Here is a 140,846-nt window from a genome sequence, read left to right as displayed (position 1 = left end):
TTGAGTGAAACGACGTCGTTTTGAACATGGATTATATATATATTTTTTTTTTTAAAAAAAAGAGAAAAGAAAAAAAGGGCAAGATTGTGTCGTTTCGAAGTAGGGTTTAATAACCCTCTGGTCTCTCTCTCTCTCTCTCTCTCTCAACGCCCGCTGTTCCCCTGTTAGGGACCTCGGTCTAGTCCCTAAACATTAAAGTTCACGAGCTTGCTTTGTTGTGATGATGACCGATTGTGCCTATCCAATTTGCATGGCCTTGGACTTGCGTGGTAATGGAGGGTCCCTAGGTTGATGAAAGTTTAGTGTTTGAGTGATGGAAGTGATGATGATGATGTAGTAGAGTAATCTAAGTGTGTTGATGAATGTAATGTAAGGGAACACAATGTGGCACGACTTGTGCTTGTCCTTGAGGGTCGCGCTGAATTGGTATGGGCTAGGGTTGGAGGAGTGAAGTGAGGTTAGGGTTTGGTGGCTAGGGCAACACGCAAGGGGGCAAGGGAAATATGGTTTCCATGTTTTGGGGTTTCATATTAGAGTTGGTTTGATTAATGTGATCCCTAGAATGTGGGATCAATTATGGGATGGGTGTTTTGGTTTTGGCAAATAGAAGAAGATCTTGGATGATTAGATGGATTGAAAGATTTGAGAGATTTAAGGAATTGGAGATGAGATGGAGATTCCTAAGATCAAAGGATGTGATTAGGATGAGTCAACTTTCCTTAAATTTAGGAAGTTGCTGAGTGGAGCTCTTGAGAGGTGGCTAGGGTTTAGTTGGATGAAGGAAGGCTTATATTGGAAAGTGGGGATTATAGGAATATGGCATTGGAAAGATGGAGGCTTAGGATACGTTTGATATGCGAGAAAATACAAAAAAATATAGAGTTTTGCTACATACAAGCACAGTCGCGTACTAACCTATGTACCAATACTGATTTATTCATACTTAAAATTTAAATTAACACTGTTTTCAATAAAATCTACTTTTTGACCAATCACATCACATTGGTGCACAGATTAGTGTACAATTGTACTTGCAACTATATTTTTCCAAAAATATATGAACAAACTAGAAAAGATAAGAACATAAAATTATTTTTGGATTTTTGAATAGAGAATGAAAATATGCAAAAGATTGATAAATGGATGATATGAAGATTGAATGGACAATAAACAAGAGATTGATAAAATGAATCAACATCTATTCACAAATTGCAAGATGATAAAACAAAGACAAATAAATGGATAGCACCTATTCACAAATTGCAATGTGTTAATCCTCTCATTAGGATCCACAAATTGCACCAAAAAGAGCTCAAGTGCAAAGGCAACGAAATAGACCTTAAGAACATTCACAAGTGTTCCAAAAGAAAATTGTCAAAAGATACAAATGAAATGACGAAGTGTCTTATTTATAGTAAAAACATAAAAGGAAACCCTAGAGTGATCCCATGCAAACAAGGCCTTGGATGGGCCCCACGTGACTCTTGGCATGGCTTGGCCCATGATGGCTTAGGTTGGCTCACAACATGGCTAGATTGGTGTTGGCCTGGCATGGCCCAGACTGGTGGCCTTGGTGTTGGCCTATTTCTGTTGGTGTTGGGCCGGCGTGCGTAAGGCCATGCAACGCAGGGGCATGCACATAAGCATGCACTGGGTTGAGCATGGTTACTAACCTCGCTGGCCAAGCGCATGTTGGCTTGCGTGTTGGGCTACACGTGGCCAATAGCCTCGCTGGGTGCCTTGTGCGTGTCAAGGTATGGCTATGGCAGTATCAAGGCATCAACCATTAGCCCATCAAGACTTGTCATGGCATGGTTGGTGGCTTGGCCATAGGCCACAAAGTATGGGGTTCTGACACCCTCCCACTGCTCCCAGAGTCCCAACTCCCTCCTCATTCTCAGACCTCCACAAAAATGAAGCTGTTGCCCTTTGCCCCGTAGACCCCCACATCGTGCTACACTCTTAGGGGTGTCAAATCGTATTAACGGGTCGTGTTCGTGTCGTGTCAAATCGTGTTAACGGGTCATATAGGTTAACCCTAACCCGACCCGTTAAGCTTATCGTGTCAAAATCTCAAACCCTAACACGACCCATTAACATAACGGGTCGTGTCGTGTCAACCCGTTTTGACCCATTAATAAATATTACGAAATATGTTTTTTTTATAAGTAAACAAATAAATTAAGAAAATATTACAAAATAGGTTAATACGACACAATACAACTCATTTTAAACTATTTATATAAATAGGTTGAATAGGTCTGAAATTAACCTTTTTAACCTGATTAAATTTAGCATAATTTTATATAAATGTTAAAATTACAATTTCTATAAAAATTATAAAACTTATTATAAGTCCAAAACTACAATCCAAATAATAAAAATATCGAAATTGAAATTCTAACAATTTTATTTTTAGATATAAGGGTATAATTGTAACTTTAACTTTCTTAACGTATCATAACGGGTCAAAACGGATTAACCCGTTATCAACCCGTTAAGCAATCGTGTCTTAACGGGTCAAACCGTTTTGACCCGAACCCATTAAGGCTAAACCCTAACCCGCTATTATCGTGTCGTATTCGTGTTGGGTTAACGGGTCGTGTGACATATTGCCACCCCTATACACTCTATTCATTAAAGCCATGCATCATCGAGCTTCTCTCAACTCCATTTGTTTGTTTGTTTTAATTTATGATTTTTATTGTGATTTTTTGAGTTTATTTATTATGCATTTTTAAATTTTTTGTGAAGTTTGTATTGATTTATTGTGAAATTGTGATGTGAATTTGATTATTTGGGATGAGTTAATCATTGACAAACCCACCATTGAACCGATCGACATCGGCCGTGAGAGTTGGGCCAGTTCTCTCCCTCCCTATAGATTAGTTTCGGCATCATAGTTCAAAATATTATTGCAATATTATCGGTTCACCAATAACTTCGGTTTAGTGCAAACTTTACTAGATGTGCTTTATGCATTACAAGTTGGTACCATAAAAACACAAAGAAAAAGGGTGGACAAAATAAAAACCGCTAGAAGGAGGGCTCGAACCTCCGACCTTGTGGTTAACAGCCACACGCTCTAGCCAACTGAGCTATTCCAGCTGTTTGTTAAGTCCCTTATTTTAATAATGAAAACGTAAACTTCACTCAAATGAATGCACATATACGGAAACAGAGAAGATGCATGGAGAACTCGGAACAGAGAACCCGGTAGAGAAATGTTGAGGAGATCACTCTCCTTTCTCCCGCGGAGACCCTTCTCCTCCACACCCGAAATTCCATCCCTCTACTCCTTCCTCCAACCTTCCATATTCGCCCTCAAGAAAACCCCATCACCACCGCCTCCAGCATCCCCAGACCAACCTCCGCGAGCCCTGACCCCAGATCACATAGCCACGCTAGAGGCCAACCTCCATCAGTCCCTCCTCACCAGCAACACCGATGAGGCGTGGAAATCCTTCAAGACCCTCACCAGTAACACTGTCTTCCCAAGTAAGTCCCTCACCAATTCTCTCATCACTCACTTGTCCTCCCTCAACGACATTCACAATCTCAAGAGGGCTTTTGCCTCTGTGGTCTATCTTATAGAGAAGAAGCCTCAGTTGTTGGATTTTGAAACGCTTGGAAATTTATTGAGTGGCATGAAATGTGCCAACACTGCTGCCCCTGCTTTTGCTTTGATAAAGTGTATGCTAAAAAATAGGTATTTTGTTCCCTTTGGGTTATGGGGGAGTGCGCTTGTTGAAATAAGTAGGAAAAATGGTAACTTTGTCGCATTTTTGCGGGTTTTCGAAGAAAATTGTAGGATTTCTTTGGATGAGAAGTTGGATTTTATGAAACCTGACCTGCCCGCTTGTAATGCGGCATTGGAAGGGTGTTGCCGTGAACTAGAATCAGTGAGCGATGCTGAGAATGTTGTTGAAACAATGTCCGTTTTGGGTATTAGGCCAGATGAATCGAGTTTTGGTTCTCTTGCTTATTTGTATGCACTTAAGGGGCTTGGAGAAAAGATAATTGAGTTGGAAGGTTTGATGGATGGATTTGGTTTTTCAAACAAAAGTGCCTTTTTCATCAATTTGGTTAGTGGGTACATAAAGTCGGGCAATTTAGAATATGTGTCTGCAACTATTCTGCATTGTTGTGAAGATTCAAAGTTTGGTGAAGAAACTTATCGTGAAGTGGTTAATGGATTTCTTAACAATGGGAGTGTCAAGAGTTTAGCGACTTTGATCATTGAAGCTCAAAAGTTAGAGCCTTCGTCGGTTTTGCTTGATAGATCTGTGGGCTATGGTATTGTTAATGCTTGTGTTAACCTTGGATTATCAGATAAGGCACGCAGCATTCTCGAGGAGATGGATGCTCAGGGAGGATCCGTAGGGCTTGGGGTGTATGTTCCGATCTTGAAGGCTTACCGCAAAGAGCATCGAACAGCTGAAGCTACTCAACTGGTTATGGAAATTACCAATTCAGGCCTTCAGTTGGATTTAGAAACCTATGATTCTTTGATTGAAGCATCCATGTCAAGCCAAGATTTTCAGTCGGCTTTTTCTTTGTTCAGGGACATGAGAGAAGCAAGAGTACCTGACCTTAAGGGGAGTTACTTAACTATAATGACTGGCTTAATGGAGAATCATCGGCCTGAGTTGATGGCTGCGTTCTTAGATGAGGTTGTTGAGGATCCTCGAATTGAAGTGGCAACCCATGACTGGAACTCAATTATTCATGCTTTTTGTAAAGCAGGGCGATTAGAAGATGCAAGGAGGACTTTCAGAAGGATGATATTCCTGCAGTTCGAACCAAATGACCAGACATATTTGTCCCTAATCAATGGATATGTGACTATAGAGAAATATTTCAGCGTCTTGATGCTGTGGAATGAGGTTAAACGAAAAGTTTCAAATGATGGGCAGAAGGGAGTCAAATTTGATCACAATTTGGTGGATGCATTCCTTTATGCTCTGGTTAAGGGAGGTTTCTTTGATGCAGTGATGCAAGTTGTGGAGAAAACTCAGGAAATGAAGATCTTTGTGGATAAGTGGAGGTATAAGCAAGCATTTATGGAGACCCATAAAAAGCTCAAAGTGGCAAAACTGAGGAAGAGGAACTTTCGAAAAATGGAAGCACTTGTTGCTTTCAAGAATTGGGCTGGCCTCAATGCATGAGCTTTAACTGGGTGTGGTATGTCATCCGTTCTAGCTTCTGCTGACAGTCCTGGCTGCTGAGCAACCAATTTCTTTTGATGGACTTTAAGGCAGAGGAACATGAAAACTAGCTTGCTCTTTCAAAAACCGAGCTGGTTTGGATGGATGCATGCAACGGATGTTCCTGATGCTTGTGCCGTTGACAAAGGCTGCTATTCACAATGCAGGGAGAAAGCGCGTGCTTGGAACTTTAATGCAGATGAAAGAAAGATCTAATTGCTTTTTTGAATTCCCCAAGTCCTCTATTCGTGATACAAGCTCAAGGCTATAGCAACACAGGATACGATCGTGACAGTTAACGAGGGTTGAATTTCAGAACTAGTTTAATGAATCGACTTGCTCGGGAAGTTTAGCCGTTGATTGGTGTCCTAAAATTTATTTCAATAATTTTTTTGGGAATATGTTAACTATTAGGTGTAACTGGAGGGAATCAGTTAAGAGGGTTTACAGTTAACCTAACCTTAATTCGGCTGGGAGTTCTCAAAGCTGGTCAGCTTCACTGGGAATGCAGAACAACTCATATACATGTTTCGCTGGAACCCAATACGGGAAAACTACTGTCTTGTCTTACTACTGTTTGTCTCTTATTTTATTTCTTTGGGTTAAATTTTTAGTCTGAAACTCTCACGTTTTTTTGCCCAAATATAGCAGGAATTGAAATCCAGTTATTGTGAATCTAAGCAGTTGCATGCGCAGCATGATTTTCATTCGGAGAAATGATATTTGTAGTCGTGGTTGTGCAAGTGGCGTTCAGTCGTTTTGAAAAAAATGAATTTATATGAGATCTATATGAAAAAAAAATTAATTTTTTAATCGTAGATTTCACTCTTTTTCAAAACGATTATGCAGTGTTTGTAATTTTACGTAGCATTGCTATTTCATTCGTGGTTTCATATTATTGAAATTAGATCAGTAAGGGGTAAATTTTAACCTGCATCGGTTGGTTGGCTTGCTTAGTACGTGGGTGTGTTTGCATTGGAAACTTTTAAAAGAATAAATTTCCTTTTTCATTTTGTAAGCTCTCGTCAGCTTTTTGTGTTCTGGGATTTATAAGATCGTCCACAATCCGTGTAATTTAGACCCCACCTGGCAGCAATGTCTAAACGCAACTGCGATCTTATAGCCCACTATTTGGTGTCGATTTTCCTCTTTAGTCCTTCTACTCATGAAAATGCATACTGCTTTGTAGCTAGAGCCCACAAAAGATGGGCACAACTTTTTAGGAACAGAAAAGGAAAAAGAAGACAACGTTGAAAAATGATCACCTCCACCGAAAAGAACTCTAGCCATCTCTGCCCATATCTTTTCAATATCAAATACTCTAGTGGAGCCTTGAAATACTTGCTTCATATTTTATGTTTGAACCTCTCAAACTGTTCCAAAACCCTCACCAATGTCACTCACCTCTAGTGCTTGGATCTTCTTGAACATCCTGCTCTTGCTCCCATTAGTTACCCCAGTCTCTACCGCTTCCCACGCCATCCCAATCAATGGTACATGTCATGACACATGCGGCACAATCCCCATAAAGTTCCCATTCGGCACCGGTTTTGGATGTGGGCATCCTGACTTTGCCAGGTACATAAAATGCAGCTCCGGCACGCTCCAGTTCTCTACTGGCACTGGCATTTACACTATTTCCTCCATCGACTACCCGAGCAGCACCATATTTGTTACAGACCCTCTCATGTCAACTTGTTCTTCAATGCAAAACTCTGGGAGCTTCAGCTTAGACAGGGCAAGCCCCTTCACTATAACTGAAGATGATATCTTTGTTTTACTCGGTTGCTCTACAACCTCTCCTGTGTTTGATCTTGATGAAGAGCTTTGTGATACTGGCTCAGGTTCTCGTATCTGTAGAGGGCTGTATTCTTGCAAGGGAGTGAGTGGCATTGGACTGCCACAAAATGCGCCCATTTCCACATGTTGTGTTTATGAATCTCCGAGAGGCCTTGGGTCAGGTTATGCTTTGGACCTTCCTAAGCTCCAGTGTTCATCATATACATCAATATCTGGGTTTGGGGATGATGCTGGGGATCCGATGCAATGGAAATTTGGAATCTCTTTGCAATATAATGATTCGTATTCTTCTGATAAGTGTAAGGATTGTGAAGCAAGTGGGGGTTTGTGCGGTTTTGCTGGCTTGGACCAGTCATTTGCCTGTATTTGTAGAAATGGGGTGAACAGCAGCAACAACTGCCTCGGACGAGGTTAGTTCTTATCCCATACTCATTTCTAATGAGCCATAGGCTTTGGGCAGGATGGGTTTTCTCTCCATTTCAATTACAGTGTCCATTTAGTATAAAATATGGAGTATTTTGATCTACTTATAACATAATGTGAAATATCAAAATACTCGTGTTTTACACTAAATAAATAATATCTATTTTAAATAAAAGAGAAAATCCTATTCCCTTTGAGTAAAGCACATGGGATTTTTGTTTTCCTTCTTACCCCTTTTTCCTTCACTTTCTGTCTGAATTTGAACTTTCATACATGGTTTTCATATGTTCAGGGTTTGCTTGGAGTGGGACAGTGGGACTAAAAATTCAAATGGAGATGGTTCTTGGAGGTACATAAATTGTCAAGCCCTTTTGCCTTTATTTTCTTCTTTCCCACCAAAGCCCTTCTTTTGTTTAAGAATTGTTAGGCAAGGTAGTGCTTTCCAATACCTTTTTCTCTTAAACAGTTTTGTGATCAGATTGACGTCCTACATTGTTCAACATTTGCATAAAAGATTGATTTGTTTTTTTTTTTTTGGGTCATCGTTTTTCACCTCTCTGAAGATTCAACATAGAGCACATGTTCACAGATTTGATGTGTAATTTATCTACTTTATGTCCGTTTTCTTCTGCCATTACTTCGCTACAGCTAGAAAGCTGCACTCCAAGGAAACATGAATATCATTCACAACGATCAAAAGAGTTATAATTTTCTTCTGCCTTGTTTGATAAAGCCGAAGACAACATAAGCATGATGCCCTTTTCCTTTTGCTTTATTTTTCAACAGGATTTTGGTTCTTGTGGATGTTGCTATTACTTTGAAGCTGTTGGGATACCTAAAAAACTTTTGGGATTCAAGTTTCGAAGTGCTGAAGGGCTTATTGGAAAAGCTTATCTCACAATCCTGGGGAAAGAAGTGACATAGTTTCCATGTGGAATTCATACGGTCCTCGAGAAATTGTTCGCAAAGATCTCAACACTTTTGAGCCTAGCTATATTGCGACTTCAATGATTTTATGAACCTTTTAAGAAGAGCATTGAGATAATTCGTTATGGTTGGATGGCAGCTGTTAACTATTTAATTTAAACGTTATATATTCTATTGTTTTGTTTTGACGCAATGTGTGGCATTACTCGTCTTCTTCCAAGTTAATGCACATGCAACGTGCAGCACTGCAACACGGCCAAACAACAGTAAAACAAGAAAAACAGAGTGGCGAGTGGATGGAAGAAGAAGAACTCTATTACTCGTACTTTGAAGGATCATATCTACAGCAAAAGATTCTAACTAACTAACAGAAAGTTCAAATGAGCTAATGACCTCTGTAAATAAGAATAAAAACCGAAGAATGTAGAAAAATAAATATGACTTTATAAACAAGGGATATTAGCATCTAAATCGACGTAATTTGTCTCGTATCTTCTACCACCCCCACAAGTGGAAAATAGAGATTAACTATTTCCATTTTGGAGAGGTGTGATTGTAGAAGATAAGAGGGTAGTGCTTTAGTAAAAATGTTAGCCAACTGGTTTTGAGAAGAAACATGGGCTGTTGTAATAGTTCTTGCTTGAATTTGATCTTGAATTAAATAGCAAACGAGTTCAATGTGTTTTATTCTCTCATAAAATATCGAATTTGTAGCAATATGGAGGACTGCTTGATTATCACAAAAGAGGAGAGTAGCTTGTAGATGAGAGATGCTAAGAGCACTCTCACCGGATTATTTATATGTAAAAAAATTCTACATACTTTTTAACTATTAGGGATGAAAAGGTGTAATGGGTATTCTACAGTTTACCCAAATACTACACACAAGATCACAACACAAACTGGAATGAGATGAAAAGAAAACCCAAGAATCACTTTCTTGATTCTTGGAAGAAGCTTTCGAGGAGCTCCCAACCTCCAAAACTGCCTTTCTATTAAACTTTCTGAATGAATTTGCTTACAGGTTGCTTTGGTTCTTATACGCGTCTTACAGAAGTAAAACGTTACCGTTTACACTAATCTCAGGCTGTTATTACAGTTATTTAAAACTCCCCGTATCACTTACCCAATACTCACCGTTTCAGCCCTTTACATTCCCTTCCCCTTAACAATGTTCTTGTCCTCAAGAACTTGACACTCCTCCCTCTCAAAGGACCTTGCCCACAAGGTGTGGGTATTGATCACGTAACTTCCACAAAAGTTCCCAAGTACTATCTTCTGCAGCAGCTCCTAACCATTTCACCAAGACTTCAGTCACAGCATGGTTCCTGATTTTCTTCATCCTCCTTTGCAAAATCAACTCAGGTTCAGGTTGAACTTGCCCCTGAGAGTCCACAGGTGGTAGTGTAGGCAATGGTATAACATTCTGGCCAAGCTTTTTCTTCAGGCAAGAGACATGTATCACAGGATGGATCTTTGTAGAAGAAGGCAATTCAAGCCTATAGGCCACTGTCCCAATCCTCTCCAAAATTTTAAAAGGTCCAAAGAACCTTGGAGCCAACTTAAGATTATGGCGTAAGGCTACAGTTTTCTGTCTATATGGCTGTAGTCTGAGAAACACCCAATCCCCCACTTGAAATTCCCTTTCAGTTCTTCTTCTATCTGCAAAATCCTTCATTCTATTTTGAGCCTTCAATATATTCTCCCTCAACATCACCCAAAGCTGTTCTCTGGATCTTAGTTGCTGATCTACTGCAGGATTGACAGAAGTTCCTGCTACATAAGAAACTAATCTGGGAGGTACATAACCATACAACGCTTCAAAAGGGCAAATTTTAATTGAAGAGTGACAAGTGGTGTTATAACACCATTCAGCCAAAGGAAGCCACAGGTTCCATTCCTTAGGTTTGTCACTTGTATAGCACCTGAGATAACCTTCAACAACCTTATTCAAAGCTTCAGTTTGCCCATCAGATTGTGGATGATAAGCAGAACTGAAATTGAGAGAAGTGCCTTGCAATCTAAATAATTCTTTCCAAAAATTACTGGTAAAGATAGCATCTCTATCTGACACAATGGATTTTGGCAAGCCATGGAGCTTGAAGACCCCCAGAAAAGAAAACCTGAGCCACTTTACTTGCTGAATAAGGGTGTGCCAAAGAAAAGAAATGTCCAAACTTGGTGAATCTGTCCACCACAGTAAAAATGACAGTATAGCCACCTGAAGAAGGTAATCCTTCAATAAAATCCATGGAAATATCTGCCCATGGTGAAGATGGTACAGGTAATGGCTGCAAAAGTCCAGCTGGATGCAGAGTTTCATGCTTGCATGCTTGACAAATTTCACATTCTTTGACAAAGGTCTTAACATCTTTGCGCATCCCCTTCCAATAAAAATCTTGTTTGGCCCTGTGTAATGTCTTGTGATAACCCATATGACCAGCTTGTGGGCTATTGTGAATGTAATACAAGACCTTAGTCTTGAATGCTGAATCTGAAACCACCACAATCTTCCCTTTTCTTAACAGCAAGCCCTGCTGTAAGGTGAAATGTTTTGGACCCTCAGATCCCTGTTGCAACTTCTCATAAATTTCTCGAATGGGGGAACAAAGCTGATAGCTTTGTTTCAACTCTTCTATCCAAAGAGAAGTAGGAAAGGTAATGAGTGCTAAAGTGGCTGTCTGCTCTTCAGACTTCCTGGAAAGAGCATCAGCTACTTGATTTTCCTTTCCCCTCTTGTAATCAATGGTAAAATCATAGCCTATTAGCTTAGATAACCACTTCTGTTGAGTTTCTGTACCTACCCGTTGCTCCAATAAGTACTTAAGAGCCTGCTGATCAGTCTTAACTTGAAAAACTCCCCCTAACAGATAAGGCCTCCATTTAGCTACAGCAGAAACAAGAGCTAGTAGCTCTTTCTCATAGGTTGATAAAAGCAATGCCTTACCTTTTAATGCCTTGCTATAAAAAGCAATAGGCTGACCCTCCTGCATGAGTACAGCCCCCAATCCAATACCAGAAGCATCACATTCAATAGTGAAGCTTTTAGAGAAATCAGGCAATCGAAGTACTGGTGGACTTGTAACAGCTTCTTTCAATTTCTTAAATGCCTGAAATGCCTCCTCAGACCAATGGAAACAATTCTTTTTCAATAAAACTGTTAAAGGGGCAGCAATAGAGCCATAATCCTTGATAAATTTTCTGTAATAGCCAGTGAGGCCCAGAAATCCTCACAAGGCTTTTAATGATTTCGGAATCGGCCATTCCACCATAGAAACAAGCTTAGAAGAATCAGCTTTAACACCTTCAGCAGAAATGATATGCCCCAAGTAATCAACTTCATGCATGGCAAACCTACACTTAGACATCTTTGCATATAAAGTATGTTGCTTCAGCACATGTAAAACAGCTCTGAGATGTGAAACATGATCCCTCAAATTCTTACTGTAAATGAGAATATCATCAAAGAACACCAAGACAAACCTTCTTAAAAAAGGTTTAAACACATCATTCATTAACCCTTGAAAGGTTGCAGGGGCATTAGTAAGGCCAAAAGGCATTACTAAGAACTCATAATGGCCTTCATGAGTTCTAAAAGCTGTTTTTTCAATGTCCACATCTTTTACACGAATTTGGTGATATCCAGACCTTAAATCCAGTTTAGAAAAAACTGATGCTCCAAATAATTCATCAAGTAACTCATCAATGACAGGTATAGGGAATTTGTCTTTGATTGTTACCTGATTTAAGGCTCGATAGTCCACACACATCCTCCATGATCCATCTGATTTTTTAACAAGCAAGACTGGTGATGAAAAAGGGCTCTGACTGGGTCTAACCACTCCAGTTTTCAGCAAATCTCTCACAATATTCTCAATCTCATTTTTTTGATAATGAGGATACCTATAAGGTCTGACAAAAACAGGACCCGTACCCTCCTTAAGAGGAATACTATGATCAAATGACCTGTTAGGAGGTAAACCAACAGGTTCTGCAAAAACTTCCTTGAACTCTTGCAATAATTCCTCCACTTCTTTCACCTGATTAGCAGGTTTCCCACATTGATCTTCAGCCCTTAACTGCAAAAACCACCCTTGCTGCCTTACCAAGGAAGACTTGAGATTGCCCTCCCCATTATGCACCCTTATTCCTTCAGATTTTAACCCATTCAATGTGATCTTTGAATTACCCACTGAAAAACTCATAGACATTGAATTAAAATCCCAGAAAATTGGCCCTAAAGTCTTGAGCCATTGAACTCCCAAAACCATATCACAACCTCCCAATGTCAGAACATGAAAAGGAATTCTAAACTTGGAATCTTGAACTTTTATGACTTCCTCACATCTTCCTCCACTAATCATCTTATCCCCATTAGCTACTTTAACTTGTAACTTCGAATCCTTATGGACTTTCAGTTTTGCAGTTTGTACTACTAATGGATCCAAAAAATTGTGTGTACTCCCCGAGTCCACCAAAATTTCCACCACACAACTTCCTACCCTCCCCAGTAACTTCATGGCATTACTAGTAGAGCATCCAGAAATTGCATGAATGGACACCTCCATTGCTTCACCCTCATCTGTCACCAATTGTTCACTGGTTATAGGAGGTTCATTAATCACCTCCTCTACTTCTATGGCCTTATCACCCACATTTTCTACTTGCATTAGGTACACCCTAGGAGTCTTACACACATGTGCAGGATTCCATTTTTCCTCACAATGATAGCAAAGGCCTTTCTTCCTTTTCTCATCCATTTGTGAAGAAAAAACTTTCTTTACTGCTAAAGGAGGTCTGTGCACTTTATTAGTTTCCACCACAGGCTCAGTTGGTACTGAAAACCCTCTCCATGGTTTCTTGATAGCAAATATGTATTCTTCTTGGATTTTTGCTAACCCATAAGCAGCACCAAGATTGACTGGACTCAACATTTTCACACCCAATCTGATCTCATCTTTCAACCCACTCACAAAGCAACTAAGTAGGTGTCTCTCAGACAAGCCTTGTAATCTATTTGCTAAGTTATCAAACTGTGATTTATACATAGTCACAGAAGTTGTCTGTTTCAACTTAGCTAATACTTCCATTGGATCATCATATGATGATGGTCCAAATCGAACCTGCATTGCAACCACCAAAGACTCCCAAGAATTAAATTGCCCTGAATTCAAGGCAGTTTGGTACCAAACCAGTGCCTCACCTTCCATATGAATAGATGCCACCATCAATTTCTGATGAAATGGTGTTTGATAGCAATCAAAGTATTGATTAGCTTTAAAGACCCACCCAGCAGGATCACTACCACCAAATCTTGGAAAATCCAAACGAAAATTTCTCTGCATGGACCTATCTTCATGACTTCTAGGTTCATTAACCCCTTCTCTATGAAGATTAACTTGTACTGATTCAACCAAAGAACAAAGCATGTCAGAAACATGATGTAACTTTTCAGACATACCCGTAATAGCCTGTTGATGAGTATCCAACTGCTTTTGGACGACCTCCTGATGCTTATGCAGCTCTTCCTGCTGGTTCTTCAACGCTCCTCGTGTGCCTTCTGCCATCACAGAACCGACGACTGCTGATACCAATTGTAATGGGTATTCTACAGTTTACCCAAATACTACACACAAGATCACAACACAAACTGGAATGAGATGAAAAGAAAACCCAAGAATCACTTTCTTGATTCTTGGAAGAAGCTTTCGAGGAGCTCCCAACCTCCAAAACTGCCTTTCTATTAAACTTTCTGAATGAATTTGCTTACAGGTTGCTTTGGTTCTTATACGCGTCTTACAGAAGTAAAACGTTACCGTTTACACTAATCTCATGCTGTTATTACAGTTATTTAAAACTCCCCGTATCACTTACCCAATACTCACCGTTTCAGCCCTTTACAAAAGGGGCTTAAAATGGATTATGCAAACTCAAATAATTTGATTTTGACATACAGTATTTGTAAACCAAAATCTAAATTTGATGGTTATTGTTAAATGAGGAAATATATATTTTATTATTTTTTATAACACTTTCTCTCTTCTCTTCATCTACATCCACAAACATTTAAATAATTTAATTAGAATATGATTACTAATTAATATATAATAAGTAGAATAGTAAAATATGATAAAATAAAATAAATTAATAATTAAAAAAATTAAATATTTTGTAATTATTAATTACTCCTTACTATATAATGAATAAATAGATAATTCAATGTGAAAATTTGACGTGAATAGTCAAAATCAAATTCATCTCATTATTTTATTATTATATAATGAAAAAATAACTATTCCAATGTAAAAATTTATGTGAATGGAGTAGCCAAAATCTAAATTCATCTTACATTCATCAAAAGTGTCATTTACATATGCATAATCCATTAACAATGCTCGGTTTTGAAGTAAATATTGAAGCTAAGTTAATTCAGAACAAGTAGCAACCATAGATCTATACTTAGCTTTAGCTAAGGAGCGAGAAACCACATTTTGTTTATTGGATTTCCAAAAAATCAATGCGCTGCCTAAGAAGACAAAATAATATGTAGTTGACTGATAAGAGTCTGGGCAAGAGGCCCAATTCAAATCACAATAAGCTTGGGGCTGAAACTAAGATGAGAAGGAAAGAAAAATTCCTTGACCAAGAGTTGTTTTGATATACATTAGGACCTTATATGCTGCTGCCAAGTGAGTTGAAGATGGTTTATCCATGAATTGACTCAATAATTGAACTGCAAAACATAGGTTTGGCCAAGAGATGGTGAGATACAAAAGTCTATCGATTAGCCTTCTATAAATGCTTGGTTCAGAAAGAGGAGTGCCCTCATCTTTGCTGATTTTAAAGTTTTGATCAAGAGGTAGCTTGTGGGGTTTGCAACCAAGCATACTAGAATTTGTCAAAATATCTAAGGCATATTTCCTTTGACAAATGTGAATGCCTTTGGATGATCTAGTAATTTCTAAGCCCAAAAAATAACGTATGCAGCCAAGATCTTTAATTTTGAACTTATAATGGAGAAAGTTCTAATGGAATCAATTGAGGGTTGAGAATTGCTAGCAATTAAGATATTATCCACATAAACTAATAAAACAATGTAAGACTCTCCATCTTGCTTTGTGAATAAGCTATAATCAGCTTTTGATTGGAGAAAACCAAATTCAATTAGAGAGGAGGTAAGTTTGAAGTTCCACTGACTTAATGCTAACTTGATGTGGCTTATCCTTTGTATAGTCGGGTGGTTTCTTCATATAAATTTCTTATTGTAAATCACTATTAAGGAAGGCATTGTTTACATCAAATTGATGTAAATGCCATCCTTAAATTTTAGCAACATTGAGTAGACATCTCGCAATGACCAACTTAGCAACTAGAGAGAAAGTCTCATGAAAATCTATACCCTCTTGTTGTGTGTAGCCTTTGTCTACTAATCTAGCTTAGCTTTTCCACAATTTCATCAGACTTAATCTTATAAACATACTGTCAGTGGCTTCTTGCCCTTTAGGTAAGTCAATGAGTGTCCAGGTATGATTGTTTTCCAATGTCTCAAGCTCAACTTCCATAGCTTTACACCAATCAGGATCCTTCAAAGCTTGTCTATAAGAATTAGGCTCGAATTGAAGAGAAAGAGAATAGGTAAAAGCTTGAAAAGAGTGACTGAATTTATGATAAGATAAACATTTACTTAGAGGAAAGGACTTACCATTTGAAGCATGTGCATCATTGGAAACTAATCGTTCAAGAGGAGCCAGCAAAGCCTGATGATAGTGAAAATCTTTCAAATATTGTGGAGCTATTCTAATCCTAGTAGACCTTCGAAGAGTGGGAATAAGTGTGTAAGGAGAGGCAGAAGGAGGTGAGGATTTAGTGGTTGGTGAAGGAGGTGATGTGCTGACAATTGACGGGACATAATTGGGATTTGAAATAGGTGAAGGTATGGAAGATATAGTAGGAAGAGATTGAAAATCGTAAGCAGGAGGTGAAGAGGATGAAAAAATAGGTAAGTTTGACTCTAGAGCAGAAGATGATGAAGGAAGTGTGGTGTTTTGGAAAGGAAAAATGGACTCATGGAAAATTACAACCATTGAAATGAAAATGGTGTGGCTGATAAGGTCTAACAGTTTGAATCCCTTGGTTCCAAAGGGATAACCAAGAAAAACACACCTATGGCCTCTAGGATCAAATTTCTTTCTACCATTCAAAAGAGTTGCTGCAAAACATAAGGAACCAAATACTCTCATGTGAGCATAAGCATTTTTTTTTTTTTTTGTTAAAAAGAATCTCATATGGAGTTTTATTATTAAAAAGTAGGGTTGGAAGTCTATTGATGATATATGTGACTGTCAAAATACAGTCACTCCAATATTTTAAGGCAGATTAGCTTGAAAACGAAGGGCAAGAGCTACATTAAACAAATGTTGGTGTTTTTTTCTCAACAATACCATTTTGTTGAGGGGTTTCCACACAGCTTTTGTGATGAATAATTCCTTTGTTATTAAAAAAATCTGTCGTGCAAAATTTAGCACCATTAACACTTCTTAGGATTTTAATTTTGAGTCCAAATTGTGTTTTCACTAAATTATTAAAAGACTCAATACATGCTCTAGTTTAAGCTTTGGTAGCAAGTAAATAAAGCCAAGTGGTACAGGAGAAGTCATCCCCTATTGTCAAAAAATATTTAGAACCATCATGTGCAATGGTGGGACTAAGGCCCTATAAATCACAATGGATTAGTTCAAATATTCTGGATGAAAGATGAACACTGTCAAGAAAAGGTAGTTGATGGAATTTTGCTAATGGACAAATATTGCAAGGCTTTTCATTAATAGAAGATGTGTGTTTGCTTACAATAGGATCAGAAATCAACTTTAATCTAGAAACATATAAATGACCTAGGCGACAATGCCATAGATCAGAATGAGTAACATAATTAACAACAAAAGTTGAAGTAATAAAATCTGTGGGAGTGTTGTGAATATAATCTAAGAGGGATTGTGCAAGAGCTGAAGGAGAAATGTCTATGTAGACCAAGTGGTATAGGCCATGCCTTAGCTCACCCTTCCCAATCGTTTCCCAAGAAAGCGGGTCCTGAATAAAACAACAATTTAAGAAGAAAAGTAAACCACAAGTTAGAGAATAAGTTAACTTGGTTGTTGAAATTAAATTAAATGAGAATGAAGGGACACAAAAGCATCCCTCAAAATAATAGTTTTGGTCAAATGAATGGTACCAACGTGTGTTACAGAAGCTGAGCTTCCATTGGGAAGCTTGACTGAGTAAGCAACAAAGGAGGTAATTGAAATAAAAAATGAAGTGCTACAGACCATATGGTTTGTGACACCTATATCAGTTATCCAAGTTGAAGAAGAATTGTGCAGGGAGCTCTATGTTTATAGAGAAACATGTATATATACCAGACATTTTGGAAGAATGGACAGGAGAATGAGAGGGTTGAGGCTGAGTGCTTGAGTGAAGAACATTGGCTACAATTGAAGAATCATGAGGTTGAATTAAAGATATAAGCTGCTGGTATTGAAGCTTGGTTAAAATAATCCTATCATCACTAACAACTTTTGAGTCAGTAGCATTAGAATGAGTAGCCTGATTAGCAAGAAATCCAAGAGTTTGTTGCTTGGCGTGGAACTTGTGACCAGGTGGGTAACCATTCAATTTGTAGCACTTGTTGACTGTATGGCCAGTTAAGTTACAGTGTGAACAAATGCGAGCTGTTGCATTGCCAAGTTTGAAACAATTTTCCAATGAATGGCCAGAGATTTTGCAGTGGCTGCATTAGGGTCTTTCCTTTTTGGAAGAAGGATTAGGTTTGGAGGAAAATTTTGAAGGAGAAAATGGTTTCTTAATGGCCAATGACATGGTTTCAGTAGAAGGGACAATAGATATCATTTGGTGGTGCATTTCTTGTTGCTAAATGAGGGAGAAGACCTTTGTAACAGGGGGGATGGGATCCATCAACTTAATCTGGTCTCAGATAGGGGAGTAAGAGTTGTGTAGGCCCATTAGAAATTGAAGAACACAATCTCTCTGGTATTGATTCAGTAGTATTTTCCTAGTGCCAAAATTACAAACAAGGATAAGGTCATAGATGGAGAGTTCATCCCAGAGGGTCTTCAACTTACCATAATATATATTGACTGAATCATGTTCCTGAAGAAGTCCAGCTGATGCTTTCTTGAGTTGGAAAATTCTTGGGTCATTTTGCTGGGAGAAATTTTCTTGAATATCTTGCCAGATCTCTTCAGCATCATCCACAAAGACACACTAGATTTAATAGAGGAACTTATAAAGTTTTGTATCCATGAAACAACTATATCATTACATCGTTCCCACAAGTCAAGTGAAGGGTCCATGGGATCAATAGGTTGCAAGAGGGAACTATTGATGAAGCCAAACTTATTTCTAGCATGAAGGGCACGACATATGGCACGAGACCAAATGACGTAGTTGTTTGTAGTAAGAAGCTCAGAGACAAGGATAATTGAGGGGCTATCTCCATGATCCAAGCGAAAAGGATTGGCTAGATCATAGAGATTTAGATAACGGGATAAGGTATTTGTATTAATGTCAGAATAGAGTTCAGGGGAATTAGGTGGGGTTTGAGGGTTAGGGTTTTCCATAAAAAATAGTTCTCAGAGGCTATGTAATACCATATAAGAAAGCAAGTAGCAACATTGCAACATAGCCAAACAACAGTAAAACAAGAAAAACAAAGAGGCAAGTAGATGGAAGAAGAAGAACTTTATTCCTCTTGACTGAATTGCCTGTATACAGAAGACAAAGAATCATATCTATAGCAAAAGATTCTAATTAACTAATAGAAAGTTTAAATGAGCTAATGACATCTGTAAAGAAGAATAAAAACCAAAGAATGTGGGAAAATAAATACAATAGCTTATATACAAGGGATATTAGTATCTAAACAACTTGTAGATTGTCCAGTATCCTTTAACACGACGTCTTCTCTAGATTTGTAGATTGATGCTTTTAATATCTAATTATTCATACCGAGTAATGTTACATATAGACATAGAGTGTGCAAGCGTTATGCAGTCACTTTGAAAAAAAGTCGGGTCTACTATTAAAAATTAATTTTTTTTCATGTGAGTCCCATATTTATTTACTTTTTTTAAAGTGATTGTATGATACTTGCGTAATTACGACTGCAACTATTATTTCTCGTACTATTAATACTAGACAGATCAATAATTTTTATCATCCCTATTCCCTTCAACTATCAAAGAAAATCTTTAGCATCTTTTAATTTGCCTTTTCTTTTCTGTAGTATCAATTCATCTATGTATAAATACAAATATAAATGAAAGTAAATATTGTTATTTGCTTCGAATATAACATTCACGTAACATTATTAATAATGTAATATATATTAGAATATTTATGATATAATTCATTGCTTATGATTAATGTTACGTTAGAGTTGTTGAGTATAATTTTTTTTAAAATTGATATCTATTGAATTTAATATGAATAACTAAGTATTATAGATAGAAGAGTAATCTTAACTACAGGTTTAAAATAGAAAAACTTTATGTAGTCTTCTTGTAAAAAAATGAATTTTATTGTAAAAAAAAATGATTTTTTAATACTTGTTAAGATGGATCATCTAACTTTTTACAAGATCTGTGCAAAATTTATCTATTTAAAAATATATAAATTATTTCTATTCAGAGAAGGGTTATATTGTAATAATTAATAGAAAATAATAATATGACTATCAAATATATCTACCAAATGTACCCAATCATATATTTTTATTGTTATTATTATTATTATTTATTAATGGTTAATAACATGACTATTAGAGAATTTATATTTTCTAATTTTTTTAAATGGTTAAGGATATTTAAAAAATATTAAAAAGAATTCATTTATACTAATGTACATATTTAATAAATGCATTTATGTACAATCTGTGTTGACCCAAGGTTTCAAACTTCGTGTCATTATATATCTACACATTGATTTTGATAATAACAAATAAATTTAAAGAATAAATGAGTCTTAAACTTAAGTTGTCTACACAATAGGGTCAAACAAATTAAGGAACTAAGTATGAGCAAGAAAGGAACAAATTCACATTAAAACTCACAGAGTAATATTATAAATCTCTTAAAAATCAAAATTAGGATTAAGGTTAAAAATTAATATTTTATCATAAAGTATCAAAATATATTTTCTACATGTGCATGAATATTTTAAAAATTAAATTTAAAAATTTTGAAAGATGATTGATTGTCATCTTTCACATGTGCATGCTTTATTTGAATCTTTTTAAAAGTGATTGATACTCTTTTTGACTTATGCAAAAAGTAGATGATTTTGTTTGAAAATTTGAAAATATTAAAGATGATTGATTATTATCTTTCACATATGCATGCTTTATTTGAATATTTTCAAAAGTGATTGATGCTCTTTTTGACTTATACACAATTTAGATGATTTTGTTTGAAAATTTTGAAAAGTAAAATGTACTTCTTTTGTCATATGCGAAAAGTAAAAAGATTAAGGTTGAAATTTTTGAAAAGTAAATGACGTTGTCTTTGAAAAATGAAAAAGAAAAAATTTTTATTTGAATTTTTTGAAAAAGTGAATGATATTGTCTTTGACAAGTGAATCTTTTTAAATTTGAATATGAAGTCTCATATGCCTATAAATAGATCATTTGAGAGCTTCAAATTCACAACACCAATAGCATACAATATTCATTCAAAGCTTCAATTCTTTCTTCTCTAAGCATTAAGCCTTAATCATTGTTCATTTTGAGAGAGATATAGTTTGCATTGTATTGTTCTTATTTCATTCATTAAAGAGTGTTCTCTGATAAGGTACTTATTATCAACTCTTATATCAGTAAAAGGGTGGTATAACCCTTGTGCGTGTATAAAGTGTTCTACACAAAGAATAGTTGAATCACTAAGTATAAAGTGATTGCAAGTGTAGAGGGTGTTCTACAAGGATCCTTTATAGCGATGTTGTTTAAATGTATAATAGATTTCTATCTCCACCTGAAAGAGGTTGAATAGTGAATTTGTTGATCCTCAAGGGGTAGCTTGAGGCGAAGAAGTAGGCAGTGGAGCCGAACCTCGTTAACATACTGAGTTTGATTTTTTCTTACTTTTACTCTTTATATTTATTACTGTTTCATATTTTGTTTATATTTTATATTATGTACTTGATTTATAATCGTTAATTTTTAAATGCAACTCAATTCACCTCCTCTTGTATTAGTCATCTGGACAACAATTTGAATAGTGAGATGAGATGAAATGATTTTAGATAAAAATTAAGAATTTAATAAAAATGGCCACTATAGACATACAGGGATTCCACAAAGGAATCTCACACCCTGACGTCGCATTATGCAATGTCAGATTTTTTCTTTTTTTTTTTTTTTTTCTTTTTGTTTTTCAAAAACTTTCTATGGTGTTATCCATTGGTCCCATTCAGTACCATTGGACACGTGTCCTTTTAATTTCCTACCCTCCTACATCCAATTTTAGCTTTCTTTCCCACCCGCATTCTATTTCCAGCCCCTCGTTGGCCACTGATAAGCTTACCTCCATGGCATAAGTATCTCTTTTACTCTCACATATGTAGGACCTTCAACAAATGTACCTCTCACAATTCTCTTTCACTCTTACCATTTATTCTCTCTCTCTCTCTCTCTCTCTCTCTCTCTCTCTCTCTCTCTCTCTCTCTCTCTCTCTCTCTCTCTCTCTCTCTCTCTCTCTCTCTCTCTCTCTCTCTCTCTCTCTCTCTCTCTCTCTCCCCTTTTTTTTTATTTTTTTTACGCACATGGCTTGCTCTCTTTGGTGTATATATGCATTTTACGCACATGGATTTTCTTTTTTCATTTAATCTAATCTTACACTTTGATATTTTTAATTAAAGATTTAACAAAATTTCCTAATTAAATATATCTGTAATCTAATTGTTTCTTCATTTTGGCAAAGCAATTATAGTCCACTAGAAACTTGGGATTGGCCTTCGTGTAGAGTCTGTTCCTTTGTAGACAAGAATGAAAGTCTTTGTGCAGGGTCTGGCAAGGGAAAAGAAAGGTGGGGGGAAGAAGGGAAAGGAGTAGAGATAGAGAGGGGAAGTGAAAGCAGTAGGCGACTCTCATTCTTAGAGTGTAAAAAAAAAAAAAGCTAACCTGACATACTACCAAATCAGTGTGTGGGATATCTGTGTCTCTAGCAGTTTCTTTTAATAAAATATGATAAAATTATTATTTTTTATGAAAAACACTATAGACACAAAAAAATCTCACAAACAGATCCCACACACTGATGTCGTGTACTACTAGTGTGCCATATGTTTTTTTGTTCCCTTTTATCACCTTGATCTCCCAGTGCCTCACCTCTCTCTCTCTCTCTCTCTCTCTCTCTCTCTCTCTCTCTCTCTCTCTCTCTCTCTCTCTCTCTCTCTCTCTCTCTCTCTCTCTCTCTCTCTCCCCTTCCTACACCTACCACCGACCACCTCAAAGTGAACAGAAGTCACCGACGGTCATGGAGTGTGGTCGCGGCTTGTGTCGGTAAGGATTGGGAGTGCGCGGTCATAGATTGTGTAGCTAGAGTGTGGTCACGATGAGCTTTGAGTGGCTGGGTGGTCACACCTTCTAGCCGACAGCCATCGTCCATCGGCTTGAGTGGTCGGGAACCACCCTGGGGGGTAGACATTGCATGCGAGGGAAAGGGAGAAGGAAATGGGAGGGGGAGAGGCATGGTCATGGGGAGAAGGGGCTGTGCATGATTGCGGCGTGGCTAGGGCCACCCTTGATTGTATGGTCGACTGTCGTCGTTTAGTGGCTAGAGAACCACCTCAGGTGGTCCCGGATTGTGCAGTGATTGGAATGGGTGAGGGAAATGGGAGGAGGGGAGAGGGACGTGGGGGGGGGGGGGGGGGGGGAGAATAGAAAAAAAGAAAAAAATATATAACGTGGCATCTTGTTTTTTTAAATGAACCTTAACTTTCATTAATAAAAATCAATCTTTACAACTTCTGTCTTGTTCCAAACTATGAACTATACAAACTGGAACATCTTCTATCCAAATTCTTTTCTCATCAAAATTCAAAGCAGCCTTAGCCAAATTATGTTCCACAGTATTTATTTCTCTAAAGTCAAACTGTAATATCCAATCCTTTCTATTTGTCAATACATTTCTAATATCTTCAATTAAATGACCTATAATTGACCAATTCTCTTCAGTATTCTTCATAGCCTCGATTATTGCCTTTGCATCACCTTCAAATATAACTTTTTGTACATTGAGTTCATTGCATACCTGCAATGCTGTGATGACCCGCTTTTACGTGTATTTTCACTGAACTGTTGTTTTTATTTTAATTAATATATTGGTTTATTTATTTTAAATTAATGTATTTTAAATTGGTTTTAATTTATTTGATGTTGTGTTTAATTTATTTTAGTCGTTTTACAGTTTTTAATATCGTTTTCGGCGGATCGGTTTTTGGTCTCCGGAGTGAGGATTGGACCTCATTTCTTTTCTTTCCTCTTTTTCTTTTTCCCTTTTTCCTTTTCTTTTTCCTTCTTTTTCTTTCTTTTTCTTTCTTTTCTTCTTCTTTCTTCTCCTTTCTCTCCCACGTACACATAGCTGCCCCTTTTTCTCATTCCCGTCGCCGCCACTTTGACCGGCCAGTTCTCCGCCGTCCGGTCACCGTTTAGTGCACCGCCACCACCATTCTCTTCCCCTTCCACCAGAGATCATCCCCACCAATTTTCAGAGCCATCGGACCAGCCGTTAGCTTTCGAGAGCCGCCGGAAGTTGCTGCACCTGCTCTGTTTTTGCCCCTGTCGCCGGTTGCTTTCGCAGCCCAGAACCGCCGCTCGCCGGCGGCGTGGCCTACACCACCCACCCAGTTTTCTTCCCCTCTCACCGGTGAACATCCCCACCAAGTTTCACCTCCATCCGAGCCACCGTTAGCCACCACGAGCTCCTCCAAGCCATACGGTTTTTCACCGATTTCGGCGCCGTCGCACCACCTCCGGCCACCATCTTTTCACAGCTTCTTCCCCTACCTCTTGCCGACCTAAACCACTCATTTCCGGCCTCGATCCGTTGCCGAAGCAGCTCCCACGAGCTCAACTCCGTTCAGCCCCTTTTTGGCCTTCGACCGCCATTTCCACCACCACTCACGGCCAAAACTCATTTCCTTTAGCTTCATAAATATCTCAAGACCATTCCCTATCAATTTCGTGCCTTGGTTTGTCCCTGTTCGAAAATGGGTAATTTATTACCCACGACAACAGTGTAAATTACACTGTTACGTTGCTTTTCTTCCGCCGTTTGCAACGCTGCAAGCTTTCTAAAAATACCATATAGCACTGTAAGTATTTTCCAAACCCTATTTTCAGATTTAAATGTATATTGCTCTTTCAATTAATTAATCTGCTGGTTGGTTGATTCCGGACTGAGTCCGAGGAGTTCGGGGGTCGGATGGATGGAGGACGGAGTTGCTTGTTTATTTGATTTATGTGTTGGATTATTTTATTTTGCATTGATATGGCATTACATGGTGCGTGTACGTGTGTTTTTGTTTAAGTGTGAAAAGCCTGTTTATTGGCGTAAGTGGTCTTACGGGTGCGTGTGTATCACGACCCCAAGCCGGGATGGGGTATTATCCCGGTGGAGTTCCTCTGGTCACTCGGGAGCGGAATAAACTGAGTGATGTCCCCTGGGTTGTCGCTAGACGACGGGAGCGGGGGCTAGGGGATGCTTGGCTACGAACGCGCCGGGCGCGGAACCGGGCAACGCTCTACACACCGACTCCGTGGCCCTTTGCTGGTGAGGGTTAGAGGATGCTTGGCTGCGAATGTGCGGGGCACGGAACTGGGCATCGCTCGTTAGGTGTCACATGCGTGGTGGTACTCTGCGGTGTGACACTGGAGCCAGGGTGTGCGGATGACCCCTAGGGGAGGTCATGGTGCATACGGTTAATATGGATAATGGTTTGAGTCGGACAAAAGCCAAATGTGACTTTTGGCGTGTTTTTCGGAAAGGATGTGTTTTTGGGCCAAATGGGTTTTTGGCGTGTGTGGAAAATTATGTTTTTGGGTTTTGTGCATCGGGCATGCTTCATGCATTTTGTTTGAGTTCTATATGTTTTTATCTGGTAGTGTTTGGGTTTTGCTTACCTGCGGTACCATTTTTGGTTCCGTAGCTTTTGGTGCAGGATTCGAGGAGGAGGAGGAGGCTGAGCCCGAGGATGCGGCTCCGCCGGAGTTTTGATGTCGAAGTTATGCTTTATAGTTTGGTTTAAAACTATATTTGTGTTTTTGTAATATTTTAATTATGTATGTTTTAAACAGCTTGTATTGTATTAAGAAAATTCTGGTACTTAGTTATATGACTTTCGTTATCCGCTGCGTGTTCATTCGTGCACATTTGTTGCTTTTGCACACACTTGGCACTCGTCGATAGGGTGGTGACCCGGGTTGTCACCATCCGGACGTCTCGATTTTCCCGTGTCCGTGCGTGGAGATTTGGGGGAGTCACAAATGCTTTCCACAGTGCATGGCATTCTGCTACCTCTACTGACTGTACATTTCTTCTGCTGTCACAAACTACTAGTAAGACATATGCATTCTCATCTCTCATGATCACCCCCATGCCCATTTTTCTCTTCTTAAATTTGTATAAGCATCCCAATTCACCTTTACAAATTCTGCTCTAGGCTTAACCCAATCTGCTAAACTGTTTGGTCTGTGTCCCTGCTGATTTGCTATCGCTTGCCTTCTGTTTGCTCTTTTAAATTCCTCTAAAGACTCTATTGCAAATAATATCAGCCTTCTCGGGCAAGTGAGTTTGTTCTCAAACACAAAGTGTTCCTTCTCAGCCATACTTTTTTAATCTGGATTGCCACTTGTTAGTAAACTACATTGTGGATTTTTTTGTGGCTCTAACCATTCTCTTTTTTTATATTATTATTATATTAAAATTTTAAAAAAATTATAATGAATTTGAACATTTCTCATCATGTCTTTGCTATCAAAGCCATATTCATATTTTCCATCAGTCATAAACTCAAACCTCCATCTTTTTTTGGTTGGCATATGGATTTCCAAGATTTCAGATAAAACTTGTTTATTTGATCATTTGATTTTCCCCACCAGAATTTTCTGAAACTGGAATTGAGTATCTTGCAAATGGACTTTGGGAACATATGTATTGACATTTGGTATGTTGGAATAGAGCTTGCTACTGATCGGAGGAGCATGGTTCTTCTAGCCTGAGAGAGCATTTTTTATTTCTAGTCATCCAGTCTTTTATTTATTTTCGCCAACAAATCTTTGTAATCTTCTTTTCTAGATCGGCCAAATGTAGTCTGCATTCCTAGGTATTTCATTTTTTAGGATGATTCTTTGTATGAAAAATTTGCTGAGATGATTCTTCTAGTTGCCTGGTTTGTATTTTGGGTAACAAAGATTGAGGATTTACTTTGATTGATTTGTTGGTCAGACCAAGGTTGATATTTCTCTAGGACTTTATTGATAGCCAGGATTGACTTTTCTTTTGAATTTCCAAAGATTATTAGATAATCTGCAAAAAGAAAGTGAGAAATAGGTGGACATTCTCTACTGATTTTAATACTTTCTAGGTTCTGTATGTTTCTAATCTCACCAATAATCTTGAAAAGACTTCCGTACAGAGAATGAAGAGAAAATGTGAAATAGGATCACCTTGCCGAAATCCTCTTTGTGCTTTGGAAAAACCTTTTTGGGATTCATTGATGAGAACTAAGAACAAAGCCCTCGTTATACACTCCTTGATGAGATTTATCCAAATCGAGCTGAAACCTAGGACTTTCATAATTGCAAATAGAAAATTTCATTCTATATAGTCAAAAGTTTTTTCCATATCAAGCTTCAAAGCCATCTGCCCTTTTTTGTCTTTGTGGTGTTTTAAATGATGAAGCATCTTATGAGCAATTATGGAGTTTTGTTTTATGTTACAGTCTAGGACAAAAGCTGTTTGGAAAGGGGATATGATGCTTGGGAGAGATTTCTTTAAGCGGTTTGCCAAGATTTTTATGATGACTTTGTAAATGAAATTAGTTAGGCTTATGGGTCTATAGTGTTGTGGAGCCCTTGGACTTACTATTTTTGGAATGAGAGTTATGTGGGTATGATTTATCTGTTTCAGAAGTTTTCCACTTCGGAAAAAGTTTTGTATTGCCGCAATCACATCAATTTTAATAATGTGCCAGTAATGTTCATAAAAAAGGTCCGTCATTCCATCTGGTCCTGGAGCCTTATTGTTTGAGATTTGCTTTATAGCTCCAAGAATTTTAGCTTCCAAAGGTATGGCAGTTAGGAAATCATTTTCTTCATTTGAAATATGCCTTTGAAAGAGATTTTCAAGATGCTTCGGGAAAGAGGGGTTCGTGGAGGTATAAACGGATTCAAAGTAGTTAATGAAAGTAGATTCAATAATATTCTGATCCATAGTCCAATTACCTGGGCTCATCTTGATCGAGTCAATCCCATTTCTTCTGCGACAGATTGTGGTTGACAGGTGGTAGTACTTTGTATTCAGATTCGTGGTGGTGAGCCAATTTATTCTTGATTTTTGCCTCCATAAAATTTCTTCATGCTTTAGTTGCTCTTGAATTTTGAAGTGGAGGTATTTTTCTCTCTATAGGCTCCAGTAATTTGGATTGTTGTTTTGAAGGTTGCTTAACTCCATCTCAAGTTGCTGAATATTTCTTTGAATTTTTTTAAAATGATATTTGTTCCAATGTTTGAGTGCATTTTTTGCTTCCTTGATTTTGTTGCAGTGCTGGATTCCCTTGAATTTGTAAGCTCCAAGCTTCTTGGATGATTATGTTGCTAAGGGGTTCCTAGTCCAAAATTCCTCAAATTTGAAAGGAGATGGATTTTTTGTTGTCTTCACATTATTTAATAAGAGAGGGTTATGGTCAGAGGCCACATAATTTATATGTTGGATAGTAGCATCTAGGAAAAATTAGGCGCTATTTTGCATCAGCTATACCTCGATCAAGCCTTTCTCTGATCATCACTCTTCCAATTCTGTTATTTGTCCATATGAATGAGGGTCCTGAGAAGCCAATATCGATAAAGCCATAAGTATCCATTAGGTTTTGCAAGCCACCTATGGAAGATAATGTAACTGGCCTGCCTCCATACTTTCCATTTTGACATAGTAAATCGTTGAAGTCCCCTATGCAAAGCCAAGGACTTGTAAATGAGCTATGAGTTCTATCCAAATGGGCCTAGAAGCTTGCTTTTTGTTTCCACTGAGCCGATACGTAAACAAAAGATACTAACCAAGGGTGATTTGGAGGGTCATAATAACACAAAACAGAAATAGCATTAACATTAGTATGGACCGGTTCAATATCAACACCTGGTCGCTATAGTAACAAAAGATCTCCTTTTTTTCTTGAGGTTGGGACAGTTACAAAAAGGTGAAAACTTAGTCTATTTACAATAGTAGTGGTGCTATTATTAGCCACCAAGGTTTTCGACAAAAAGATAATATCAGGATTATATTTTTTTATAAAAGCCCTTAAACTTCTAATTGCTTTGGGGCGGGCTAAATCTATGTAATTCCATATCAATGTCTTCATGGATCAACTGGAGGCATGATATACCCCACCTCATTAGCTTTCTTGGAGTGTTTAGGCAATGGTGCCTTTGGTGTGACTTTGCTGTAGGGTTTTTTCTTCGCAGCTTCTCTTGTTTTTTTGGCTTTCCCAGATGACTTAGTTTTAATGGATAAATCAGCCGCCTCCTTATCATCATCCCCTGTGTCTTTGATTATGATTCAAGAATGTAGATTCTCAGGTTCTGCAATTTTTTGGACTTTAGATCTTTATAAGTTTGGGTCATTGAAGTTAGGAGAGAATACTCTTTTTTGGGAAGTTTCTATTTCAGTTGTTGGGGTCAACCTTATTGAGTTTTTAGAAGAGGAGTTTTCATTTTTCATTTTTTCCTACAAAGCAGAGTTTTGGCCCTGGTTCTTTTGGTTTCTTTGAGACTGATTGTGAGTTAGAGATTGGATCAGATGGGCCCACCAATTGGACTGGAATATAAGTAATAGAGGGCAAGAAGTTATGTACCTTGGGCTTTAATCCCGAAGGGCTGTGCACATTGTAAGATGGTCCTTGTTTATCTTGAAATCGGGCCTTATCATCAAGAGGATGCAACTCTTCAGCTGTGCCTTTAAAGGTTGTCGTATCTTCCCACGGGCCTAGTCCCAGTTTACTCGGTTCGCCTGTTAAATTCTGGTTCATTTGGTTCCCTTGGTTCATATTTTCAGTCAACAAGCTGTCCATCGGATTTGAGTCCCTAAGTAAATCTGAACTAGTTTTCAGCAAACAAGCAATCCATTCCTCTAAGCCTATTGATGAAGCTGCACCTACTTTTTGATGAAATCTTCTGAAATGAAAGTCTGAGGGGAATGTATGGCTTAAAATTTTGATTGGACTTTGGTAAGTGGTGGAGAACTTATTGTCTGGTGTAAAGGAGAACTTCCGGTTGGTGAAAAAGCATCTATGATTGGATTAAATTGGCTATTGTAGCCAATAGTGGTCTTGGTCGGTACATCTTTCTTTCCATCCAAGAACTTGAAAGTTGACTGAGTGCCATCGCTAGACGCCGATGAGTATTGACGGAAGCCCATTTTTTTAACGCAAAGCCGTTGCTTTTTCGACTGCCAGTAGGTGAGTTTTGATATTTCTTGGATGTTGAAGTCCATTTTCCAAGATCTGAGTTGGTATCCCGCAAAATATGGTCTCTAAACTTACGAGCACTCCCAATAATTATTGTAAAATATATTTTCCTTCAAAATATAAATAAATATTCTTAACATGCCACTCCATTAGATTTTATACTTTAAAAACATTATATATTTTGCTACAGTAATTCCTTTACATATAGAGGATTCTATTCATCAAATGTAAATATTTTTAATTATTTTCTCTTTTCTTTTCATGTGATTTCTCATTTTCTCATCATGTGTAAATATTTTTAAAAATATTTAAAATTAATAAAAAAGAATAAAAAATATAATATTTAAATGATACAAAGAAAAAATAGATAAGTTGATATATAATATATTGTAAAAATTATTATGTAAAATAAAAATAATAAATTTTGATGATGTATTTTAAAAGATAAAATAGAGAAGTCATTGAAAGTGCTCTTAGAGCATCTCATCCTGTTCTGCATCTCATCCCATCCTTATAATTTGGAGAAAAATTATAGGATTAGGCTCAATTTCGCACTCCATCCCGTTTCTTAAAATACAGATGAAATTTATGGGTATTACAGGAGATTTTTATATTTGAGGACCCACTATACATCTGCATCGCTCTCTCGTTCCAACAATTTCCCCTTTCACCTTACGTCTTCTTCTCTCCCCTTCTCTCGTAACGTAGCACGGTTGGAAAATAGGATGTGAAAGGTTTTTAGAATAGAGATAAAGATGAAAAATGAAATGTATAAAGTTTTTAAAAGGTGAATATAATTTAAGAAAAATTTTAAAAAAATGTGATTTTAAATTAAAATATAAAAATAAAAATAAAAATAAAGATACGGATAGAAATGCTCTTACTAGACACTCTACGTTGTCGATAATTAATACACGTTGGGAGAGCAATCATGAGGAGCGTTCCACGGACTTGTACTTTACCAAACGAATACGCCTCGCCTGCCCTTCGAAGCGTGTCGTTCAGTGCCCATCACATCCAACGGAACCTTTTGATAACCAGCTCCATTCTCGGCCCGAGGACCGAATCTTTTATCAAACATAAGATATTCCCCGACGTCAAATCTTACTCATAGGCTAGCTATCTTCGGTTTTTGTTGTATTGAACTTCGGCTCGCCACAGTTCAGTCTTCGCCAGGTCTGTTCTTATCCAGCACAATTCTCTCCTTTTCTTGTGCTTGCTTCAGTTTCTGTGGATACACAACTGCTTGCTTTGATTTTTTGGAAACCAGTTCCTTATTTTGCTTCCACTACTGGGGAATCAGTATATAGAGGTATCTATCAATATATTTACAAACATGTTGGCCTGCTTTGTTATGAAATTTTGGATTCTCTCTCTCTCTTTCTGCTTGATAATAATGGGTGGGTAAATGGCAACACTGCATTTCATTAATGCTTCTGGGAAGATAGTATCTGAAGTGTTTTTGACCTTCTCATATCGACTTATTCAGGGTATTCTATAAAGTTCTTTACTATGAACTCACATATTGTCTTTTTTGTTTTAAATTTCTCCTTTTAATTGAATTCAGGCCCTGGGTAGGTATTGGGATGAGAGGAATAAAGCTGATCTCCTTGGCAATTCTACTGGTTCTTACGAACTTTCCAGAAGCGTGGTCACATGGAGATCAGCCTCTGTCGAAAATTGCTATTCATAAGGCAATATCTGCTCTTCATGAACGTGCTTATGTTAAAGCTTCTCCTGAAATTCTCGGAATGAAGGTACGCTCCAACAGCGCCGTGTTTTCTTTTTGCCAAATTGGTCTTCTTCTTCTTCTTCTTTCCTTTTTTTTTTTTTTTTTTGTAACTGTCTTAGTATTTAAGCAGTTGTATTCAAAGAAAAACTTGTTTAACTGACCTTGATGATGATGTTCAAGTTCGCATGCTTTTCAAGTTTTATCATTGTGGCCGTTGATCTTCTTTGTAGATCATAGAATGTGCCAGAGAACACCATTGAGGCAGGGATCAACCCCTAAAATTATGAAGAACATAGTTTTGTTCTCCTCACTGATGCGAGTTTTATTCACTTTTCTAGGGACAATCTACGGAATGGGTGACGTTGGAATATGGCTCTCCAAATCCGTCAGTTGATGATTGGATAGGTGTATTTTCTCCTGCCAATTTCAGGTGAGTACATATCATTGCATTTCACTTGACATTTGGGACCTTGCGACATCTTCATTGTTTTATGTGCGGCATGTGCCTGCAATTAAACCAAACGGCCTTGATCTAAATGGAAGCCTTTTATTTCATTTTTAGTGCTTCCACCTGTCCCGAAGTAAATCCAAGAGTTTATCCCCCGCTACTGTGTACTGCACCTATTAAGGTTCGTTCTGCACAGTGGGGATAGCTTTTCTGAATTAATTCTTAGCGTCATTTTCTTTGTAATTGAAAAAGGGAAGAAAAGTGAACTGGGATTGTCTTACTTTTGCAGTATCAGTATGCAAACTACTCCAGTCATAATTACAAAGACTCCGGGAAAGGATATTTGAAGCTTCGGCTGATTAACCAGAGATCAGACTTCTCTTTTGCATTATTTTCTGGTGGCTTGTCAAATGTATGCTAAAAAATGTCTTTTCCCTAACACCTGCATATTTATGCATAACTAACTTGTACCAAATTTTTGGGATCTAATAGTTCTTATGTGATGGATGCTTTTGATCTCCTGCTGGATAGATACCTTTGGCAGCTAACCCTCTTTATAGTACGGCATTAGCATCTAAATGTGTGAATGTCGTGGCAGGAGCAGATTAATGCTTGGTGGACTACAATATAAATCTAATAATGCCTTGGTCTCGAATACTTATGTTGGATAATTGAATCCTTTTTAGTCACCCTGCACTCCGTTGACAGCCACCATTTTTCTCCTAGCGCTGGCATTTATGGCTTTCTTCAAGGCCTCTACCTATGTCCTTTTGGCTCTCTCCTCTCGTGTGCTGTCATCTTCTTTTATATTCAACACATTTACTTTTAGTTGTTATTTTTAGATTAAACTTGATAAGCGCTCGCTGCAATTGCTTATTTATTTTGTGTTGTTTTTAATAATAGCCCAAGTTAGTGGCAGTGTCGAACCATGTAGCTTTTGCAAATCCAAATGCACCAGTTTACCCACGCTTAGCACAAGGAAAAGAATGGAATGAAGTAAGTACAATTTCTCCCTTGTTTTAAGGTAAAGGAGTCCTCTTCTGTTGTGTGCCTAGAATATGAATGCAGAAAAAGATAGTTCATCGCATCCCACCTTTTTTTAAGCTATTCTTTTATCTTGAAGCTTGTGTTCCATTTGTTTACTGGCACCTTCTTGTACATTTTTTTTTTTTGCCGACTGTACTTTTCTTCTTTCCCTTCAGCTATATAATTGGATGTGATAGTTGTTGTAATGCTGCCTTTGTAGTTACTGCTTTTACTTAGCATTCTTACAACTTTCAAGGAGATAACTTGAAATGGTACTCAGATGACTGTGACATGGACAAGTGGATATGGGATCTATGAAGCAGAGCCTTTTGTTGAGTGGGGTCGAAAAGGAGGTGACCGTGTGCATTCCCCAGCTGGGACACTGACTTTTGATCGTAACAGCATGTGCGGTGTGTAACATTATTTCCTTCATACTTTGTTTTCTTAAAAGCTATCTGGGAGTTGGCCCTTTCTTAAAAAGAATGCTTTACTGTTCATTTTGCTATGCAAAATTGTCAAAAATTCCCAAAATTGGGTTATGTCCCATTGGTAGATATTTTACTTTATCAATGTATATCCACAGGTGCACCAGCAAGGACAGTGGGATGGCGTGATCCTGGATTTATACATACCAGTTTTCTGAAGGAGTTGTGGCCCAATGCTGTGTATGTTGTATCTTTATCCTTGCATATGATGTTTTTTCTGGATGTTTCACCTCTTAAAACATTGGGATTTTCTGACCAAGTTTTATGCACAGAGAAGGATATTTGATGTAGACTTCTAGGCACATTCCATCCATAATATTCAGGTTTCTTTTGGCAGAATCTTACTTTCTGGCCAAAAATCATGGAAACTTCAATTTATATATTTAAGTATGACTACAAAGTAGTCATGCAAGGCTGATATAAATAAAAGACCTGGTGGAATGATAAAAGAAATATTTTATTGTGCTGTCATTTTTTCCTCATATTTTTAGCTGTGCAATCATCCATAATGATTAGTTCACCAAGAAGAAAAGTGAAAATCTGGTGTTAGACTAATTGGTCTCTTAACTGTTTCTCTCCATTATGAAGTGGTCCAATACATTTGAAATTCTAAATATAGCTCTCTGAAAAGGACTGAGTTTGAAGTAATAATAGTTTTCAAGATAAGGTTACCATAAGGTACTATTCACAGTTGGCTGCTTTACTTTACTGGCAGCTAAACATTCAATATTCTTCTTATTGATTATTCAGGTATACTTACAAGCTGGGGCATAGATTATTCAATGGTACCTACATTTGGAGTGAACAATATCAGTTTAGAGCATCTCCTTATCCTGGTCAAAATTCTCTACAACGTGTAGTCATCTTTGGTGACATGGGGAAGGTTTGAACTCATGGAAAATACTAAATATATCTCATGGAATCATACTATTCAGTCATGCTAAAATGACTTTCATATGTTTATAGTTGCAGCAATTATATATATATATATATATATATATATTTTATAAGTAAATAGAAAATTGTATTGATTAGTAAATAGGCATAGCCCAAGTATTTTTTTTTTTTTTAATATTTATAGATTATCAATATCATCAAGAGCATAAGTATAAGAGAATCAATCAACAAGAACACACTATTATCTTGTTCAACCCTTTCTTATTATTCTGCGATAACTTTAAATCTATAGATATATGGTCTTAAAGGAGTATAAGCAATTTCTCGCTACCGAGTAGGATGTGCAGCTTGTTTCAACTCTGATGTTGATTTGCCACATTGCTATTTACCTTGCTTTATGTTTTAAAAGGGCATTTTCTAAGATAATGATTCCTATCCAATGAATTATGTAATTTATTTGGTTTCTGGATATTTTACTCAAATCTTTCACCCTGCAGGATGAAGCTGATGGTTCCAATGAATATAACAATTTCCAGCGTGGCTCTCTTAACACCACTCGAGAGCTTATTCAAGACATAAAGAACATTGATATAATTTTCCACATTGGAGATATATGTTATGCAAATGGGTACCTTTCACAGTGGGACCAATTTACTGCACAGGTTGAGGCAATTGCATCAACGGTGCCTTACATGATTGCAAGGTTTACCATAATCTCCTTGCATACAAGAGTTCATCATATACTTGTCTTTTGCCTCGTCTTATGTGCCAAATGGTAATTTCTCTTTGCAGTGGTAACCATGAGCGTGACTGGCCTGGGACTGGATCTTTCTATGGGAACATGGACTCTGGGGGAGAATGCGGTGTGTTGGCTGAGACTATGTTTTATGTCCCGGCTGAGAATAGGGCTAAGTTCTGGTAATTGATTTGACTTTGTTGAGCTTTTCATTGCAATTACTAGCATTCTAAGCTTTTAGTAATTGGTTCTGATAGTTGCCGAAGATCATTATATTCGCACCTTTGACCTCAATCATTCATGAATTGAGCAAATCCAAACTCGTTTAATCATATAATAAATTAGTGGTTTAATCATATAATAAATTACTCATTGAATCATAAATATAAGGGAAAAATCCCCAGCATAGATGAAAGTTTCTGAAAAGCTTCAGTTACCTGCAGAAGAAAACACATGCTTTTCCCTATCAAATTCATTTTCAGAAGTTTTAAAATAATCACATATATTCTTGCTTATAGTTGCAGATTTCTCCTCCTTGACCATAAGAACCAGTCCCCCGGATAGTTCCTTGAAGATATTTTCTACGTTCACAGGAAACTGACCCAAGGGAGAGAAAAAGAGAGATCTTGATGTTCCTTATTGGAAATCCATTAGTCCGGGAACTTGGCTAACATACATACATATATATATATATATATATATATTAAGCTAACCAGGCTAACACCCCTTACTTGTGTAGGCTTAAATAAAGGATCTTGAGCAGAGGTCCTGCCCTGGAACAGAAACAGGAGAAATGTATAATGGTTCATTGCTAACAAGGGTTCCTGCATTCAAATGAAGCACCTGCCCAATAAACAGGCTCTGATACTGAGTCAAAGATAGTTTATGAAGAGTTTTAGCAATATAGGATGTGAGAGGGAAGAAAGAGAAAGTAGGGCTTGAAAGAGATTACCTATCGATCATCCTTCATCTCTCATTGTGTTTATAGGCATAAAATTTAAAATTAAAACTACAACAACACTGCCATAGTTTGCCCACAATACCTTTTGTAATTGGACTTGCTTCTATATGTTAGAATTGCTTGAACAATCTTTTTTTTTCAGGTACTCCACTGATTATGGCATGTTCCGGTTCTGCATAGCTGACACAGAACATGACTGGCGGGAAGGCACAGAGCAATACAAGTTCATTGAGCACTGCTTGGCATCTGTTGACAGACAAAAGCAACCATGGCTAGTTTTTCTTGCACATCGAGTACTTGGTTATTCATCAGATACCAGTTATGCAGAAGAAGGATCATTTGAGGAACCAATGGGGAGGGAGAGCCTTCAAACTCTCTGGCAGAAATACAAGGTGGACATTGCTGTGTATGGCCACGTGCACAGTTATGAAAGGACGTGCCCCATATACCAGGTCTTTTTTCTAATTACTTCATGCACAGTTATGAAAATTCAATTTTGGACTGTTTCGAAAGTAGCCTGCCAATATTGAAGACATATTTTGTGAATTTGAGATGTCAAAAAAATTATTGATATATAGGATATAGGCATTATTTGATGACTTTTCTTCGTATCTCCAAGAATGATAATTTTGTGCTTTTCTCAAGACAACATCTACTAGCAAAAACTAAAGCGTCAACAACTGTAGTAAACAATTAAAATCAAGGCCGTCACCTCTGTTGGAGTTACTTTGACAGCAGATGCAGATTTTCTTTTTAGCTGGTTATTTTTGTGCAAATCTCCCACAGCTATAGGTCGTTGGCGTGCAATTTGTCAAATATCCCTTTTCAAATAACATGAGACATGCTTTTTGTGAAATATTTGTTGGCTATCAGCAATTGTATTCTAGACTCTTGTAAGTTGATATTCGTTGCCACTCTTTGCAGAATATTTGCACCAACAAAGAGAAACGCTACTACAAGGGCACCTTGAATGGAACAATACACGTAGTTGCTGGTGGTGGAGGAGCAAGCCTTTCACCATTTACCACCCTCCAAACCAAATGGAGTTTATATAGAGACTATGACTATGGATTCATAAAACTTACAGCATTTGACCATTCAAATCTGTTGTTTGAGTACAAGAAGAGCAGGAATGGAAAAGTTTATGACTCTTTCAGAATAACCAGGGATTACAGGGACATCTTGGCCTGCACTGTGGATAGTTGCCCTAGTATGACCCTAGCATCTTGAAGACTGTAATTCCTGTAATGGCTTCACATTGATTATCATGTTGTATCACAATAAGATGTGACCAATGTTTCCTTGGATGCCGAGAAAGTATCGTAATAGTTATTTTAGCGATTTCAGCTTTTCATCATTATGGTTTTTTTTTTTTTTTAAATAACTTTTTCATCTTTTATAATAGTGGTTTTGTTGGTTTAAATTTTCTGCCAAAAAAAAAAAAATGTTAGGATATTCTGAGAGACTAATTCATGTCGCTTTTCTTGAACTATTTTTATTTCATTAATTTGAGCATATTCTGAATTAACTTCGTTTATGCATTAGGTAGTAGAACATAACATTAAATTTGAGCATATTTTGAATTTATATTTATCTTTTTACAGAAATAAATAGAATCTAACAATGATCGATGAAAAGAATGATCAAAAATAGGAAGTTGAGAAGATTTGTATTTGCAGATTTTTTTAGAACATTGAAAAGCTTTTGAGAGAGAGAGAGAGAGAGAGAGAGAGAGAGAGAGAGAGAGAGAAGAAGAAGACTGTCTACTTATTTCTCTCCTAGCTTTTATATTACCTAGATGAATCTATTACCGGTAATGTAAGTGTCATGTACTTTTTATTCTAAGATTGTAAATATCATTTTTCTTTTGAATACGGCTAATGCTACGAGTGATATAATAACATGTTCATAGTGAATGAATCTTTAGAAGCTGGAATGTAAGAATACTACTTATTGCCGGACGACTCGTCCCAATTCCTAGTTAGATATCTTGAGTATGTCAAGAAGGATACTGGTTAAATAAATCTTTTTCATGGCCATTGTATAGAAAAGCATCCCCCGAAATATGAAAAGATATGCTGAACAGAATACCGCCCGAAATACAAAAGAAGTAAGCTTCTCCCGTTTATTGATAACGTGTCACCAATCACATGAACTTTCAAATCAATTCATAAGATTTTGATGATAGAGTTTGGATTAAATTTAGTAGTTTTTGTCCTCCAAAAATTGATTACATCACATGAATATCTTTCCATTCGAAAGCACTCCTAATATCAGAATTGTTGAATAAACCATCAACGTGTCAAAGATCCTCACCAAAACTAGATTAATAATAAATTGACAACAATCCGACGAAACAAAAATCAATTAACGATCATGATCTTGATAATAGACGCAGTGTTTATTCTGTGCAACACGACGACCGAGTCCCCAGGCATGCAGAGTTTCTTGGTCTTTGCATGTTGGAGGGCCAACTTTATGCTTTCCTCGGTCGACTCTTCAGGTGAAGCTCTTGCTGATGCTGAGCTCAAAACAGGACACAGGCCCCTATAAACAAGGCTATGCCTTGCAGGCGCCTCATCACTGCAAGACCACTCGAAAGAATCTGTTGTTATCTCTGCAACCACCACAGACAGAATGGGAATGCTCGGCCTGTACTTAGCCACCAGCTTTGCTGTGCTTCCACCTCTGGTTAGGACCAAAATCAAGGCTGCTTTAATGCTTTGGGCAGTGCTCACCGCTGAGGAGGCCAGGCTTTCTAATGGGCTCATAGGCGTCGGTGCAGTTTCCATTATTCTCTTAAAAAGTTGTCCATAGTCTATAAAACTCTCTGCCTCTCTGCAGATTCTCACCATGGTTTGAACAGCAATTTCAGGGTATGCCCCAGCAGCAGTTTCTCCGCTAAGCATCACGCAGTCAGTGCCATCAAGAACTGCATTAGCAACATCTGTGGCTTCAGCTCGGGTTGGCCGGGGAGATTTGGTCATGGATTCCAACATCTGGGTAGCAGTCACCACTGGTTTTCCTTGCGTGTTGGCTTTCAGTATCATCCATTTCTGAGCTAGGAATATCTTTTCGATTGGAATTTCCATTCCTAGATCACCTCGTGCAACCATAAATGCATCTGAGTTGGCTAAAATATCTTCGAAATTAGAAACGCCTTCTTGATTCTCAACCTACCAAAACACAAGAAAACAGTCCGTATATCAGAATGTTATCTTGGTAAACTAGTGCTACAGTCAATATATATATATGATCTTGGAGACTGGAGAAATTCCTAGCTCAGACATGTCTCCTTCGAGTTTTGACAAAAAGAGTCTTCAAATGTTTGCCAATCCTAGTAAATAATTCACATATCAAATCGACATACCTTTGACATGAGAAGGATATTCTTTGCATGCGGTCCTAGCAATTTTCGGACCTCTACAAGGTCAGAACCTTTGCGAACGAAAGACAAAGCAATTATGTCAATCTTATTTGGAACTCCCCAGTCCAAAATATCCACTTTGTCTTTATCAGTTAAGGTTGGCAGGTCAACAATAACCCCAGGGAGATTGACATTCTTCCTCTCACCAAGAACTGCAGAGTTTTCACAAATACAATGGACCAAACCTTGTTCCTCGTCACAAGCCACGACAGTAAGAGAAATACTCCCATCGGCACAAAGAATAACACTTTGTGTCTTCAAATCCTCGGCCAACTTTGGATAGCTCATACTTATCATATTCTCATCACCTTCTATGCTATAGTCAGTGGTGATGGTAATGGCTTGACCCTGCTGAAGCTGTATGGGTTTTGATCCCTTCAAACGCCCAGTTCGAATCTCGGGACCCTGTAAATTTTCAATTGAATATTAACAACAAAAAACATGAAATCAACCACAGACAAAAAATCCAAGTATCCTCAACATGATCTGCTGCTAAATTGAAACTTCTTCTGCGAAAGGAAACTAAGAACCAAGTGAAAACACTGAGTCCAATATTACTGGCTCGGTGTAGATAGATACATGGACTCAGTCACCCACGAGTGTCTTGTTTGGAAAAATTCACCATCGATATAATTAAGAATCTTCAAAGCACAAGAAATATCTTTATCACTAGAAAGTAAATTAATTAGCATCATTCTGGAGAACATCAACAAGAGAGAAACTTGAAGAATACGAAAGAGCTTTTAATGCCAGTACCTCTTCTTTTACAAAGCATCTCTTTCTACAACCGCAACTTTTTTTCTAAAGCTAGGAAAATTTATACCACTGATGATTTATGGAGAAAAGTTTAAGGTAAAGCAGTTTCTGACCGAATATTAGAGGTCGATTTTCATTAAGACTCAACTGTTGATGAATAATTTAGAAAAACCAATGCTTTTGCAATAGCAGTACAATTTTTCTTGCTATACCAGTATCACATAGATAATTTTTCTTTTCGTGTATACTTCTAAGATATATAGCAGGAAGGTTAAAATACCCAAATCTCAAAACTATCACCCAATTTTTTAGTGCTAAGAATTAAAGGAAGAATTAATCAAACATACATGTAACAAGATGAAAGATCGAAAAGAAAGCTTACGAAGAAGAAGGAAAGAATACCTTAGTATCCAACATGACAGCACAGAGAATGCTGGTATTGTTCATGGCAGTCCTGAGATTATTGAGGGTCTCTTGGTGGTAAGCATGATCGCCATGGGAGAAGTTGAAGCGAGCTACGTTCATCCCTGCCCTCAGAAGCCTCTCTAGCATGTCCACCGATCGAGACGACGGTCCCAACGTGCAAACTATCTTAGTCTTTGGCATCTTCTCCGCCCCAGCCGTATTATTCAAAGCCCCCAAAATCTGCTCCATTTATGCTATCACTAACGCGCGAAACAAACACAACAGATCGAGAAAGATCGAAGAGAGATCAGAAGACTGGAGGGTTTCGAGAGGTTTTCTTCGTAGGTGTTGTTTATGGCTCTATCATTAAGCGGAGGACCTGTACTATATATACGAAAGCTTCGTGCATGTTTCCCATTCCTGGTTGGACGTAGTTTTTGAATTTGCTTAGGACTCAAGCAAGTGATCAATACCTTCTTGAAAAAGGAGTATCGAATAATAATAATCCTAATAATAACATTAACAAATATTGATGTAGAATGTTTTTTTTTTCTGTCCAATAATGTTTTTTCTTCTTTTTATTTATTAAACTACGTAATTTTTTTTTGTTTTTTATATAAAATATATATCCTTATTAAACTACTAATTCGTGCTCAATAATATCTCCTTTTTGTTAATTATATATTTTATTCAATATTCATGTGAAATTAAAAATACGTCTTAACATTTGTATTATTGACGTGGGTTTGTATACCGTTGTGAATAATTAAATTATTCATCGAAAATGCTACAATAATAAAAAGATTTCATAAAAGTAAACTTATAAATTGATATGATTTCATATGATCCATTAGATCTAGTTCTGATAAAAATAATTTTATGATCTAAAAACTCCATCAAATCGTTTTAATTTTAATTTATAAATTTACTTTTATAAGATTTTTTTTTTGTGATTAAAATAATTCTTTTTTAAAATGCACAAGTGGAAGTGCATATTAAATCATTGATTTTCCCTTGCCCTTTTTTTTTTTATTAATCGTTGAGTATACACGTGTAAGTGTGGATTATTTAATGTTAATTAATATAACAATTTTAGGCTAAATTAAGGTCTAGTTTGAATAATAAAAATGTTTCATTTTATTTTATTTTATTTCATTTTATTATTATAATTTTTTTAAATTTTTATACAAAAGATAATAAAAAAATTTAACTTTTATAAATTTTAAAACAATAATAATTTTAAAAAATAATACTCTAACAATATTTTATTTAACGTTTATCTAAAATTATCTTATCTTATCTTACCATTCAAATCACACATGAGACTTGCTTTCTCTTTCTTCAATAGAAGCTGCCTATTGAAAATATAATTCGTATATTTAATCATTTTTTGCTTTAACACTTTAACAAAAATACAATTAAGCATGAATTATGAAGCCAAAGTAATAATAAAGAAAAATTGCGTCACGTCCCCATTATTTCTATTTACTTTTTTAAATTAAAAAAGTATTTTTCAGTGATGTGAATTTTTTTTTTAAAAAATATTTAAGAAAAAAAAAAAAAAATTTTGCCTACTTCTGGGGCCAGTCGGGCTGCATCCTGCGGTGTAGCAGGACTCTATTTACTTATCTCAACCCTCCACATGTAAAAGGACTTTCCACTATTATAATATTTATTATTTAAGAGAGAGAGAGAGAGAGAGAGAGAGAGAGAGAGAGAGAGAGAGAGAGATTGAAGACGAAAATCTAGTATCATTTGTAATTACTAATTTAATAAAGTAAAAATAAATAAATAAATAAATAAATAATAAATAAACATCTTACAAGGATTATTAATTTTCCATTACTTATGCACTCTTTCTCATTATTTAAATCTTTTCTTATTTTATGACAAAGGCTGCTGTTAAAAAAAATAAAAAATCATAAAAGCATCTATAAAGTTATAAATTAATATAGTTTCATATAATATGTTAAAATTACTTTATAATAAAAGTAATTATATAATCTAATTTATCATATCAAATTATATCAATATGTAAATATATTTTTATGAGATTTATTTGTAACCAAAACATTTCTCTTATTTTATTATCACTTTCTTAATAAAAAAAATATTATTAATCTTATTGTGATTTTTCTTTTCTTTTTTTCTCTCGTAATTATTTACACTTTGAACTCTATGTATTTTCAGTAGTTAATTGTGATTTTTTTTTCATATATAAAAATTGCTCTTCTTCGTCAAGATTATGAGTACTCATTCTATAATTTCATTTAGATTGATAAATGAAGTGAGATAGTTTAAGATAAAAATTAAAAATTAAATAAAATATTATTATAATATTATTTTTTAATATTATTATTATTATAAAATTAAATTATTAATTATATATTTTATGAAAAATTAAAAATATTATAATAATAAAATGAGATAAAACATCAAACCAAAGAAAAATTAAAAACAAGTAATGTATGGTAGTCGGTATTAATAATGAAAAAAAATATCTTTTGTTTATATTTTTTATTATCATTTTATTCATAGACCCTCATTTCAGTCCAAACAGTTGCAGATAACGGACTGACGTGCGTCCTCAGCTGTCTGATAATTGGAACAACGTCTCTCATCTGTCGTGCCAAGCAGAAACTTTCCAAACTACACACACTCCTTTTTCTTATGTTTTCTTTCTGTTCGGTTTCTCTTTAATTCTTTAAAGCCAGAGTCCAGACTGCAGAAATGAATTTGAGGGTGTGATTTTTAGTTTTTACATGTCAGAAGAGAAAGAAGCAATGGATTTTTGGGTTGTTCCGGCACTTTATGGCGCTTGCTACATAGCCGAGTACTGGTTTTCTGATAAGGAAAACGAAGGAGCTTCCGAGAATTCCATTTACTTCCAGTCCGGTCCCCGTAACCAAACTGGAGGAAATCTTCCTTCAGATACTGCAAATGGCAGTTACGATGAGCGTGGTGATTTGTTAATACCAGAGGTTTGGGTTGGTAGAGGTAGCAGAGGCAGGAGGCCGTTTAGGGGTAGGTCTGTTTGTGGGTATTTTGTAAAGCCTGGGGCAGTGAGTCCTTCAGAAAATTGTGTAGTGATGACTGCGCTGCTGTATAGAATGGAAGAGTATTATGTGGACACTTCAGTTCAGTCACCAACACCTACAACCTTGGCGGCAGCGACGCTTTTTTTGGTGTCGGATGGGAGCCTGAAAATCAGCAGAGGTAGCAACAGTTCCAATGGGGACATGCACATGCAAATGGAGAGTAGAAAATCGAAGCGAAAAATAGGGAAAACGACACGTTCTAAAATAAGGGTATGCTCCGTTGGTGATGAGGCATTCCATTCACAAGGTTGTGATCTTTTCTCTGGTTTTGATCAACTTACTTTGACATTTCGTTTTATGTTTATGCTACTCTCTCTCTCTCTCTCTCTCTCTCTCTCTCTCTCTCTCTCTCTCTCTCTCTCTCTCTATCTCTCTGTGTGATCAAATTAATTCGTCTGATATGTCGAGTGCTTTTCACCCAGAAAAATGGGGTAAGAACTTGTTATAGCTAGGAAGAAATTCGCTTGTGATATGCCTTGAAATGTATGAGTGTAGGAGGTTTTAATTAATTTACTCTTTGCAATAATCAGGAACTTAACAAAGTAACCTATAGAATTCATAACAAAGGGCTTTAACTTCTCCCTCCTAGAAGGATTAAGATTCGCCCTTTACACAATTCGGGATATATTACACACGATATACTTGAAAAATTAAACTAAATTTAGGTAGCCATGGAAGTCACACACAAAATTAAGGCGGCCATGGCAATGGAAATTGTTTTTGAAGATCTACTGCTTGTTACAAGAGGCAATTCACATCTCCATCAAGCATCTTGATTTTCCAGTGCTTGGCTTGATACGTGATTGTATATCTCTTCATTTTCCTTTTGTGCTTAAAATATTTACCGTTATTTAGGTTTATCCAATGGAATGCTTCTTGTCTTTCTTGGAATCACTATTGGAATGATGTCTGCCATAGTTGCTCATAAAAGAGAAGCAGAAAAGTTAAATGACCAGCTGAAGCAAACTAACCAGTTGGTTCAAGATTTGCACGAGGAGATTGAGATGAAAGACTTGCTTACTATTAAGGTGCTTGGGAATAGGGACTTAGAGAAGAAGTCAGATTATGGGAAGACAGAAGACTATGCGGCAATAAGTAAAATTGAGGCAGAGCTTGAAGCTGAACTAGAAAGGTTGCAATCAAACATGAAACCATCTAGCCTGGAGACAATATCCAACTCTGTTGAGGTAATTATGCCCCTAAGTCTTATCAAATTTGTATGTGAGCCTTTCTTCATGCCCCAGAGCCAGGAGACGATATCCGATTTTGGGAAGGCTGTGTCCTGCTGGTGTTGGTGTCCTCTTAGACAAACCTCAAAAGTTGCTTTTGGTAAAGCAGCTCAAGATTATATGTTCCATCATTTGCATCCTCTTTTTGCTGGAAGGTGCAGTATGTTTATATCAATGGAATTTGTCTTCAGTCTCCTAGGTTAAATTCACCAATATCCTCTTCCTATGTAATTTGTTAGCTTTGCCGCTTGTGACAGAAAATGAGGAGTGCATGCAGGTTATTCAACAAACCTTCTGACAGCCATGTATGCCTTGGTTACATAAACCTGTTCTACTCTTAACTATTCCCCAACTTACATGGCAGCATTGACCATTGTATTATTTCCAACTACCTCATTCATTTTTGGTATACTTTTAGCAACTCCTGCTGTGATCTCGCCTTCAAGAAGAATCATCTTCTCACGTTCCAGGCCATACACTGAAATTAAACCAATGTGTGGTACATATTTACATAATCCACTGGACTCCACATACAAGATTTCTCCAGCTATTAAGCAATTTACTGGTCCAGTTCAGATTAAAATTCTGTTTTCCTTGTAAACAACGAGAATTTACTTTTGTCTTCTGTATTACAATACTCTGGATAAGTGTTTTTGCAGCTGGATCCCGACTTTGTGGTGGATGTTGTTCGCGGAGATTTGAGACCCATCAAGATCCATAGGCTATCTGGTGGTTTGTCTGACTCAGATTCTGAAGGAAATGAGACCTCCACCAACCACACTCATACTGAATACCGTACAGTGTCACCTAAGGAGTTGAGCATGCGTCTTCATGAGGTGATTCAGTTGCGGCTTGAAGCACGCATCAGGGAGCTCGAAACTGCAGTTGAAAAGACCAGGAAGAGCTTGCGTTCTGTGGAATCAGAAAATATGATCTCTGAGAATGACTTGTGCATGGAAAAAGATTCTTTATTAACCAAAGAAAGCCGAACCTTTATAGATGAAATCAATGACATGGATGGGCCTTCCGTTATAAATCTGTCAAAACAAGCCTCGGATACTTGTAATGAGGCTGAAGAGGACAATATCTGGATGGCAATAACAGAGGAAGAGGCTCCACTAGACACGAGATTTGACAGTTACTGTACCGAGAAAGAATTGAACCCTTTTGACCAAAAGTTGTTTAAGGACCAAATCGGTGATGTTAGAGATAATGGGTCTATGTTACAATATGATATAAATAGGGACAGATGGTCAAGCAATTCAAATCATGAAGAGATCAGGATTCGGGAAGAGAAGACATCGAGGAGCTCAGAATCAAATGATATATGTGAGAGTGAAGATGGCGATGAGCTGGAGAAGGTTTTGATAGAGCGGATCGTGGAGAAGACCAGGCAAGGTTCTTCTGTGGTTTTGAATGCTCAAAGAATTATGTATTCAATGTCTGACCAGTAGTTCACATGATGAGAGAGAGAGAGAGAGAGAGAGAGAAGAAGAAGAAGAAGAAGAAGAAGAAGAACATTACAAAGTTTCAAAAATAAATTTCCATTCTAGTGCATGTAGCCTTTGGGTGTAGAGTTCCTTCTGTGAAATAGTAGTAGTTGGTTGTGGAGGTTCCTTGTGTGAAATTGTGTCGGTTGTTGTAGAGTGTCTGAGTCTAGGTTGCTATTGTCAATAAAGTTTATACTGGCACTACCTTCTCTGTCAAGGACACCTCTTCGCTCTAACCAACTTAACTGGTGATCAGATGGCCTAGCATCTCCATAATAAGGACCAATGTACCGTTCCTTCACGTTTCCTAAATAGCACCGTATACACCTCCATGCCCTTTTAAATGCTTTTATGATTCTTTAATTTTAACACATACAGAGCAACATAAGTTCAGATAGAACCAATTTCTGCTTCCAGGGGACGCAACACAGACCAAAGTAATGAGTGCAGGGCAACAAGATAGAGAGGAAAAACACTCGAATTTCAAAGTAAAAAGCTCGTATCTTCATTACGTTGTAAAATTTTGCACTTTGACTGCACAATTTACAACGGGAAGACTTTCTTGTGCCGTAAATAGAATAGGAAAGAGAAATAAAAAAACCCACAGGCAACACCAGTAATAGCCACAGCCCAATATAATGTAGATGCATAGTCAAAAATCGAGTCTTCAAAATTCATTCCAAATACTGCTGTGACAGAAGCAAATATTGTAGCCAGAAAGAGCGCAGCAATAAGAAGCAACTGAAATTGTATGAGCTGGTTCTGAACATTTCCCTATTCATGTACATTAACACATTAGTCTATATGTTTAGAAATTCAAATGAATGTGGGAAAATGGTACATAAAATCTGGAGGCATAAATCATGCATTACCAGTTTAATATTGATCAAATCTTGAGTGTCATCAGTGTATTCTTTAAGCTGCATCAATAGAAGAAATGGAATTTTGATATCAGTATCAGCAAAGTCAAGTGGCAATTCCTCCAAATCACTTTTTGGAGGATCCTATCCCAATAACTAAGTGCCTCTCTTTCTGAGTATACACAACATAACATGCTCAAACCTTCTAAATTCCATGCAATAAAGATTCATTATATGAACTCTTATATGCAAGCTGATCAGTTAAGATTAGAGACGTGGCAAAGTCAATCATAATACATAAGGTAATATGAGTAACTTACTGATTTTCAAACTTGGAGTTTTTAAATAGCTGGCATTTGTTTTGAACCCAAAATAAACATAAAACGTCAAATACATGCTTTACAGGGAGTCAGAATATCTCATACCGTTGACAACTTGCTCAGGGTATTGTCAACGATGACAAAGTATGCCTCAAGCAACATTTCTAGTTCTTCAATGTTTTCCCCTCCAGGAGATGAACCCATTGAGCTTTGATATTTGCTCGAATTCATGATACTACTAACAGCCCTTTGTAAAAATGGAGCTCTAGTGAAGGCCCCCACAGGTGAAACAGGAGAAGAATTTGAAACCTCTCTGGTCCCACCTAAAGTATTAGTTGGAGCACAAACGTCACTTAACAGATAAGCCTCGGACCTTTGTTTCTTCTGAGTCAGATACATCTCAGCCATGTCCCCATCATCATCCATAAGATGTTCTATTTCATCTCGGATCTGGAAATTAAATTTAATTTAGGAAATGAGAAGCATGAAGATATCCAAACATGAAAGGCCTGACAAGTTTACCTTCTGAACCCGCTGAGTCAAGGCAAGAAGCTGGCCTTTGAGTCTACGCACACGTTCTAGATTAAGGGTACTAATAGATGTTGCTAACTCATCTAACACAGGATATATCTCCATTTCCAGTTCTTTTACCTATCAAATCCAGAAACTTCTTAGTGCAAGGAGTTGAACTGGCAATAATGTTTCAAGCTTTTATCTGTCAAGTAGATGTTCAAAATTTAACATTATACAACAAATGTACATGTAAATTACATAATGTTTTGGAAATATTTAGATATTACTATCTATTCTTACCCACTTAACAGCTTCTAGAAAACCCTGTTTGTACCAAGCCCACCAATCTTACAAAAATGCACGTGAAATAATAAGCTTGCGACATTGGAAGCAATCCTATAGGTATAGTTTCAGTATTATGTTGTTTTCCTACTAAATTGTTATGTTAAGAAATTTGGATGTAATTGACAAACTTCTAACAGAAAGCAAGAATCCAATTAGATTTCAATGGTGGAGAAGTCTTCATAAAGGCACAAAGGAATGGACATTGAGGTTTTGTTGACTGTCTAAATAAATATGGATAACTTAAATGGCTAATATCCGATCACTGCATTCTTCCTACATGAATGAAATGCATCCAACAGGGTTGGCAAAACCTAAGTTGAAGACAAAGTTATTTGACTAATAAAAGAACAACAAATGTTGATCTGGATTCAATCTGATCAAAGAATGCAAACCTAATTTCCACCTAACATGAAGTAAGTTAGATTATCATGTATATAAGGCCTCAATACATGTCTATTTAGTTTCAAAAGCCTATGCCAAGCAAAGGTTGTATTAAAATAGTTTGCACACCCCCATATTTTAAATTATATTCCACAAGAGGCACTTGCTTATTTTAACCTTTAGGGAGATAGAAGCCCTTATGCTGGGTTAAAGTCAGCACGTGGAACCAACCATAACAATCAAAAAGTAGCTAAGACTGATTGTGGCGCATCCCAGGACCAAGGAATGCCAGTCTAAAGGGTGAAAGATTGGTTAACAACTCTCATCAGAAAGTATAGTGGACTATCAGATGGATGGAAAAGTGCCATACAACCAGCCCACCTTGTAACTCTTCTGGCTCATTAGCATTCCAAAATGGTCGCATTGTGGGATGGATTTTAAGAGTGCCATTGGCATACCTATCAGATTTGAAGACAAAAACCAAAAAAGAAAAAAAGTCCAATGGAATATTCTTCTGAAAATTAAAGTTTAAGAACAAATCCCATACCATAAAAGTGGATTCCCTCCCTATCAAGTACTTCCGTAATTGTTTAGTAAGTGGTGCATATTGTTACCTGAGAATCAAGAGACATGCAAACTAATTCCAAAGCCAGCTCCAGTGCCCTAAATTCGAAAGGCAGATCCTCTGAATCAAAATTGGTAGACATTGTAAGCAATCCATGCAGCATTTAATTTTGTAAACTTGAAAGTTTATAAACCACCGTAGCATTGTACAAGCATCCTTTTTCGGCAAGAACTTAAGATGAGCTACTGCGGGTTAAAAGCAAATATTCAGTTCAATTCAGTAAACAACTTAGCTTGGTATGCTTTTCTTACCAGCTTGATCCATGTTTGTCTGAAGGCGTTTGCACAATTCTGACTTATACTGAACAACACATTCATCCAAGGAATTCATCAGGATAACCTCATCAGCAGTGATTATACACCTGATCTGTTCAAGACTGACCACAATAGCCTTCTCCCTTCCTAATATTGTAGAAGGATAAATGAACAAGGGGTCCAAAAGTCGGAGATCCCTAGCAGGCACACAACAATGTGTCATTATAGTAGCCTTGTCAAGCTTCAAAATCTTTGAGTTTCCATTTTTATCAATTTTTATCCAAGATCGACTTCCATGACCTCGTTTCTTCAATTCTGCTGTAAGACTGGACTCACAACTTCCAGACCCACGACTTCCAGACCCATCTAAATTAGATCTATTGGTGTTCCGAGAAGATGCAGACTCCCGAATATCAAGTGGAAGAAAAGGATACCGTGATTCTTCCATTAGATTAAACTTTTTCTGGCTCTTCTTCCTGATTGAAAATGTTGCTTGCGGGAGGCACACATCAGTAGGCATTAGATGATATCTAAAGTCACTCTGTCCACAATCTTGCTCGAGCAAGAGGATCGCCCATTATATTTGAGAGCAGAACCATCAAAATTAACATTATCTATTTTCTTTCTGCGTTTCCGAAGTAAAACCTAAAAATTAGAAGTGTTGTATAAGAAAACAAAAATCAATTGACTAATGTGAAAATTTTCGTAAACATCAGACTCGAGGTAAGTAAAAATGAAGGTTTTAAATGTGAACCAAATACCCAAAAACTATCACTTCAATGGAGAAGCAATCAACTATGACTGGTCGATAGAAGCATCGATCAAAAATATGAAAAGAAGAAAATTCCAGATCGAGTTTTTACAATTTCAACAAAAATGCAATAGAAACCACCTCAGCTAAGTCTGTTTAACTAGCTATTTTTTTGAAAAAAATTGAATACCAAGAAGAGCTCAAAGAAACTGAAAGCCAGATCACCAATCATTTATTCAATGATAAATTTTTTCCGATTAACTGCAACCTATGTTGTTTACTGAGAGAAAAGAAACGAAAAACAAGAAAAAGCAACAACAAAGAATGTGTTCCTTGATGCCTATTGACATAACAAGCTGCTAAGATTATCCATCCGCCTCTGACGAAATGTAACAGTTTTGTCTCGAGGATTCCAACCAAGATGAAAACTAACACCAGTAACTTCCATTTTCAATCTCATTAAAAAAATTAACCGCAAAAACCCAAAAGCTTCCAGTTTTTAAGAGCCACGATTATAAATTGCCCTGCACCTATTGTCTCCACCAAAACAATCGTATACATGCAAATGCAAATTATAGCTACTGCAGTGGCACCAAACCCCAACCAATGATCAAATCACTTTCCACACAAACAAAAGCATGAAACGAAAACCCATCAGCGGATTCTTCACGGCTATTCAGTAAACACAGAACCCTTATCAAATGAAAACCATAAAGAATAGCAAATATACCTCTTCAGGATTAGCTTCAGACTTCAGAGGTTGCCAAGTTGACAGTTAGGTAGCTGAAAGTGAAGAAACGCAGAGGCCTGTCCAGTCAAGGCTGTCGAGTTGACAGTTGGATATATTTGGGAAATTGCTGACTTCAGAAGGTTATGACTTGTGACCACGAAAGGGCTCGTTCAAAGCGCTTTGCCTCTCGTCATTTGAATTGATTTTGGATCAAGGAGGTGAAAATTTCCATATATTATTTTCATTTTATTCTCATCCTCTTTCTCATCTTATAATGCAAAAAGTAATAGATATTATATAACATTTTTAGCATTTCTTTTAAATTAATATATGCAACATAAAAATTTCGAATAGATTTAGTAAGATTAAAAATATTTTAAATAATTAAAAATATGAAAAAATAAATAAGTTTATCGTAATTTAAGATTTGGCTAAGCCTTTGGGTGAAAGCAGGAAGAAATAAAATATATGAAAATGAGTTCTTATATTCAGCAGTTCTATACTGTATTTTAAAATTTTTCTTTAAGACCCTTCATTGTCTTTGCTCTTGAGAATGAGATATGTTATTTCCCATCATATATCATCTTTAGTTACATTAATTGATATTTTTTGTTGTAAATGGTTTTATGATAAAATAGTCATAAAAAATATCAAGTTTTCGGAGAAAAATAAAGATGAACACGTAGTGTTGGGGGGTTTTTCCCAAGTCCAAAAAGCTTAAATACAGGGCTCACATTTCTAGAGACCTATACCCACCCATTCACTCGGCAGCTTAGTAAAGGAATCTCGACCCTTATAAGTTAAGTTCATATCATCGGGATGGAGGACAAGTTGCAGAAGGAAAAATATAGTTATAAATATAATTGTGTATTAATTTGTGTATTAATATGATATAATTGATTAAAAGATAAATTTTATTAAAAATAGTGTTAATTTAAATTTTAAGTATGAATAAATCAATATTGGTACATAGATTAGTGCGCGACTGTACTTGTATGTAGCAAAACTCTTTGCAGAAAAGTTACCCCGATGAAAGGAGAAGAGGAAGATACCATCTCTACGGGACTAAACCTTAAGGTAAAATCAAAAGATTACACCATAGACGATCATAATGCGTTAAATATACTATTCAAATGATCACGTCGCATTAAATGGATATGGTGAAAGAGACTTGAGGAGGACATCCCTCCTCCCAGTAGTAGAACATGGCCAGCCAACCCTTAAGGTAAGGTATAAAAGGAAACTCTCAGGTATCGAAGGGGGGATCTAGGGATTATTGAATATACTTTTTGAATTTCTTACTTTTCCATATAATCTCCAAATATATCACTAATTTAGGTATCGGAGGCTCTCCTAGCCAACCAAAGGCCACCTCCTACCAATCTCATTTTCGTGTTAGCAAGCCATCCAAATCGAAAACTCAAACTTCCGATTTAAAGGTATACGAAAATGGTGTCAACACATGGTTTCAATAAATTATACATTATATATGATTTCCTTTTTTCATTATTTTTTTATTTTCTCATCATAACTTAATAATTAAAATATATTAAATTTAGGATTAAATATTGACATATTCATTGTGATTTGCCTTGGAATGGTTTCTCTATTATAGTTTTAATTTTTAATTGTTTTAATCTATTAAACTATTACTAATCAATCAGTGAAAAACATATATGTTAAAAAAAAAAAATGTCACTGTGCCTCCCAAAATTATACCACTCACTTTGCTCTATTGACGTGGTGCTACATGTCTTGTTAAAAAAATTAAAAACACAAACATAAAAAAATAAAGGAAGCCTAAGGTTTTAAGTCTTTCCCTTTTTGTTTTGAATATATTTTTTATATTTTTTTAATAAACCATATACATTAATAGGAGCAAAGTGAGCGATATAACTGGAGCATAGTAGTATTTCTAGAAAAATATTAGGCCTTAATTTTTTTAAAATAAAACACAAACCAATATTCTAAAATAAAATATATTTTATAATAGAAAGAATTTTATAGTTTAACATGGCATATCAAATTACATAATTTGTAAACTTTCTTTTTAAAATTAAAACAAAACAAAAACAAAATTACAAATAAAAACGCACCGTATAATCCTCTCTCTTCACCGACCGACCCAAACTGAGAGTAGTTAAAACGAAGGCGCGAAACGCAGAGACCGTTGGTTTCAGGATGGGGAACAGAGCTGAAAGCGCCGAAAGTCTCGCAACGCCTTTCGTCGATCAGATATTTCCCAAACACAACCCTAAAGTCTTCCATTTGGCATTCTTTTGGTTCCTCGGTTTTCTTTCCTTTCTTGCACCATATTTATCTGGCGAAAACAGCAAAACAACAGATTTGGCAAAATAAAAACCAGAAAATTTTACGGTTTCAGGTTGTTCATTTGTGCTTTCCCCATCATTCAAATTTGATTTTAGCAACTTTCTCATTTGGGGTTTAACAATATTGGGTTTTATTTTGATCCAACAAATTATTCTTTTGTTCCTCCCGTCTCTCTCTCTCCGGTCTCTTTTTTTTTTTGATAAACTCTCCGATCTCTTCTTTGTGATAAAGAAGAACGAGGGTTTTTTTTTGTGGATTTTCGATTTATTTTTTATGGCCTTATTTCCGTTGTTGAGTTATTTATCATATTGATCTTTGGCTCAAGGGGAAGCTTATCATTGCCGGTGCCGCTTCCGGCGTTTCGACTTCAGCGGCAAGGCATTGGGTACCGCAAGGCTTTTTATTATTGAAGTAGGTTTCTTCCCGATCACATTTATCGTTCTTCTTTTCTTGTTTGATTTATGAAAATACATTGCCCTGTTTCCTTACTCTTTCTTCTTGGGATCAGACACATTAATTTCATGATTGGCATTAATCGATTTTGAGATGCTTCTCTAAATATGGAAATGTTGAATTGAAAAGGGAAAAACTAGGCCTATAGAAAATGTATATAAGAAGCATTATCTGGGTTTTAGAATTCTGAACATGCCAAACGTCCTAGACTTCTAGAACAGGGTTACCAACGGTTAGTTAGGAGCTTCTGATCTGAGCTAAAACAAAGTCAGCTTGTTGAGTAGAAAAAACGGTGATGTTTAGCTTTTTCTATAGGAAAATTAATGTCATTGACATGTCTTATTTCTTTGTTTTTAGATTTTAACCTTTTCCTTCGAATGGAACATACTTGCGACATTTTTTCTCCAAGGTTGTCTTTTTTCTACAGAGAGAAGATCAGTGATTTTATCTCAATGAAGTATGAATTTCTCGTATGTACATTCTCTTTTTTGTTTAGGTGCGTATTACTAAACAAAGGGCCTCTTGGGTTCATTAATTTTCTGGTTGTCAATTGAAAAGGGTTATCACCTTATATATTTTCTTTCTTCTTTTTGAAGTTTGTTAATACCTTGCTTTTGATGTGTGTGTTCCATTTAGCTAGAAATTCTTCTACTACCTAATTCCTGATGAAAAATGTCGTTGCATCATGCATGTGACATCCTTGACATGCTACTTAATGTTCCTTATTTTTCGCCCTTTTATCCATTTATGCAGTTGACTTGCAATTCTTCACTGCAGAAGTAAAAGCAGAAATTCTAATCACACCTTTGGAACCTTAATGTCGTTAAAAAATAATTTCAGTTATGGAATTGGAGCATGGTTACCTTACCAGTACGCATTTGGGAACACACCCAGAGATTACTAATGGAAGCGGAATAACTAAGCATTCAGAAACACGTCCAGAGGTTCTTGAAGGATGCGGAAGAAGTGAACACTTCGAAATAAATCCATTTCTTATTGATGAGAGCCAAAGCATTACGGCTACTGAAATGCATTCAATTGAAATAGACTTGACTGGGAGCAGTAGGCATTCAGAGACGCAGGCGAACGTTATAGATGGGAGTGATAGCTGTCAAGAGGATTCTAATAATGAAAGCGATCGACATGCCCCAGCCAAAAGGTTAGGGCCTTCTTATTCTGCATCTTCATCTTCGTCACATTCGTCATTGGAATTTCTCTTCCAAGGAGATCCAGTTGTAGCCTCCAAATCTGGACAATCCACTCCTTCCTTCCCTTCACCTGACAAAGATACCCAACTGGCATTCCAAGATGAAAGTGAAGTTTCCAGCAACATCTTTTCCAAATCAGATGAACGTGACAATGGCGGTCCAGATCCCTTATCGACATCTCAAGTTCATGAGATAAACCATGAATCAATGGTGCATGGTACGTCACCAACACAATCCCCTCAGGTACAAGTGATGAATCGGTCAGGAGGATACGATCCTTTCAGAATTCCGTCTTCTGTGTTTGCAAGAAGTAAGTCCACAACGCCAATGGAATGGAGCGTTGCTTCCAATGAATCATTGTTTAGCCTTCATATAGGGAACGCTAGTTTCTCCAAAGACCATGTGTTTCTGTTTGGTGATCTTAAGCCTGAAGAACTGGTAAAATCGGGTGAGTTGTTTGCGCTCAGCCCAACCTCTCCACTTCCAGTACTGGGAACTGACAAAAAGAATATCAAGATAGCTCACGATATTGAAGCTACAGCAGTGGCTGATGAGATCGTTAAGGCTTCAGAACGAGTTAGTGTGGAAGCTCAAAGTGAGGAAAAGGTGTCACCTCCAGCAGTTTCCTGGAATTCCTCTACTCTCTCCCACCGTTCAGATGCTAGTGAAGCCTCATTCGCTTTTCCCATGTAAGTCTTATGTTTATTCTTTTAATAGTGAACACAACCAACATTTTCATGCACGTTTTCTCTTTCCACATTGATGATTTACTGTGAACTTAAAGATGGATGGATATGCATTTTGTATGCATATTACGTAAACGGAAGTGTTTCTGTTTATACCCAGTTCACTGAAATCTGTACGTTTGATGACTCTTCATGTGTAGGAGTCGCAAAGATATGCCTCTACATTGAGGTGAATGCATGCTTGATTGCTATTTTTTTCCACATACTACACGTATGACACATGTCATACTTTAGGGAAAGTTACCAAACCTAGCACTCTGTCAATGAGGAATACCCTTTGTGTGATGCAGAAAGAAGAGATGTGCATGGACATTGTGCTACTGTTCTAATTGTAGCTGGGCGTTCCACTACTGTACATGGCCAAGCTGCTACTGTTCAAATTGTAGCTGGGCGTTCTGCTACTGTTGGAACTGTAGCCGAAAAAGATTTTGTTGTCATTCTTCTACCATGTACGTCTCTATTTCTTTACCTACCATAACAATTGCATGAGAAGCATCGATTGAACACGCATTTATTCTTTACCTACCATGTTTGTTATGATGGTTTGTGTTTCTAGTTAGAATAATGCTTGATCTCTTTTCTGGTTTCTTGATCTTTATGATTTCCTAATGCTACTTAGCTTGTGGTACACTCCATGCTTTCTTTTAACTATACAATCGCATTGATTTAGTCTGCTATAATCAATGCAGTTTGGCTGAAGGGGAAAGGAGTGGTCGTCTCGAGACAGATGGAGGGAAGCGGCATCAAGAGCCACCAGCCCCCAAAGTGACTTCAAACTCAACATCCAAATGTTGTTTTCCTTGCCTTTGTTGGCGCCCATGGTGCTTTCGAACTCATTGTTGTTGAGCAAGTGAGTGCTACAAATCCTTGAGCCCATTTGTTCATATGTCTATTAATCTCTAGGTACTTAAAACAGAGGAAAGAATGAAATCTATGCAAAAATTTAATTAGGAGTCTTATCAGGCCTTCGAGATGCGAGGGCCCAAAGTTTCTAGGACCTCTTACCTTGACCAATTAAATAATACCTTTTATTCTAGTCCAGGTTCAAATATGGCTCTCTCTCTCTCTCTCTCTCTCTCTCTCTCTCTCTCTCTCTCTCTCTCTCTCTCTCACACACACACACACACACACACATATGGGTCTTTCACATATGGTTCACATATGGCTCTGTCACGTATGGTTCACATATGGCTCTTTGAATGTGGATATGTTACTTGGTGTTATCCTATTTGCTGCATTTGTTTAATATTGAGAAGAAAGCGTTAATGGAGGCTTCATTTGGTACTTAGGCCAATGTCTATTGGGGTTTAGATGGTTAAGAGCATCCAGCATGTTACTCTGTTTCAATCTTCGATAGAAAAATAAAATTAGTTTCTGATACACGTTATTTCAATTAGATTGTATTGACCTTCTTTAGTGGGAAATGCATTGAATTGGTTAATTACATAGCAGGTGGAAATGAGAAGATGCTGGGAGTTAAATGCAATGTGATAGTACATATATTTAGGTCCCCGTCATTCTGCATTTGGTCTTGACGCTCAAGAAACTGAGAAACTAAAGCCTATATCTTGCTTTGTCACAGAAATTTGTAAGAAAACAATCCAGGCCTTCCCTTTGCACATGGGGCAGTCAAGTGGGCAGCTCATGTCATCTACAGAGGTAGGGCACCCCCATCAGATCCCTTGCTCTATCCGGAAGTCTCGGGCAGTCCGCATTTTGGTGTGGAAGCCACAATATCTCTGCTAAATCTACCAATATATACTCAAATATAACAGAGAAAATTCCTTTGAAGACTGTCGTCTTCCCTTGGCCGCTGCTGCATCAGAAAGTCGAATGTGCCATCTGAATAGGAAGGGTCACCCCATCACTAGAAATACATAACTTCATCTGTTGCCTCTTCTGAAGGGAGTCTGGTTTGCATTTTTAGGGGATTTTTTTTTTTTTTTAACCTTACATTAGCAACTTTGAAGACAAGCTAGTACTGTATGTATGGCTAAGGGGTATTGAGGTTTATGGAAGATAAACTCCTTTGAGGGCGTTTTGGAAATGAATAATAGTAATCATAACAATTATTTATAGAGAGAGGTGAATTTGAACAAGCACCACCAAGATTCATTGACTTCATAGTTCATACAGAATCACCCGGAGAAGGGTGTATGCACAATTTTCATTTCTTTTAATAATTTCCAATCATATTATGTTTGTTTGCAGCAAATAGGAAAAGCTAAGATCCTTCTTTTTTAATCTTATTTTCCAAAGAAATTCAGAATCAAATATAAAAAATCCATCTCTCAAAATTTCTGTAAAAGTATATTTTAAAATAAATAAAAAGGAAAAGCAAGCAAAGAAGTCAAAAATAAAAAAAGGGAAAGTCAATGTCAAAGTTCAAACATCAGTAAGTTAGTAACAATTATAATTAAGATAAAATCATTTTACTTCCTAGAACTGCTAAACCTTTTTTTCTTTGTTAGTGAAATATATAATGATATAATAAAAATTATAATGGAATTAACATTTAAACGAGTCTAAACTGAGACATAAAAATTTTACTCTCTTTAATGAGATTCAAACCATCTGCGGTGCACAAAATCACATATTAACCGGTGCAACAGAACTCATATTGACTTGACTCCTTCAAAATACAACAACCTAACTGATTGTTGTATAAACTGAACCAACTCTGCATAAGTGGTTAAGTTTAAAACTCCACTAAGAGAACACCATTTTTAAACCGGAAATATACTATAAAAAATATACTTTCACTTGTTTGTTTTCCTTATCTTATTTTCTCTAATGTATTTTTTCTTTCTTCAATCGTGCCCTACAAACAACTAAACAATACAAATATATGTTGTCTGGCCTTGTTTGTTTAGCCAAAATCAAAAATCTCATCTCATCTCATCTCAACTCATCATTACACCTTTTTCAAATCTCAATACAAAATATAATAAACAATCTAACTTTTTCAAATCCCAATACAAAATTAATATTCAAAAATTATATTATAACAATATTTTATTTATTATTATTTAAAACATCTCATCTCATCTCATCTCATCTGTGTAACCAAACGGGACCTAAGAAGGAACCAAGACGTACAAAGACGTAAACAGGAAAAGAATAAAAATGAAATAAACGGCCAGCGTTAACAACTTCAATAGGCCAACGCCTACAACTTATATAAGCTATCTATCTGAGTTTTACTATATATAATTAAAGTTACGTATTAATATGTATATTAATATTGATTTTTTCATATTTAAAATTTAAATTAACGTATACTATTTTTAATAAAATCTATTTTTTGATCAATCGTATTAAATTGATGTATATATTAATACACAATTATGCTTGTGAATAGATTTTTCCTATTTTAATACCCAATCCCAAATCAACGGCAACTAAATAACAAGCTCGTTGACACTTAAACACATATCAATATATGGTACAGGCACTTAAAGTGGAAGAAAGTAACGGTAAAAAAAATAAATATTATTAAAAAATTACCAACATTCTTTACATATCAAAACCAACTCGTTGTGCCTTCGAATTACCAGAACAAATGATGACATCTTGCATTCTATATTAAGAGAAAAATTATCTGTACATTCTTAAGATACGCAAGTCTCTTATACTTCTTTTAAAAAATAAAAAATAAATTTAAAATTTACATAAAAAATCTTACTTTTTAATTGTGAGCTTCATTATTTTCAAAATGATTCGATATTTACTCTAAAATTATATCTAATATTAATCAGGTAAATATATGATTATTAAACTTAATTATATCAAGACATTTTATTTTTTATTTATCTCAAAAATCCTAAGTCAATTGGGGAGGAAAATATTATGTCTTAATAATTTAAAAAGAATAATATGAGTTTTGATAATTTAAGATATTGTAAAATAAAGGGTTTAATTTCTACCACTTTACCCCTTTAACCCGAGACCACAATACTTCAAATCGGTACGTTGGGCAGATCTGATCTTATTCTTGGATGTCTTTGAGAATCTAATCTATGGGACGATAGCACAAACTCCAAAGTCTCGGGGATGTGAAATCTCTTGTTGTTCTTGACTTGAGTGGGAACAAACTGCAAGGTCAGATTCCAGCAGGTTTTAGCCATCCAAAGCATCTTTCCCTGGCTGGTAACAACCTGACTGGAGCTGTCCCTTCTAGCTTCACAAGTTTATGCTCTCTTGAGGTGTTAGAACTTTCATCAAACGCTCTTTCTGGTGAAATCCCAAAAAGTATTGCATACTCGAGAAATTTAACTGTTCTTCTGATCAACTGCGATAAAATCTCAGGACAGATTCCCTCTGATTTGGTTAATGTGACTTCTCTTTTAACTTTTAATGCATCCTTCATAACATGTGGGCCACTTCCACAAAACATTAATGTTATGAATTGTAGCCGGATCCTAGGAAATCCATTAGTGCTATATATATTTGTAGTTCTACTCAGAAGATTCATTTTGTTAGTTCTTTTTTTTTTTTAATTCAAATTTTAAATTTTAAATTTTATGATTTTCAACATATCAATAACTAATACGTAGATAAGTAAGCTTTTTGTAAATTTTTCTTACATAGATTTAACATTTTCGTTTGCGTTAATATGTAAGCCAAGTAAAAGTGATGGTGATTGATTATCTCCCTAGCTGTGCATTAGTATGATCTTTCTTCATCTCTCTCTCTCTCCCTCCCTCCCCCAAGAGTTAATAAGTCTGGAAGAATTTTTCATGGATCTTCATTGATCACTCGAACTCTTGGAGCAGATCACTTGTTTACATGGATAATCCCTCTAAAATCTAGTGTAAATTAATGGGAGGATTAACTGCTTGATTTGGCTCAGATTTAGATGGTCACAACTCGGTTCTTCAATATGTGTCTGATCCACAGGGCAGTTTTTCCATGCCCGTTCTAAAATTTCAGAGTCCATTCCATTGCACAAGCTGACCATGATTTACTTGTACGAGTATGTGGCCTGATCATACAGCTTCTTTCGCATGGCAAATGTAGTAATATCAGCCAGTCATAAAAACACTTCTATTAGGTCAATAAACGAGAGCTATACTTTTTTTTTTTACCACTTCGTGACCACATAAAACATGATCAAGAATGCAGAAAAAGATCATCAAATTAAAGAAGAAAGTAATGGTGAACTCATGGCCATGGAATGATCCCTAAACCCTTGAAAACAAACAATTAAAGAAACCACCAAGAAAAAACATGTCACCTTAAATAGACAACTTTCCTCATGTCTTTTTCTAAGATAAGCTGGTAGGTATAATCATATAACTCTCATCATCATCATCCCCTTGTATAGGAGTTAATCAATGATGCAATCTTATGCAATATGTCAGAAGCGCCATCTTTACTTTCGTGAGATAGAGGAGCAGTAGCTTCCTGGTAACGGTGAAAGGTTCCGGTGAAGTCTGTGAAGAGTCCATCAATACCGATCTTGTTTATCCAGAAATCATATTCAGCATATGGATCTTGGAGGAAGTCAAAGTGCAGGAAAGAATTTTCATTTCTGAATGTATATGGATGCACCTGAAATGACATGAAAACAACATAGCTTTAGAACCCCTTTATAAACAAACCAGCCTTCACCAATAATTTAACTTAAAAATAAAATAAAAAATTGTATGTACCTGTAGGCCACGAGCATGTGCTCTGGCAACAAGATCAGTGACTCTATCCAAATAGTTATTTCTTGGAAAAACAATTGTATCCTTCCAGGGTCCAATCCCCACCACATACTTCTTTATGTAATCAAAATACGCATCCGAAGTAATATCCCAGTATGACTGCACAAAACGTTTATTCAATTAGAAACACAATTAGAAAAGGCAAAGCAATTGCTCGAGAATGTTACTCATGCATGAGGCACCAAGATAATGCTTTTAGCCATATGACAACACAAGGTAATTATGTAGTTTATGCAGAAATGTCAGCAACTAGAAACGCAAGGAACAGGATGTAAATTGCCTAGTGTCATATCTATAACTGAAAGAACAGGATACTCAAATAATCTAATCAATGAGATCAGTAGGTCATGAGTCCAGAAATCACCGAAAGGATAACTGAACAAGCATCTCTGAACATTGACTCCTATAGAGAATATTGTCTACTGTATTCTAATAAAAATGGAAAACATTGACATCAATGGCAAAGGAGGTCACAGCTTTGAGTTCTCCTGCCAAATACAAAACTAGCTCTCGTGTGCATTGATTGTTGGCTTCGCCATTGTGGACATACTGGAATGAAAATGACCTAATATTCCTATAATGTGGACATAAAAAAATATCACCTACACTGGGAGTTAGTGAGAACGTGTTTAGGAGATGAACAAAAGAAAATCAGGTTTGCAGAATGAGGAAAAAGAACGAACCTGATTGGTATCTTCTGTCAGTATTGTCACATCATCAATTAAGAAAATTTTGGGCAGCGCGGTGAGGTTTGAAATATATACGAGTGAAGTTGGAGCAAAGGACTGGATAAATGCAGGTTGCTTCAGCCATTCTTTTGACATATATGAACCGCTATATCCGTATTTCTGCAACATCTCCACAAACTTATCTTCAAACTTCTTCCCATCTGCCCATTTGACCTGTTGTAAGAGATTAAACTTGAGAACTTGTGAAAAATATGGCTAAGGGACTATAAAGCAGATACTATATCCCATCTGATCGAATGAAGCAAATTAAAAATGAGACCACTGAACTCTGTGAGATGGCATAGTTTCAGAATCCGGTGTGTAATAACGACCACAAGAAAATCACTTACATGGTTGTTGACAAAAACAGGATTTTTAATCTCTGGATAAATTCCAACAACTCTTCTTGCATTTAATGCAATTGAGATGTACTCTTCAAAGGTGATAATTGGGAATTTCCCTGCAAAAAAATCAATTTGAAAAGAGTAAAATTCATTTGATTAACTAGATTTTGGATACTTGTTTCACAGAAAGAAACTTTACAAATGCTGAAGGTCATGTAAATTGAAGTGGCTGGAACAAATGCAAACTTCAGACTATGTAAATTGAAGTGGCTGGATCAAATGCCAACTTCAGACTATGTTTTGCAATGTTAGGACTGTCATTAAGCTCGGAATCTCGGGGCAAATGCTTGACACATCATAACACCCTGATAATGACATTTCCTGGTGTTAAACTTGGATTAATATGTTCTGATCGATCAAGATCCTACCTACGTGCCTCCAACTCTTGGAGTAGAAATATCATTTAAATCCCTTTTCATCTTATTCAACAGGAAAAAAAATATCAACCACCAAGCAGACCTGATAAAACTAGGATGAACAAAATAAGCTGAGCAGATCTGTTTCAAAGTGAAACGTACCATTATACTGTTGATCTCGAAAACTGAACCGTTGCTTCGCCCCCAATGACTGCAGCTCTTCCAGTGTAAAGTCAACTGCAGAGAATCAAAGTCATGACGAGTTATACAGTCACAACGGAGTGAAAGAAAATTGATGCAAAGATATATTCCAGCATGCTCACACACGTAGATTCAAAATGGCATTGGGTATTACATCTTATACATAAAATACACCCAACAATAAATTCAGCATAAAATAGAAGCCCTACAGTCGTATGCAAACATTCGAAGTCAACTGTGATAGAAGTAGAAAAAAAAAGTTAAGGATTATCTTTGATACCTACGAACCACCCAGTCGTGTTCACGCCTTGAACCTCATACGTTCTTTTTCTATCAGCAAACTCCGTATGGTTTGCAATATCAGTTGTGTCATCAAGTGTTACATCATGGTGGCATATCAGCACGCCATCTTTAGAGGCAAGGATGTCTGTTTCTATGAAATCTGCCCCCTCTTCAATAGCTCTCTGCAACGCCCAGATAATGTTTAGGCACCATTCATTCTTAGTATCTTAGAAAAATTACAATGCATAAAACGATAAACATGAACATAAGCATCCAATGTGCAAATAAATTGATGATTGAACAGAAAACAAGGATGGCTGCTTAATAAATTATAATTCAAAATCCATGTAACATGGAAAAAAGTGATATATATATATATATATATATATATATAAATAAAAAATAAAAAATAAAAACAGGGATAACCCCAAAAAAAAAAAGAGTTATCTTCAGTAAGACATACCATGTATGCTACAGCAGTTTCTTCAGGGTACTCCCCATTTGAACCTCGATGAGCAACATTGTACGGACGGGATGTTTGTAGGGGCTGTTTATGACGATGAGCTATCGTACTCGGAAGTTGATACAACGGTCTTCCAACGCATTGCCCAATAAATAGAAGAAGTAGGAAAGTGACCAAGCCTGTCAAGCGCAACATTATTGTTCCTATTAATTTTCTTCAAGCAAAAAAGAGAGATCATAACCCAAGTACTACCTTAGCTAACTCCAAAAGAAAATTCATGAAAGTAGAGAATAGATGGCTTCGATTGATGGAATACACAAGCCCTTTTGAAGCAGTTCTTGATCAAGCACTCTGCCAAACTCAATTATACATATCTATCAATTCAATTAAATTCGCAAATAAGCCCCCGTGAGCTGTTCATGAATAGTACCTTTAGTCTTGTCATGTATATTTGAGTTTTCCACGTAAGAAATGATTAAGAATCTAACATCGATCGATAAGCATGCACCAATATAAGGAAACAATAACTAGTGTTCCAAATAGATCAATGCCCCCGACCATAACAATAACAGACTCTGCTATAACATAGCAGAGTCTGTTACATATATATATAGTTATTTTTATATATTTTTTATACATTCAATTAATATAATTGATCAAAATAATTATTTTATATTAAAAAAGTGATATAGTAGTCACATAAGTGAAAGAGCAATGCTACATACAGTCGTGGAATTGCAAATGCCGCGCAATCGTTTTGAAAAAGAGTAGGGTCCATGATTAAAAAGTTAGTTTTTTTTTCATGTGGGTCCCATATTAATTCATTTTTTTCAAAGCGACTGTACACCGTTTACACAACCACGACTGCAAATATCATTTCTCTAAATAAAATACCGTAAAAATAATTGCACGTGAAGCGTTTGGCAAAGAAAATAACCAAGGATATTTAATTAAAAATATAACTTCTATAATTTTATTATTTAAGGCAAATGATCATATCGATAATGTTCTTCTTGATTTATTGACCCCTTGATTAGGAAAACTTGCCTTTCTTTGATTTACGAATTAAATGTAGAATAGCTTGATATTTGAGGCGCAAGCACACGTACGCACTCGTATGTATATTGTAAAACACAGTAGAACACGACAAAAGTGCAGATTGATTTCCAGCAATATATGCAGTAACCCGACAAGCTTCCACCCTTAAAAAGTACAAAGAAACAGGTCCCACTTCTTGGGATGTAAGACCAAACCGAGGATCTTGTGCAAGAATCACAGTTCAAAAAGTCTCAGAGATAACGCTAGAAAACTTGAATATTTACAACTTTCACAGACTCGGGTATTGCAGAAGCCCCATCCTTAGATTCCATTCTGAACCTCGGATAAAAATGAAACGATTCTCATACATAAAACAAATCATTGCACAAACGAAACATATGCAAGAAAACACAGACAAAACAAACCAATGCGAGTGAAGGACCAAGTACTTAGACAACCCAAAGACCGATTCCCAGCAAAAGGAACCAAAGAAAGCCCGAAGGAAGGAAAAAAAATAAAAGACAGAAATAACAGATGACAGCCAGTCAGCAGACGGCCTCAAAAATCACAGAAAAGCAGCAGAGAAGTGTAGATACGCACAGGTCTTACCAAAAGACGACGTCATTGTTCTCTCTCTCTCACTAGTTCGCTCTCTCTGTATACAGGAGATAGCGAAGTGTTTCTGTACTTATATAGGCGGTGACTCGATCGAAGCATATTAATTATAAGAACTTGGAATATTCTTTCATGCAGAGACGTTCTCGGCGTTCTAAACGTACGTCGATCTGTTGGGTTTTGTAAATATCAGATAAATATTATCATAGACTTCAATCTTGACTCAATGACTAAACTTCAATCATTTCATTTGACAGAGTCAAATGATCATTATAGGATAACACGCGGTACGGTAGGTAAATATTGAATCAGTAAATATATTTTGAAACCACTAGTCGATCGATCTCTTGAGAATAATAAGGTGGAATATTCCATGCATGAACTGATGATCTTGATCGTTGTAGTCCATATGATTCTTAGGAATACTAATAGGATCGAATCACCTTCAACAAAATCACATTTTACATGAGGTACGTAATTGGTTAATTATATGCAATCCCGTATACACACATACATACAGCATATACATATATAATAATATATATATCATATATGTACGTATATTGAAGCCTCCTACGTACATATACATGAATAGTATAATACAAAAATATTATAAACATTAATTTAATTGAAGTACAAAAAATATATCAAGTAGAGGTTTATGATCATGATCATGACATACATGATGATTTATAGTAATTAGAGATAGTCTAGATAGATAAGAGTTTTTCTTCTTTAACAAAAAATATATTAATATATTTATTGTTAACTAGAAGGAAAATGTTATAGAGAACATATATAAACAAAAGTCATGCATATTAAATCTAGAGTTTTTTTTTTTAATATTTAACTTTTGATTTTTGATAATTATTAGAGCCAAAGTTTTATATTTTTAAGAAAGATTCATTTAGACATAATCTTTGAAAATTATATTACATAAACAAATGTTATATTACACAATACATGCGGCTTATCTAGGATCGGGGCATCTGTTTTCTTAAGAGTTGACCGTCATCTCATGATCTGAGGGCGGCGCGTGGATCCCACGCTCCTATTACAGCCCCTGCCGGTGTTTTTGTTCTGCTTTGTTGGTTTTGTTTAGTTTTATCTCTATTTGGTTTATGTTTTTAGTATAATAAAATTACAAGTCTCTTAGACATTAAGTCTGAAGAGTTGCATCCCTAGGACTGTTAGTCTAAAGGGTGTTTACTACCTCGTTCGTTGAATGGGAAGGCTGCTTACACTCTATTTTGGATAAAGTGGTATTTGTCTCTCAAATGGTTTGGTGAGGCTGCAGCAAGGCGTAGGCCATGTCAGTCACATGTGTGTACTGGAGATCGTTTAGAGGTTGAAATTGGCTTGTAATGTGAATTGCAAGTCTAGATTGTAATGCCCAATTTAAATAAATGCAATATGCATTTTTATTAACAACAACAACAAAAAAAAAAAAAAGATTCAAATCTTTATCATATTTGGGGCTATATTTTAATTTTTGTTAACAATCAAACTCTATATAATTTTAAGTTTTTCTAAAAAAAATAATAATATTTTTATAATTTTTTGGATAGATGAGAATTTTTCAAAATTTTTTTTTTTTTTGGAGGAGGGGATTTTTTTAAAAAAAAATTTACATGAAATAAAATAAAATATATTTTATTTTTACGCCGATAAAATAAATAAATATCGGCGTAATAATTAATATGATATAAAAAGAGTATGGGTGCTCGGTCTACGTACGTTGCATAGAAATATATAATTAGGAATTTAGGAGCAAAATAATTTTAATATCTAGGCTGTAGCATATTAATTGATAAAGCCAGAAGACGAGAAACCTGTATGCATGGCTCTATGGGCTGCTTTGCATTTTACAGTTATTTTCTCATATATTTTATTAATATGATAGCCTACATCATTTTTTTAATATAAAATAATTATTTTAATTAATTATATCAATAAAATACGTAAAAAAATATATAAAAATAACTGTTTAATTCGATTTAAATAGATAATAATAGACGTTTGATAAACGGTCTTTTGAGTTTTGACCCATTCAACAGAACCACTAAACTCTCTCATACTAAAATTAAAGGATTATAATTTTTGTTTATATTTAGAAAAATGATATTTACAAACTTAGTATTAATCTTATATTTGTGTTATTTTAAACTTATTTTTATCTAAATTAATGGCTGTTTTTACTGTAAGTTAGCTGATACTGAAGTCCGAAACATTTAAGGAAAAAAAAAATCAAGTTGCATTGCCATTGAGTCGAAGTTTAGATAAATAATATTAGTAGTTATAGAGTGCGTCCATTCTTTTAAAAAAATAAATAAATATAAAATTTATATGAAAAAAAAAATTAATTTTTTAATAATAAATTTCACTATTTTTTCACACAACTTTATTTTGCATTATCCGTGATGATTTGTACAAACTTACAAATCATGCACAAGCCTTGTAAAAAGTGAACCTCACCTTGTGAAAAAAACTTATTTTTATTAATAAAATCAAAAACTTCTTTTTATCAATAAAATCTAATGAAACTTTAAAACTTGTGCTTAACATTACTAGCAAGGGAGGGTAGGAGTAACACGCCCAGTCTGTCTTCATCTACGTGTCCAGCAGTCATTCATCTATTATAGACGTCACTGTTCTGCAAATCTAAGCAACAGTGTTGATGAATTCAGTTAGTTAAAGGAGAAAACATAAGCGGGGATTATCTTGCTAGGAGTAACAAGCCATGGCGTTTCTGAGATATTCTTGACATTATTTCGCAATTCTGGACACCTTTCAAGTGTCCACTACTGGCACAATAAAGGAAATCAGCGGCCGTAATCTCAGGTAATTACATTCCTCATTTTCCTTCTATATTTCCCATGCACGCTTCGGTTTTGATATAAATGAGAGAAGGGGAAGGGGATGAAAACAAAAAGACCACAAAGACATGCATTTAGAATCTCTTCCATACCATATTGAGAAATTGTCTGAATATGGAGCAACGATATTAGTTGTATCTCGTCTTCTATTTGTTGTATTTCACAACTCCCATCACCCTCACCTCACCTCACCTCACAAGCAATTCCCTTTCTTCTTCTTCTTTTTTTTTCTTTTTTCTTTTCTTTTCCCGAAGGAGCGACGGGAAAACCAACATTATGAAAGCGAAGCAGAGGAAGGGTTTACAACTATATGCCTCAGTGGGTGAGCGACATCACCACCACCAGCATGCTTGACAAACTCTGCCGGTGAGAGAAAGCTTCCATGGCATACACACATTATCCTCACATCCTCTCCCTTCCCATACTTGTACAGAATGCCTTCTATTCTTCTACCATTAGGACCATCTCCTTTTGTGAAAACACATGGCATATCTTCCATTGCATTCATGATCCCAATTTCTTTACCTCTATTTTCTGCACAATCATGTTTCTTTGATGGATTTTCCATCTCTGCTATGGAAGTTCTGCATGGATTTTCCTCGGTCTTTGTCACCAAAGAACCTACAGACTCCTGACTGCTTCGCTCCTGTAATGACTGATTACCAGCAGGGCTTCTTGCTTCACCACAACTGCCCGATCCTGCAAGCATAAGAAGAACCATGAGAAAATAAAAGCAGGAAGTTTTCCTTTATTATTCCATACCCTTGACCCTATCTAGAATCTATTTGACTAGAAACTCATAAATTCGACAAAAAAGTATCGCTGGTAATTCCAGCTACACATCTTTTTTAACATTACAGTTACAACATTTGCTCATACGTGTTTACCATTCATTGTCTCCAAGCATAGCTTAGATTCTGTTTTTATTTATGCAACTAGAAAATAATTTAAAAGGAAATTGATTTGTTTTTATTGTTTGGTTGAGATCCTAAAAATTATTTTCTAATTTGTTGTCACACAAAAAATGTGTCCATTGCAACTAACACAAAATACAATAACACTAAAGCCCATGCATTAAGATGACATATTTGAAATGGGCAGCTGACGGTGAATCTAAAGTCTTCTTGTGGTACCAATGTGGATTGACTTAGGCGATGGATCAAAGTTGGCAACAGTAAATCTAGCGTTGAAAACGGTGGAGAGGAAGTCTGCGGGCAGTGGCACAGACATTGGGTGGGGTCAGATGGTGATGGCCTAGGTATTCTCTTACATGTCAGGGAGTGAAGGGGAAAGGGAGAGGGAGGTAATGATAATGATGGTGCCAAGGTGCAAGAATAGGCAGGAAGGTGGTTTTGGTGGTGACCAAGTGAAAAAGTTACAGGAGGAGAGGGTGCTGACGAAGGCAATATAGAGGAGTAACAGGGAAAGAGCTCAAATGCAAAGGATTGAGTGGAGAGAGAGAGAGAGAGAGAGAGAGAGAGAGAGAGAGAGAGAGAGAGAGAAATAAAAAAAGGCAGAAAGAGAGGAACATCCTACGTTCTACCGAATTGAACTAAGATTGCTTTCTTATTAGAGTAAATAGAGAGAGAGAGAGATTGGAGTAAGGATATGAGCCAACATGATGACCTAGTGTGGGTGGGACTTCCTTTCTGATTGGATCGTAGAGCGGCTAGGCCTTCGGTAAAGGGAACAACAAAATTAAGACGGTGAACTCTGAAGCTAAACCTATCGTTAGGGTAGCTAAAATAGTTCCACTACAAATTAGCGAGGGCTAGAAAGTTTTACTTGATGGTGGTGCCGAGACTTTTTTTCCCAAAAGCATCGATCATCAATTTGTCAAGGTTAACTTTGGATCATTCTCCCATCATCCCAGATACCACGGGTGTAACGGAATTTTTCCCTTACGCCAAAGGCCTAGAAGAAAAGCTCAAATACGGGGAGTCTAGCTTGATTGGCTGGCCCCTCGGCCCATTAAAGGCTCCCGGCCTTCGGCCCAGGGCCATAATCAGGCGAGAAGTCCCTAAATATAAGAGAGGAGGAGACACATCATCCAGACATTCCCCTACAATGCCTAGCGTCAGAGAACCTATGCAGGTAGGTAGACAAGAAATGCGGAGAGCCATTGATCTTCTGATAGCAAGTATGGAGGAGCCAGACGGCGTGCACCGGCAGGATAGAATGGACAAGAAGCCACATCGCATTAATGGCGCCGATCTCAGGACTCCACGCTATATTAATTGCGCCACCTCAGAAACTATACCGTATTAAAGGATTCTAACTAAAGGAACAGTTGAAGGGACTATACCCCTGACACAAGGTATGGTCGGTACCTCCCCCCCCCCCCTCGGGGCGAGGGGAAACCTAGTACAAAAGCCGATCCTCAGGCATAAAGAACTCTCCCTGATTCCTCTATTCTTGCACGAACAATTAAGGTGATAGTGACTTACGCATTGGAGACTCTTGGTCTCCATCAAGGCCCCTGACCCTCTGTGTTTTCTCTAATTGCACAGATTTGAGACAAAAGACCCGAGTCGCTGGAGTCTGGTCTAAAGGCGTACAAAACACAACATTAACAACAGGTATGTACATTTCTTGATAAGTATTATATGTATAATAAGTATGATATGTATAAGATGTCCAATAAGTATAATATGTATCATACGTATAACAAATAAACACACATTTAATTGAACCAATGACCTTAGCCTTCATCTATTGTTTTCTGAAGAACATACCATTCAAACCCAAAGACGAGTTCAAACTAAAAAGGAAATCAGGGTGCCAATGGGAGTAACTTCCTTTCAAGAAGAAATAGAATGATTCTCATTCCCCTATATTCCCTAAATCCTTTGCAAGTACTCTTCTAATTTTACGTGTTCCCCATTATTATCAGTAGTAACTTGCAAGATTGCTGTAAGAATTTCACATTGAATTGAAAGGTTAATTCTCCAAGGAACCATAAATGAGCAGTACTCTCTACATTCCATATAGAAATTTCTTGAAGGAGCTGGTTGCACTCTCACGCATGAGAAAAAACTGCTGGTCCATATCTAATTTTGAGTAATACACAAACAGCAAATTGAGTTAGCCTTCAGTTATGCAGACTCGCGTAATCACGTGATGCTGGGCGTGATGTGTAATACAATTGTCCAAAAATTGCTATCAATGCTGTCCTGACCATACAGACTTGTGTGGTGTGAGGGTTAAATATCAGTTCCACCAATTACCAGACATTCAAATAAAATAAAAATTTCTTTTAATCACACCATACATTGGATCCACTGGCATACTGACCTGCTATCCCCAAAACTTATTGTGCATTAGTTTCCAAGAATTGAAAGTGGTCTCATACTCCCAGGACGACTCTAGCATGTCAATCTTTACCACAATGTGCCCGTCTGGTCACTCAAGGAATGTTTCACTGCTTCCCACCAGGGAACCAACATCCCTTCATCCTTTACCATTCAAAGTGGATTTTTTTTTTTTTTTTTCACAACATTCCATGGGATGTTCATCAACATCATGAAGTTCAACCAAACCGTGCACCATCAGTCCAGGAGTTCTGTCAACTCCCCACTCTGGAAACCAACCTCTCCTATATCTAATCTAGTAACTTGAGTAAACCTGCCTCAACTTATTTGGATGTACGTCTTAATCATTTGTAAAAGTACAAACGAGCACATAAAATGGTCACATTGTTCGAATATCCATAAAATCATTGTATGCACGTCAACTGGTGAACAAAGACGTCTGCACCTAAATGAGGACCAATCATCTGACACACAAATGATAGCGGACAAAGTATGCGTTTCAAAAATATAATGTTTATCCAGCGGCAGTGAACACGTTAATGATGTTGTTATGGCTGAAAATATGGAAATGCAGTACCTTTACCCGTCTGAAGCATGGATTAAGTCAACATTTAACAGACATTAAGGAGGCGAGTGATGAGAGTGGATAGAGCAGATGACAATACGCTTTTTGCATAGGGAATGAAAATCTGAAACTTGATTCAGAATCCTGTTCAGTAAAAGAATTTTTTATTTCATTCGGTCAAAAACATGACACCATAAAGTACCACATAAGTCTCTCTACACTTCCCCTGAATTGCATACCAAGGCAATGGTATTTTGGCATTAGCATAAAACTTTGGTGGGTCAGAAATACCTTAGGTGGTAAGAGAAAATCATGAGAAAATGTTCTAGATCCAACCACAAGAAAGTACCCAAGGGTAAAATAATTGACAGACTTGGAGGTTAGACTAATGACAACCGTCCACCTATTTTTTTGTTAGTAAGTGCAGTTTTAGGAGCCATAATGTGGGTAGGAGATTAGAAAATGGCATTAATTGTGTTACTAGTGAAGTGGACCAAGATATGCTTGCCAATTGGAGAAGGCAGGCTACAGTTAGAAATCAAGCTCTTTCAAAGAAGCAGCTTGGCTTTATGCTAGTGAGAGAGAGTCTACGGAGGGTGCTCCTGGACATGAAGTATGGAAACTTGAAAAGTGGTTGGTGCTCCAACAAATTACATGGGCTTATGGGGTTGGTCTATGGAAGAATAACAGAAGAGGTTGGGTAGATTTTTCTCGCTGTATCAGATGTGTTATAGGTGATGGGTCCAAGATTCGCTTTTGGCATGACGAGTGGCGTGGTGATCAACTTGAAAAGTGCTTTCCCAGAGTTATCCAGACATGCTAGTTCAACTCCAGTGATGTGTCAATTTTTTTCAGGGAGATATCATCTTGTAAAATCTTTTCAGAAGCGCTTACAAAAGATATTGCCTTAGATAGGAACACATTCAGAAAATAAAACAAGGAACTTACAGAGTTGATTACATATACAACAGTTCCACATGTACCCATAGTCATTAACTGTAACATCCAGCAGTCATTTTGCAGCAGTGCCCGACAAATTCTTGGACTAAAAGGAACTAGTTTCCATTTCAATGTGCACAGAAACTTTGGTGGGATCCAGCATATAGGTAAGGGAATTTATATGATTGTAAAATTAAGCTGTCCACTGCCGTTGCCTAGGGACAGGCAGCCAATTATAACACAACCTACATTCGGACAACTCCTTTAATAAAAAATGGTCCCCACCCCCCTTCTTCCAATGTTTGGAAGTTTGGCTTTCCTCTGAATTTTGAGCATGTTAGAAATGAGTGTCCAAACAACTTGAGAATATAGTCTACTCATCAGGTTGGTCAAAAGTACTTATCAAAAAAATCAGGTTGGTCAAAAGTTGATGATTGAGACAAAGTTCCTGGTCTTTTAGAAATTTATTCAAGTTAGCTCTACTATTAACTCTTTGTTTATTCCTGAGTTTACAGAGCATATGTTCAAACGAGCAAACAAGAGCATCCACTAAACTATCAACTTGTAGGTTACAGCAGGGTGGTTTTGGGTTTGGGCTCAATTACTGTGAAACAACCTGTCCTTGCATGGCTCCTTATGTAATCTCTTCTATGTCTGCAGGGAAACAACTACTTTGCTTAGCGATTCTTTAAAACTCTATTCTAGGGTCAATGTTTCAAATTACGTCCCTCCCGAAAAGTGGAAAACGTACACCACTCAACAGGACCTTAACACAACCACTGGAGTTTGACAAGTTGAGCAATTCATCCTTAAAAAAAGAAGGCAATATAGGCCATGCCGCCATAATATTCAACATGATTTACCAAATTTCTCAGCAACCAGAGAATTGATGAGCTTTCCACCCAAAAACAACTTTAGAGTACCTTCTTTTATAAGCAAGCAACTGTAGAGAGTACATCACAAAAACACCGAACCAAACAAAATTACAATTAAAGAATTGGTAAGCTTTAAGCCACAAACAACCTTAGAGAGTACATTACAGAAACATCCAACCGAACATAAAATTAAAAATTAAAAAAAAAAAGTAAAAATAATCGTAGTATTGGTATACTTCTTAAAATGTAGGGAATAATCTCTCTTAATGCAATTGTAAAAACCAATTGCAATGGTAAACACTCAGATCAAATCCACAGACATACATAAAAGCTTATGAACAAAAAATACATAAAGAAAATCAGATAAGCATATAAAATAAAACGAGATAATACCTTGAAGATTTTTATTCTCCAATTCCGACATCCCCGACGAGCATCCCGCCTGCGATTCGCACGACCGCTGCGAAGTCAGGCGCCCAAACCCTATTGGCCTAGCGCCTAGCGCTGCATCCCTCGCCATCGAAGCCCAAGTGGGAATCCTCAAAGGCGACGCCACGGTCGAACTAAACCTATTGGCCGTTGTAGATTGCTGCTTATCTCTCAAATTTAACCCCGCTAGACCCTCGCTTTCCTTCCTTTCCTCCACTTTCTCTGCCTTGGAGCTCCTCTGCTTCTCCGACCGCCTTCGCTTTGCCTCCATTCGCCGCAATGTCTGCAGCTCCTTCCTTTTCCGCCACTCCTCTGTCTCCGTCGGAAGCGACGAGGTCCTCATGAGTGTGGGGTATGATGGAGGCTTCGGAGCTAACGACTCATCGTCTCGAACCACCGGTATTATTCCCGCTATGGAGGACGACCGGATTAGCTTCTTTGCGCTCTTGTCGACCCCGAATCGACCACCTAGCGAGAGGCCAAGATTTAGCTCAATCTCTTCCGAATCTTCACTGAGTGTCGCATATTCGGATTGCTGCGTATTGTTACACGTAAATCTCTGCAATAAATCTCTCGGGTACTTATCTAATTGTAGAGAAAGATTTTTCATTGCTCTGCTCCTAGCTTCTTTAGCTTCACCCATGTCTCGTACAACAGGAAGAACGAAGAAGGCAAAACCACAAAAGCTTCAGCAACTGCGTCTTTGCAGATTAAACAGAACAACTCTATGATCTGGCTCAGTTAAACCCATGATTATGATCAAAACTTGCAGTCACTAACGCTACGTCTTGCCAAAAAAAGGGAAAAAAACGCTTAAAACAATAATCCAACCCAACATGTTCACGTCTTGAAAGTTGAAACGTATGCTCACTTTTATATCAACTGTTCTTTTATTAAACAAAAAATCAAGCGAACAAATTTTGGGCGAGGATGAAGCAGTGAGAATACAAAATCAGAGCATAAAAACGAGAGAAGAACTGAAACCAAATAAGGAAAACAAAAGCAGAAACAGATGAGGATTATTTTGGGTTCTGTAACTGTTGAGGAAAAAAATAATATTCCGAAAATACCCTCGACGTTTCGTTTTTGGGGGGCAAGAAAAGTACCTGAAGGGAGGGAGTCAAGTGGCGATCGGGAGAGGGCTCCAGCGAGACACGTGGTCCTAAGGACACAGTTATTAATTTGCTTTTTTTGACGTTCTCTACCAACAACATCAACATGTCAGTGTAGGAACTGGGAAACACGTGTCGAAGGTACATAGATAAGTAGGGGAGTAGATACCACGTTTCGTTCTAGGTCTGGCACCGTGGGAATTAGACACGTGGGTGTTCAGCTTTGGCCTCGTAAAGGCTGCGGTGTCGGGTTTAGCAGCTTTATTAGCTATCTTCTCAGGAAGTCACGGTACTGTGATACTGGTACGGGGAACTCTGCTTTACCTCCTGTTATTCACTTTTTACAGAGATATTTTATTTTGTAAAATACCTTAACTAAGGTTACATAAAAATAAAATTATAAGTTAAAATGATTTAATATAATAAATTATAAAATTATTTTATTATAAATTTAATTTAATAAATTTTATAAAATCACATTAATTTATATAATTTATTTTATATAATTTATTTATATCTATAATAATTCTCTTTTATTTTATTTTTACTCATTTGAACTACACATAAAATTCTTAAAATTTTTATCATTTTATTTTTAAATAAAAAATATTTCTTAATTTTATTTTTATTTTTTTAATCTAATCAATGCTTAATCATTATCTAAACACAAAAAATAATATAACTTTTACATATTTTTAAACAAATCAAAAAAATAATATAATTTTTATAAATTTTAAAACAAAAATAATAATATTCGAATGGTATTAAAAAATAAAACTTAAAATAGATTTTGAAATAAAATGAAATGTCCTTCGTCTATATGTCCAAACATAGTCTAAATTCCAAAACGAGGTTGAGACTTTTTTTTCCCCTTCTCTCTCTAAAACCTTTCCCTTCTCTCTAAACAACAACAAAGCTCTCGGCTAGAGCGGGTGGGAGCTTTGGCTCCCTCCCTCCTCCCTCCATCTCCCCGCCTCCCTCCCCCTCCCCCTCCCCCTTCTGGTTTGTTTTTTTCTGTTTTTGTTTTTAGGCCGTATAAGGGAGAATCACAAATCTGGAAGAATCTGACAACGACTGACCAACACGTGTACCTCCATGGTGTTGCCTAGTCACCGATCTTCAAGACCACCGAATACGGTGCCAATTGAAGTGGAAAGTGGCCCGCACGCGCGGGTTAAAGTTTCTGGTCGTTTCGACGTGTGGCGCTCACGTGCTACCAGAAATCCCTCTGCCGATGCCACGAGCGGCATTTTTGGAACCTGTGAGTCGGGGACTTCCAAAATTGGTCAGTTGGTTCTCTCATAGCGTGGCGCATGCAGAAGTACCTACGGGTTACATTGATTTTTCGTATACAGTGTTTCCTATGTAGTTTCTTTGATGTCTTGCCTTTTCTTTTCAATAAAAAAATCCAAAAAAAAAAAAAAATAGTCCCCCCTCCGCTTGGCGGTGCTTGGTGGGGTTGGTGTCCTATATCCCGCTTAGTCGGGTATGGGGGTTTGGCAACCCTATTATAGATAGAGTTGTGTTGTCTCTTAAATTTAGGTCTTTAGAGGTTAGTCGATTGGACTAGATGATGTCAACCACTTTAGTATGTTGAGAAGTTATCAACCGTTGTAACTGATTTGTTGTTTAAGTTAAAATTATAAGTCCTCTTTAATGAATGGATATGATCTGTTATTCAAAAAATAAATAAATAAATAAACCAAAACGAGGATACCATGATTTCAAATTGAGAATGCGTGATCATATTTGGGAAAACAAGTTTGAGAAAATGACATTGATTATAAGTTTTAAAATAGACATGAAATTTCACAAATGTTAAATACTAAAACAAGTTTCTATATTTGTCTTTTAGTGCCTGTTTAGTCAAATTGGTCTCTATCTAATTTTGAACTTTTTATTTCATTATGCTTTCAAGTTCGAACTTTTTATTAATAATTTATTAAAAGTTAAAACAATATCAATAATAGTATAATACTGATAATTAGGTATAACATGTTGTGTAAAATTAGAAAAAATAATCATTCGAAGAAAATGAAAATTTAGCGACCCAAGCTTGCCTACGATGTATCCAAACTTCGAATTATTTATTATTTAAAAGAAAAATGATATTGTAATTATATAATATACAAATTTCACATTTTTTTTAAAAAAATAGATCAATCTGATATTCATATAAAAAAATTAAATTATAATAATAGAATTTATTTTTTTAAAAAAATACATGAGATTTACAGACTCTAATATTATATATACTCTAATAAAGAAATGCTCAATTGTTCCCGAGCCATGCCTGGTCAAAAATAGGGCATTGTTTTGGACCACTCAGGCGATGCTTGCGTGCATATGCTGCTTTTATTTTCCCTTTTTTTTGTTTTTTAAATGATTTTTTCCATTTTTAGTTTGTATATTTTATATGACATGCGACGCACAAACATTAGTGATAATGTGTCGTTTTAAAGAATTATTAACAATGAATTAATAGAAAGAGTAATTGATCAAAATTGAAAATAAAAGAAAATATAAAGTTCAAAATTATATAAGGGGTTTATTCACTCATAACATAAATCACAATTAACCATTTTAGAATGACAGTAGATCTTATAATGTAAAAGAAAAAAGAAATGATATTTGCAGTCGTAATTATGCAAGCAGCGTGTAGTCGTTTTGAAAAAAGTGAATTAATATGAAACTCATATGAAAAAAAAAAATTTATTTTTATAATTTTTTTTATTCATTCCGTATAACCGTTTATATCCCATTTACATGTGCCGACTACATCTACCAGTTCTGAAAAGAAAAATGATTTAGATCCCTCGAGTTTTTCCCATATTGCATTTTTGCCACCTTTTAACAAAATAAAGAAAAAAATATGTGATGTATAGCTTTTTAATAGAATTTTTTTTAATAGAAAAATGTCAATTATGGTAGGAACTCTTTTTGTGTATGAATTTGAAGCATATTTAAATTGTTCAAGAGAAATATTTAGTTATAAAAAGATTATATAAAAATAATTTTATAAATTAACGTGATTTAATATAATTAATCAGATTATAAAATTATATTTATTATAAAATAAATTTAAAAAATTTATGTATTTAGTGTATGTTTGAGATTACGATAGAAAATATAACTTATAATTTATAAATTAAGTAATAAATTCTACTATTAAAAATATATTTACTGTTTGGTAACCATATGTTTAAAATACTTTTAAATATATTACGTTTGTTTGAAAACAAATTAAAAAGGTACTTTATGAGATAGAAATAAAGATTATTTGAATTTTTAAATATTATAATTATATCTTTAAAAGTTTAAAAGTTATAATTATTTTAAAATTTATGAATATTTTTTTTATAAATAATTTTTTTAAAATTTGAATTACATTCTGTATCATTTACAAATATTTTTAAATGTACTTTTTAATTTATTTAAAATTAAAAATATTTTAATATATAACACTAAAATAATTTAATTCTTTTATTAAATAATTTTTAAAAATATTTAACCACTTTTTAAAACTGTTAACGCAATCCTAAACAAGCCTTTAATCCTTCCCTGATACCGCTCTCATTGTTCATGAACTATACATAATGTGTTGCCACGTGTCAGATACTTTTCTCTCTCTGTTTTTTTATTATTATTTTAATTTTAATTTTTAATTTGAATCTTGACGACGTTCTTATCAAACAAGTAAACGAGGAACTCGTTGGCCATAATGGGCAACGAGTGCGCTGAGCCACGTGGTTCCTCCCAGTCCCAGTCCCAGTCCCGAATTATGTCTAGCGAAGTGGGACCCCCAACCATCCATGTTGTACTTTTTAAGGATCGTATTAGCTAGCATTCCAATTTCCATCTATAATACAATTATTAACAAAATATTATTTTTCTTAAATTCTCCGAGTTTTCCTCAATGAAAATGACTTTTCATTTTGCTGTTAATAAAAAAAATTCAGGAGTTTAAAAATAAATTTTTTATTAACAGTAATAAAATGTAGTTATTAAATGGAGAGTAAGTATCATTTTCCTTTTTTTTTTTAGTACGAACAACGTTATTCTTTATCTTAATATTTATAATCTTTAATTATAATAATTAATGTGACATATTATAAATAATTATACACTTATGTGATAAATATATGGACTTATTTAAAATAGAATAAAATAATAAATATATGTAAGAATAATAAAATTTATAATAAAAAATATGAGTAGTGATATTTTCAATCGTGAGTATGTAAATACCGTACAATTATTTTAAAAAAGAATAAATAAATATGATATAGATATAAAAAAAACTAAATTTTTAATAGTGAATTCTATTTTCTTTTTTAAAATAATTGTGCTGCGTTTGTATACCGCTCTAATAGAAGACTCAAATTACATGACCTATACTCTAAAAGGATTAGTTAATGAAACAATTAGAATCTTATAAAAAAATATGAATTTTACATTCTCAAGTAATGTGAGATCTCATTCACCACTCACCATTATCCTTATTATATGGATATCACAATTTTCCTTCTTAAATTTCTGACGTTATCGTCAGGTATATCTGTTGTAGATGGCACGGCTCAAGTTTCATTTTTTTATTGAAATAAACTCTGATATTATTTGTAATACCCTAATAAAAGATTTAAACTACATTACCTATATTTTAAAATAACTATTCAATGATACAATTAGAACCTTATTGAAACTTTATAAATAGTAATATCTTCTTATTTTAAAATAATGTGAGATCTTATTCATTATTTATTCTTATTCTTCTATATTATAATTTACACACTTTATAACTAAAATATTAGTTAAAAAAAAAACATTAGTCATTAAGTACATATGAGTACGTGTCAAAGTTGGCTAGGGTCACCACCATGGGTGACTCAGTTGGAGTTGGATGCAAGATTTTCTATGCCAAGTGTGAGTAAAGATAATATATCAAGATTCCCCTCTCATACTCATGCATATCTTGTTAAAAAGGTGACTCGGGTAAGCCACGTTTTATATCTTATGTTTAGGCTAAAAATGATTTCTGAGGAAGAGTTGTTTTGCAATGAAATTTACGAATAAGAGGGGATGGGTAGAGTCTCTGTCTGGGATACTTTTGAGCAGAATAACGGCTAGGCTTTAATAAATCAGGGTAGAGAATAAATGAACGAACATATGAAAGGGTAATAGGGTCAGGTAGAAGGTTCTTTTTTTTTTGGTAGAAAGATTTGATAGGACACGTCATTGATTCTGATGTTTGATTTGAATTATTGTCTATGACATCTGCTCGCCACGTGTTGGGTAGTCAAACGTGAGAAAATGACAATAATTGATGTCCGAACACCTCCCCTTTTAAGTTCTCTTTTTTTATTTTTTAATAAAGAGGATGCATTTACCCCACATATCCTATATATTTTAATAATAATATTATTAAATTAATTAAATTTTTTTTATTTATCATCTATACATTATATATTTATTATAATTTTTTTTAAATAACTATAATATATGATTTATGAAAATAATAAATAGAATTATTCTTTTATAAATACCTTAATGTATATATATAAGTAACTGAGACTCATTATCTCATGATGTGATATTAGGTGATTAAAAATTATTTATTATATTTATCTAATACCACATCATATAATAATGAGAAGATGATGAGAGAATAGATAATAAATATATTTTTTTAATATATATAAAAATTTTTATTTATCATTCATACACCATACATTATACATAATTTATTTATTTATTTTTTCTTATCAAATATGTGGATGATGAGTAGAAAAATTCAATTAATTTAGCAAGAATAAAATAAAAAAATTTAAAAAAATAATAAAATGAAATAAATACAAATAAGTATGATATGTGGTGTGTAGGATGATGAGTAATAAGACTCATATATAAAAGAGTAAATTTATATTCTTTGATTACATAAATTAATGTGACATACTTTAAATAGTTTTATATTTATCTATACAATAAAATAATAAATTTAAATTGAAAAGGAAAATGTATTTTTATCTATGTAACATGTTTTTATACAATTTTTAAGTTATAGTGTTGAAATCAAGTTTTCTTTGCATTTAAAAATTCAAAGCAGCACCCTAGACATATTTGGTTAGAGAGGATTTTTATAAATTTTGCAGTTTCTTTTTTAAATTAATTTGAGTGTCTTTTGTATTAGAATTTAGTTTGGATAAAAGTTTTGTGATTGGTAAATGATTAGATTTTTTTTAAATAGATAATTATTTGATATTTAAAAAAATAGTGGATGGAAGTTGAAACTTAAAAAAATATTGAATAAAAAATATACTTTTCATTATGCATTGAATTCACAAGGATTCAAAACCATTTTGTGAATATAAATGTTTAATTTAGAAAAAGATTAAAAAATTATAATAATAAAATTTACAAACTGATGTGATTTAAATTAGAAAATTATTTTTAAATATTTTTCTTATAAAAATAACACTATCTTTTATAAATATTCAAAAAAATCACACATTCTCAATTTATTAAATAAAGATATAGCTATTAAGTCGTTTGGTTTGAAAAATTATCTCATTTTAACTCGTATGGAAAAACGCTCTCTTATCAAAATACTTATTTTAAAATTATTTTTAATTTAAAACTATCTCATCTCATATCTCTTCTGAATACAAACTTTTATCATCACATTTATTTTAAAATCACTTATTAAGTATTGTGTATTTATTTTGAAAAAAAATTAAAAGAAAAATGGCAAATCTATTGAAGACTTTTTACTGACATTTTGTAATGATTTTATTTTATTTAATTTTTAAGGAAGTATACTAATTTATGAATGTTTTTATTTTTTAAAATATTTAAATAAATTTAAAAAATAGAAAACTGTTGATGAAAGAAGTTGAACTAAATTTCTCAAAGAATTTTAAGGCCCAATCCAACAGATCGAGGTGAAAACTTGGGCCCGGTCCAAGGAAGTATTTACTCTATTCAGGAAAAGAAAGAAAAGCTTTAATAACAAATTGAGCTCCCGGCGAGGATCGAACTCGCGACCTTTCGCTTACGAAGCGAACGCACTACCACTATGCTACGGAAGCTTTCGCCTATGTCAATCTTAAAGTTATTATATAGAGGTTATTAAACTTACACCAGGGAGCGCGGTATTTAGAGGTCAGTCGTCAGTGAGCTGTGAAGGGCGAACACGCAGAAACCCAGAGCGAGAGAGGAATTGGGAGTGATGTGTGGAATAGCTTTGATTATCTCAGGCATTCGTATTTGTAAAGCGTCATCTCTGTTTCTCGAGTCGGCACCTCCAGCCTCTTCGCCCAAGGCTGAGCAAGTAAAAGCTTTCCATCTCTTTGCGTCTGCAATTTTCTCATTTTCTTTTATTGCTTTCGTTCTTCTTATTCATTAAATGTATCCAGAACGTCCTTTTCTGAGAATGATTATTGTTTAGTGTCTGTCCAAATCTTCATTTGCATTTGAAAACTATACAGAAAAAGGGTCTTCAACAAAGTCATTACCGGGTGAAGAAGTTTACGGAATATATTATCATACTATTGGTTTCCGGGACTCGAAATGTTATATAGTTAGAAAGGGGTTATTTGGGTTAAGATCTCTCTCAATAATCAAGGTTTTCTGTTGAATTTTGATTCTGTATGAACTATTGTATAACCCTTACTAACAGAACTAATTTATATTGGTTCACCAGCTGGTGTTCTCCATTGATGATCTTAAAGCAGCTCTGCGGGGAAGGGGTCCTGATAGCTTGAGTAGCAAGAAAGTTTTCCTTTATTCAAACACTTCAAGCACCGTCAAGGAACAAGAAATTATATCTTTTATTGAAGGAGAAGAAGAAAAGGAAAGGGACCAGGCTTACTTGCAACGTTTTGAGAAGAACAATAAATGCTTATTTGGTGCAGATGGAGAAGCACATGACCTAGAAAATGGTTTTCCCAAGTTTGCAGCAGAACTTCAATTTGTTGGCGCCACATTACAGCTCAGGGGGATTAATCCTATTGTACAGCCCTTGGTGGATATATCTGGGAATATTCTTTTATATAATGGTATATTTAAAATGCCTCTGCTTGGATCAAACCAATGGCCTTGTGCTTGATCAAGAGTCTAGTTTGTTACCTCGAGTTTTTTTTTTTTTTTTGGGATCTCTATTGGTGTTTCTTGTTATCAGTTATACTCGAGTTCATTTATCATGCTATTTTTTTTTTCAATTTTAGTTTTCTACAATTATTTAATGGGGAATATGGCAATGTTCAAGTAAATCTATGTCAATTCAGGGACCAGATGCATTTGACTTTAAATTAAGGCCTGAGTTTGAAGTTTAAAACTGGTGTCTTCTACTCCATTCATATAGTTTTCTTTCTGATAGATTTTATATTTTTCTAATGTTATGTTCTGCTTTTGAAGGTGAAATATTTGGAGGAATTTACATTAACAGCGATAGCAATGATACTGAAATTCTTCTGCAAGCCCTGGGAAAGTGCTGCTCCTCCAATTCCCATTTATGCACAATAACAGACTCTTGTGATGACAAAAGACAAAGTTCCGTTCCAGGTGTTCTTTCTGCAATTAAGGGTCCATGGGCTGTCATCTATTGGCAGGTAACTGGTAAGTTACTATTTGTTTTGATTGCATATGTGCGATATCACTTTTTCCAGCATCTTATTTCTTAAGTTTACAATGTAATGTGCAGGAAAGTTCAAAAACCCTTTGGTTTGGTCGAGATGCAATTGGTAGACGGAGCCTTCTTGTTCACTGGCCAACTTTGGAGGATGGTCGCTTCCTGCTATCTTCTGTATCACCAGTTTCTTCCATTGAGCAGAGCTCTGGTATGATGCTTGGTAGAGCTTATTTATTTCGTTCTTCTGGTTCAAACCATTTTTTACAGTGTCTTGTAAAGCCAATTTGTTAATTAATCTTTATGGAGAAGGAAAATAACTTATTGGACAAGACTTTTAAAACGTGCACCTTTGGCAAATTGAGCTGCTGCACATAAATTGCTTAGCCTGCAATGAGTCAAACTGAATATCATCCATGACATATCACACTGTGACTTTTTTTTTATGGGTTCACACAGTGATCTAATGGAATTTCCCTATTCTGCATTGCTGTTTCTTCTTATCATTGTTTTTTTTGCTTTCAAATCTGAGGTGGAAATATTGATAATAACATATTTCCGTCAGATAAGATATTCTAGTATTTCTTATGACGCTCTTCCTATATTTTAAATTATCAAATACTTTTTTTTTTAATCGGTAATCAAAGTATTTTATTCATAAAAGTAGGGAAAACCCAAGTATATAGGGAGTATACATAGGAAATACCTAACTAGAGTTTACAACTGATAGTAAAAGGTCATGGACAGTCCATTACAAACAATGGTCCCCACCATGAGAACAATGTTTTAAAGAAAGACTTTCAGCTCCTCCATTGTCTTCTCACAGTTTTTGAAACTTCTATCATTTCGTTCCGGCATATACACCAATACATGCAAATAGGGACCGTTTTCCAGATTGCTGCAACTTGTGAATTCCCTCGGAGACCTCTCTAGCTAACTAGAAAATCCACCAATCTAAAAGGCATGACCCACGATAAGCCAATTCCTATAAAAAAATTGTCCCACAAGGTCTTCACCACCTCATAGTGTAGAAATAGATGGTCTACTAATTCACCCTCTTTCTTACACAGGTAACACCAGTCCAACATCATTATTCGATGTTTCCTTAAGTTATCGATGGTGAGAATTTTGTCCAATGCTGCTATCCAAACGCAAAAGGTAGATTTGGAAGAAGCTTTCGTCTGCCAAAATGCTCTTCCATGGAAATGTTGGCTGCCTGGACTCGTTAGAACTCTATGGAGTAATTTGACAGTGAATTTACCTTTCGTGGAGGGGCTCCCAATCATTCAATCCATGGTATCCTCAGTCATACGTACGGAATACAGTGCCTCATAGAACTTTGTGATCTCCTCCAACTCCCAATCTTGAGTTGCCTTAATGAAATCAACATTCCATTGAGGGGAGCCACTAGAAAAAAGCAAGTGGTCTGCTATCGCTTCATCCTTCACTCGTGCAAGCTCAAATATGGTAGGGAAAGTGTCTTGAAGACTTAGTTCACCGCACCACTTGTCATACCAAAACCTGACACAAGAGCCGTCACCTACTACAATATGTGTATGTTTTCGGAAGAACTCCCAACTTTTCCTTATGTATTTCCATAGACCCATCCCATATGGGCCACGTACCTCATTCGAACAGCAACCATCCCATGCCTCCCAACTTGTGCATCAATAACAACAGTCTTCCACAAGGCCCCACTTTCATTTTGATACCACCACAACCATTTACCCAATAGAGGGTTGAACTTCATCAAGTTGCGAATCCCTAGCCCACCCTAAAAAATTGGAGTACAAACCATTGACCAGTTAACCAAATGGAACTTGAACTCATCCCCCAAACCACTTCACTAAAAGTGGCGATGTAGCTTCTCAATACAGTTGGCAACCTTTGATGTTAGTGGGAGCAAGGACAAAAAATAGGCGGGTAAGTTGGAAGGAGTGCTTTTAGTTAAGGTGAGCCTACCACCTTTAGACAAATACAATCTCTTCCAAGATGCTAGTCTGCGTTCCACTTTCTCAATCACTACATTCCAAATCTGCTCTTATTTAAAGGGAGCACCCAAAGGTAAGCCAAGATACTTCAGGGGTAGAGAATATACCTTACATCTCAAGAGGGAGGCTAGAGCTGGTGCTTTAGGAGCAATCCCCATCGGTACCAGTTTAGACTTTGAGAGGTTAACTTTCAAACTTGGGATAGCTTCGAATCAGAGAAGTAGAGCCCTCACAGATTTGCTTCGCAGAAGATGAGAGTATCATCTGCAAACAATAGATGAGAAACATCAATAGAGCCATAATTACCATTCCCCACCGAAAAAACCATAAAGAAACCCACCTTCCACGAGGCCCACTATTATTTGACTGAAAGCTTTCATGACAAATAAAAAGAGTGAGCATGAGAGCTAATCCCCCTGTATCAAGTCACACGAGGAATAAAAAAAAAAAAAAAAAAAACCACTGGTGAACCATTCACCAATATAGAAAAGCGAACTGCTGAGATGCAAAATTCTACCCAATTCAGCCATTTCTCCCCAAAACCACATCTTGTAAGTAGATGGAGTAAGAACTTTCAATTTACATGATCATAGGCTTTTTCCATATTTAGTTTGTGAAGTAACCCTAGTTCTTGAGATTTGAGTCGTCCATCCAACACTTCATTAGCAACTAAGACCGAATCCAGGATTTGTATGCCCTTGACAATTGCATTTTGCGGCTTCAAGATTAACTTTTCCATCACCGAACTGAATCGGTTTGCTAGCACCTTGGATGGAATCTTGTAAACCCCGTTCACGAGGCTAATGAGAGGATAGTCTCGAACATCCACTAATCTTGCCTTTTTGGGAATAAGTGCTAACAAGGTAGCATTTAGACTTCTTTCAAAGCTAGCATTACTATGGAATTCTTGAAATACCTGCATAAGGTCGCCCTTTAACACTTCTCAACAGGTTTGGAAAAAGCCCGTTGAGATCTCTATTGGATAGTGCCTCTCCTGGCATTGAGATCTTCTGCTGCGTAGCCTCCACAGACGTCGGCAACCCCACCGGTGCACTGATTCCGCTACAAAGATGACCGGCGACAAGGTCCCTTGCCTGCGACGATATCCCTTGCCTGTCGGAACTTGCTGGCAACGAGATCCCTTGTCGGTGGTGGCCTAGCACACCAACAGGCCCATCTGATGACATGGAGCCATTCTCAAAGAAGGGTGTAATGTCCTAATGGAAGGTCCAAACCAAATGTCGTATGCTCTAAAAGAATTAGACAATGATACAATTGGAACCCCATTGAAACCTTATAAAGTGCAAGAACTTCTCATTCCCAAGCAATGTGGGATCCTATAGATCACCTACCCTTATCCTTATCATATGGGGTATCACAAAGGGTCCAGTCTTGTTAAGACACAACTTGGGTTCAGCTTGATGTGTGTGGCCCGTATTTAACTAAACTTTCCCTTTATCAAACTTTAAGTGTGGCCCATTTCCTTTTTTTTTTTAGCAATTTTGAGCTAGATCCCTTGCCAGCCCGTTTCAAGCCCAGGTCCAAAACCAGATCCAATTTAGCTGTAAGAGCTTCTACAGCCTTCGTCAAAGAGGCAAATACTTATTTCAAACCAAAAAGACCCTTTGCCACCCCCTTTTCTGGTATAGTCCCTCGACCACTCTTTGTTACTCTTCCTCTATTGTCCTTTTCTTTTTGTAGTTGCACCAAAGAGTGGCTTGAACCACCCAAGAAAGCCGTTCATTTCCCAGCACCACCCATCGCCACTTCTGCATACGATATTTCCTGCCTCCCAACCCCTTTCCCTTGTTTGTTGCCTTGTCCATGGGTGGTACCAATGCTGGCTTCTTGTTTGCCTAACCATACATAGGTAGAGCATGTTTCATTTCCCTTGAGAGGTATTTCCAGCCCCCCCCCCCCCCCCCCCCCCCCCCCCCCCCCCCCCCCCCTCCCCTTTCATTCCTTTTGGGATCACTAGAGGAACGCAGCGCCCACTGCCACCATATTCAGTTGCTTCTAAGTAACGCCGAAAATCATTTGAGTGGCGGTGCAAACAAAGCCCTCATACCATCTCGATACGACTTGTAGAAATTTTTGCTTCCCTTTGAAGAGGTGCATTCTTCCACTGTATTGGCCAGCCAACGAGCACTGCTTTGACTGAAAACCATCTCTTATTGGTCTTTCGACTCCTCTCAGTGATGTGTAGACAGCTTCCGCCTCTAATGATAATGCAGACACCTTCGTCTCTATCAATAGGTGTTTATAAAACTCCATCTTAAGCAAATCACAGCTAAAACCAGTAGAAATCTTATGGAGAATAATCCCCTCTTTGTATAGGATTGCGTCTAACTAGGGCTCCTCAGTGGCTGATAATATGTGCAAAACTGCTGATTCCATTCATTGGTATGTGAGATTCACCAGAGCTGTCTAGGATTGGGAGGTGGGAGCCATCACAGATTTCTGCAAAATCTTATATGCGCTGAATCTTAGGGCAAGAGGGGAGGATAGCTTACTTTGGACATGCACTGGGAATAAGAAATTTTCAGTTCGTTCATACTACAAGGCCTTGGCGAACCATTCCCCTAACGCTTTCCCGTGGAAGAGCATTTGGAGGAGCAATGCTCCACTCAAGGTTGCTTTCTTTGGTTGGTTGGCCTCCCATGGTAAAATCTTAACAATTGACAATTTAAGAAAGCGTGGACTCTACATAATAGATTGGTACTACATGTGCAAATGTAACGGCGAATCAGCAGATCACCTTCTTCTTCATTGCAAAGTAGTTAAATTATTGTGGGATGCAATCTTCTTGAGGCTTGGTATCGCATGGGTCATGCCTAAGAGGGTGATAGATCTATTGTCTTGTTGGCGAGAGATTAGGGGCGATCGCCAAATCACTGTTGTATAGAAGATGGTATCTTTATGTTTAATGTGGTACACATGGAACGAAAGAAATGGCCGTTGCTTTGAGGATAAAGAACGCTCTCCGGACAGTTTTAGGGACTTCTTCTTTCATATTTTGTTGCTCTGGGCCTCTTCTATTGTATGGGATGGAACAAGTCTCAATGTTTTGTATGCTACTAGTATTAGCACGTAGTTTGTAATTAGGCTCTTTCTTTTATACTTCCTGTGTACTCGGGATTTGCCTATTTACGTGGATCAATAAAACTTCTTTTTACCTATTAAAAAAAAATCTTATGGAGAATAATTCCAGCAAAGTTACACCAGAAAATTTTTCCATTGTAAAAGTGTATGGAGAGAAAAGTAGACACTGCAGAGCTGTTTTTCCCAATGTTTGGTTATCAAATATTTCTATAAAAACATTTTCAAACATCAATTACAGTGTCCCCTGAAAATAATTCACTTCCACTTAATGCCTTATATTATTGTTTTGTCTTTTAATATATATATATATATATATATATATATATATATGTAGTTATGTTTTCACATGCGTACATACTTTTACTGTTCACTATTTGCATAAGTTTTACATGTTGCATTAACCTGCAAGCTCCTTTCATTTTTCCTTTTCAGTTTTTCCAATTGTTAACTCTTGAAACCAGTGATATGTAATATCAAGTGATGTCAAATGTACCCCAGGTATTGAAGCTGAAAATGGATTTAACAAACTTAAATTCTGGGAAGAGCTTCCATGTGGGATATACAGTGTATATTTTGGTTCTCCTAAATCAGATGGGTTTATTGATGGTGAAGTCAGAAAACATGAATGGAAAAATGCCATGGTAAAAGAACTGCTTGATTGGGAGAGAGTTTCTGTTGAACCCAAACCTGAAGATATAAAGGTTTATCATTGTAAGATTGCGAGAGAGCAGCATGGTATGCATTCAGCACATTCAAATATATTTCCATCCAAATCAGGTGAATACCATATCATCATGTAGAATAGCTACCAGTAGAAATTCCAAAATTTACTTACAAAATACAAACTAGTTTCATTTTGACTCGTGAAGATGATTGCTGAATCTAACCAATTAAAAGAATATGATTGCTGAATCTAATTGCATGTTGTTTTTTTTTTTTTTTTTAATGATGCTCTAAGTGTGGTTTTATATTGTGAGTAGGGCCTTCTCAAGCTTCAATTGAAGGGCCAGCAAAGGCTGTGCTGATTGCTTTAAAGGAATCTGTGATGCGCCGCACTTCACTGCATACAATTTTTCAGGTTTCTGATTGAGCTTAAATACAATTGTACTCAGTTTCATCCTACGGAGTAGGGGATAAGTGTATTTTTGCTTGAGCACTTTATTGAAGGGTAGAAAAATTGCGATTATCTTGCAGTTTATTAACCTTGAGTAAGCTTTTGGTTTTGATATTTTTTGGCTTTTGTATTAATAATTTTTTTTTTATATGAAATGCATAGGCAGTTACCTGTGATATAAGACAAGAGGCACATGCACCAGTGGCAGTTCTCTTCTCTGGTGGATTGGATTCAATGATACTTGCAGCATTACTGGATGAATGCCTAGATCCAAGCTGTAAGTGTTGCAGTAAAAGCCAATTTATTGGAGTTGAAACTGGGGTCAAGAGAATTACACGTATTTCTTTTATATCTGTAAACAAGAATTTTATTAATGATATTGATACACATAGGCCAAGTACATGGGACATATATAAGAGTAACACCTAAGCATGAGTGTCTAGTGATACAAGGAAGTCACCAATATTCAAGCCATTGAAATCTATTACATGTGTTATAAAACCCATCTGTGAATTCAATTGACAAGCTCACGTGCTATCAAATTTCATTGACAGATGAGATTGATCTGCTTAATGTGAGCTTTGATGGTCAGTCTGCTCCTGATAGAATTTCTGCCAAGGCAGGAGTAAAAGAGCTGAGAAGAATTGCACCATTGAGAAGGTATGCACTATGGCAAGGAACTTTTGTATGGAAAACTATGTGCATACAACCCTTTACACAACCCTGTTTTAAATGAGGTGCATTTTTGTAAAATAACTTATAAAAGTAACATCGTTTTATAAAATTACCCTTAATTTAAAACATGGTTGTATAAAGGTTTGTATGCATATCATTACTCCTTTTGTATGGATTGGCCTTTGATTTTTCAAAAATTTTTATGGGTAAGACAGTTTTAGAAAGAAGAAAAAGGGGGTCTCACCAGTGCACATAAAGTGTACAAGATATCCACCTAACAAATTAAAGGAAAAGTGCTAAAAGTAGAAAAAAAGCTACCCTAGTTTGGAACATTGTCCAATGAAAAAGTGTATTAAGGAAGGATAACTTGAGCTTCGACATCTACTATTCAGAATCTTCAAAACTACTCTCATTCTTTTCTCCAAATATGCCACGAGCATGACAGAGTCTTCCTCCACAATAGTGTGCATTGCTATCAAACTGCCCTTTTGAACATGCTAGTAGATCTACCCCTTGAGACGGCATAACTCAGTATTTTCCAAATAGGCCAAAAGCCATAATTCAAAGTGTTAGCATCTTTCACAATGAAATAGAATGCGACCCACAACTTCCCTATACTTGTTGCAAATGTAACACCGGTTAAATGCTATAATGTCCACTTCCCAATGTTATCCAGTGTAAGAATCTTCCCTAACGCCGCTGTACAAATGAAGGAATTCACTATATAGTCTAGGGAGGCCTTATTGCTCCAAGTAAGTTTCTAAGGGAACCCACCTGTGGGTAGCCCGAGTGGTAAAGGCGAACTTGTGTGCATGTATCCCATGTCACAGGTTCGATTTTCCCTGGGATCAAACTGCGATTTAAGTGGTAGGCTATGGTGGTGGGTTGTTGTGCTAGTCTCCCCGAGGGTTTAGGTTTCATTGGCGAGTCCTAAGGGCTTGCCGTGGGGTGGCTCCCCTGTCATAAAAAAAGGAAGAAGGTTTCCAAGGTAAAAGATCTCTATCTTGAGCACACAACAAATTGCAAAATAGTTTCACTTCAAACATTCATTTGTAGTATGGGCCCCAAACCATTTCATCTTCACTAGTATGTCCAGCTCAACTTGACTACAACTAGTCAAAGAACAACATGAAGAGATACCCCTCCCAAGCATTGGCCATTTGGCCTTCATCACAAAATTTATATACCACTTAAGAGAATAATGCATAGTTGATAATAGTGATCTGAGACATAAGTGTCCTTAAAACGAGCAAATGCGACTTACTTAGAAAGGCACCTTTTCAGGGATTTGATTACCACACCACACATCTCATCAAAAGCCTGTCTTGGACCCGTTACCTTGACAAATCTAGTAAAGCAACCCCAAATCCCATTTGATGCTTTTCTAGAGGCCAACCTTGAAAGACACGTTTACTTCATGGGATGACCAACTACCGCCCAAGCTTCCATACTTTGTGTCCACTAGCGTCCTCCAAAGTCTTTTTTTCTCTTTTATAGGCATAAAGCCGTTGCTATACTTTTTATGTTATGTGTTTTATAAGGAACTTGTTTTTCACCTGCCCACCTGTGGGTACCTGAAGTGGTACGGGTGAACTTGTGTACATGACTCCCATGTCACAGGTTTGATTCCCCATGGGATCAAACTGCGATTTAAGTGGGAAGTCATGTCGGTAGTTTGCTGTACTAGTCTCCCCAGGGGTTTAGATTCCATGGGTGAGTCCTAAGGGCCCTGTCGTGGGGTGGTTTTCCTGTCATAAAAAAAAAATAAATAAAATAAATAAAAAAAAAGAAAAAGAAAAAAAAGTAACTTGTTTTCACCTTTGTCTTGATGTCATGTTCTCTGTAATTATCTTGCTTGTACTATTTCTTATGGATTCACATTGTATTGGAAATGCAGGTGGAATTTGGTGGAGATTAATGCTGATTTATCAAAATTGGACCTTGAAACAAAGCATGTTATGTCGCTAATAAATCCTGCAAATACTTACATGGTCAGTTTTCTTTTATAGATTAGTTCTGTTTGCCTTATTCTGTGATATGCTGTGCATATAGCATCACAGGAATCGTGTAAATGGTGACATATTCTTATGGTATTCTAGCTGATACGAAATTCCTGACATCATGGAATAATGTTATTGAGACTCTTAATTATTTGAGTAGCATGCTTTTTATTTTGTGTGTGTTCTTTTAGCAAGTTTATGGTGTAATTCGCCTTTAGTTCTCATAAGGTACCTTATAATCTCTAAAATGATTTTGTTCTATTTTTTTCCACCCCATGAAAACCGTAAATAACAAACTAAATTTCTCATCCCAGATCCCCCTTCTTCTCATTTAATACAACATTTCCACTATTATGTTTATCTACATGGACAGAATATCACATTTCAATAAAATTGCAGGATCTCAATATAGGAATAGCTTTATGGTTGGCTGCTAGAGGCAGTGGTTGGGTGTATAAAGGTAATAACAATGATATTGACGAGGATCTTGAATGTGTCGAATACAAGTCCAAGGCCAGGATTGTCCTTGTTGGTTCTGGTGCCGATGAGCAATGTGCTGGCTATGGTAGGCATAAAACAAAATACAGACAGGGAAGGTATTCATTTTTCACGAATAAATGGATTAATCTTGTGACCTGTTTATTTGCATGTCTGAAAACTAATTTGTGTGTGCACATGTTGTTTGATTATTCACTTCTATGCTGTAATGTAGCAATTTTTTGCTAATATCAGTGTGTATCATGTAATGTTTGAAGTTGCCTTACTACACTAAAATATGTACATCATGGTTGTTGAAGGGGGACGCACATAGGTAGGTGGGTTGTCCTCTAGGGAAAGAAATAAACTTGACACTTTTTTCTATGATGTGGATTCTGGAACCTCACCAAGGCTGGGTCCTTTGAACACACCCCTGGGGAGTAAACCTGGATATACAACCCACCCCTAAAACCGTGTATCTAGTAATCCAGGGGAACTTCTAGCCTGGAATCAAACCTAGGATGTTTGAGTCTACAACTCATCCCAAGTCCATCTTTTGACCACTAGGTTGCACCCTGACAGGTAAGTTTGATGCAATCTTGCAAAAAAAGATAATAACATTGAAGTTAACTGCATAATACAGGTTGGCAAGTTGATTCACTAGCAGTTTAAGTTGTAGAACTGGCCCCTAGCCTATAGGGTTATGTTCTGTTACTAGAAAGATTGGCCAATGGTCTTTGTAGGAAATGACATTTCTTTCTCCCTAAAAGACTTGGAGGGTGAGATCATTGGTTCATTGCCATATATATATATATATATATATATACTAGTAAAGCAGCACGTGCGATGCAAGTATGCCCAGTCGATATTTTTCTTAAGTGTAACAATTTAAAAATTTTTCAATTTAGCTATAAATAGACAGAATTTTATCTATATTTTAACAATTTTCTTCCTCTTCATAATAAACATTATATATATTGTTTGCAAAATATTCATTGCTATAATACAGCACTCTAATAAACATAACTACAACTATACATGAGTACCCTGTACTTATATATTACAATAGTCAAAAGTTTCAGAAGAGAAGTCTGGAAACTCATTCTGCTGTTCCTGGGACGTTATTAACAGATAATACAGTAAGTTTGTTTTGGCGTAACCTCCCAGATTCATTCATCTGCGCGCCCAAGACTATGATCCACTCATTATTTTCAATGTTGTTTGCAATGTTTTCAATATAAGGCAGATGTTCCTGTAACAATGAAAAAACATATAAAAAGATAATGTATTTAAATGTATAGATTTTACCTTGTCTGTACGGTCTATAAGATCAACAGTTGTGCATCCCAAAATTTCTTCTGTCAAAGATCCAAAAATAACAACGGGTGTCGATGTGGTATCATCATACACATCTAAATAAACTCGACACCTGACAGCAATAAATAAATTATCATTCGTTGATATCAGCAAATAAAATGTTCTAACTACCATGTAAAAATTTTTAATTTCAAAATATGAGGAAAATGTTTACCTTGCCCGTGCAATTGCTGCATTCTTGCAACTATAACATATGAAGTTTTCACCGAGGTCATAGCCAGTTGCGTTGTTACAATTCTCGCATGATACGTAGTGGAATGACTGGTGAAAATCAACCATTCTAAATTTGCCTCTAACCAAATATGTGGACCTCTGCATTAAGATAAAATAACTATGTGCACTAATCAACATCTAAACAATACCGTATAGAAGGATTCGAAATTCACCCTTATTACATAAATTAAATCCAACAAACAATCAACATTTCAAATTGAAGCATATGCACAGTTCTGAATCCACAGCACACAATTCACAAATTGCCATCCTCCATCTCCATTTCATTCCAACCAACCTCCAATCTCCATGTCCCAAAAACTTAGAATAAAATTAAACAATTCCAAAGAGTGAAAAAATGAATTGTATTCTTTAAAATAAGAAATTTGGCTTTAAAAAAAAAAGAGAAAAATATACCGCCATTGCTAGAGCAGATATAAGTTTTTCTGCGATTTCAGATACTTTTATGATTGGATCGGTAGAACTACTTGAAGTTGATCCAAAACTATTTCCAATGATTTCTTCCAGCAATTTATCATTTTGTGCTGCCCTGAAAATTTGAATTAGTAAATAAAGTTAAACATCAATAGAAACAAAGAAAGATTTACAATGAAAGATTTTATTCTTCAAAAAGATGAGGATATATTTGCACCATGATGACAAGAAATATTATATTAGAATATTATATAGATCAATGGTGTTGGCAGCTAGCTAGATGCCAAACAAACGAAATCAAAAGAAGCATGCATATATAAGAGAAATACTATTTTGCCGTCTGAAGTCCACCGCTTAAAATTCTTTTAATAATTTTATGAAGGTCTTGTCCTACGGAAATACACAAATATTGATTTTTGCACCAAGTTGAATTGTTTCTGTATGGGGCTTCACCAATGTTAGGTTAGATGTCGACTTGATCGCGACTCTGCTCTAATCATGGATCGACCTACTCCACTCAACTTGCCCACTTTCCGTCCAAACCAAATACTATCATATATATCTTTCTTCATTGGGAAAAAGTTTTAAAGAGTTACTAAAAATTTCATAGAGATGAAGAAATTCACATATATATAAAAGCGATCCGAGGCTATCGTCATGGTGCACTTCTATGACTATAATCATCACTTGTTTACGTGCATATATTCTGATTAGTAACATATACTTTAGGTACTAAATAGAGAGATCATGTTGAGAGTTTTATATATGCACAAAACTTTATAATTATCTCAATATTCAACCTAAGATAATCATTATAAGCACATGTAAAAGATCGATTCCCTTCCCTTCCTTTGTTTTGCACCAAAGTTACCTCCACCATGAATAATACCTTGTTCACCAAATCTATATGAGTTTTGATCATATCAACCCAATCACTCTATTATAAAAAGAATATAATATATTACTAAAATTTTTATGTGTAGTTATTTTTACGTATTTTTTATATACTATATTAATGTGATTTTAGTAAGCCAGCTAGCCTTACATTTTCATTATTCTATTTGGTTGATTATGATATATAATCAGGATCATCCCCTGCATGCTAGCTTCTGAAAACAAATCCATCGCCATCATCATGCAGCAGCTACCTAGAGAAAATAGCCGGTATTGAGATACATAATTATAAGGGTAGTTGTTGAAGTGCATCCATCTAGCTTGACTTGGTCAATGCATGCATCATTTACCCAAAAAAAAAAGGTATATAAATGAAGAAAAATGCACATGGAGGAGTACGAAATAAAGAGACAGTGATGTAAATGATATATATAGTAGTTGATTAGATGCTAATTATATTTAATATTATATGGAAAAGTAATCAAGTAGTTAATTCATTCTTTATAAACAATTAATTAATTAATATCAAGATGCTTGCTTTTGAATTTTGAGCAGACACCAGCATATAATTATTATACGATTAGGTGATGGTTTAGGCAATGTTCATGATGCCATATATATTATAATATTATGTTACCTAACATGTACTTTTATATGCATGAAATAAGAAAGCTGATGGGAAAATGTCTTGGGACGAGACAGCTATCATTCATAGATGCAGTTGTCTTCTTATCTTCTATATATATTTTAGGTTAATATAAATAGATTTGCATCAAAGATAAGCATGAAGGTCGATCGAGGTGGGGGCATCATTTGAATTTCAGCCCTCTTTCGAATTTAGAATTGAAATCTTGAACAAAGGATTGGCCCAAATAGTGAATGCTCAAGGTTCAAATCAAATAATCTTTTGAGATTATATCCTTTTATGAAAAATCAGTAATTTAATTAATTCTATATAAGAAAACTTCCAAGAATATAATTAATTCTACATCACTCTTAATCATCCTCACCCCCACCGCTCCCTTGCCTCCTTCAATTTTTTTTTTTTACGAAAGCATGACATAAGAATGACTCCATTCATGAATTAATATTGTAATGCATGAAATCGTAATTTGTAAAAAAGATGACAAATTTTTTATTTTATTTTTTAGATAATTTAATTAAGGTATCTTATTCCTTAAAAGTCGGAGAGAACATTATTACTGTTAGAGAACAGATTTAGTAAATATTTTTTAGAGCGAGAGAGGGGCTTTTAAAAATATTTATTTTCTCTAAATAAAGCAAAATTATTGTTCTTGGTCGAGCCCTTTACGAAAATTTAAGATATGGGTACCACTTAATTTTGTTGTTAAGCGAAAGCTACCGCAGGAATCATAGACGTGAGGGGCTCGAAGTTAGGATCAGGTTGATCATCCAAGTGGTGCTTGCTGTCTTATAATTTTCATAAAGATAGATTAAAACTTTCATTTAGCAGTTAAAGAGTGTAAAGACTTTTAGTGAGATAGCAGTTAGATTTGATTAGAAAATAGGTGAAATCTGACTTTTAGTTAAAGACTTTCCCGACAGTTTCACCTAACAATAACTGTCCCGACCAAGAACAATAATTTTGCTTTATTTAGAGAAAATAAATATTTTTAAAAGCCCCTCTCTCGCTCTAAAAAATATTTACTAAATCTGTTCTCTAACAGTAATAATGTTCTCTCCGACTTTTAAGGAATAAGATATCTTAATTAAATTATCTAAAAAATAAAATAAAAAATTTGTCATCTTTTTTACGAATTACGATTTCATGCATTACAATATTAATTCATGAATGGAGTCATTCTTATGTCATGCTTTCGTAAAAAAAAAAAATTGAAGGAGGCAAGGGAGCGGCGGGGGTGAGGATGATTAAGAGTGATGTAGAATTAATTATATTCTTGGAAGTTTTCTTATATAGAATTAATTAAATTACTGATTTTTCATAAAAGGATATAATCTCAAAAGATTATTTGATTTGAACCTTGAGCATTCACTATTTGGGCCAATCCTTTGTTCAAGATTTCAATTCTAAATTCGAAAGAGGGCTGAAATTCAAATGATGCCCCCACCTCGATCGACCTTCATGCTTATCTTTGATGCAAATCTATTTATATTAACCTAAAATATATATAGAAGATAAGAAGACAACTGCATCTATGAATGATAGCTGTCTCGTCCCAAGACATTTTCCCATCAGCTTTCTTATTTCATGCATATAAAAGTACATGTTAGGTAACATAATATTATAATATATATGGCATCATGAACATTGCCTAAACCATCACCTAATCGTATAATAATTATATGCTGGTGTCTGCTCAAAATTCAAAAGCAAGCATCTTGATATTAATTAATTAATTGTTTATAAAGAATGAATTAACTACGTGATTACTTTTTCATATAATATTAAATATAATTAGCATCTAATCAACTACTATATATATCATTTACATCACTGTCTCTTTATTTCGTACTCCTCCATGTGCATTTTTCTTCATTTATATACCTTTTTTTTTTGGGTAAATGATGCATGCATTGACCAAGTCAAGCTAGATGGATGCACTTCAACAACTACCCTTATAATTATGTATCTCAATACCGGCTATTTTCTCTAGGTAGCTGCTGCATGATGATGGCGATGGATTTGTTTTCAGAAGCTAGCATGCAGGGGATGATCCTGATTATATATCATAATCAACCAAATAGAATAATGAAAATGTAAGGCTAGCTGGCTTACTAAAATCACATTAATATAGTATATAAAAAATACGTAAAAATAACTACACATAAAAATTTTAGTAATATATTATATTCTTTTTATAATAGAGTGATTGGGTTGATATGATCAAAACTCATATAGATTTGGTGAACAAGGTATTATTCATGGTGGAGGTAACTTTGGTGCAAAACAAAGGAAGGGAAGGGAATCGATCTTTTACATGTGCTTATAATGATTATCTTAGGTTGAATATTGAGATAATTATAAAGTTTTGTGCATATATAAAACTCTCAACATGATCTCTCTATTTAGTACCTAAAGTATATGTTACTAATCAGAATATATGCACGTAAACAAGTGATGATTATAGTCATAGAAGTGCACCATGACGATAGCCTCGGATCGCTTTTATATATATGTGAATTTCTTCATCTCTATGAAATTTTTAGTAACTCTTTAAAACTTTTTCCCAATGAAGAAAGATATATATGATAGTATTTGGTTTGGACGGAAAGTGGGCAAGTTGAGTGGAGTAGGTCGATCCATGATTAGAGCAGAGTCGCGATCAAGTCGACATCTAACCTAACATTGGTGAAGCCCCATACAGAAACAATTCAACTTGGTGCAAAAATCAATATTTGTGTATTTCCGTAGGACAAGACCTTCATAAAATTATTAAAAGAATTTTAAGCGGTGGACTTCAGACGGCAAAATAGTATTTCTCTTATATATGCATGCTTCTTTTGATTTTGTTTGTTTGGCATCTAGCTAGCTGCCAACACCATTGATCTATATAATATTCTAATATAATATTTCTTGTCATCATGGTGCAAATATATCCTCATCTTTTTGAAGAATAAAATGGAGGAGGAGTTATATTATCTTGGACCCAAAACATTTTTTTTCTTTTTTAGTTTTGAGAGAAGCCAAATTAAAGCATGCACCCAAGACCTTACAAAATGGATACATAGAATTAATTACAAAATATTCAACTTGATCTATCTTTGATTTCCTCAATTCCTCTATCTACAGATATATATACATGATACATATAATTATACTTTGGGGGACAGAGGAGTTGCTACACACGGACCCTCAAAACCAATAATTGGAAGATACGAGAAAGCTCTTGTACGGTTATACCAATCATCAAACTTTAAGGTGATCTCAGGTGTCCAATATTAAGGCTATTTAATTTTGAAAACAATAAAGTATTATTCATATTTTATGATAAAACTACAAGTATTAAAATGAACAGAGTTTGTCAGTATATTTTTATGAGCTTGCGAATTGAGTACCAACTGTTGACTGGAAAAGTACTCCATGGTCCAACCCAGCTCACTCCCGTATGATATGAGCTGAGACAGACAAAGAGAGTGAGGAATTAATCAGAGACCCTTTCAGAGGCGCAAATCAAGGAATTAAGAAGCCAACGCAACATGAAAGAACTACTACTGTATCTTGCTATCATGACTCAGCAACTGGCCTGTGCTGATCATTGCATGTCATAATCGATTATTCAAATCAGCATATATACTCACCCTTTTTCCACCACCTAGATCGATCATTCAAAGCCAAGATACCCTACCTCACCTGAAACCAACACATAATGAATGAAAATTAACATTTTTCTTAATAAATTAAATAAATAAATGAAACCATATACCCCACCAAAAGGTAGAGTACTGAGATTATCCATCCAGAAGACCAAAGTCAAGTTTGCTCCAAGGAAAGGAAATTAAAAAACAAAAAAAAAAAAAAAAAAAAAAAAACAAACTAAAGCGCTCCCAAGCGGGGATTCACACTCATGACTTCCCTCGTCTATCATGTCTCTCTCTCATGTCTTGTCTCTTTTAACCTTTCTTCAATTGATCTTGAATTGTATTTTCTGAAAAACAAACGCGAGATCAAAGTTCAGACACTATGATTCCAGCATGTTTCAGTCAACCCAGCACGCTCTCGAGCAATACATCTCATGAAATGCCTCAGAACCTCATAACCTGCATATTCCAAACTCAGCTCTGCAGCTCTCCAACTCATCTCACACTCATATGGTCCAAAATCCTCCTCTCATTCCCTCACCATCCACGCCACCGACTTTTTCTCCATCACCGTTTCTCTCCACCCATCAAACCACGGGTCAGAGATCCGACGCGAGAGACCGTGCTTCACTGACGGAGGCAGTGGTGTCTCTGTTTTGCTTTGCTAGAGGCGAGGGTGTGGCGGTGAAGAGGAATAAGTGAAGAGAGAGAGAGAGAGAGAGAGGGGTTTGTGAGAAATGGGTGTGAATGTCGGCGCTAAAGAAGAAGAAAAAAAAAATAAATGTAAAAAAGACTAAAACATCTGTCGACAAAACAGAAATAAAAACAAACTGCCCGTAATTTTGGAATAAAGTTAAGGGTAAAATTGGAAATAAAAATATTAGACGAAAATACTGTAGCTCAAGCTATTGGCACTTATTAATATTAAGATATTTTCTTTATTGCCGTATATATGCCTGTATTTTTCCAATAAAGAAACAGGGAGAGAAAAAAGGGCTGGGGGCAGGTGGCTTCAAAATTTATCTTCACGAGATAGACCAATCCCTGTATGCGTATGGGTGTGTGTCTGTATTTTTTCCGGATCAAAGCCTTCATCATTGTTTAGATGCTTGTGCACATGTGCGCATATGGGTGTCTCTGAATTTTTTTTCAGAGTCTGCCAAGATTAAGTGCATGCCATGCTCATAATTATGGGCTGAATCTACAGTTACAGCATGCCTGCATCTGATGGAATTGTATTCATGTGTTGTACATGTTAAGCTTCATATGCATGTTGCATGAATTTGGTAATTCGGTATTCTAAACTCTGCATATCATGCATCATCTCACTCTTATCCCTCTATGATGAGGTGGCATTGCCCGTCAACCCTTAAATTTTTTTCCTAAAACAAGAGACGATCCAAGGGTGATGGCAAGTGTCACATTTCAAAGTGGGATAAAAGTGGGATAGTGATGTAGTATATAGCATTACTCTGTTTACAATAGAAAATGTATTAGTTCTAAATTCATTAAAAAAAATGGCCTGCTTCTCATGCATTAATGTGTTAGCATCTGATATTTATCGTGTTTAGAGCCACCGTGATACAGTATAATGTCTGGCCTATTACTAAACAAAGCATTGGTAGATTGTGGAATGATATATGTTTTTTACGTACCTACTCAATCTGGTGGTCTAATATGCTGTCATCACTCATCAGTTGGCTTGGACTACAAGAGGAAATGAAATTGGACATGCAGAGAATTTGGAAGAGAAACCTAGGAAGAGATGATAGATGTATTGCTGATAATGGGAAAGAGGTATTGTTAAAAGTCTCAGACAAAGATGATTCCTTGTGTCATTTACTTGTCTCGTGGTAAGCTTCTAATTCTTCCCTGTTTCTTTTGTTTTGTCATTATTTTTTTCCCAAAAGGCTAGATTTCCTTTCTTGGATGAAGATGTTATAAGGACTTTGCTTAATATTCCTTTGTGGGAGGTTGCCAACCTGGATCAACCTAGTGGAACCGGTGATAAGAAAATTCTGAGAGAGGTCAGTGCTATATCTTTTGTTTAGCTACATTCTCTGTCATGCCATACTATGTGATAGATGACATGGACACAGAAATACTGCTATGTACATTTGTTTGATAGTTTTTTTGGTAGCATACGAGAATATGCCTGTATATGCGCATGCTTTTGTAAGAGCATTTTTTTCCTGGGCTTTTATTCATGATATTTGCAATTGTTATTTTCACTACATAATGTAATGGTACGTGAAGTCAATCATATGTATTAATCAGTATCTGAGAAATCAGGAGAGTTCTGTAAGAATAACATTACCTCGATCAACAAGTTGAAGCTGCATGTGGTGCAAAGTTCTGTTGGGAAAAAAAAAAAAAAAAGACATCCTGCTCAACAGGATTAAACTATTAACAGAGCTGCATGGAATGAAGTAGATGCTCTAATGTAGCCTCTGAAGATGCGGGAGTCCCAGAATGGTAGGTTGGGTTGGGGATAAGAACGAAACATTTTTATCTAATCTAGGTTGAAGTTTCTCAAGGTTCACTCCGTCCCATCATCTGGCATTGTTCAGTTGGTGTACATTGACATCTCTTTTGCTGCTAAGGTTCACTTGAGAGGGAATTTCAATTGCGCACTAAAATTTGCCTTGTATGTCTACTTGGGTTATGCCTATTCCTGTTAATATAATCTTTTTACTTGTAAAAAAAATTGCCCTATATGTCCATATTTGAGTTTGAACTTTTGTTACTAAATCATTTGCTATAGTCAGTCTAACTAATTCATGTGGTGAATGCTGGCCAGAAAGTATATCCATTCTCTACCTATCCTATTTAGATTATTATTTTATTTATTTTGCTTTTAGTATTCAGTATTTAATATAGATATTATTATGTTTGTGAAGGTTGCGCAATTGCTTGGTTTATATAAAGCATCAGTTCTGCCTAAAAGAGCAATTCAGGTGTGCTGATTTACTTATTCATTTGAGTGTTATGACATTCAAAAGCCTGTATTCATACGCTCTGATTTTATGCGGAACTTATCATTATGCGTTCTCTATCCTTCCGTTTTAGATAGCAGTATTATTTCCCATTGGGATGCCACAGTACTTGAAATTCATATTTTACATGTCTGTTTATGCTATAATCAGGATTATATATCATATTGAACAACGATTAAATCAAGAATATCAGTTTTTGAAAAGTTTTCCAGTTGAAAAATCCATGACTCAACTGCAAAAGAAAATGAAGCATACTTGATTTAATCGAAATGGCAATTACCTAGATGAACTTTGAGTCAGCTTCAAGCAAAAGCACTTGAAAGCTGCGCTGATGCTTAATCTGGAAGACGGTTCTATTGCTAAGCACTGTTTAATTATGAGGGGATTGTAATCTTTCTTTTTCACTGGTGTAGTTTGGTACAAGAATTGCACGGGAATCAAATCGAAAGAATTTTGGTAGTAACCGTGCAGCAAATCAGGCATCGGCAGGCAGTGCAGCAATTCACATGCCATCAAATTTGACTTGAGACTGCCCATGCTTAATCCATGGCATGTATTCCTCTCTTTCCTTCAAGAATTCCATGTGCTTGGGTCTGGAGTTCCTATATTTGGTCCCGGCTCTGAAATTAAACGAGGACAATGGTGACAATGAGCCGGCAACATTGTTTTGGTGCACAGGGGCACGTTATGTTCTGCTGGCTGGCATCATAAAATCTTTCCTTTTTTCCCTACAAATTTGAGTGTGTTTTGTTGTATTAATTGGGATTTGAGAAGATTATAGTTTCTTTAGTTGATCCTGTCTTTATTTATTTATTTTTCAGTTGGGGTCTATTAGCAGCCATGGTTTGATTGCTTTTACCACCGTTTGGGGTTGCGGTAGGAATATTAAAAAGTATTTAAATAGTTTTAAAAGTTTTTTAATAAAAAAAAAATAGGTTGTTTGGATGTTAATTATTAAAGTATTTTTAATCTCAAATAAGTTAAAAAGTACATTTGATGATTTGATTTTTTTTAAACGTATTTTTTTGGATAATGCAGAATGTTTCGAATTTAAAAAATAAAATAAAATTAATGGACTAAAATACTTTATAATTTTTAGATAATTACAACTTTTAAACTTTTTAAGATATAATCATAATTTTTAAAATTTAAATAATGGTAATTTCTACCTCATAAGTCATAAAACACTTTAATTTGTTTTCAAACAAAAACGTTACGTGATTGAAAGTGTTTTAAACATGTAGTTATCAAATAGTAAATAGTTGTTTAATGGTAAAATTTATTACTTAAGTTATACGTTATAAAACTTGAGTTATAAGTAAACATTGCATTCTCAATACCTAGTAAATCAATAGGGCGTATTTCTATCCTACCTTTGATTAATTATTAACTTTTAGCAAATAGATCAGCAAACGCAAAATTATGTAAGTCATAATTACTTAACTATTAACTCCAAGTGTTTTTCATTATGGTTATTGCAAATGATCTTTAAAGTGACAAACTTTCATCTTTACAATTCCAACATGAGCAAATGTTATTCATGTTGAAATTCAAATAAATTTAAAAAAAAATAATCAACATTTTATTAAAAAATTGTGTAAAAGTTGTATATATTTGTGACATTGTGTATCAGTAACTAATACAGTAGAGAATGTAATCCCAGTAAGATGCTCTCTCTCCTCTGCTCCCCAAACCCCCACATAAATAACCTTATAAGATGGTTAATCTTATGGTTGGCACTGGAGCAGTGTCTGTATGTAAACTCTGTTATTACCATTAGCAATGAAATAAGTCCCATTTACAAAGTGCCTTGTGGAACCCCATCTCCAGAAATCAGACATTTTTTACAACTACACAACAAAGACAACAACTCATGTCCCAAAGAAAGCAGATTCATGAAACAAATACGAAAATCTAAAACTTAGAATATAGACATTATTGCTTTGTGCCCAATTGTGCTACGTCCTTGATCTAATCGCCAAAGCTAAAAAAAAAGCCATTAAAAATTAAACCATTAGCATTATTAACACAGGAAGACAGGCCGGCCCGCCATCCATGGTGTTTATAGATGCATTTCCCCACCTATAAAGGATAGCCCGGTGTGCAGTCACCAATGCTTGTACTTGTTACCAACATACCTGCCGCAGCGGCTAACTGCTGGCAATTTGACTTTAAGACATAGAAAGATACCCCCACATTTATTATGCATTTCCTCCCACGCGAGGTGACCCACCATTTGTTTCCAGTTTGCGCGTGGAATTGACAAAACTAATATTTCGTAAAAACGACGTTAAGTGCTTAAGTATTATATCTCGAGTTCCAATATTGGAAATTATTTTGTCTAAGAATTTCGTAAAAACGACGTTAAGTACTATGTTTCCTATTAGATATCTGCTGCAGATATAAAAAAAATTATATAAAAAAATTTATAAATTAATATGACTCACATTCGTTATATCTATTTTATATTATAAATAAATTTTCGGACATATTTTATCAAACTATATAATTATTTAGTGATTAAAGAATTTATGTTCTCTCTCTCTCTCCCTCTCATACGTACTGGTTTTTCCACATCTCATATAACCTGGACTCTATGCCTTCCATGAACGTATACTCCCTATTTTTTTCACTTGCAATGCCTCCCTCTTTCTCTCTCTCACGCATTTTGGTTTTCTAAATTGCAGGAGAGTCTGATAGAGTTCATATATCAGAAGGAGACATGTCAGTGAATTTCAGATAATTTATGAAGCTTAGACTTTCATTCACAGGATATTATTTTCAGTAATGCAGCTTTTAACACTTCACATTCACGTAATTTATGAAAGCGATGGATGCGAATTAGTCGTAAAAACATAAAATTTAGATATCAAGGATTCAAGATTGATGGTGCTCCTCTAATCTCTATATTTTAGTTATATTGTGGTCTTAATATTGTATTCTGCTCTCCCATCGTATGAATAAAGTCGTCGTTTCAAAAATTCTTGCCAGCAATGGGGAACTCGTGGGTATGTTTCGCTCCCAAGGAGGAGGTGGGCTTCACAGGAGAACCCTCCAAACGCTTTCCCAATTCTTCTCGCAAAGCCAGAACCAGTTCTTCCCCCAGTAAAAACAAGGGGAAGCTCGATGAAGACGCTTTTATTCAACAGCAGGCCATTGCCGCGGCTCTCCTCTTCCGCCATCATCAGCAGAACGGTTCCCTGTCCCTTAGCCGCTCCACTTCTCTGGTGTTCCCATCATCTCCTGGTCCTAAAAAGCTTTCAAAGAGTTCGAGTTCTAGGCAGCGGTCACGCTTTGATTCTCTCATTCAGCCTCATCAGCTTGTAATCGACAAGGTTTGTGAAAGTTTCTTTTGGATTTTGATTTCGTATTAAAAGCATGATAATGTTTGTCTTGAATGATGCCAGGCTACGGTTTCTCTTGATGTTCTGTCTCATAGTTGTGTGCTTTTTTTTTTTTAATGTCACAATCATGTCTTCCCCTGTGAAAAACTGGTTTCTTCATCAACTCTTCCATTTTCCATCACTCTATTTTCTTGGGGGGAACTATCTTGTTTGTGGGGCTTTGTGATTCAAAGCTTCTGGAAAATAATAGGAATTATAGTTGTCGTTGATCTCAGTTTCACTCCCTGTATCCTTATGAATAGTGTTTGACTGAGTTGGTCAAATCATTGCAATGGAAAACAGACCAGTTCAAAGTGGGGCCTGTTACCCAATTTAAATATCTGCAAGATTATGCTTTGGGCATAAATCAATAATATCCTCTTCCAAAGGATTGATTTTTTAAGGAATCAAATTACATCACACTTCTTATTGTTTACGCGACGAGTTCTCATACGTTACAAGGACCAAGATATTGCATCATGTCTTGTTTGGTCGAGCATTTTCAACTAATAAAATTATTCCAAAGCTACCTGCAACATTACCACTCTTCCCTATGAAAGAGAGATCCATAAACGTTGACGAATCGATGAACATATAATTCATCGGAGTTCAGATGTTTAACCGAGTAGGGACCTTTCCCAACTCTAAAGCCTAATCTAGCAAAGGATTAAAAAAAAGGAAGAAATTCTCTCTGTTGCTTAAACCTGAAGGCTTTAAGCCTTTGGGTTTAATGATTATTATTTGTCATCCAAGAAAGTAAAATTTTCAACTTATATATCAGCCATCATCTTATTTTGCCCATTTTCCTTCCTTAGGATCCAAACGTTGATGCTCTGGAAACCAATCATTTTGTCCTTGTTCATGGAGGGGGCTTTGGTGCTTGGTGCTGGTATAAAATTATGACACTATTGGAAGAAGGTGGATACAGAGTTGATGCAGTTGACTTAACCGGTGCTGGAATTCATTCATTTGACACAAACAGCATTGCGAGTCTTGCACAATATGTAAAGCCACTTACTGATTTTCTAGAGAAACTTGGAGATGGAGAAAAGGTTTTTGCTCTCTCTCTCTCCCCCACCCCAACCACGCCCCCCCCCCCCCCCCCCCCCCCCCGGGCCAGGTAGTATTTATCGGATAAAAAAATCAGTTCTTTCACCTGCCTCTATAAAATTTGAAAATTTAGAAACTTTATAACCATGTGGTGGAATAATTGAATAAATTCAGCTTCAGCATTGATCTCAGTATGCCGTAGTAGTACAGCTGGTAATGTTTCATTTGAATTTAATAGAACTAAAATTTGTACTCTAAATGCAGGTGATCTTGGCGGGACATGATTTTGGTGGTGCTTGTATTTCTTATGCAATGGAGTTGTTTCCATCTAAGATCTCAAAAGCGATTTTTATAGCTGCAGCAATGTTGAGTAGTGGGCAGAGTACTCTTGATATGTTTTCCCAACAGGTTGACCTCCACACTCAAGTTTTTGGGCTAAAAAAGTAGTTTTCCTACAGTCACAGCATATGCCTCCGTGACCTGCTTTCTTCTTCATTTCTTAATTATTTTTGTTCGATTTACTTGAACACCTTTTTCAGTCCTTTTTGTACATTCTAGAGGGCAGAGTACTCTTGATATGTTTTCCCAACAGGTTACCTCCACACTCAAGTTTTTGGGCTAAAAAAGTAGTTTTCCTACAGTCACAGCATATGCCTCCGTGACCTGCTTTCTTCTTCATTTCTTAATTATTTTTGTTCGATTTACTTGAACACCTTTTTCAGTCCTTTTTGTACATTCTAGAGAGCATCATTTCAACTCTATTCTAGTAGTTGCAGTCCCTTCTTTATTTTTTTATTTTTTCTTGGCAAATAGACATCATTAATAAAAAGCAACTGTCTTCTGATACATAAAAACCAGAATGAACATATCATACAAATCTAGTAGTAGAATGTTGTGGTGTGTTTGGGGGGGGGGGGGGGGGGGGGGGGGGGGTGGAAACATCGGGGGATTTTAATTGAAGGGATATTTCCAAACTCATTGTTGGAATCGGCCCATTGCGCAGTGGAATTGAGTTTGACTAGGAAACTCTTGAAGTCTCATTTATTACTGGCTTATTAAAGGATCGCCTATGCTATTACAGGCGGCCTCAAATGATCTAATGCGGCAGGCTCAAATATTTTTGTACGCCAACGGAAAAGATCAGGCTCCAACTGCTATTGATCTTGACAAAACATTGGTTAAAGACCTATTATTCAATCAAAGTCCTGCTAAGGTATGTCCACAATACTCTCATAACCGCTGGAGTTGAACATACTTGGACCGGGTGTAATTTGAAAGTGTTGTAGCAGGATATTACATTGGCATTGGTTTCGATGAGGCCAATCCCTCTTGCGCCGGTGATGGAGAAGCTCTCACTCTCTGATGAGGACTACGGCTCCGTTCAGCGATTTTATATAGTAACTCAAGAAGATTGTGCCATACCCGTTTCTCTGCAGGAGAGCATGATAGAAATAAATCCACCAGAGCAGGTGTTTTGGCTAAAAGGTTCCGATCATGCACCTTTCTTCTCAAGGCCTCAGTCCCTACACAAAGTACTAGTGGAGATAGCACAAATTCCATCAAAGCAAGTCTGAATCATGGTACTCCAGAGCCTGCATGGTAAATATAGCTGTGAAAGGCATATAGTCAGCAGCATCATGCATGTCTGGTCAGACTCAACCACCACAATTTACCATGCCCATGTGCATGCATATGCTATTGTTCCCCTTGTGTAGCTGTAATTCATGGTGTGATACCATACCTTTTGGCATCTTCCAATCTGTGTAAAGTGTCGTCATGTGTTTGTGAGCTTCTGATATGGTGCAGATTTGTAGTTTTCATCCTACACATCTTAGAAAATAAGGTACTCACCTGACTCATTTCAGATCTGTATCTTTTCATCCTACATATTTAGAAAATAAGGCACTCAGGAGAAGAGAGATGAACTTGAACTTGGGTAAAGATGGAACATTGCAGCTGTACTCCTTTGTGCCATGACATGGCACACTGTGATTGGTGAGAGACCCTAATCAAATTAAGAGTAGGACTACACCCGCCCATTTGATGCCCATTTACTCAACCTTCATCCCTGACATTTCAATCAAATGGATGGTAACCAATTCTACAATTTTCTGGCACATGTTCGGAATTTATATGTTACCATTTAAGCGGTAGAGGGAGTACAAGAGATGGGTAACTGCTCACCGTAGGTACAATGAAAAGCTTTATGTTAATTAAGAGAATGGTACCATTAAGAAACTGATAATTAACAGAGTAAATAAAATAAAATAAAATAAAAATAGAAATTTTGTTTTAATAGTAGACTCTATTCTTTTTTAAAATGATTACGTGGTACTTGATACTTCACGACTGTATGTAGTATCAATCAATTATTATTGTAACTGAGATTTTTTAGACTATTAAATATTTAATTAGTATTATATAATTTATTATATTTATTTATATTTATACTGTTTAAGATTGTAAATATCATTTTTTTTTAATATGCTTAAATTTTGATCTAATAATTTTAAGTTTTAAAAAATATAGCCTTTTTGAAAATTTTATAATTTTTCTCGTCTATCTATCAAGTACCAAGTGATACCATTCAAATCGTTATCGATAGTTATGGAAACTTTTTAGTTGAAATAACATTTATCTCTCTATTTTATCTACTTATTTTGACAGTTTATGTATTTAAATTTTTATAAAAAATAAAAAAATTTATTTATTAATTACAAAAATGACTATTAGTATATTAATCTTTTCTTATATATATATTTTTAAAAATATTAAAATAATATAAATAAAATAATTAAATTTTACCTAGAGAACATGCTCAACTGTCACTGCTGGTCCGTAAGAATAACCAAATGTTTTAAAAATTATTTCTACTGCTTACATTTTTATTTTTGTTTGAAAGGTAAAGGAACGTGCTAAGACCTAGCGGGCCACGCAACACAATTGTAGTGGTTTATTTTTTGAGTTTTGTTATATACAAGCATAGTCGTGCACTAATCTGTGTATCAATATTGATTTATTCATATTTAAAATTTAAATCAACACTATTTTCAATAAAATCTACTTTTTGACCAATCACATCATATTGGTGCACAGATTAATGCATAATTGTACTTGTAACAATATTTTCCTTATTTTTTTATAAATATTTTTTTAACATTCTTAATTATTAATAAAAATATAAAAATATATATAATTTTACTAATAATTTATCTTTTAACTATTGAATGAAAAAATAAATTTAAAAAATTTAAATACATGAACAGTAATATTGAGGGGGCTCTACTAACATTTTCAATAGCTAAAGTAACATCGTTGTGCTGATGGGTTTGGTGGCTAGTTGATTTTAATTTTTTAATATTAAAAAGAATACACAAATTTATTAGTAATAATTTTTTTAAATATTTAGAAAAATATATATTAGTGAATTTATTCTGAATACACAACACCGTACCAATTTAATATAAAAAAACACAATACCTTTAACAATTTCGCTAAAAATATAAAAAGATGGTTTTAAAAAATTAAATATGAATTTGAGTGTTATAAATAATCACATCATTTATTTCAAGATTAATTACAAAATTAATACCTAAAATTTTAACTTTTGAAAAATTAATATTTAAATTATAAAAATTAAAAATTAAATATCTTCTTAAATTTCTTATTAAATTATAAAATTTTTAAAAAAATTCAAGTATTCATTTATAAAATAACTTATTTATTGTAATCACTTATTAAGAAAAATTAATATTTAAATTTATAAAAATATGAAAATTCAGGTACAATTAATCCATAATTCTAACGTTTAACGAGGAAAGTGATCTGGCAAAAGCAAATAAAGACGTGGAAACTTCAAAACCGTTGAATCTGTCTCATTCACCGCCTCCGCTCCACAGTACAGTACACACGCTCTCCACAATAAATAACTCTAAATAAATTTCACTCCCCCTCACACACTCTCACTGCCGTCACGCTCTCCTGCTTCAGAGCTTCTCTCCAGATCTGATCCCAGCAACAGGGTAACATCCCAAACCCCCTACCACTCGATCTCTGTTCCTTTTTGCTCGCTTTCTTTGGGTTTCTAATCGCAACTTTTGAAGAGTTACACTGCCTCTTACTGCTTAGCAAACTGTCACCGATTCGATGTCTTTTTTTTTTTTTTTTTTTAAATCTCGTTTTCGCTTCCTTGAATGAAAGTTTTGATGTTTGATCTAAGCAGATTTTAGTGAAATTTTGGTGGTATTACTTGTAATTGATGTAATGATCTGCATTTCTTTTTTGGTCAGATCTAATTTTTTCTCCTTTTTATTTTTATTTTTTTATTTTTAACTATGGTAGTGTGTGATCAGAAATTTTTCTTACTTTGATTTGATTGGTGTTGCTTCATTGTGGAATCAAAATGATAGTGGATCTGATTTTCTTATGGGATTTATAACATTTTTTTAACTTATTTGCTAAACCTCGATCGCCCTGCCCGTGTTGGAAATGAAATAGTTTATCTTACTGGTTTAATGCCTTCGCTCTTACCAAAAAAAAAAAAAAGGAAAAAGAAAAAGAATGGAAGAATGAGCCATTCTGATTTCAACAGAGGAAAATAAAGGGTTAGGAAGGAGAGCCATACTTTATTCTGGCAAGTCCAGCAACGCAGCAATCTATTGCAAATAATATGAAAAATAGTTGCATTTTGGAGACATTGGAAGAACGCGATGCAAGGTGTGCGTTAACTTGAATAGTCATATTTCTGGTGCTTCATTGATTTTCTGTTTCTTTGCTTTCTGTTGTCTTAGATGAATAAGCATGTGAACTTTGGCCCTACCGTTTCCAGCTAGGCTGCTGGCTTTGTTTACTTTTACTGGTTGAATTATGTTTTGTTTTTATTTGAATAATATTTTTCCATCCATCTAATAAAGAGAAGAAAGAAAATTAGTAGCGGTTGAAAAGTGGACGAATCTTTTGAGAACGTGATTGGAACTAAACTAATAATCTGTTTAAGTAATGTTTTTTGGATTTCCCTGTTGTGTTGAGCCACGAAGTTCAGGGTTGAGCCTTGAGGCAGTTTCTGTAGCCTTGCTTTGAAACAGAGGCCTACTCATTTTGGATGAAGCCCATTGTAAGGCATCAAAGGGTGCCACATTTAAGTTTGAGGATCAAGTTGGGGGTAAAGGTTTTAGGATTTTCTCTCTTTATTATTGTTCCTTGATGGAAAAACATAGTATGATATATTGTATAATTGACTCACTTTTGTAAGAGAAGCATATATATCACGCAGTGGTTGGAGAGGATGAGACTAATTTTGATTAATTTTCATGCTTTCTCAATGGTGTTTGCCTGAAATAGCATGACTTATGCCATCTTTAAGTTGCACCCGACTCTTTTTCTTTTTTGTTTATTTGCGTTGATGTCAGGTTTTCGAGTTCTTTGTTTTATCACAACTGCAGAGAATGGGTCGCGGAGTTAGCAGTGGTGGAGGACAGAGTTCGTTGGGCTATCTGTTTGGGAGTGGAGAGGCTCCAAAGCCAACCCCAACTAATGCTGAAACTGCTCCAAGTGAAGTGCCGGCTGTGAATGATGTGCCTGCAGCTAAACCTGCTGCTCCTCCTCAACCAGTAGATATTAGCAAGCAGGTCCCTGCTGGTATCAATAGTACTTCTACAAATAACTACATGCGGGCAGATGGTCAAAACACAGGGAATTTTATCACGGTATGGATACGCTCTTGGCTTGGTTGCTATTCTCCCAATGCAATTGGAACATGGATTTTGGAAATTTAAAAAAAATTCCAATTTTTTAACATTAAAAGACTGTAGGATTAATCTTTTTCTTTTTTTATGAGTAAGACTGTAGGATTAATCTAGGTAGACTAATACTGAAGGAGGAACAGTAAAAATACATGAACGGTGAACACACACACACACACACGGTGTTCCTGAACCATGATGTTAATGGAAAAGCTAGAAGTTGATACTCATATGCCAAAGACCATTTTACAATTTTAAATGTCCACTTTTAAGACAGTAATAGTGGTTCATGTAAAAACATGAAAATTACATTGGTACCTTGTATTCCAGCATATTGTGCTGATGACATTTCAGCACATTATGCTGAAAAAAGACATTAAAAAAAAAAATGACATTTCATTAGTAGCTTGCAATCCACTTGAAAAAAATTGATGGGACAGTTTTGAGATAAAGATCTATAAAGCATATTGCCTTTTTAAGCTATTATGCATTTGAGGTTTGAGATGACATTTTCTTTTCGTAAGTATCAAATGTCATTGATTTTAGAGTTAAGATTTAGCAAAAGGTATGTACTAGATACCGACAATGTGAAATTTTTGGGGACATGAAGAAGTTGAGAGAAAGGAATTGAAATTTTTGGGGACACAATGTGTAATGCTACTCTAATATTAGATTTTTCATCATGTCATACTACCTGATGTAGTTATTTTTAAGTGGCTTCCTATGTCAACTACTTAAACGGAAATCCACTTGAAAATCACAATATCAATAGGTGTGACTTATAATGGAAAAAATCAAGATGAAGAGTAGCATTGTTCTAGAAATTAAGATGATTGATCAATATTTTCCGAGTAACAAATAGATATAAAAATTAATAAAGAATAGGTAGCTAACATTGATACACTTGGAGATTGATAATTTTTCTTTCTGGATGCAGGATCGACCCTCTACTAAGGTCCATGCTGCCCCTGGTGGTGGATCTTCTTTGGGTTACCTCTTTGGCAGTGGACCTGGTGGTAACTGAGATATGTTGTCACCATCTGGAAAACGAAAGTACTGTTTGTTGATTTTTATGGAACCTGTATTTTGGATGAAGCAACGCTGTTATCTTTTATATAGACAATGGAAATTTGCTGGATAATGTGATGTAATATATTGTATTTCTGGTTGTTTGAATCGTCCGTGAAAACTTCCCTATTTCAAATGCATAAACGTCCGAAACAAAGTTCAGTATGTCAAGTTGGAAATACATTTTAATGCATAATATATTTTTTTTCTTACCATGTTGTTCAAGCAGTGTCTTGAGTTTGACTGGGAGATTTCCGTTCATTGATTTCTACTTCTGCTTAGTCTCTCTCCGATTACCCTGAATGTTCATTCTCTTTTTGTGTTTTTTAAACCTACTGGATTGTTATGAACAATAGTGCAGGCTAATGATTTTCTCTTCTATATAATGTTTCTTGAAGACCTATTTGGTAGGTGTTGATTACAGTAAATGCACCCCATATCTGGTTTCTTCAACCTCTACTTTTGTCCACTGCTGCCAGTCTTGACCGTGCATGGGCCTCATGCACTTTCACATTCTGGCACAAGTCTCGCGGTCCGCCTGGAAAGGTCACTCTTTCCCCGCGTAGCTGGTGTTCGTGTGATTCCTGCTTGTGAGAAAACATCCCAAAGATTCACATCAGGGCGTCCTTAGGTATACTGATTGTGACATCCTAGCCTAATTTTATTATTTTTGGCCGGATCCTGAGTAGTATAACAAACTAAATACTCAGTTTTCATGATAGAAAGCACCTGTCCAAGTTTACCTTGATTTTGATCTCACCCATTTCACCACCAAGACCCACTTTAGGCAAGCCACGCAGATCAGATCAATCCTTGCACTTGCTAATGAAATGTGTGGATATCCTCTGATATACTTGAGCCCTGAAGCACATTATGAAGGCAATGTGTGACAGTCACAGACAATGGGTTCTTACCCAATTGTTTCTTTGGTAGCATCTCCCATTTTTAATCCTTAAATTGCTATATGGATGCAATTAGCGTACTTGTCCTATCTATCCATGAAATTAAAGGATTCTTGAATGGGGTTAATACCCCGTTCTTGAGAGTCGCAAGTCTTCAACATTTACCAAATTGACAGGTAAATCGTTGTGGCAACAGTGCTGTTATTGTACGATCGGAACAGACATTATGTTGCTATCTTACAAAACGGGACACTTGCATGACTTGTGCAAAAAATTTTTCGCTATTTTGCTATAAACTATGTCAGGTTCTACCCCACGAATCATTTTTTATTGGTAAACAAAACTTTATTGATCATGAGAATAGGCAAGAGCCCAAATATACGGGACAGATACAAGAGCATTGCCTATGCATGCTAGTTTAAGGTTTTGAATCAATCATTTCATACTAGAACATAAGTACTACGGTGGCACAACTTAAAACCCAGCATGGTGTCTTGTCTAGCCTACTGCTGCTCAACTAAAATTTTGTTTAGGGCGAAGAGGAGCGGGAATTATCCCCCATTTCCTCCTAACATCTTCCAAATCCTCGTGAAAGTGCCGTTCATAGTATATGCACATTAGATCTGTGCACTGCATGCCAGCCTGGATGGCCCACGGGAAGTATTGCTGAAAGAACAATTTCCTCTGCTTCTCATTGAATCTTGCGGTGCCTCCTATAACAGACAGCAGGCACATGGGAAGGTACATTTGATTAAACTCTATCACCTTGAGTGCTGACTCGCCAATTAAGTTGGTGGGGATGCCAAAAAGGGTGTGCCAAAAGTCATGCACCTCACGAGCCCGCATGGCCACATATGCCAGTTCGTCTGTATCCATGAACCGCACTGGTGGTCGGTCATCTGGTGAGAAGTTCCTGGATCCCATGAAGTTTGCATAGGCAGCCCCGAATGTGTTAGGTGGTAGTTCCCATGCATGCCCCACATTTACAGATATCACACGTGGTTGATCCGACAAAACTGCCTGTCAAGGAACACTGGTGTTTAGTTATAAACAATGTAACCAAAGCCAACCCTTGCAGCCAGAGGAGTATTGAAGTCCAGCAAAAAAAAAAATAATAATAATAATAAAATGGTACAAGACAAAAGCAATAGCTAGCTGGAAATGCCAAAGCAATGCATTTGCACTAGCACTTCAAAATGGTTCTCATTCCCTTAGCAAATGAAAGAATAAAGGATTGATCATGGACTGATCAGCATTAGCATGGTTCATACTGAAGCATCATGGGGAACAAATCTGTAATCAAACGGCACTGAGAGAGGAAAAGAATCAGTTCCCATTGCAAGAACAGAAACAACCAGGGACCAAAATCGAAAAGAAAAATCTTGGCATCTGAATTGAATTAAGCAAATTAGCAGTAACATGTGGTATTTAACCAGTTATTCCAAAAGGAACCAGTGCAAGTTTCTATAGAACATATCAGCTACTAAAATCAACCCAAAGACTGTACAAGTCTTATGAAACTTTGGAACCGAACAAACTTTATTGTCACAACAAAAGAAGAACAAAAACAGGCTAATTAGATGAAAAACGGCCACACCTGTGAATAACACAATCAATCAAGATTTGAATAGAAAGACAACAGGCCGTCTAATCAGTTCAATGTCACCACCATTAATCAACAAGTTATGATATATCATATAACCACTAGTTTTTGTGGAGAATAGTCTTACTCTGCCTTCTGGGCTTCTCTTCATTCTTTCTAGCACTCTTTCAAAAGCTGGCTTTCCAGTAGTCTCCCCAAGAGCTGCTATTAGATCTGCTCTTCGTGGGTCTAGTAATGCACCGACCGCCGAACCAACTGCAACGGCCGCCTGCTGCCACCCATTAAGCCGGATACGTCCACCTTCTATCATCTCAACTACCTCCTTACCTCCTCACAATCAAATTCTGACCAAACCCAAATCAAACAAGAAGGAAAAAAACAAAACATGTGAAAAAAAAAAAAATCAAATTCAGTGCACCAATAACAGGAATAATCTATTCTCGGATCAGATTAAAACAAAATCTTCGGGAATTTGTAAGAAAACAAACCAAAAAAGAAAAGAAAAAAAAAAAGAAAAAAAAAAAGAAGAAGAGAGAAAACAGAAATCACTTGATTGGACAAAGTTAAACTCATCAGGCATTTTAACACACATTTCCGTGGCAGGGAAATAAATCGAAATAAGATCACCATACAGTGTCATTGGTTAACATATAGAAATGCGAGAACAACGTATCCTCATATGATTAATGTTAACAACTGCCAAAACCTATGCTGCAGTTTCAAAAAGTACTATATACAATAATGTCAATAAATATCTCGAATTTCGTAAAAACTGGTAATATCAGGTTTTGATGCATCGTCCTACACTCTCAATGAACCCAGCACGAATGGACAAAACTTTTACCATGATGAAATTTGAAGATCAATTCGACTGCAGGGAAATTGTGTCAAAGTATGAGAAAGCTTGGAACTAATTTTATATTAAGGTTACTTATAAAAGTTTTAGAGTAGTGCTATGGAGAAGCCTCTTTAAATTAAGCACACCGCACGCCAGCTGAGGTGAACTAATTATATTAATTAATAAAAAACAAACTCTCAGTAAATAAACTGCGTTCCTCTATCAGAAAACAGATTCCTGAAACAGATGCGTTCTTCCCTGTAGTTCTTGTTCTTCGCTATTGAGTTCAAACCCTCTCTCCGATCTTTGTAATGCTGGATTTTTGGGCTACCGATTTTTTTTTTTTTTTGTTGGCTGACAAATAATATTGAATATGGGCGTTAGAAACAGAGAGTTTTTGTGTGTGGGGAAGATACAAAGATAAACGTGCTAAGATCGAATCTTCGAGCCTGATAGAACCAATTCCAAAGCTGAAAATTTGCCTGGCGTGGAAAGTGGCCACTGTCGTCCAAGTAGTGTCTATCCCTCGCTTGAATCTTTGATGAAAATTCTAAAAGAAATTTGACTGCAAGTAATCTTGAAAATGGGGGTAAAATCCAGATCTTTAATTGCACTAAGAATCAACAAATCCAAAAGACCCAACTCGACAAAACCAAGCAAAATCAATCAACCAGAATTCATTTCGAACACTCAAATTCTCGAAACACTGACTGGCTCATAAAAAATCCAGTTCTCCAAGCAAAACCCGTGAGTTTTTCTTGTGCCAGCATCACCCAGCCCAGCAAACTAAAAACTTGATAAAAAAAAAATCCTTCTTATCTCTTTATTATTCATCACGATGTCATCACAGAACAGCAAACATGATCTCGATTCTCATTAATGGGCAAAAAAATTGCAGACCAAGAAATACCCTAACCGTTCACAAAGGTTAAAAGGGAAAAGGAGATGGGAGAAAGGATAAAAGGGCTGGGAGAAATGGAAGAAAACAAGTGAACCAACCTTAATGCTTGAGCTTTGTTGCGTGACCTGAGCCACGGAATTGTTCTGTTGTGGGGGAGTCTCTGGAGGAAGAAGATGGTAGAAAGTGTATTGTTCTTCAGCCGTGGGTGAGTAGGCAAGGAAGTCTGTCATTTAAAAGAGGGTAAAATAGACCTTTTACAAAGGCTGATGTGAAGGGTGTGCGGGGTGTGCTTTGTATTTATATATTTCTATAGATAGGTGCTTCTAAATTAATGAGCATTAAATTTTCACATTTTGTTTTTTTCTTCTGTATTTATTGTATAGATATTTTTTTAATTTTTTGTTTTCTTTCTTTATGTCGGTTTATATAAGGATGTTTTGATCTTTAATGAGGTTATGTCAGTGATATTTTTTTATAAGAATTTCAGATCATACAAATCTTTCATTCTCAGTTTCGTATTCCTTCCAAGTTCTCTCTCTAAACTCAGACCCATCTTCTATTCTCTCTCTATCTCGCGACTCTCGATTTATTTTCATCTTGCTGAAACCTAAAGCACCAAAACTGTGAAATTTTAGAATTTTTGAGATTTGCTTGGTCGGCTGCTAATGGGAGGGGTAGAGATAGGCTTCTGGAGAGATTTCAGAGAAAAAGTCATAGGCAGGTCAATCTTATCTCTCCGATCCCCAAACCAAAGGCTGAGGAAGAGAAGAAGCCTCAGGAGAAAGAGACTCCAAGCCTGAAGAGAAGAAAGAAGAGGTTTTTTCTTTAATTTTTTTCCGAGGAAACAAAATTTTCTGTAGATTTTTGAAATCTTCATCATTTTTTTTATTTGTTGATTCATTTGAGGCCTCTAATTGTTTGATACAACCTCATATCGTCTCAGTGCCGTCTAATTCAAGCACGAATTTGGACAAGGTGAAGAGCGATGAAAAGAAATGAAATTTAAGAGATAGGTACCACTTAATTTTGTTGTTAAGCGAAAGCTACCACACGAATCATAGACGTGAGGGACTCGAAGTTGGGATCAGGTTGATCATCCAAGTGGTGCTTGCTGTCTTCACATACGGTATTTTTTTATACATGGGGGGGCGTTGTCATCTTGTCATTTTGTTTGACTGCTGAAAGATTGGACACCGCAAATATGTAAATAATATATATATGTATATATATATATATTTGTATATAGGCCAATGCCTTATCTTCTTGGGCTGCAGTTCACTGTTGTTAGGATGCGAAGGATAAGATGCCTCTCTTCCTCTTCCAAACGGAATTTTGGCAGATTCGACACATGCAGCTACAAAGCTTGGCTAGCTCAAGACTCAGACGACCAAAAATTTGATGGAACTGCATGCTTGTTGGTTGAAAAAGTAGGAAAAAAAAAACAAAATTTAACTCTAAAGCAAAGTGACGATGAAATGGTCAAGTCAAAGATTAGTCATCATTTAATACTCTTCATAAAATTAGTGATATATAATCTTTGTGGTAACTATTTACGATTAATACTCTTGACAGAAGGCTAGGTAACGACGCCGAGATCAGCCAGGGGCTGAGCGTGGAGAAAGGATCCATTTACTTGGTCACCTTCAGCGCCACCCACATCTACATGAAGTTGGAGTCGCTGAATGTGTCGGTGCCGCCGGCGTCGCAGACGATAGACTTGCAAATACTATACAACGTGCAGGGGTGGGGCCCGTACGCCTACGCGTTCGAGGCGGAAAGTGTGGAGACAAAAGTCTAAAAAGTCGAGACAAAAGAGATGGTGACATTGGAGAGTGTGGAGACTTTTAGTGAGAGAGTAGTTAGATTTGGTGAGAAAATGGATGAGGTTGTCGGGTTAGAATTAGATTTTATTAACAGTACTCCATCAGTTAATTTAATGCAATACATGATGGGATATTTGAATGAAAACATCATGCGGGAGACATCATTAATTAATTAGTAATTACATCAATGTATGCACCCCACCATAAACTATTTTATATGTTAGCAATTTATATTAAAGGGAATATAAATCAAAAGGTGCGACGTGTTAGGTGCATCATTGCTTAATATATAAATTAAAGATTAGATTTAATTAAACACGTTTCCGGTCAATAAAATATAACTCAGAGTATAAGGTTTGGACTCTGTGTTTGGGATTCGAATAATTGAGTGGACCCCACTCGATTAGGAAACGTGCTGGTTGGAGATTGAAATAATTCAATAATTGCCCCCACTACTCATTTTTTTATTTTCCATCTGTCACTGAAAGAAATAATATTACTCCATCGTTACTTTATAATGGTTCACACATATGAACTAATAAAAGCAACTAATTAAATCAATAAATTAATCAATCAATCAAACAACTAATTATTTTTTCATCGTTACTTTATAATGGTTCAATATTAACTAATGAAAGCAACTAATTAAATAAATAAATTAATCAATCAATCAAACAAAGCTAGCTAGCTAGGCCCATTTTACCCATGAGATCGAGAGTTTTTGATCTTTTTTCTACTAAGATCTTAATTAACCCACATATTGTGATTAATTGCTTAGAAAAAGACAACTAGATAACTCAGGAAAGTTTGCATGCATACGTGGTGAATTGATATTGAAGATAGCTCAACTGCTCAAAAAATGAAATTGACCGACAATATATATGTTAATTGATTAAAGGGTTCCAATCACATGGATATTTGCTGAAAATTAAAATCCAAAAAAGTCCATATGTTCCTTGATTGGCATTTGGAACTCCATCGTATGGAATATATATATAAGAGAAATGCTACACATCATCCTATACCACACACTTTATATATTAAAATATTATTTTTTATTTTTTTTATTTTTAATTTCATTTTATTCATATTAAAATAATTGAATTATTTTATTTATCATCCACACACTATATATTTATTATAGAAAAAATAAAAAAATAATTAAAATAAGTGTGGTGTGTGAAGTGTGAGGATGATAAGAAGAATTTTTCTATATATATATATACATATATATCAGATTTATTATGATTAGCCACTATTCACTTTCACACCAACCACTTATAGTATTTTTATAAGATGTAGGGATATTTTTCATAGGATATATAAGTACTTTTTATAGGATGTATGGTGTGGAGTGGTGAACAGTAACTGATACTTTTTATAAGATGGGGTTCGAATAATAGAGTGGACCCCACTCGATTAGGAAACGTGCTGGTTGGAGATTGAAATAAACTGATCATGATGATCATAATTAACTCAATTCATTATTAATTATTATTCATGTTACGCAAGAAAAATATATACTTTTATATTAATTAGCTCTAAACATCATTAATATTTTTATATATAAAATCATATTCAATCTTTTCTAATACAGCTTTTTGCTCAATAATTGTGCACCGTAAGCATCAATCTATGTATCAAGCTATTATATATAGCAGCCCCACCCTGCGATATTTTAGACTAATCTTTTATGTTTGACACAAACCCATGGCAGGCTAATTTAAATTCTCATCAGTGTCATTGGGTTCTTTTTAAGTTACTATTAGACTCAGTGATCCTACGAAGCATTTCCACATACACAAAGAAGGCATATGTGGCACTGCACCAGTCGAAGACAACCAACAGCAGAATTCCCAATGTACAAACAACAGACACCAAAATATTCTAAAATATAATAATAGAGAATTAGTTAGCATTTTCTCTCAAGTTTTGTAACAGAAAGTATTCCTTTTATTCATTCTCTTAACGTGTATAAATATATGCAAATCATTAATGAAAAGTTCACGTTGAATTGGTAAAATCATGTTTGCGTAACAGTTTTAGTTGAGTGTGTAAATACTATGCAATCATTTTGAAAAAATAAATAAATACAAGATTTAAATAAAAAAAATTAATCTTTTAATGTGAACACTGTTATTTTTCCAAGCGACTACATAATATTTGCACACTTCACGATTATTTATAGCATTATTCTTTCTGAAGAAAAATAAAAACCAAAAAAAGTAAAGTTCAGTTGGACCTACACTCATGATCCTACGATTAAATTAATTTTCATAGACTCATAATGTGTCTTAAAAAATTTCTTATTGTGGGAGCAAAGATATGGAGAAGGCATTATTGAGATTTTTCTTTTGTTTTTTTATTAATCATTGTCTTTTTTTAGTGACCATATATTGCCCGTGGGAATTATTAAATATGAAATCCATGCTGTCACCACGTGATAAAGTATTTTGAAATTAAGCCAACAATGATTCGGACAGATATCAATCATCAAAATAGACAAAATAAATATATAAATAAATAGTAGATTAGGATAATTATTTCTTTATTAATTCTTTAGAAACGTATCAAATGTTCATGTTATAGCTGAATCTGCTTCAAATTGACAGGCAATATATACATTAGAAAAGTGATATTAAGGATGCCATCTTGCCAAAAGGTGGTAACTTCGGGGTTAAAGTAATTTTAAATAGCAGATAAACCCGCTATCATATAATAACAGAAGTTTCACGAACTCTATATACATAGACAACCTAAATACGTGAAAGCTATCTAATTCATTGATATAGAAAATGGAGTTTTCCATTATGATTATTGACTTAGGCATCAAAGGTGTTCCGTTGATAAACCCGCTGTCATATAATAACAAAAGTCTCACGAACTCCACATACAAAGACAATCTAGATATGTGAAAGCTATCTGATATAGAAAATAGGTTTTTCCTTGTGATTGCTGATTTAGATATCATAAATATTTTTCAGAACTTTCAAGATACTCAATTATTTGATTGCATGTGATCGTATGCGAATAGCAATGAAACACGTCCATAGCTGTTTGTAAAATACTTCTTTCAAAATATATGGCCACCCTTAGTTTAATGCAATTAATATCTGCCTTAAAAATTGTCTCATTGTTGGACCAATAAAATAAAGTCATGTAGAAAAGGATTTGTGATTTTTTTAATGAGTCATTATCGACCTTTTGTTTTATTGCCACATTTTGCATGTGAGGATTAAATATGTAACTATTGCTTTCCCTACATTATAACTTGACATTCAAACCGAGGGTAGAACATTATTTTATCAATAGAAGCTGCTATTATGTACTCAAAATTTCTGTACTCCATGGACACATTAATATCATATCCTACTTAACAAAATCACTTTGTAATCTTCAAACAACATTGCTAGAATAAAATACATATTTGATGCTTCTATTCCAATCTTTGATGCTGCCTTTGTCATTCCCCCTTATCATTATTCTATTCATGTTCCTGCATGTGACCTGGTTCCAGCCTTTGATGTGTCCATTTCCCGTCCTCCTTTTTTACCAATAAAAAAATGAGTTTTCTTTACCTGCAAGTGGAGACCTCGAAGTCAAACCGCCAGGACTGGCTTATTTGTTGTTACATGACTGACTATCTAGAGTGAGCTAGACATACACAAACCAGTACACATCTCGATGTCACCCTCTACAGTTCCCACATCTTTCCTCTAAAATCTTCCGAGACTTCCACTTTTGCATTATTTTCTAAAATCTTCCAAGACTTCCATTTTTGCATTATTGATATGCCTGTACTCGAGATCTGTGTGATATCTTGTCTGTCTGATTGAGTTCAATATTCTTGATCCATTCCTCAGATTTGCCTTATATTATATACATATATATACATCTATATAATATAAATTAACTTGGTTGTTGACATTAGACATCGACTTCTTGAAATAAATTATTGAACTAAGTTTTAATATATCAATTTCCAAACTCCATCACTCCAAATAATTTAGTTTCTATAAAAAAAATAATTTAATAAACAAATTAATTGTGTGTCAATATATTTAACTAGTAATTAATTCTCATATTTGTATGACTAAATTAAATTGTTATTATTAAAAGAATATAACCTTAAGATCACATTAGATTTAAAAGAATGATTTTGGATAACATATCTATTAGAATTTTGGATGATAATTTAATGGAAAGACATTTATAAAAAGAGTAATGACATTCTTGACTCATGACATTCTTTTCAATACTTACTTGCATAAGTAAAATTAAATCTATGTCATAGATTTAAATAAAGAGGCTTTATATAAAACTTCTTTATTGTCCTTCACTTTGTGGTACATTCTTTTCTATCTTATTTGAAAAAATATTATTCAATTTTTTTATATTCATATAAGTGCACTTATAATTAAGATAAATTGATGATATTACATAGTACTATTAAAAAATGAAAAATAATACAAGTAAGAACTATTCTATTTGTTGGTTTTAAAAAATAAAGATAGACAATTTAAGAAAATATAATGAACGGGTAGCATAATGTATTAAATATGATGTTATATCATGCTGATGGTGTTGCGAGTAGAGTAGTTAATCTAGGGATGTAACAAGTCAAATACAGACTTAGTCGAGCATCCAAACAAGTAATAATTCACCAAAAAACAAAACCAAAAACCGCTTTAAGGATGCTTGGTTTTCATTTGGTGGGAGAGAATCCACTTCTTAGCACAAATACATTGTATGTGGATTTCTCTTATGAACTCCTGCCCTAAAGCTCTGTACGAAGAGATTTTGGCCGTTGCCTTCTTTGGATTTCTCTTTTTTGCTCTCTTCGAAGGATTTTCTGGTGGAAAATGGTGCGGATTCGACCTCTCGGAGTTTTTTCAGCCATACCCATGTCTAAGATCTTCGGTTTCAATGGTAAACTCTCGATTGCCTTAGAAAAACATAAGCGATATACTTTAAATGTTCTTCTAAATAACATAGTCAGGAGACAATTCATCAAAATTAAGCTGTTAACCTCTCTCTCTCTCTCTGTTTTTTTTTTCAACAAAAATGGTGACCCTCTGTTTTAGACCAGACAACTCTGATCCGTAGGATTTTTACAGGTCTTCTGTAGCTGTTAGGCGCCGCAGCTATGATACTACATCACTCTTCTGTAGCTATTAGGCGCCGCAGCTATGATACTAAATCACTCTTCTGTAGCTGTCAGGCGCCGCAGAACTATGATGTTACATCTCTTGTCTCTTGTAGAGAGATGTTTCACGAAAGATGTTGTAAAGCAATAGAGAGATACTTTGTCATAATTTTCTCTATAAAAGAATTATTCAGCTCATCTTTTTTTGCATCTCATCTTCTTCACTTTTCTAAATTTAGTCTGCATTCTTACTCTGCAATCTCTTTTTGCATTCTCACTCTGCAATGGCTCAGCAATCTTCTCATAACCAATATATGAGGTATTCTGCACCTTATTCACCAGTTGTTTCTGCTTCTACCGTAGGTGCTATAATGCAATACAATAATGACTAATAAGTCAGATGCTGATATTATCTACGAGCTTGTGAGTCTCGGTACCCGATACTCATCAACCATTGTCGCATTTTCTCAGCGACTACAATCCAAGACTGGTGGGGTTGACAAACTCAACGAGAATATTTTTATCCTTCAGCGGCTTCTTCTGGAGTCCAACATGAATATAGAAGCACTAAAACAAGAGAACATAAATTTAAAATCCTTACTTAAATCTTCTTTTTGATTGCCTACTCCTTTAGATAGGAGGGGCATGCAAATTTTTGAAGAGTAAGAGCGTTTAAACAATGAGACGAAGAGTCTCAAATTTCTGTAATTTTGCTTCGAGATAATAAAATAATACTTTACAAATATTCATATTTGTGTTTCTATCTTCTGTTAGATCTTCTATGTGTTACATTTTATTTCTCCTTTAATAATGCATACTTTCTTACAAAACCGTAATATGAATCTGAAATACTAATTGTATTTAAGAGATGATATTTCAGATCTAATAATTTCATTCATCAAACCCTTAAAGTCGCAAGGATTTCAGATTTATATTTTAAATATGTGCAGTTTTCATGAGCTCTTCTGGAGTGACTGCATACGGCACTAGAGGTCGTGGCTTTGGTTTGAGATCTCTGTTGGTCAATACAGACAGGTAGGGCTATAATAAAGCATAAGGTTTTGAATCAGATTTATATTTTAAATATGTGCAGTTTTCATGAGCTCTTCTGTAGCCTCAATGTATGTCATGATCCAATGATCCATATAAATATGCAGTTAATCATGCATATCCAATCAATCTTAACTAAGCTTAATAATATAGTGGTTTTAGAAATATACCAAGAATGACATTTGCTCTATATGTTCTTGGGGTATCAATGTCTGTCTCTCCAGGAGTGACTGCATACACTCGAGCTGGCACTGGAGGTGGTGGCTTTGGTTTGAGATCTCTGTTGGTCAATACAAACAGGTAGGGTTATAATAAAGCATAAGGTTTTGAATTAGTGTTATTGGGCGCTGCAATTTGAATAATGGGAAATAAATTTCAGATAAATCTGAGTGTTTTTTTATGCATGGTAATTGAGAGTTGTATATTCATGGTGTCAACATGCATCGAACAAATTAAACATTTTTTTTAATCTCATCAATAAAAAAGTTTGTTTTTATTATCTTAGCATGCTTTTGTTGAATTATTTTAGTGCAACTAGGTTTGAAGGAACTAATTTATCATTGAAAGCCATATGTAAAAGGTAGCTTCCATTTAATTGATGCTGTACAGGATGACACAAAATGATGGATCAGAGTAAAAACATCAAATGACTCATATTTTGAACTGATGTTTTTGTTGAACTCATATTAAACTTATCACATGTGTTAGACTAAGTTATGTTTTGAACTAATATTTTTGTTGGGCTTGTATTAAACTTATGACATGAAATTTTTCTAAAACTAGATTTCACTAGATTTCACATTTTTTCCCATATGCTTTAGATTATTGATTGAAATCAATTTTTTTTTATGAAATATATACTTTTTTTAAATAATTATTTCTTTAAACTAGATAAACGTGCATTGCACGTTGCTCCTACAAATGGAAGCAAAATACCAGATGAAAATGGAGGAGGACAGCTGCAGCACAGCACATATTTCATGTTGATTTGTCTTTTTTCCGGTTCTCTATTTTGATCAATTGATGGAAAAAACATCTTCATCATATATGCTCCTGTTAGGAAAAAACTGTAATTTCAATAAAACTGTAATTTCAATTCCTTCAAACTTGTATCAGTTTTAACTTATTTGTTTTTGACTTAATACTTTAATAATAGAAAGTAATTATTACTATCATTACTATCTTTTCATGCATTTTATTTATTCAAGCATTGGTCTTTATTTTAGAAAATTTTGATAATTGTCTGGTAATATTGTATCTAATGAACATATTTTTTTCCTTCCAACTAGAGAAACGTGCCTTGCACGTTGAGTGCCAACTAGTATATATATATATATATATATAAATTTAGAGAGTAATTCTATGCATCAGCCACTATTTATGTTGTACACCGCACACTTATAGGTTTTTATAGGGTGTAAGGATACTTTTTATAGGATATATAGATTTTTTTTATAGGGTGTGTGGTGTGCAGTAATGAATAGTAGCTGCTCTCAATATTTTCTCAAATTTAGAACTTCCAATTTTAATCGAGTAATTATATAGAGCAGCTGCTGTAGCACATCAGCCGTTGCATATGTAACGTGAATGTACTTTTTTTTTTCCCCCTTCTTGCGGTTTTTTCCCCTTCTTGCGGAAGCTAGCATTTGAATTTTGAACCATCGACCTTATGAATTGAACCCATCCCACTCTCGCGTCCCCCTTCCTCCCTTCCGTCACCCAACATCCTCAAGCATCCCCATCTTTGTCGTCGCCCAAAACTGGCAAGTCGTCTGCTTGCCTCTACCCATCGTCCCCCAGCCTTTCTTCCCATAGTCCATTTCGAACAAGAGGGAAGGGATCACAGGGACCACTCGTCGCCCAGCACGCCCTCCCTCCACCAGCGCCACTACACAACCCACCTTGAGTTGTCGCTGTCCCTCTTGTCACCCAACACCTGCAACTCATCTGCCTCCCTCTGCCCATCGCCGCCCAGCACCCGCAACTCATACCTCTGTTTCGCCGTCCATCTACTCAACAACAAGAGGTAACTCCACATTATTAAGTTCTTTGTACTGGTTTGAGGCAGATTTTATCTTTCATAGATGGGTATTGGGTTTAGGGCATGGAGATATAGAACTCCATTCATGCGTATTGATTAAAATGTTAGTGAGTTGCAGAAGATGCTTTCTTGAAGTTAATGGTTGCTAGTGATGATCTTTGTTGGTTTGAGTGCTCTCTACCAATTGCATACCATAGTTTATGGTATATTTTCTCTATATAGGAGAGATATAAATGCATCTTTGAATTTATTTGATTTTGACAAACTAAAAAACCGAATAGTGTTCTCCTTCTCTTTTGATTTGGTGGGTTGGGGAAAACTTATGGCGTGACTGTTGTGCCAATTCTCTCTTTTTGTGAAACTTGAGGTCATGCTGCGGGTCATTTTACAAATTTAAAGGCACTGTAAATAGCTTTAAAATGTGTCAAACAATGGAATTGAATTGGAGACTTTCGTTTCACGGTGGTTGCAAGTTCATTTGGACTTGTGATTAGTTTTAAGTTAGTACTTTCATGCTCCATTTGTGTGCTTGCTGAAATATAATGACTTGTATTTTTGGGTGGCTTACAGAGTACCTACACTACTTTGGATTGGTTGATCTTAGTCTCTTCTCATGGCTTAAAAATAAGAAGGGGGAAAAGAAAGGAAATTTGTTGTACAAATATAGATATAAACACATAGTGAAAATTGTAATTTTGATACGATGGGCGAGTTTGATTTTTAGGAGTAGAAATTTGGATTCCAGGCTTTGCCTCCGGCGAGCACTCTCTGGAGACGAGCTCAGTGCCGTTGGATTCAAGCATGAACTTGGAGAAGATGAAGAGCGAGCCAGCACGACTCGGGGATTATGTTGAAAGGAAAGAATTGAATTTACAAATATCCTTGAAAACTGCAAGAAAGACAGGCTTGCATTCTGAGTTTCTTGATATTTTGGACATATTGACTCCATCGATGCCCTCTAAGATGCTTCAAAAACAGAGAGAGAGAGAGAGAGAGAGAGAGAGAGAGAGAGAGAGAGAGAGAGAGAGAGAGAGAGAGAGAGAGAGAGAGAGAGAGAGAGAGAGAGAGAGAGAGAGAGAGAGAGAGCTCTGAAGAAGAAGGAGAAGAAGAGAGAATATGGGGCAAAGAAATGAGACGAGACTTTGTTACTTTTTTGGGTTTGGTGAGAAATGTTTTGGTGTTGCCTTTTTTTCCCTCTAGATCCAAACAGATCTTCATATATTTTGAGAGATAGTGTTAGATGTCAGCGTTGTTAACTCTTTTTTTTCCCTTTCGGCTGATCATTATTTTTTATTTTTCTTTCAGTCTCTTTTTCTCTGTTCTTTTTCTCTTTTGTTTGTTTTTTCTTCCATCATGGATCTACAGGGAAATGAATACATGTTGTTCATTTCCTACAAATCCAAGTTAATGTACATTTTTTTAAAAACCTTTTTATTTCAGTTGTTGGTTTTCTTCGCCTATAGATCCGAACATATGTTGATATATTTGAAGAGATCGTGTTCATATCTCAGTGTGCTTAATTATTATATTTTTTTGACCTTTCCAGTTGATCTGCTAAAATTTTGCATTAGCGAGCCGAGCTCGAGTCGAGCTTGGCCATTTGCTGACTCTGGTCTGCTACATCTTGATTTTGGCACTTTCAATTCTGTTCTTATGGTCAAATGCATCCACCTTCATCCAAAAGTAAGGCTGTTCTTGTTGTGGTGGTTTAATTATTTCAATTTCTCTATTTTGAGTCGTTTTACTCATACATCTATTTGATCATGTAGACGTCCACCACACATTCCAGAATTCCATATCCCAGAGGAACCACTTTTAGAGTTTACTGCAATTCTAAGGATAAAGATCAACCGTGCTTTTGTTGTTCTGCGTGATATTGCGTCAGGAACCATTAACTTCATTTATTATTTTTTAATCATACATTTATTTATTATTTATTTTATCAAACTTTTAATTATTTCCTTACAAAAAGTCTTTCATTCATCCTTCTCAATAGCTAATCGTGGGACACTCAGAGAGTGTGGAGACTTTTAGTGGGAGAGTAGTTAAATTTGGCGAGATAAAATAAATTATGCACATGATTTCGGATGAGAGTCGAGACAAAAGAAATGGTGACATTGGAGAGTGTGGAGACTTTTAGTGGGAGAGTAGTTAGATTTGGTGAGAAAATGGGTGAGGCTGTCGGGTTAGAATTGGATTTATTAACAATACTCCATCAGTTAATTTAATGCAATACATGATGGGATATTTGAATGAAAATAGACAGGAATGTATCATTTTTCGCATTTGAAATAGTGGGTTTAGACTTTGGACGCACGATCACATCACATGGCCTCCTTTTGTCGTTATTGAATTCAACAAAGTAAAGGTAAAAATCTAGATTCTTTTGTTTGTATTTATTTTAGACATGAGTGCAAGAGTTGGCGATGACTTTCAAAGAAAAATACAAATTTGTTTAGCAAATGGGAGATCACATATATGTTAATTATTTCTGGATGTTACCATATATAGATTAAAATATTTTTTTTCTTGCACTAATTAAAAGTCTCCACAAACACCTCTACCAATCTAACGTTGTTTTCTACATCTCACAATTATTGTAGTGTGGGGTCACTCGCAATCTATTGTGTTTTGTATTTATCCCGTGATAACATATTATGGAGTATGATATAGGAAGTGGGTAGGGTCAGTTGCAAGGGTTGTGGAGTCCTTTTTCTTATCTTACTTCTCTTTCCTGTTTCAAAGCAAAAACTATAAAAGCAATTTGCCCAAAGTTTGACAATAATGCTTCCCCAATGAAAGCAACCACTCACATACTCTCTCTCTCTAGATTGCTTGTGAGGTATAAATTCAATTTCATTGAGTTTGCCTAGGCCATACGGAATCAGAAATTCTAATTGGACAGCTAGGGAAGATTAGAATTGCATTGTTTATAGGAAATGTTAAAGCAATTAACAAGGTCCCTCATGAATTAATCTCTACGATGCTTGTATCAATAATTCACAAAAGATATCCATGAATATGATATAAAGGATACCATATCGACGCATAATATTTGAAAAAAAAAATGCTTTAACTTTTGTGGGTTCGGAAGAAATAAAAAAAATCTAGATCTCATGTGTTTGAGCTGCACTTTGTCGCTAATTACACGAAAGTCAAAGGAAAATTGTGTTTTTATCTAACTAATTTGCTTGGAAAGCTACACTAATTGATGTAAGTAATGAAATACCCTTTGTACTGAAATCCAAGGAGAAAAGAAGAATGATGAAATATGTCTATGGTACAGTTTTTCTTTTCTTTTGTTTTCCGCACGCGTGTGGGTACGTGTGTTTTGAGAAATCTCTTTCTCTTTTCCGCAATATTTGACTTGCTTGATGATTGAGATAAGTTTTGAAAGTTTTATTGTAATATATTGCCATTGTCCAAAACAGCCAAATGCGTGTCTTTCAAAAAGGAAAAAGAAAACTCTCCCTTGCATCCAAAAGCTGAAAGGGGCCTCCATGTGGTGATGATCTTTTCATTATTGAACACTAATATTTTGATTAAAGTCTAAAACACTAATATTTAAATACTAAAATTAAAGTCCAAAAACTTTCTCCCTCCATGTGCTGATGATCTTTTCATTATTAAACACTAATATTTAGAAGATGATATTGACAAATCATGATTATCTTGATTTTATCATTATAAAAAATTGCATTGTTTATAGGAAATGTTAAAGCAGGTAACAAGGTCCCTCACTAATTAATCTCTACGATGCTTGTATCAATAATTCACAAAAGATATCCATGAATATGATATAAAGGATACCATATCGACGCATAATATTTGAAAAAAAAAATGCTTTAACTTTTGTGGGTTTGGAAGAAATAAAAAAATCTGGATCTCACATGTTTGAGCTGCCACTTTGTCGCTAATTACACCAATTCAAAGGAAAATTGTGTTTCTATCTAACTAATTTGCTTGGAAAGTTATACTAATTGATGTAGGTAATAAAATACCATTTGTACTGGAATCTAAGGAGAAAAGAATAACGATGAAATATGTCTATGATATAGTTTTTTTTTTCCTTTTGTTTTCCGCGCGCGTGTGGGTACGTGTGTTTTGAGAAATCTCTTTTTCTTTTCCGCAATATTTGACTTGCTTGATGATTGAGATAAGCTTTGAAAGTTTTAATGTAATATATTGCCATTGTCCAAACAGCCAAATGCGTGTCTTTCAAAAAGGAAAAAGAAAACTCTCTCTTGCGTCCAAAAGCTTAAAGGGGTCTCCATGTGCTGATGATCTTTTCATTATTGAACACTAATATTTTGATTAAAGTCTAAAACACTAATATTTAAATACTAATATTAAAGTCCAAAAACTTTCTCCCTCTATGTGTTGATGATCTTTTCATTATTAAACACTAATATTTAGAAGATGATCTTGACAAATCATGATTATCTTGATTTTATCATTATGAAAAATTGCATTATTTATAGGAAATGTTAAAGCATTTAACAAGGTCCCTCACTAATTAATCTCTATGATGCTTGTATCAATAATTCACAAAAGATATCCATGAATATGATATAAAGGATACCATATCAACGCATAATATTTGAAAAAAAAATGCTTTAACTTTTGTGGGTTCGGAAAAAATAAAAAAATCTAGATCTCACATGTTTGAGTTGCCACTTTGTCACTAATTACACGAAAGTCAAAGAAAACTTGTGTTTCTATCTAACTAATTTGCTTGGAAAGCTACACTAATTGATGTAGGTAATAAAATACCCTTTGTACTGGAATCCAAGGAGAAAAGAAGAACGATGAAATATGTCTATGGTACAGTTTTTCTTTTCTTTTATTTTCCGCGTGCGTGTAGGTACGTGTGTTTTGAGAAATCAAGTTAGGCGTACGGGTCCCATCCCTGCACGTTGTACAGTGTTTGTAAGTCTATCGTCTGCGACGCCGGCACTACCGACACGTTCAGCAATCAGCAACACCGCTATGCACCTCTCAACAGTAGGTAAGAGAGAGATTTTCCGCCTCAAATCCATCGTAATAAGAAACCGTATAATCTTGTAACCGAAGTAAAAGGAAAACAACAAATTAATTAAACAATAATTAACATCACCATTTCGAAGTTAAAAACCAAGTATAAAGGAAGAATATTACGATGAGATCTACCATAATCATTGCTAACACAAGAAAAATAATTGCTAAACTCCAAAAACTGCAAATGATAAGCCCAGAACAAGAAACAGGATCTCTCAATTATATCTCTAACCTATAAGATATCAAGCCAATATATATATATTGCCATCATGAAATTTGATGTAACATCATTATGAAAAAACCTCTCGTCCCATCCCAACTACTAACATTAAAATTAAAGACCAGTATCCTCAGAAAAGCCTGCACAACATACAAATTAATAAATCATCTTCTTAATATATATCTTTTTATATTAACTCACCCACCCACCCCACCGGGCCCTACTCTCACTACAACATTTTCTCACTAAATCATCTTCTATGTTTCAAAACTTCCAAACAAAGATCTTTGTACAAGGTCTTCATCAGAGCATTAAATTTCTCTCTCCTCGCCTGTGAAGTTTTAATACAAATTAATAAAATCGAAAACTTGAGTGAATCCTATTGTGATTAAATTTTTAGAAAACAAAATAATAATTAAGTCGGAAGCAAAATAATAATTAAGTCGTAATTAGTCTTTAATTAAGAGAATACTCGTTCTGCCAAGCTATGGCTATTGGTAGCTTGACCGCGACGAGCTCTAACGTGAATGTAAGGAAGCTTCTCAGCGTCTCGGGAGATTTCCATTTTGGTCTTCTTCGTACACCGTTTGCCCTGAATTTTCCCCCCAAAAGCTGAAAGTTGGTCCAAGTTCAGATACGGAAGTGATGGAAATACTGAAAATGAATTCCCAAAAAAAAAAAAGACAAAAACAAAACCTTGGATTTTACCTTCTTCTCCCGCTCCTTCCTCTTCTCCGACATCTAGTTCTTGATATCCACCGTCAGATCAGAAACCAAGAGCTGGGATGGGGTTCGAGTCGTGCTGACTCGCTCTTCACCTTCTTCAAGTTCATGCTTGAATTCGACGGCATTGAGACGATATGAGGTTGTATCAAATAATTAGAGGCCTCAAATGAAATCACTCATGAACTCATGATCTAGCTTAATTGGTATGGAACTCAGAAACGAATAAGAGAGCTACTTTCGAAGTATAACAAAAGCAATTTTAAAATTTTAGAACAATTAAATGGAAGCTACCTTTTACATATGGCTTTCAATGATAAACCAATTCCTTGAAACCCAGTTGCACTAAAACAATTCAACAAAAACATGCTAAGATAGTAAAAACAAACTTTTTTTATTGACGAGATTAAAAAAAATGTTTAGTTTGTTCGACGCATGTTGACACCATGAATATACAACTCTCAATTACCATGCATAAAAAACTCCCAGATCTATCTGAAAATTATTTCTCATTATTCAAACTGCAGCGCCCAACAATACTAATTCAAAACCTTATGCTTTATTATAACCCTACCTGTTTGTATTAACCAACAGAGATCTCAAACCAAAGCCACCGCTTCCAGTGCCAGCTCGAGTGTATGCAGTCACTCCTGGAGAGACAGACATTGATGCCCCAAGAACATATAGAGTAAATGTCATTCCTGGTATATTTGTAAGACCATTATATTGTTAAGCTTAGTTAAGATTAATTGGATATGCATGATTAACTGCATATTTATATGGATCATGGGATCATGACATACATTGAGGTTCCAGAAGAGCTCATAAAAACTGCACATATTTGAAATATAAATCTGAAACCCTTGCGGCTTCAAGGGGGAGATGATGAATGAAATTATTAGATCTGAAATTTCATCACTCAAATACAATTAGTATTTCAGATTCATATTATAGTTTTGTAAGAAGTGTGTATTATTAAAGGAGAAATAAAATGGAGCACATAGAACATCTACCAGAAGATAGAAACATAAATATGAATATTTGTGAAGTATTATTTAATTATCTTGAAGCAAAATTACAGAAATTTGCGGCTTTTCGCCTCATTCTTTAAACGCTCTTGTTCTTCAAAAATTTGCATGCCCTTCCTATCTAAAAAAGTAGGCAATCGAAAAGAAGATTTAAGCAATGATTTTAAATTTCTGCTTTCTTACCTTAGTGCTTCTATCTTCATATTGGACTCCAGAATAAGCCGCTGAAAGATAGAAATATTCTCGTTGAGTTTGTCAACCCCACCAGTTTTGGATTGTAATCATTGAGAAAATGCGACAATGGTTGATGAGTATCGGGTACCGAGACTTACAAGCTCGTAGATAATTTCATCATTTGACTTATTAGTCAGATAATGATTGTATTGCATTATAGCACTTACGGTAGAAGCAGAAATAACTGGTGAACGAGGTACAGAATACCTCATATATTGGTTATGAGAAGATTGCTGAGCCATTGCAGAGTGAGAATGCAGAAAGAGATTGCAGAGTAATAATGCAAACTAAATTCAGAAAAGTGAAGAAGATGAGATGCGAAAGAAGATGAGCTGAATAATTCTTTTATAAAGGAAATTATGACAAAGAGATGTAGCATCTCTCTACAAGAGACAAGAGATGTAGCATCATAGTTCTGCGGTGCCTGATAGCTACATAAGAGCGATGTAGTATCATAGCTGCGGCACCTGACAGCTACAAAAGACCTGTAAAAATCCTATGGATCAGAGTTGTCTGGTCTAAAACAGAGGACCACTGTTTTTGTTGAAAAACAAATAGAGAGAGAGAGGTTAACGGTTTAATTTTGATGAATTGTCTACTGACTATGTTATTTAGAAGAACATTTAAAGTATATCGCTTATGTTTTTCTAAGGCAATCGAGAGTTTACCATTGAAACCAAAGATCTTTGACATGGGTATGGCTGAAAAAACTCTGGGAGGTTGAATCCACACCGTTTTCCACCAGAAAACCCTTCGAAGAGAGCAAAAAAGAGAAATCCAAAGAACACAACAACCAAAATCTCTTCGTACAAAGCTTTAGGGCAGGAGTTTATGAGAGAAACCCACATGCAATGTATTTGTGCTGAGAAGTGGATTCTCTCCCACCAAATAAAAACCAGGCATCCTTAAAGCGGTTTTTGGTTTTACTTTTTGGTTAATTACGACTTGTTTGGACGCTCGACTAAGTCTGTCTTCGACCCATTACATCCCTAGATTAACTACTCTACTCGTAACACCATCAACATGATATAACATCATATTTAATACATTATGCTACCCGTTCATTATATTTTCTTAAATCATCTATCTTTATTTTTTATAACCAACAAATAGAATAGTACTTACTTGTATTATTTTTCATTTTTTAATAATACTATGTAATATCATCAATTTATCTTAATTGTAAGTGTACTTATATGAATATAAAAAAATTGAATAATATTTTTTCAAATAAGATAGAAAAGAACGTACCACAAAGTGAAGGACAAACAAAGGAAGAGTCTTGTTATATATAAATAAAATTACGTATTAATCTGCATATCAATAATTATTTTTTAATATTTAAAATTTAAATTAATATTATTTTTAATAAAATTTACTTTTTGACAATTTCTCCCAATCATGCATACTTAAAAATTTCTTCGACTATGTCCAGTTGGTGCGTTGTTGCCTTCCTATTCATGCATATATATATATACATATATATTATTTTCAAAATAATCATCGATTGCAAATTTCAAGATTTAGGTCCCCCAACTATTTTTGTATTCCTCCTCTGTCTCAACGTCTGCATCCACTCTTGATCCCTTCAACATTTGATTTCAACATTATTTTGTATCAGTGATCATACGATGAGTTCCATATACCACATATTTCATATTTTTATTTTTTAAATTTTTTTTAAATTTTTTTAGGTTTTTTTTAAATTAATTTAATTTTTTTATTTATTATTTATATACTAAATATTTAATAAAAAAATTAAAAAAATAGATGATATATAGTATATGAAATGATGGATTTATATTTAAAAACTTAATTGGTTAACGTGTCCCAAATACAACAAGTTGTAGTTTTTTTATTTTTTATTTTTTTTCACTTAGTCTGTGAAGTGACTTTTTGCTTTTGAAAATGCTGCAGCCTGATCTCCTTTCATTCAAAACATAAAAGAGGAAGAAGAGGAAAGACTTCGTGAATCCATTTAATAAATGACAGATCATTTCAATTAGGGCTGCCCACTTGGGATACCTATACCCTGTTGTTTAATTGTGCGATATTTTAGACTAATCTTTTATGTTTGACACAAACCCATGGCTGGCTAATTTAAATTCTCATCAGTGTCGTTGGGTCCTTTTTAAGTTACTATTAGACTCAGTGACCCTACGGAGCATTTTCACATATACAAGATTCTATATTGGTCATGATCCATATGCAAACCTTATTGCTGCTTTGATAGGTCTCATAAACACTTATTTTTATCATGTACTCATTTTTCCGCCCTACTTTATTGATTAGCTGTAGATGCATGTTTTTTTCTTCAAGACTTGATTCAAACTTTTTATGGACAGCATTATTGTCAAATGTACTACAGAAATATTAAAATATTACTCTGCACTTCTTAGCTATCCAAATTAGGTAGGTGGTCAATTCGTCATAGATGAAAAACATTGTGACAACAAAAAAATATAGTCCAATCAAATCAGACGACCAATAAAAAATGGAGATTAAAGGATTGAGTTAAATTGTGGTATTAAAAATTGTCGGTGGAACAAATTATGAAATTTGATCGAAGATAGATACAAGAACAGTAAATCAAACCAAGATGTACTATATATGTTGAACTGTTTTTAAATTGAAGCTATATACTAGTAGATCAACTGCATTTAATTTATATTCTTTTAACTCACCCACCCACCCACCCACCCCATTGGGCCCTACAAAGAGATATGTAGATGATGATCATGTTAGCATAATGCGATGTTGAAAATGACCCTATCGGTTTGGTGGAAGGATTGGCTTTGTGTCTCTCTACACTGTATGTCTATTTTAGGGCTCTTTTATGAATTGTAAGGATGATAATTGCTTGTCTCTCTCTGTATTGCAATTAATTATAGTTTATCGTCACCAGCACCTTGTCTCAATACACGTGGTCGCCAGCTCATCGTCCATTGAGGGAGTCCATCTTGTCGTTGTTTGTTGTGGCATGATGACCTGTTAATTGTGTACATAAAAAGTCAGATTTATTTATTCAAATTCACAAAGAAATTCAGTTCATAGTTATTTAATTAAGGAATTATGGATATGAAACAGTTCATAACAATAAGGTTTTAAGTGCTTGAGATGTCTTAAAAAATGTCGAAGTCAGCATTGTTGAAAATCTGCGAGTATTGCGTGGAAGATTAACCCTTGATTAAGAAAATCAGTCTCTAATAAGCCGGTCCCACAACACAGCATGTTGATTAGTTTTTTAATGGTGCTAAGCTGTGTTTGGGATTTTGACCCTTCAATAATTATATGTCCATGAAAAACCAACGTCCAATTCATCATTAATTGGTATGATGTGGTACATATCCCTCTCAATATATCTTCTTAGTATATATCTTTTTATATTAACTCACCCACCCACCCACTAACCCACCCACCCCACTGGGTCCTACTCTCACTACAACATTTTCTCACTAAATCATCTTCTATGTTTCAAAAGTTCCAAACAAAGATCTCTGTACAAGGTCTTCATCGGAGCATTAAATTTCTCTCTCCTGGCTGCTATATATAATAACTTGATACATAGATTGATGCTTACGGTGTGCAATTATTGAGCAAAAAGCTGTATCAGAAAAGATTGAATACGATTTTATATATAAAAATATTGATGATTTTTAAA

General features: G+C 35.5%; 13 protein-coding genes, 1 long non-coding RNA gene and 3 other non-coding genes across 31 annotated transcripts; 9 read left to right on the top strand and 8 right to left on the bottom strand.

The window, feature by feature from the left end:
- Positions 1-3,034: 3,034 nt before the first annotated feature.
- TRNAN-GUU lies at positions 3,035-3,108 on the bottom strand. The gene has a single exon. It is a non-coding gene; the product is annotated as a tRNA-Asn (tRNA).
- Positions 3,109-3,173: 65 nt separating this feature from the next.
- Positions 3,174-8,550, top strand: LOC122310935 (pentatricopeptide repeat-containing protein At1g69290). 2 transcript variants are annotated; one of them, XM_043125208.1, is made up of 3 exons: positions 3,174-7,417; positions 7,723-7,779; positions 8,217-8,550. In XM_043125208.1, exon 1 carries the CDS (start codon positions 3,225-3,227, stop codon positions 5,166-5,168), a length of 1,944 nt encoding a protein of 647 aa, XP_042981142.1. In that variant the 5' UTR covers positions 3,174-3,224; the 3' UTR covers positions 5,169-7,417; positions 7,723-7,779; positions 8,217-8,550. The 2 variants fall into 2 exon arrangements, with proteins under 2 accessions (XP_042981142.1, XP_042981143.1); XM_043125209.1 differs by lacking the exon at positions 7,723-7,779.
- LOC122310112 (wall-associated receptor kinase-like 22) lies at positions 6,601-9,437 on the top strand. Its single transcript, XM_043123997.1, has 3 exons — positions 6,601-7,417; positions 7,723-7,779; positions 9,382-9,437. Exons 1-3 carry the CDS (start codon positions 6,601-6,603, stop codon positions 9,435-9,437), a joined length of 930 nt encoding a protein of 309 aa, XP_042979931.1.
- A 21,625-nt stretch (positions 9,438-31,062) lies between these two features.
- LOC122311479 (probable inactive purple acid phosphatase 1) lies at positions 31,063-37,749 on the top strand. Of its 4 annotated transcripts, none has more exons than XM_043126045.1 (13): positions 31,063-31,283; positions 31,686-31,864; positions 32,178-32,269; positions 32,402-32,468; positions 32,577-32,699; positions 33,191-33,283; positions 33,594-33,723; positions 33,897-33,978; positions 34,549-34,681; positions 35,193-35,398; positions 35,488-35,613; positions 36,535-36,844; positions 37,317-37,749. In XM_043126045.1, exons 2-13 carry the CDS (start codon positions 31,694-31,696, stop codon positions 37,620-37,622), a joined length of 1,839 nt encoding a protein of 612 aa, XP_042981979.1. In that variant the 5' UTR covers positions 31,063-31,283; positions 31,686-31,693; the 3' UTR covers positions 37,623-37,749. The 4 variants fall into 4 exon arrangements, with proteins under 4 accessions (XP_042981979.1, XP_042981976.1, XP_042981977.1 ...); XM_043126042.1 differs by having other exon boundaries at positions 31,675-31,864; XM_043126043.1 differs by having other exon boundaries at positions 31,274-31,419; positions 31,675-31,864.
- An 819-nt stretch (positions 37,750-38,568) lies between these two features.
- On the bottom strand, positions 38,569-41,410 carry LOC122309221 (pyruvate kinase, cytosolic isozyme-like). Its single transcript, XM_043122615.1, has 3 exons — positions 40,978-41,410; positions 39,763-40,224; positions 38,569-39,568 (listed from the first exon to the last, which is right to left on the bottom strand). The coding sequence occupies exons 1-3, from the start codon at positions 41,227-41,229 to the stop codon at positions 38,756-38,758; spliced, it is 1,527 nt and encodes a 508-aa protein (XP_042978549.1). The 5' UTR covers positions 41,230-41,410; the 3' UTR covers positions 38,569-38,755.
- A 2,126-nt stretch (positions 41,411-43,536) lies between these two features.
- Positions 43,537-47,014, top strand: LOC122309747. The gene is made up of 3 exons (XM_043123375.1): positions 43,537-44,325; positions 44,934-45,265; positions 45,967-47,014. Exons 1-3 carry the CDS (start codon positions 43,743-43,745, stop codon positions 46,759-46,761), a joined length of 1,710 nt encoding a protein of 569 aa, XP_042979309.1. The 5' UTR covers positions 43,537-43,742; the 3' UTR covers positions 46,762-47,014.
- A 264-nt stretch (positions 47,015-47,278) lies between these two features.
- LOC122309748 (magnesium transporter MRS2-5) lies at positions 47,279-51,745 on the bottom strand. Its single transcript, XM_043123376.1, has 7 exons — positions 51,577-51,745; positions 50,093-50,740; positions 49,831-49,901; positions 48,500-48,628; positions 48,083-48,427; positions 47,670-47,717; positions 47,279-47,571 (listed from the first exon to the last, which is right to left on the bottom strand). Exons 2-7 carry the CDS (start codon positions 50,613-50,615, stop codon positions 47,341-47,343), a joined length of 1,347 nt encoding a protein of 448 aa, XP_042979310.1. The 5' UTR covers positions 50,616-50,740; positions 51,577-51,745; the 3' UTR covers positions 47,279-47,340.
- Positions 51,746-53,847: 2,102 nt separating this feature from the next.
- Positions 53,848-58,416, top strand: LOC122311488. Of its 5 annotated transcripts, none has more exons than XM_043126064.1 (6): positions 53,848-53,959; positions 54,233-54,318; positions 55,201-56,257; positions 56,605-56,763; positions 57,004-57,164; positions 57,897-58,416. In XM_043126064.1, exons 3-5 carry the CDS (start codon positions 55,203-55,205, stop codon positions 57,158-57,160), a joined length of 1,371 nt encoding a protein of 456 aa, XP_042981998.1. In that variant the 5' UTR covers positions 53,848-53,959; positions 54,233-54,318; positions 55,201-55,202; the 3' UTR covers positions 57,161-57,164; positions 57,897-58,416. The 5 variants fall into 5 exon arrangements, with proteins under 5 accessions (XP_042981998.1, XP_042981996.1, XP_042981997.1 ...); XM_043126062.1 differs by having other exon boundaries at positions 55,114-56,257; XM_043126063.1 differs by lacking the exon at positions 53,848-53,959 and having other exon boundaries at positions 53,968-54,318.
- Positions 58,417-61,363: 2,947 nt separating this feature from the next.
- On the bottom strand, positions 61,364-66,234 carry LOC122311475 (glycerophosphodiester phosphodiesterase GDPD6-like). 2 transcript variants are annotated; one of them, XM_043126037.1, is made up of 8 exons: positions 66,098-66,234; positions 64,460-64,638; positions 63,995-64,178; positions 63,676-63,750; positions 63,104-63,213; positions 62,709-62,927; positions 61,969-62,124; positions 61,364-61,867 (listed from the first exon to the last, which is right to left on the bottom strand). In XM_043126037.1, exons 1-8 carry the CDS (start codon positions 66,120-66,122, stop codon positions 61,625-61,627), a joined length of 1,191 nt encoding a protein of 396 aa, XP_042981971.1. In that variant the 5' UTR covers positions 66,123-66,234; the 3' UTR covers positions 61,364-61,624. The 2 variants fall into 2 exon arrangements, with proteins under 2 accessions (XP_042981971.1, XP_042981972.1); XM_043126038.1 differs by having other exon boundaries at positions 66,107-66,226.
- Positions 66,235-68,833: 2,599 nt separating this feature from the next.
- On the bottom strand, positions 68,834-76,194 carry LOC122311591 (ninja-family protein AFP2). Its single transcript, XM_043126194.1, has 2 exons — positions 75,072-76,194; positions 68,834-69,687 (listed from the first exon to the last, which is right to left on the bottom strand). Exons 1-2 carry the CDS (start codon positions 75,748-75,750, stop codon positions 69,263-69,265), a joined length of 1,104 nt encoding a protein of 367 aa, XP_042982128.1. The 5' UTR covers positions 75,751-76,194; the 3' UTR covers positions 68,834-69,262.
- Positions 76,195-83,232: 7,038 nt separating this feature from the next.
- TRNAT-CGU lies at positions 83,233-83,304 on the bottom strand. Its single transcript has one exon. It is a non-coding gene; the product is annotated as a tRNA-Thr (tRNA).
- Positions 83,305-83,384: 80 nt separating this feature from the next.
- Positions 83,385-105,228, top strand: LOC122310714 (asparagine synthetase domain-containing protein 1). The gene is made up of 14 exons (XM_043124833.1): positions 83,385-83,546; positions 83,919-84,273; positions 84,632-84,825; positions 84,918-85,053; positions 90,434-90,712; positions 90,916-91,013; positions 91,212-91,326; positions 91,604-91,709; positions 93,622-93,715; positions 94,124-94,320; positions 103,099-103,198; positions 103,312-103,428; positions 104,302-104,358; positions 104,811-105,228. The coding sequence occupies exons 1-14, from the start codon at positions 83,445-83,447 to the stop codon at positions 104,922-104,924; spliced, it is 2,064 nt and encodes a 687-aa protein (XP_042980767.1). The 5' UTR covers positions 83,385-83,444; the 3' UTR covers positions 104,925-105,228.
- Positions 105,229-106,933: 1,705 nt separating this feature from the next.
- LOC122309048 (putative methylesterase 11, chloroplastic) lies at positions 106,934-110,771 on the top strand. Of its 5 annotated transcripts, none has more exons than XM_043122401.1 (7): positions 106,934-107,008; positions 107,085-107,286; positions 107,389-107,732; positions 108,596-108,832; positions 109,095-109,238; positions 109,912-110,043; positions 110,120-110,771. In XM_043122401.1, exons 2-7 carry the CDS (start codon positions 107,232-107,234, stop codon positions 110,402-110,404), a joined length of 1,197 nt encoding a protein of 398 aa, XP_042978335.1. In that variant the 5' UTR covers positions 106,934-107,008; positions 107,085-107,231; the 3' UTR covers positions 110,405-110,771. The 5 variants fall into 5 exon arrangements, with proteins under 5 accessions (XP_042978335.1, XP_042978336.1, XP_042978334.1 ...); XM_043122402.1 differs by having other exon boundaries at positions 106,979-107,008; positions 107,085-107,121; XM_043122400.1 differs by lacking the exon at positions 106,934-107,008 and having other exon boundaries at positions 107,015-107,286.
- Positions 110,772-112,693: 1,922 nt separating this feature from the next.
- On the top strand, positions 112,694-115,851 carry LOC122311048 (protein SPIRAL1-like 1). Of its 2 annotated transcripts, none has more exons than XM_043125399.1 (3): positions 112,694-112,852; positions 114,272-114,535; positions 115,509-115,851. In XM_043125399.1, exons 2-3 carry the CDS (start codon positions 114,275-114,277, stop codon positions 115,593-115,595), a joined length of 348 nt encoding a protein of 115 aa, XP_042981333.1. In that variant the 5' UTR covers positions 112,694-112,852; positions 114,272-114,274; the 3' UTR covers positions 115,596-115,851. The 2 variants fall into 2 exon arrangements, with proteins under 2 accessions (XP_042981333.1, XP_042981332.1); XM_043125398.1 differs by having other exon boundaries at positions 112,696-112,852; positions 114,239-114,535.
- Positions 115,852-116,864: 1,013 nt separating this feature from the next.
- LOC122311757 (ubiquinone biosynthesis protein COQ4 homolog, mitochondrial) lies at positions 116,865-120,131 on the bottom strand. Its single transcript, XM_043126417.1, has 3 exons — positions 119,982-120,131; positions 118,272-118,488; positions 116,865-117,561 (listed from the first exon to the last, which is right to left on the bottom strand). The coding sequence occupies exons 2-3, from the start codon at positions 118,452-118,454 to the stop codon at positions 117,055-117,057; spliced, it is 690 nt and encodes a 229-aa protein (XP_042982351.1). The 5' UTR covers positions 118,455-118,488; positions 119,982-120,131; the 3' UTR covers positions 116,865-117,054.
- Positions 117,746-117,830, bottom strand: LOC122312141. The gene has a single exon (XR_006243052.1). It is a non-coding gene; the product is annotated as a small nucleolar RNA snoR53Y (small nucleolar RNA).
- Positions 120,132-120,235: 104 nt separating the features above from the next.
- LOC122311758 lies at positions 120,236-121,961 on the top strand. Its single transcript, XR_006242857.1, has 3 exons — positions 120,236-120,699; positions 120,827-121,009; positions 121,158-121,961. It is a non-coding gene; the product is annotated as an uncharacterized LOC122311758 (long non-coding RNA).
- The last annotated feature ends 18,885 nt before the right edge of the window (positions 121,962-140,846 follow it).

Source organism: Carya illinoinensis, chromosome 5, assembly GCF_018687715.1.
Source record: "Carya illinoinensis cultivar Pawnee chromosome 5, C.illinoinensisPawnee_v1, whole genome shotgun sequence".
Taxonomy (NCBI): Eukaryota; Viridiplantae; Streptophyta; class Magnoliopsida; order Fagales; family Juglandaceae; genus Carya; species Carya illinoinensis.
Note: the sequence above shows the minus strand (reverse complement) of the source record. Positions and strands in the feature narration are given on the sequence as shown.

What these genes read in the sequence shown, in the direction of transcription:
- LOC122310935 (XM_043125209.1), top strand. Translation starts at nt 3,225, where the DNA reads ATGTTGAGGAGATCACTCTCCTTTCTCCCGCGGAGACCCTTCTCCTCC.
- LOC122310112 (XM_043123997.1), top strand. Translation starts at nt 6,601, where the DNA reads ATGTCACTCACCTCTAGTGCTTGGATCTTCTTGAACATCCTGCTCTTG. An exon ending in CAACAACTGCCTCGGACGAG is followed by an intron (nt 7,418 to 7,722) that starts GTTAGTTCTTAT and finishes TCATATGTTCAG; the next exon opens with GGTTTGCTTGGAGTGGGACA. An exon ending in AATGGAGATGGTTCTTGGAG is followed by an intron (nt 7,780 to 9,381) that starts GTACATAAATTG and finishes ATTTGCTTACAG; the next exon opens with GTTGCTTTGGTTCTTATACG.
- LOC122311479 (XM_043126045.1), top strand. Translation starts at nt 31,694, where the DNA reads ATGAGAGGAATAAAGCTGATCTCCTTGGCAATTCTACTGGTTCTTACG. An exon ending in TTTTCTCCTGCCAATTTCAG is followed by an intron (nt 32,270 to 32,401) that starts GTGAGTACATAT and finishes TTTCATTTTTAG; the next exon opens with TGCTTCCACCTGTCCCGAAG. An exon ending in TGATCGTAACAGCATGTGCG is followed by an intron (nt 33,724 to 33,896) that starts GTGTGTAACATT and finishes GTATATCCACAG; the next exon opens with GTGCACCAGCAAGGACAGTG.
- LOC122309221 (XM_043122615.1), bottom strand. Translation starts at nt 41,229, where the DNA reads ATGGAGCAGATTTTGGGGGCTTTGAATAATACGGCTGGGGCGGAGAAG. An exon ending in CTGTCATGTTGGATACTAAG is followed by an intron (nt 40,225 to 40,977) that starts GTATTCTTTCCT and finishes GAAAATTTACAG; the next exon opens with GGTCCCGAGATTCGAACTGG. An exon ending in ATATCCTTCTCATGTCAAAG is followed by an intron (nt 39,569 to 39,762) that starts GTATGTCGATTT and finishes GTGTTTTGGTAG; the next exon opens with GTTGAGAATCAAGAAGGCGT.
- LOC122309747 (XM_043123375.1), top strand. Translation starts at nt 43,743, where the DNA reads ATGTCAGAAGAGAAAGAAGCAATGGATTTTTGGGTTGTTCCGGCACTT. An exon ending in TGAGGCATTCCATTCACAAG is followed by an intron (nt 44,326 to 44,933) that starts GTTGTGATCTTT and finishes ACCGTTATTTAG; the next exon opens with GTTTATCCAATGGAATGCTT. An exon ending in CAATATCCAACTCTGTTGAG is followed by an intron (nt 45,266 to 45,966) that starts GTAATTATGCCC and finishes GTGTTTTTGCAG; the next exon opens with CTGGATCCCGACTTTGTGGT.
- LOC122309748 (XM_043123376.1), bottom strand. Translation starts at nt 50,615, where the DNA reads ATGCCTACTGATGTGTGCCTCCCGCAAGCAACATTTTCAATCAGGAAG. An exon ending in GACAAACATGGATCAAGCTG is followed by an intron (nt 49,902 to 50,092) that starts GTAAGAAAAGCA and finishes ATTTTGATTCAG; the next exon opens with AGGATCTGCCTTTCGAATTT. An exon ending in CCCTGAGCAAGTTGTCAACG is followed by an intron (nt 47,718 to 48,082) that starts GTATGAGATATT and finishes CTATTGATGCAG; the next exon opens with CTTAAAGAATACACTGATGA.
- LOC122311488 (XM_043126064.1), top strand. Translation starts at nt 55,203, where the DNA reads ATGGAATTGGAGCATGGTTACCTTACCAGTACGCATTTGGGAACACAC. An exon ending in GCCTCATTCGCTTTTCCCAT is followed by an intron (nt 56,258 to 56,604) that starts GTAAGTCTTATG and finishes TGTGTGATGCAG; the next exon opens with AAAGAAGAGATGTGCATGGA. An exon ending in TGTTGTCATTCTTCTACCAT is followed by an intron (nt 56,764 to 57,003) that starts GTACGTCTCTAT and finishes TAATCAATGCAG; the next exon opens with TTTGGCTGAAGGGGAAAGGA.
- LOC122311475 (XM_043126037.1), bottom strand. Translation starts at nt 66,122, where the DNA reads ATGACGTCGTCTTTTGGTAAGACCT. An exon ending in GTCGTCTTTTGGTAAGACCT is followed by an intron (nt 64,639 to 66,097) that starts GTGCGTATCTAC and finishes TGCGCTTGACAG; the next exon opens with GCTTGGTCACTTTCCTACTT. An exon ending in TGACAGAAGATACCAATCAG is followed by an intron (nt 62,125 to 62,708) that starts GTTCGTTCTTTT and finishes CGTTTTGTGCAG; the next exon opens with TCATACTGGGATATTACTTC.
- LOC122311591 (XM_043126194.1), bottom strand. Translation starts at nt 75,750, where the DNA reads ATGGGTGAAGCTAAAGAAGCTAGGAGCAGAGCAATGAAAAATCTTTCT. An exon ending in GGAGAATAAAAATCTTCAAG is followed by an intron (nt 69,688 to 75,071) that starts GTATTATCTCGT and finishes TTATGCTTGCAG; the next exon opens with GATCGGGCAGTTGTGGTGAA.
- LOC122310714 (XM_043124833.1), top strand. Translation starts at nt 83,445, where the DNA reads ATGTGTGGAATAGCTTTGATTATCTCAGGCATTCGTATTTGTAAAGCG. An exon ending in CACTGCATACAATTTTTCAG is followed by an intron (nt 91,014 to 91,211) that starts GTTTCTGATTGA and finishes TGAAATGCATAG; the next exon opens with GCAGTTACCTGTGATATAAG. An exon ending in TGAATGCCTAGATCCAAGCT is followed by an intron (nt 91,327 to 91,603) that starts GTAAGTGTTGCA and finishes TTTCATTGACAG; the next exon opens with ATGAGATTGATCTGCTTAAT.
- LOC122309048 (XM_043122401.1), top strand. Translation starts at nt 107,232, where the DNA reads ATGCGAATTAGTCGTAAAAACATAAAATTTAGATATCAAGGATTCAAG. An exon ending in TCAAGGATTCAAGATTGATG is followed by an intron (nt 107,287 to 107,388) that starts GTGCTCCTCTAA and finishes AATTCTTGCCAG; the next exon opens with CAATGGGGAACTCGTGGGTA. An exon ending in ATCAGCTTGTAATCGACAAG is followed by an intron (nt 107,733 to 108,595) that starts GTTTGTGAAAGT and finishes TTCCTTCCTTAG; the next exon opens with GATCCAAACGTTGATGCTCT.
- LOC122311048 (XM_043125399.1), top strand. Translation starts at nt 114,275, where the DNA reads ATGGGTCGCGGAGTTAGCAGTGGTGGAGGACAGAGTTCGTTGGGCTAT. An exon ending in ACACAGGGAATTTTATCACG is followed by an intron (nt 114,536 to 115,508) that starts GTATGGATACGC and finishes TTCTGGATGCAG; the next exon opens with GATCGACCCTCTACTAAGGT.
- LOC122311757 (XM_043126417.1), bottom strand. Translation starts at nt 118,454, where the DNA reads ATGATAGAAGGTGGACGTATCCGGCTTAATGGGTGGCAGCAGGCGGCC. An exon ending in AGAGAAGCCCAGAAGGCAGA is followed by an intron (nt 117,562 to 118,271) that starts GTAAGACTATTC and finishes GTTCCTTGACAG; the next exon opens with GCAGTTTTGTCGGATCAACC.